This window comes from Equus quagga, chromosome 1, assembly GCF_021613505.1.
Source record: "Equus quagga isolate Etosha38 chromosome 1, UCLA_HA_Equagga_1.0, whole genome shotgun sequence".
NCBI lineage: Eukaryota > Metazoa > Chordata > Mammalia > Perissodactyla > Equidae > Equus > Equus quagga.
The window spans coordinates 180387633-180531811 of NC_060267.1; the positions used below are offsets into that span (position 1 = coordinate 180387633).

Genomic DNA, 144179 nt, shown 5'->3' on the forward strand with positions numbered 1-144179 from the left:
GACCAGCTTTCTTAAATGTATACTTTACAGCAGAAAACTGTTCGGGTCATGTTCTTCTCTAAGAGGAGGGCGTGAGAAGTGCTCTACCTGTAATCAAGGTGTGACAGACTATATCATTATCACCCTTTACTCTAGGATTTGTAACGGGAGAACCATTTCAAAGTAAGATAGTGAAGGGGGGAAAAATGAAGCATGAGTTTTGTTTTGTTTTGTTTTGCTTTTAGTTGAAATAGTGGCTTCCTAAAATCTCGTGGAAGACTGGAAAGTAATTTTCAACTTGGAGACACGGAAAGTAATTAGGTCAAAGTCCATTGCATCTATTTTCAATAATTGAGACATGCAGTCCTCAAGCAGCCAGAGTCAGCCAGAACTGTCTGAGACTCAGGGATCATAATCAAAGTATCTTAGAGTAAAACGTCTTCCCCATAGGTTTAAATGCAAAATGAGAACCCAACTTTTTATTACTCGTTAAACGAAATGTGCAGTCTTTTTCCCCTTTTAAGGTCAACTATGCAGTATTTTGGAAAACAAACCATAAAAGCATGATTAGAGAGAACAGAGGAAGTCATTATTTTCTCCAGTCATAAAGAATGCAGTATCATTCTATCAATCTAACGTATCTTTGTAACAGCAGCGGCAGCATGTGGCAGGGCTTAAACTGCAAATACAGTATTTAAGAAAAAGCTTGGATTAAAAGAGCACCGAGATGAGCTGGGAAATATCCACATGGATTGGATCATTTTTGTAAATTCCATTTCCTTCCCAAAGACCCACTTGACATTATATATTGCCATATTATCTACCTCTGTGAAAAAATACATTTATCAGGGCAAAAATTATAAAGTAAATCTAAAATACAGAGTGAATGGCTAATGGGGATAGAGTCTACTCTGTGATACGTGGTGTAGGAAATGAAAATGTCTGTGAAATCAGTGTAGAAAACATTGACCCTGAGTCGATAAATGCATATAACATCTCTTGGTTTACTCTGCTTTCTTAGAAAGATTTATAACTCAAAGGCTGAAGATGGCAGGATGTGCCTTCTCAGTGTTACCATCAGGACAGACTTCATACAAAAGCTTATCACAAAGACAAATATTTCAGAGTGTGTGGCTTTTGCAAAGCACAACTTCAGCGCTGAGGCGGCTCCAGGGCAGTGCGAGTTTTCCAACAACAGCTGCTGGCTATCTGTCATATTTAGGGCAGTTAGGCTTTCAACCCACTCTGCTAGAGGCAGCTGGATGAACTTGAAACCAATTTGAAAAACACGTTTAGGAAAGTAAAGGAAATGACCTGTAACATTATGAACACACCATATCGTACATGAGATTCTCACCAGTCTAGCTCTATCAGGACAGGTTATCCAGGAGGCGATAAATTTTTAAGCCAGTGTTCAGGATCAGTACTTAGTGATGTTTCAGGACTTAGCAATGGCTTCCATTCCCACTCTGTCTTCTTTCAAATGACGGATGGCATTTTCTGCAGGCCCTGCTTCTCCGTAAAACGAAAGAACGAGACGGTAAATCCTACCAACAGCTTCACCGTCCACAACGCGTGATGAGCAAATTCTTCTCACTGAGGGGCAGCATAAGACAACTTGAAGATTCTTCAAAAGCCATAAGAAGGCCTTTTTGTTTGCCTAGATGGCTGGTTTGAAGCTGTTTGTTTTGCTTTTGTTTTCTGGTAGAGGATGGCTTGTCTCATGTGGGAACATGAATTAGGAAAGCTGCCTCTGTCCAGGCCAGCTTGTTTCTCGTCCCAGTGGTTGTTAATGTAATGAACAAGATAAATGGTCTGTGCAAGAAATAAAACGGCTTAGTCATGGACAGGCTAAGGAGATGGCAGGCCCCGCTTGCTACCGAAAACTCAGCAGAAACCTACACTGACCCAGGATGATTGGAAGGAGGTCAAAGGCACAGGCACCAGATAAACTGAACATTCTCCTTCAGGCTTCAGCTTCTTTATTTTTTCTACACGTCTCATAGAAAGACCCAGGATTTGGCTAGGCGCCGCTGAGTAAGACTGTTGAACTCATCAGAAAATTCTGCATAAAAGAAATCAAGTTTTATTATTTTTGAAAGCAGTCTTTCTTCTTATACCATTAAGCAAGATATTTACCAGACTCAAAGCTGGTAGCCAGGCTGAAGATGTGAACATTTATGTCTTCAGTTTTTTTAAACGAAGTACTCCTCTCCAAAAGGCATTTTAGAATTGTTGATAATAGAATTAATCCCACCTCAAAGCAAATTAAGAAGATAATAGCTCCAGCTCTGCCTTTGAGCCATTCCTGGTTCATAGATGAGCAATTCCTTTCTAAAGGGAGATGCAAATGGGCAGCTAGGACCCAAGCTCGGGCGTCTGGGTCCATAAAAATGCAGGTGAGCACACACCCAGAAGAACTCTGCACTCTCATCCCACATCTCCAGCCACAGCTCAGCACCTACATTTGGCAAAGTTGTCAAGGGCTGAAATATCCACAGTAACAAACCAGTCTTGATAACAACGCTATGTGCTGCCTGAATTACTTCTTTCATTTTGCGTGAGATCGCACTCCAACGTACAAAATCTTGGTAGGTTCAGTAGACAGTCATTATGCTGTGCATTTTGTTAGCCTAAATATTGCTCTGCTAGAATCCAATTCTTCACATTACTTTGATATTGCAGTTAAATGAAACGCACCTTCAGGAGTCTGGGTCAATGTGCTGGGCAACTGATATATGCAAACAAAGCTGAAGACTGACGAAAGAAAAGAGCTGAGAATTTCAATCATTCCATCACTCTTTGTCACTGTCCAGATACGAATTTAACCTTCCTTCAACATGTTTTTGAGCACCTGGCACTCCTAAAATTGTTGGATAAACAGCCCTAAAGAAACATTAAAAAAATAATAGTAAACAACCTCTGCAATCATATAAATTACATTCTAGAAGAAGGAAAAAGGTAACAAATGGGGTAGATAAGTAAAATAAGGAGAATATAAGTGAATGAATATAATGCATAGGACATTTGGCGACAAGTGCTAAGGGGAAAACTAAAGCAAGGAAAGGATAGTGATGGCCAGGTTCAGGGAAGGAGTAGGGACTTAGCTGAAAATAGGGTGGTATCAGGATGACCTCATTGTGACGGCGACCTTGAGCAAAGGTGATAAGAAGTCAGCCCCAGGAATATGTGGGAAAAGAGAATTTCAGGCAGAGGGAACAGCCAGTGTAAAGCGGGAGGAGGTGACCATTCTGCAGTGATTGTGTAGTTATTGTAAGACTTTTATTCTAAGTAACATCACTGCAGATAATTTTCTGGATTCTTTCAGAGACAAGGAGATTTATACTTCTACACAAATATGAAAAATATTATGTATGGTACATAAGTTTTCATGTCTGTTATCTTCATAGAATATTTGGGACAGTGGCAAGTTTGGGATGTCACCAAACTCCCTTATTTTCAAGTCAGAGAAAGAGAGGCCCAGAGGAATTAGATGGTTTCTGAAGGTTACACCCATTTCTGGTGACAGAGCTGGGGCTAGAATCAGAACTCCAGTGCTCCTCACATTCGAATTTTTTGTTACTTCAATTATTCATAGTAAACACTCTGGATTCATTCTGAATTATGGCAAGAAATCATTGGAGCATTTTAGGGAGAAGAGCACATGATTTGATCTACTTTTGTAAAGGCTCACTCTGGCTACTATTTGGCAAATAAATGTCAGGGAGGGCATAGGTGGACACAGAGAAACCAGTTAGGAAGCCATTGTGGTGTCCTCTGCACCCAGAAAAATATCTGTCAAATGAATGAACGATCTCACAAGAGATAAAATATTGTTTACTAAAAATGGTTTCCTAAAAATATTGTTTCCTAAAAAGTGCTTGGCACTTTGCGTATGCCTCTGGAACAGGTGGAGATACCAAAGGAATAGTAAAAATATAGCCCCTGGAGATTTCCACTTCTGGGAAGATGGCCTGGAGCTACTTTTCCCCATTCCTCCCACTAAGTACAACTAAGACCATGGACATTATAAATGAAATAAAAACAAGAAGACTCTGAAAGTTGGGGAGAAGGTAACAGACTAGCTAGGGACTTCAGGATGCTAGGAAAGACATGATGGTGAGCTCCTGGGTTTTCTCTCTGCCTCATATGTACCAGACTTGGAGCCAAATAATATGACAACCCAGAAACGCCAATGGGCACAGATAAAAATAAGCCCCAACAAAAGCCGGCTCTCTCTAGCCAGAGGATCAGGAAGAGGGCAGCCTAGAAAGACAGAACACTTTTAGAAAATAATGCTCTACTCCAGACAAATACCACAGGAAAAACTGTGGCCCTACTCCCACCCAAACCAGCAAAGGCCAAGTATGGAGCCTAGACTTCCACCCTAGTGAGGATGTAATGAGGTGCCCCAACGGTGCTGCCAGGTGGAGTCAGAGAGAGTTAAGTAGTTAGCTGGGACTTTCATCTCCATTGACCAGGAATAATGCCCTTCCATGGTGTCAGTAGAGACCACTGGAGAGCTGGGAATTCCACCCCCTCCCGGCAGTAACAAAGCACCCCCTCCTCCTCCTCATTGGGGTGGCATCGCAGAAAGCCTAGTAGAAATTCAGGAATTTCACTATGGTGAGCCCACCCCCACTGTGGTCTCAGGAGAGACCACATGGTAAGCCAGAACTCCCACCCCTGCGTGGCAGTAAAAAAAGAACCTCCCACTCAGGTGTCAGAAAGGCTGAGTGGAAAACCTGAACCTCAAACTCCATCTGGCAGCAGAGAGGTAGCACTCTCCCTTCCCTGCCACAGCAGTGTCAGAGAAAGCCAGATAAACCAGAAGGCTTCTCTAAGATCCAGAGTCTCACAATATAATGTTCAAAATAGCAAAGTTCCAATAAAAAATCACTCATCACACAATGAACAAAAACATTTGAAATTCAATGAAAAAGAAAATCAGTAGTTGCCAACACTGAGATGACAAAGATGTTAGAATTATCTGACAATCAGTTTAGAGCAGCCTTGTTAGAAATGTTTCGACGAGTGATTATGAGCACCTTACAACAAATTTTAGAGAATTAAAAGCCATAGCAAAGGAAGAAAGTCCCAGCAGAGAAATAGAAGATAGAAAGAAAAACAAATTGGAAATTTTAGAACTGAAAAATAACCAAAATAAAAAAGCTCAGTGGATGATCTCAACAGCAGAATGGAGGGGACAGAGGAAAGAACCAGAGAAATAGAAGATAGAACAATAGAACTTACCCAATATGAAAAACAGTGAGAAAATGGACTGTAAAAAAATTAAATAAACAGAGCCTCAGGGGCCTAGGGCACTATTACAAAGAATCTAACATTTGTGTCACCAGAACCCCAGAAAGAGAAGAAAGAGGGCAGGGTTGAAAAAGTACTTGAAGAAAAAAATAGCTTAAAACTTTCCATCTTTGGCAGGAGTCATAAACTTAGAGTCAAGAAGCTGAGCAGATCCCAAACAGGAAAAACCTAAAGAAATGTATGCCAGACACATCATTAAACTTCTGAAAATTGAAGACAAAGAAAAATTGTTGAAAGCAGCCAGATGAAGACAATACCTTACCTGTGGGGAAAAAAAATTTGAATGACAGCAGATTTCTTTTTGGAAACCATGAGGGTTAGATGGAAGTGGCACAGTATTCTTCAAGAGCTGGAAGAAAAGGACTGTCAACTCAGAATCCTTTACCCAATGACAACATTCTTCAGAAATGAAAGGGAAATCAAAGAATTCTCAGATGAAAGAAAACTAACAGAATTTGCCACGAAAAAACCAACTCTAAAATAGTGGCCTCAGGAGGTTCTCTAAACAAAAAGAAAATTATAAAAGGAGGAAACTTAGAATCTTGTGATAGAAGAAAAAACACAGTAAGAAAAATATGGTAAATACCCTAGAAATACAATACAAGAGTACCAGAAATATAAAAGTAAATACAATACAATCCTGTTACGATAGTAATAGAAAGACACACATAGATACAACAGCTTTTCCTTCTCTTAAGTTTTCTAAATTACACTTGACTGTTGAAGGAAAAAGTATAACACACTATCTGATGTGGTTCTAAATGTATGTAGAGGAAATATTTAAGACAATTATAAATGGAGGAGAGTAAAATGACAAGAGAAGGAGACTGTGAGAAGTTAGGTATACATAATATAACAACTAGAGTAATAGTAAAAAAAAAAAAACCCACAAAAAAACAAAGCAGCTATTAAGAAGTACACTCAAAAACACTACATATAAATAAATTGCAATTCTTAAAAAATGTTCATATAACCCACAGAAGTCAGGGGGGGAAAAACAGAGAAATGAAAAACAGAGAGAACAAATAGAAGACAAAAATAAAACAAGCCCTAACATATCAATAATTACAATAAATCTCGTATTGGTTTTTGATTGCTGCTATAATAAATTACGGCGAACGGCAATTTTAACAATACAGATTTATTATGTTACGGTTCTGTAGGTCAGAAGCCTGACATAGATCTCACTGGGCTAAATCAAGGAGTCAGCAAGGCTGCACTCTTTTACGACAACTGTGTAGAATCTGTTTCCTTGCCTTTTCCAGCATCTAGAGGCTTCCTGCCTTCCTTGGCTTGTGGCTCCTTCCTCCGTCTTCAAAGCTAGCAAAGGTAAGTCAAGTCCTTCTCACATTGCATCGCTCTGACTTCCTCTTCTACCTTCCTCTCCCACTTTTAAGGACCCATATGATTACACTGTGCCCACCCAGATAATCCAGGTATCACCATGTCGAGGTCACCAGATTAATGACTTTAATTTCATGTGCTACATTAATTCCCCTTTGCCATGTAAGGTAACATATTTGCTGTGGAAGGTAACAGGTTCTGGGGACTCAGATGTGGACATCTTTGTGGGGACATCATTCTGCCTACTACAAATATAAATAGTCTAAATATGTCAATTAAAAGAGAATGGTTTTTAAAAATATGACCCAGGGGCCAGCCCCATAGCCGAGTGGTTAAGTTTGTGTGCTCAGCTTCAGTGGCCTAGAGTTCGTTAGTTCAGATCCTGGGCACACCTACATACTGCTTGTTGGGCCATGCTGTCGCGGCATCCCACATAGAAGGACTAGAATGACTTACAACTAGGATATACAACTATGTCTTGGGGCTTTGAGGAGAAAAAAAAATAAGAGGAAGATTGGCAACAGATGTCAGCTCAGGGCCAATCTTCCTCACCAAAAAATTTAAAAACAACCCAACTATATGCTGTCTACAAGAAACTCACTTCAAGATGAGAAAAGATATATCATACAAACATTAATCAAAAGAAAGCAAGAGTGGCTACATTAATATGAGATAAAGTAGACTTCAGAGACAGAAAGGGACATTATATACTGAGAAAAGGATCAATCCACCAAGAAGATGTAGCAATCTTAAATGTGTATACATCAAACAACAGAGCTGCAAAATCTGTGAAGCAAAAACTGATAGAACTCAAAGGAGAAATAAACAAGTTCATAACTGTAGCTGAAGACTTCAACAACTAGAAAATCAGTAAGGATACAGAACTCAACAACGCCATCAACCAAAAGAACCTGACATTTATAGAACATTCCATCCAACAATAGCAAAAAGCACACATTCTTTTCAAGTGCCCATGGAACACCATGGTATCAAGATAGACCATACACTAGGCCAGAAAATAAACCTCAACAAATTTAAATGAATCAAAATCATATATTGTGTGTGTCATGGACTGAATTGCGTTCCCAAAAATTGCGTGTTGAAGTCCTAACCCCCAGTGTGACTGTATTAGGAGACAGAGCCTTTAAAGAGATAGTTAAGGTTAAATGAGGTCATAAGAGTAGGACTCCCATCCAATAGGACTGGTGTCCCTATGGAAGAGGAAGAGACGCCAGGGATGTACATGCACAGAGGAAAGGCCACATGAGGAGAACGTGGCACCTGCGAGCCCAGCAGAGAGGCCTCGGGAGAAACTAAACCCGCCAACACTTTCAGGTGGGACTTGTGCCTCCACAACCGTGAAAATGCATTTCTGTTTAAGCCACCAAGCCCATGGCATTTGGTTAGGGACCTGCAAGCAAACCAACGCTGAGTGTTCTCCGACCACAGTGGACTCGCACTAGAAACCAACTGCAGAAAGATAACAGGAGAATCTCCAAACACTGGGAAACTAAACAGCCAGCTTCTAAATAATCCATAGGTCAAAGAGGAAGTCTCAAAGGAAAGCAAAAAATCCACTGAACTGAATGATAATGTATTTACGTATAAACATCTGCAGGATACAGGTAGTGTCAAGAGGGAAATTTATAGTACTAAATGCATATATTAGTAAAAAGGAAAACTCTTAAATCAATAATCTAAGCTCCTGCTTCAAGAACATAGAAAAAGAAGAGTAAAAACACCCAAAGCAAGCATGAAAAAGGAAATAATAAGTGTAGAAATAAATAAAAATACAGCCCCAGCTTTCTAGAAGTTTATAGCCTTTAATTGGAGAGATAATATTTATATACAACACAAAGCAACAGAGGACCAGAGCCTGTAAAGCTCCAGAAGGATCCAGGTCACTTCTATTTTTGAGGCTCCCAGTAGTCTAAAAGAATAAAAAATGCCAAAAAAAGAGTTTCCGGTATTGTATATTTTTAAAGCTTTACATTCAGTAAATGATCCTTATAAGACCAAAAAAAATGCAGTAATTCTACTACTCACAAGATAATGACGTAATCTATAAACATGAATTTAGAGCGTAAATTCAAAGGGTCCAGTAACGGGACAAAAGGCAAACCTGTATAATAGATGTATTCTTCATTAAGCCTGTCTTGGTACACGGGACTATACCTATACTCTTATTAAGAAATAATATCACAAACCTGCATCTGAGAATCTTCAGATCATAAAACATAAAACGAACCACCAATTATGCTAACTAATGTTTCTGCAGAAGATGTCTCGACCAATAATAAGAGGTTAAAGGCCACTTTTTTTGCCTTTGCCGCTAATTGAGTATTTACAAAACTCTGCACACAGCCAAAAGTGTCTACGGTTTGTGGTCTTATCATAAAGCCACATTCCGAATTTGCATCAGTCTTCTTGAGTATGACAGTCACGTCTGTTACACATAAAAATGTCAGTTATGCGAATTGAGCAGATAAACACCCAATTACCCAATACGCATGCACGAAATGCAGGTTTTGCATGTGAAAATAGTATCAAAAGTGTACTGTGGTAGAACCTAAGAGAATCGTCCTGGAGGGAAACCAAAGGCATCTGACTGTGTAAACCAGAAATTTATATCATCTACTTCCACTCTCTCATCTGCCATTGGTTACTTTGGAGCTATGCAGCCCCCACGGAGACCACTTTTCCCATTGGTTCTGTCTGTTCCAGAACCACATGGGGACAGATTCAAGTGGGTCAAGGTGAAAGTGCTATTGGATCAGGGGTCTGCAAATGCAAGCCCGCTTGCCTTAGCAAAATGTCCTCTTGCCTGGCAAGGAGTCAGCTTGTGCTGCCCCACTCAGATTCAAGCTTAGAGGGCAAGTTTGCCTATTTCAAGCTAGAGTCAATACCAAGAGTTCCATTCTCTATCCTGGCAGGCTCAGTGATGGATACAGGCCCCCTGCAGGTACAATGAGAGGTTCGCGTTTGGTTCATGGGGAGAAACGAGGGTGCAGCCACTTAGGCCATTTAAGTCTTCATTCAATGGCCCAAGAGTCATGTAACCTTAAAGCCAGTCTCTTCATCTCTCTGAGCCTTAGTTCAATCATCTGTCAAACAGGGATACTGCCCATCCTCAGGGCTATTGGAAGGATAGAGTAAAGTAATGTGTGGCCAAGCACTTGGTAGATATCAGGCCCTTAGTAAATGTCAGTAATATTGATGATAGCTATCTGTTTCAAGCAAGAGAACCAGAGGAGAGATTCAAATGGGAGCATCTTCCTGGTCAACTCGAAAAATTGGGAGAATGAAATGTCCACACCTGGTAGTCTTAAAGAGCTTAAAGGTGAGCGCTGGGTTACGAACAGCCTCTGTCAACTATGAGTTCCTGGATAAGTTCCTATCCCCATTGCACTTTTCCAGTACCAGGAAAATGGAATTACCCACTACTCGGTTTCTCACCAGTGTGCTAAGAAGTCAAGGGGTCACTTAACCCTCACAACTGGCATACGAGGTAAATATTAGTACTACCGTCTAACAGACTGAACCTCTGCAAGGCTAGGAAACTGTAAAAACCTGAACCTTGCTGTGTCTTATGCCAAAGCGCGTGTCCCCCCCTCTATTCCACATTGTTTTGTGATGCTTTTCAATACCAGCATTAATAATTCCTCTGAAAGTGACTCAGGTATCACTAATACCTAATATTTACTAAATACTAAGGTGCCAACCACTTTCATACATTAAATTATATAATTCTTCCAGCAATCCTATGGGTAGTTGCCTTTGTTATCTGCGTAAAACAAATGTGGAAATTGAGACCCAAAAAGTGAAACAACTTGACCAATGTGAAACGGTTGGCGAATGTCGGGGTTTGGATTCAAGTCCAGACAGCCAAGCTTTATCTGTGGTTCTTGACAGTTACATTAGATGGATATGCCAAATAGAGCCAAGATTCTCAACATTCATCTCACAACATTCTTCCCAGGGAGGTATGGCCAAGAATTACGAACTTCATCAGAGAAGCAAAATGATTTGCCCAAGATCACAAAGCAGCAAGATCAGAACTTCAACCAGGGCTTTATGATCCTAATAATTTATTGTTAGCACCGCCCAGTCGATTCTGACTCCTAGCGACCCTGTGGACGGCAGAGCAGAACCCTGCCCAGTTTTTTGCGCCATCCTCTCACCTTCTGATGCTGTATCAGACAATGCTCTGCTGCTATTCACAGAGTTTTCGTGACCAATTTTTCTCAAAGTGGTTGGCCAGGTCCTTCTTCCTAGTGTGTCTAGTCGGGAAGCTCCACTGAAACCTGTCCACCATGGGTGACCCTGCGGGTATTGGAAATCCCAGTGGCACAGCTTCCAGTATCATAGCAACACACAGCCGCCACAGTATGACAACTGACAGATGGGTGGTGTGGTTTCCTGACCAGGAAACAAACACAGGCCACAGTGGTGAGAGCGCCAGATGTTAACCACTGGACCACCAGGGCTGGTGATCCTAATAATAACAGCTACTGTTTGTGGGGGGCCTATCAGATGCAGGCACTGAACTAGGTACTTGATGTCTCAGAACAACCCAGCCAAGTAAGTATCATTTTCTTCTTTTCATAGATAAGAAAATCGGAGTCGACATTGATGGAAATGACATGAGGCCAGGTCGTCAGTGAACTGGTGATTCAGGATTTGAACCCATGTCTTTCTATCTCCAAAATCCTTGCTTTTTCCACACACCCCAGATTATTCCCTTGAGCCTCAGTCTGTGTTCTCTCCACTATTCTAGAATTTCCTGCTTTTACCCAAAAAGAAAGAATTTGTTTCCCAAGATCTTGTTTCACAACTGGAGTTTGCACAGGTGTTTTCAAGATGGAACGAAGATGTTCCAAGGAAGATAGATCTTCTCTAAGATTTTTCCTTGATCAAATTATGTCATAAATTATTATACTTTTCCCTCAGGGAAAAATGCCCCCACAGATCCTGGAACTTGTGAAATTCTCGTGAAGAGCCAAATCCTTAAATTAAGGGTTCTCTAGCTTGAGGAGGAATTATCTCACAGGAACGCAAATTTGGTAGGTATTTTGATTAAGATATAGGGAACTAGGGGCCCACCCCATGGCCAAGTGGTCAAAGCTCCACACGCTCTTCTTCCGCAGCTGGGTTCACAGGTTCAGATCCCAGGAGCAGACCTACTCCTCTCATCAGCCATGCCGTGGAGGTGTTCCACATCCAAAACAGAGGAAGATTGACATGGATGTTAGCTCAGCACCAGACTTCCTCAAGCAAAAGAAAAAAGAAAAAAAAAAAAGCAGAGTAAGATTGGCAATGGATGTTAGCTCAGGACGGATACTCCTCACCAAAAACAAAAAAAAAAGGATGTAGAACTGTAGAAATCACCCTCAATTTGAAAGAGAGAATTTTGACTATCTGGTAACTTTTTCTACTCTCACTATAAAGTAATAGAACATTCCTGGTCCAAAGTTAGCTTCAAGAGCATTCATTCCAATCCTCATCTTATGTATTCAGGTTTGTCTTTTCAGAAAAGTGACTTGAAGGAACATATAATAAAAAGACAGATAAACTGGAACATTAAAAATAAGAAGACAGATATGCATACAGAGGAAAGAAGGAGATCATTCCATTAGGAAACCAAAGGGAGATCATAATTGTCCTTGGGCATCAGTTCCATTTGTGGCTTGTTGGCAGCAAAAGCAGAAATGGGAAATGTTATTTGTATATAACTTAATTTACATTATGTATAATGTGAACGGCTAATATATGAGAAAGGCTGAGGTGGTGCCCAGCCAAAGAAAGTTGCTCAATAAGTATTTACTTCTTCCTGCCTTCCCTTAAAAGAGCCTTTTTTTTCTTTATTTCACACAAGCTGCAGAGCAGATGGTAGCCTCCCTTTCTGAAATAACATAGTTTTGAAATTATTTTCTCCTAGGAATTGTTCCTGGACACAGTTCTTTCCTTATTAAATAAATTCCTATACTGGAAGATAAAATTCAAAAAGCAGATGATAAATTCTTCATTACCTTAAATTTCTAAGAGGGCTAGATTTAAAAAGAGAGAGAAAGAGGAAAGCGAAGAGAAGGAACCAGAGAAAGGGGATGTGATCATAGAAAACCAGCATCTAATAACTGCATGTTTATAAAAGTGTGAGTAAATTTCTTCAAGACTCGGCTGACAGTAATTTTCCCTTAATCACTCAAGGCAGCTCGCTCACAGGCACCCAGTGATTCCAGGAAAGCCACACCCATTCACTTACAAAGATTGACCAGTACAGCGACACGTAGGCGGTGACCATTCTTACGACCTATATGCATTTGTGGGTTTGATTAATCAAATAATTTTATACTTATAATTTTATGTGTTGATTCACTTACTTAAAAGTTTTATAGTTTTAATAAACACAAAATTGAGACCCCATAGATGAAATCCTAATGAAGTAGAGACACGATGGAATAATCCAAGCCTTTCCAATTGGCACACCACTGCCAAGGGAACAGGTGTGCCAACAGGAGACAGGTGACCTGAGATAGTGTCTCCTCCACCTCAGGTTACTAGAGCAAGCAGCCTTGCCTGTTTACCCCAGTGTGTAAAAACAATACAATATTTTCTATGTATGAAAAAGGATGGGAAAGCACCAGAAGAGACCAGGAAACAACAGTGAAGATGGGCAGGAATGTTGATGCGAAGAATGACTTAGAAGAAAGAGAGAGTCGTGGAAAAACCAGTCATAAATGATTATGGAGATGCACTCATTTTAAAAGAACATAATAATTAGAAATATGAGCTACAGTTGTGAGCATGTCCAGGCCAGATAACAGGGTTAAGAGTTGAACAGGCAAATAAATACATTAAATGGTCAAGTGATGGCAAATTGTCTGAAACAATTACTTTATTATAAAGTCTGCTTCTGGGATACATGCACAGGAAAATAAATATTTTGTTTGTACTTTGTTTTGTTATTTTTCCTAAAGCTTTACAACTCAAAAGTGACTTCCCTGCAGTGTACTCTAAGATGAGGTCACCAGCTGGACACAGTTATTCAGCTTTTAATTACACAGCCAGATTTTAAAATGTCTTATTTTTATTGGTTACTATAATGATCTGCTTGAATACAAATATATATGCTATTCCATGAACTGATAATTAGTAGTGTTTCTTATTTCACTGAGTATAAAATTCGAAATTTAGTCCTTTGGGCACTAAGGAAAACAAGAGATTGGCTAAGTTACAGAGTTTTATTTAAACTTAATTTAGATAATCATATGAAGGTTGATTCTTATTAATATTCCATTGAATGATAACATCCCTTTGAGAATGCTCACAATGGTTTGAAATCAAAGTACCTTCTTCACTTTCAAAACTTTTTATTCAACCTCAAATGTAGGGAAAATCTCACAACTAAACCTCCCAGAAACTATTTTTACTTTGAAGGCACAGTGGATCATGATGTAAAGTGTTCGCAGCCCTGGAATACTCTTTGAGCTTCTTTCATTGTTTATTTTTCAAAGAATATCAAAACTGAAAGAATAAGACCAGTTAGTTCTCAAGTCATAATTTTAACAGCTTAGTCCTGCCTAGTCCTCAACCTTAAAATTGTTTTATTTCAACCAATGTCCAGATAATTAGCTAATATTGGACTTATAAAGTACAACTGATATTGTTATCATTATTATTTGAGGAATTCTATGGTTTAGGAATGTTTGTCAAAGTTACTTTTCTGTTATCACTACAGAAAATAAAATTAATTCAATAATAATCTCCCAAACCAGAGTTAACTCTTAACATTCTAGTATATTCGAATAGACGTTTTTCTTATATGTCATTTCTATTTTTTTACATAATTAACATCCTATAATTTTGTACCATGCTTCCTAACTTAATATTATGTTACAAGCATTTCCTATCTACTTGGTTACATTTTAACCACATTATTTGTAATAGTTATATTATTCCATCTTACAACTACATTATAATCTACTTCAGCAGTCCACTATTGTTAAACGTTTAAGTCACAGTATCTCTTTACTAGAAACAATACAGACTTCCCTAGTCAAAACATTAGATGTGTGCTAATGTATAACCAAAACATCTAAATAAAAAACAATTTTAATACATAGCCAAGTGTAAAACTAGATAGGGAAATTCCTGGGTGCGAGAAACAAAGAGAAAACTGAAAGTCTTAAGGATAAGTAGGAGACGAAAGCACTCACCAGGGGTCTAAGACTCAGATGAGGCCATAGGGGCTGCAGGCTGCAATTTGACAGAACTGAGACGATAGGAGAGAAGTCACACTCCCGAGAGCCAGAACTAAATTTTGCATAAAACCAGGAGTCATGAAGGGCTGTGCATTCTATTCTACAAGCTCTGCTTGCCAGCCTCAGAAAGCTGCAAGGAAGCTGGTCATGCACAGAGGGATAAGGGAGAAAAGAATCCCCAGAGGAAAGCAGAACACCAAACCTGGGCCACTCGTGGGTCTGAGGGTCATATTCCCTGGGCGCGGAAATCTCGAGAAATTAACAGAATAGTTTGTTCAAACCAGTAAAACTCATAAATACTTGGAAGAGGCAAATACAAAATCACTCCACGGTAATGACTCCACAATTCCACAACCCAGGACACTGGGACTTCCGTGGTAAACAACTACTACTGAAGAACTGGTCACAGCAAAATCTTACAAGCCCCACACAGAAATGAGCCACATTGAAGCAGAGTGTGCAGGTGCAACTAATGGGATCATCTGAGCCCTAAGAACTGAAGCCAGGAGAGCTGTCCAAAAGAAACTTGCAAATAAATATGAAAGTAAGTTTCAAATGATCAAAGAAACAGAGAAAGGAACGGAAAACCTATGTCAAGAACAGAAGCTTAGATATAAATTTTTTTTTTTAAAAAAGGGAAATTCTAGAAATAAAATATATGATCAATGTAATTTTTTTAACTTAAATGTTTCAGTTCAAAAGTCATTAGTGGAGTTGAGCAAGATGGGTGTCTGTGCGAGATCCATGAGTAGGGGGGCACAGCTGTGGTGAGAAATGGGCTACACACAGGTAGGACTGATGCAATAAATAAATGTATTGAGGATAATGGGAATCTGTTTCCTCACTGTTAGAGAAAGGAGTGGGAAATATGAAAAGAGGAAAAATAAAGTGGATTGGAATCGAAGGTATCAGTGGAAGTCACGGGTGTCAATTTAGACAGTTTGGGAAGTATGTATATTTACGTGTATGTATCTAGATAGATAGATGTGGAGAGAGAGAATGTGGGAGAGACCTGGGAATAATAGCAATGATTACACCTAACCTCCAGATCTTAGTTTCTAAATAACTACTCCCCACTAAAAGGAACCAGGGCTCCTTGAAGAAATGGCTACTTCCAGAGCGGGAGCACAGAAAGTATAAGGTGAGCCTGGAACATCTTTGGGACAGAAAGTAACAAAATGCTCAAAGATCATGGAGAAATATCAAAGACACAGACACCAGTGTAAAGGAACTCTTAGCCAATTTTTGGACAATTTGAGCACCAAAATAAATAATTATTACAACAGAATATAAGCCATTGAATAAAATAGAAATTCTTGCGTCCATACTGATATAAATAATAAGTGAATACCCAAATGTGAAGAGAAGAAAGCTTTTCGCCACAGTAGATTGCCAATGAATAAATGGAGACACAATAAAGAAATCAGAAAAATCACAATTTGACAACCATCAGAGTAATAATTACTTCAGCCAGGAAACATCAATGGATGCTTTAAAGCTACATGGTGAAAGTTTAATGAGGAACGGGATAGTTATATAGTTTCGTGCTTCTCCACAAAATCCTTACAAATTACCAAGGGATAAAGAGTACCTTTACAGTGGAGAATCCTGACAGATACCTCTTTAATCACAGTTATGATCACTAGCAAGGGGACAAACCCAAACCACATGCCACCTGATAGGACTCCAGGAGAAGAATATGGGGTCACTTCTGTGATATTCCCATCAAAATACATAGCCTGAATCTAATCATGAGGAAACTTCAGAGATAGGAAAGTTGAGGGACATTCTACAAAATAACTGGGCTGTAATCTTCAAAAGCTTCAGCAGGGGCCAGCCAGGTGGTGCAGCGGTTAAGTGCGCACGTTGTGCTTTGGCGGCCCGGGGTTCACCGGTTCGGATCCCGGGTGCGGACATGGCACCACCTGGCAAGCCATGCTGTGGTAGGCATCCCATGTATAAAGTAGAGGAAGATGGGCATGGATGTTAGCTCAGGGCCAGTCTTCCTCAGCAAAAAGAGGAGGATTGGCAGCAGTTAGCTCAGAGCTAATCTTCCTCAAAAAAAAAAAAGTTTCAGCAGATAGCCAAGAAGACTGAGGAACTGCCCCAGAGTGGAGGAGACTAAAGAGACAGGCGTGCACAATTCTGTGATAGATTCTCTTACCGTCAAGGCATTACTGAGACAACCGGCCAAGCTGAATGCGTCTGATTAGACGGTAGTGATGTATCGATGTTAATTTCCTGATTTTGATGGTTGCCTGTGGTTTTGTAGGAGAAGGTCCATGTTTGTAAGAATTATGCACTGAAGTAATTGGAAGTGACAGGGCATTACATGGGCCACTAACTCTTAAATATGTCAGGAAAAAAGTTCTTTATCCTACTCTTAAAAGTTTTTCTAGATTTGAAATTATTTCATGTTAAAAAAATTAAAATGTCAAACAGTAGAGTGGGCACAGCTAATAATGAATAAATTGTTTGAAACCTAGAACAGAAATGATTTTAAAACAAGGGGACTAAAATACATGACAAAAACAAAGAAAATGAGTGGGGGATTTTCAGAGCTAAGGATTTGAAAGGGCCTTACATTGATTCAGAGGAGGATAGGTGCACTGTTTTACTGTATAACCTTAGAATTTAAGAAGGCATATAAAAAATTTAAAGGTGACGTAAAGTAGAAATGGAATGAAAAACTTCCAAATTAGTAGAGGAAAAAGTGAGGAATAGCAAAAACAGGATCAATCTTACGGAAAGCTGCATAAAGAATAAAACTACGGGAACTGAATGTGTGATCGAAAAATAAAAGTTATTAACACTATAATAAACATCCTTGGATATAAATCTCTCTCTCTCTCTGTATATATATATGCATATATATAAAATCATGTCCTTAGATGCCCTGGAAATGGAACAGCTGTGTTAAACTGTATGTATGCAATATTATTATGGACACAACTTTGGACTCATCAACAGGTAAACTAAAGTTTTTGCTTACAAACTATATTTTTTTAATAAACATTTTTTAACTGCATATCTCTGAGATTTCCCTTTGCCATGCTCCACCCTGTTGAGGATGCTCCAGCCACAAGACTCTTCCACCTGCTTCCAGGACACACCAACCTCCTTCCCACCTTAGGACCTTGGCAGATGCTGTTCCTCCTTCTGGGTTGTCCCCCACTTTCCCTTACATCCCGTTATAAGCACACTCCTTTTGGTCTTCCCGCAATCGCCACCTCCCCAGAGAAGTCCTCCCTGATTCCTCTTTAGCTCTGGGAGATCGCCTCCCAGGGAACCAAAAGCCTCAATGCGGACCACTTCCCTCAACTTTCTCTCCTAAAACTGAGGAGTGCAGTGTCACCTTCTTATGTTAATTTTGATAGCACAGTCTTTCTCTTTTGACACACTATATTCGATTTTTTTCTTTCATAAATCAAGCTGCTAAGTGCTAATAAAACATGTAATAAAAAGGTAAATGGCCTCTGCATTAATCTTAAGTACTGCGCCTGTAATATGATTTTTAAAGCTATATTCTCAAATTACATAAACCCTGTGGGGCTGATTGTCAATGTCTGTCATACATAAGAAAGCCTCATTGTGGCTGTCGTATAACTTATGCCAAATCTGTTTTCTCCTCCTTCTAAAAAAAAAAAATCTTGTTATAAGAGACTTTTGTGAACTTAGTTGCTGGTGACAGGAGCCATGTGAACAGCGCTCGCGACCTTGGCGTAACCACAGGAGAAACACCCTGTTGTAGCACTGACATGTCTCACACACACTTCAGAAAATCCCCAGTTTTCCTGTTAACAATCATCCAGTACTGCTGAAAGTTTTTGTCATTGGAGTTCTTTCCATTTCCAGTAGGAAATGACCTGGACTACCACAAAGCAACTGGCTTTAAGGTTCTGGTGATGGCCGTCAGGCATGAGCTGGTGAATTATTAACCTCACTAGACCTGTCTGTAGCATGTAGGATTTTCAGAGTGTTTTACAATCCCTTTTCTTAGTCATAACTTATAGACTTGTGAAACAGGCAGCTCCTGTCATTTTTGCTTTGCAATTTGGATGCTGATCCATGGAAAGCTTAAATACCGTTTCCAGGGTCACCGAGAGTTTTCCTGACAGAGCCTACTTAAGCATTCATTGCTGCTGACACAGGGCTCTGGGGAGAAGGAAAGAGGGGTGAGGGAAAGCCCTGGGTTACACCATGAGGATGCAACACCGTAAGCATATTGCTGGGGACAGCCTTTCTCATAAACTACTAAGACAACTACACCACAAATACCCGATTATGTTCAATTCTTGCTAATATTAAATAACATTATCCCTAGAATTGGTGGGGAAAAGCAAATAGAATGGCAGAGAGATGAAATGCAGTACACTGGCTTTTTCAATACCTACCAAGATGCATTATTTATTTTCTATTTATACCATATTGATGCTAACACAAGTAGCTTATATTTATGAACGCTGACACAGTCCTGTCGTGTGCGCTGAAAGCAATAGGCATTGTTTGATTTTCTGTCTAAGGGCCACAACAGGGTCTTTGTCAAAGGAACCCTCTAGTTTTTCAGCGTAGGACACCACTTTCAGTACTTCACTTTCAAAAGTGAAGTGGCTCGTCCAACATCTCACAGCCACCCTTGCACCTTGCGCCCAGCTCCGCACACTGTCCCCAAGCCATGCTGCCTCCCTCTGGCTTTCCTCTGGTGGGCACTACTGATACCCTTAAATATGTGGAAAATAACATCCATGAGGTCATTTTAATTTGGGGGGAGGGCATGAGTGGAGGGAATCAATCAGCAACAAGAGCTACTGATCAACTGCAGGGGATTTGGGTGAAATGCTGAAAATACTCTGAAATCCCAGGATCTGAAGACCTTTCAGGAGAGGAATTCATCATTGTGTAGTTGACCTCTCATCCTAAGAACATGGACAAAGAGGAGGTTGAACCCCAGATCAGCTCTGGAGGTGGCTGTGACTCCGATCCTAGGCTCTTGGTACCCACAATCATTGGTTTAATCAGAATGCCTTCTGTACACAGAAGGTGCAATTATGGCTACTTCTCACAGAAAGTAAAGTAATAGCATACAGATCAAATCTCCAGTCTTTTCTCTGTTAACTCCAGATGCCAACGTATTTCCATTGCACTGTGGTTCATGAAGACATTTGATCATAAAAACTCGGCAGCTCCTGAGAAATAGTGTCGTCTAATCCAGAGTAGAATGGATGCCAAGGCAGGGCCTAGGGCAATTGATCAGGCTTGGGCCATCAAGAAATTCCTCTCTGTCAACCCATCCTCAAAGCAGAGTCCAAGCACAGCCCTTGTACTCCTGCCTGTAGCAGCAAACCCAAGACTTCTCACTGGGGGATTTGGGGATTTGGTTTGTTTTCCCTTAGCCCTGTGACCAGGACTGTCCTAGTATGTGAGCCAGTTCATTGTCTCCCTGCCAAGCTCCCCAACTGGTCTCCACAGAATAGACTTGGCACCCAAGGCAACATATTTAGGCAGACCACAAAGTCTCCCAAATGGGGAAATGTTGGAAGCGGATAACACATTCAGCTGAGCATTCTTCCTGGCAGTGTGAGTGAAAGCCTGATCTGGACCTTAAAAGCTTATGGCAACAGCGAATGAACGTTGGCCTGGAAAGTCTGCTTCCTCTTAGGCAAGACAAGGTAGGTAATGTGAAAATAAGTTTTAAGTATTTGCAGAATCCCTCTGCATTAAAAAAAATAGTCATACTTCCATACAGGCCACTTTCATGGAATCATTCAGCTCTACGTCCCTTGTGTGTGATCCAAAGCTCTCTGCATCTCTGACTGCCTCTCAGTACCTGAGGGTCAAGCATCCCACTGAGAGCTTGGAAAGAGAAGCCAAAAAGATTTGGAGCTGGTGCGGGTGACTGCAGAGCACAGATGGCCAGTTATCGATGTAATCTGTGTATCTGGGAGGCATGTGCGGTACGGAGGCAGCTGCTAAACCAAATGCATCAAGCCACAGTTTTTAAGAAGAAAGAGAGTGTGGATTGGAAAAGGATAGAAGTTTTGCACGTATGCAGCTGTGCAGGGCTATGATCAATGGATAAAAATCAGGATTATATGCACTAATTGAGGGTTTTCCCCAAGTACAACCCTATGGAGGGTCAGAGTGACAATCCATTGGGGTGTCACTTTGCAAGCTCAGCTTCAACCCTCTCAGCCCATTGTTTTCCTGGTATACCAGAATGTGTTCTATTACTACTGGTGCTCCATGCTTCGGGATAAGATAGCAGATCCAGGTTTAAAAGGTATTGATTGACCTGTCATCTTCCTATGGAGGGAGAGCAGGAAGTGCTTTTACTCCATTTATTGATCGCTCACATGTGTGGCTTAATCTGTATGGCTGGATAGATTCCCAATTTTCTATCTATAACCCATAATGTTAGTGGAAAATGAGCCAACACTACTTTGTTCTGGCCACGTGAGCAGCCCTGAATTCTAATTGTGTTTCTCTATCTAAGCCCCAGAATGGAAACTGCCAAGATGAATTCGTTTTGATAAATCCACTGTTTCTGATGGCCGTCTACAATGAACTACAGCTGCTGTTCTTTTTTTCCAACAAAATGATTATGAAGCAAGCGTGCTCCAACTATTACTCCCATTGTCTTACTGAACTAACGAATTGCTTTGGAAAGCCCGTTGTGAAGACTTTTGATAATTATTGCATACAAACTGGTTAAAAGGAAATACATCATAATTTGGCTAACAAATCTGCTGTGGGGCTGCCTCGCCTGACGAATGAATTCCTTGGAGATGGGGTTAGGCACAGAGAGGTACTTTGCATTTTTCTGTTTATTGATTTTCATACTTTATAATATGATAGATTAACCAACACTGGCTCACAATTGCTCTTTGTCCAGAGTTTAATGGAGGAAAGAAAACAGCTTTTGGTCTTTTAAAAAAAATCTTCTCCTAGACATGTGAGAGGAATAAGCCTATGATCTCCAGCAATGCTACTGAGAATCTTCACCTTGATCAAAATGAGGAAATGCATTTCAGCTGTCACCACCATGTCATTCCAGCCCCTCCTCAACTGAATTTATGTTGCCAAAAAGAATCCTCACCAGATCAAAATGATTGGAATCAGGCCCAAGACAGCTGTGGCCTAGATAAAGAAAACCAAGTGATTTTCAGTCTCCTGGATACCAGGAAACAGGACATGTCATCAATGGCCAGTTAGGGATCTTATTCTACGCTCAGTACTGCTCATCTGAGTGTGACACTTTCTGTATGGTTCTTGGACTATTGTTGCTCATTACAGTTTAAAGAGAAAAGGATTCCATTTTCTTTAGACTTTTACTGCAGAGCTGGGGACATGGACACCAAGTAACACACAGAGAAAACTTCAGGAGTCTGTAAAAAGAACCAACAATCCAGTCAACTACAATGTCCTTTTTCCTCATAATTTTATTGTTCAAATATTGGGATATACACATATTCTAGACTAGAGACTACCAAATGACATATAGAGTGTGGCTCTGGACTTTATTAAACTTTGACCTTATATATTACATGAAAGGGGGAAATCATCAGCCAAACCTCTCACAAGAAGTTTTGGGCATTGATAAGAAATTAGCCCTCTTATAGCTAACTATGTTTAAAGACACTGTTAGCATTATGCTCTATGAGATGAAACGTAATGAATTAAAAATTCTGTGGACCAGAAATGAATGTGAGCAGGAACAAAGTCATTTGGACCTTATGCACAAACAAATAGAAGACAGTCTCTGGGACTCAAGAGTAGTACATTTCTTAGGAAGACTCAGTGCACCATCTTCCTCCATCCCATAAAAGAAGCCAAAAGAGTCTCTTTGATGGGCTCCCATTCCACTGGCCAGGGAGTGGTCCTGTTCTCATCCAAGGGGCTCTTCCCCGACGAACTCCTGAGCCTCCTAGTTCATAGAGTTTCTTGTCGCTCTAAGTTCTTGTTCCTCTCTGTAATAAAGCTTCTCTTTTCCTATGATAAATAACACCATGTAGAAGATAATTTGAAAAAGTGTGCTGTCCTTGGAAGACCAACATTAAAAGAGTCAAGTCACTAGTGACTTAGGGCCTGCTCCCCAGCTGTCCTCCTATCATAGAACATGGAAAATTAATGTTTGTACAGACAAGGCTGTTTGAGGTCAGGAGAGCTGCCCGGCTGGGTTTGCTCCAGCAGCAACCTGCCAGCCTGGGGACTGAGAGCATGACTATCTTTGGCACACTGTAAACTGTCCACGTGGGAAGCTTTGCTGGCTAGCCGAGGTCCTTAACCTTTTTGTGCCATGGACCCCTTCAAGATCTGGTGACACCTATGGATCCCCTCTCAGAATAATATTTTTAAATGCATAAAGTAAAATTCATAGGAATAGAAAGGAAACTGTATTGAAATACAGTTATAAAATATTTATAAACCAAATGCAAGATACAGTATATGTGGCTTTTTTATTAAAGCATTAAATAAGAAGACTAGTGGCAAGTCTAGTCACTATCATAATTTCAAAGTCTTTATGAGTGTGAGTAATATTGCAAGATGTCTGCAACAATTACCTTGTGATATGAAAGTATGTGTCATCTCTGGCGAAGACAAAGTCAGGGGTATTGCTCATGCTATAGTGGTGTGGCCTATATTCATAGCTGAAGGGGATGTCAGCTTTCAGTTAGAAGTGAGAGCAAATAAGGATGTAATTTTTTAAATCCCACCATACAGAGCCCCTGACCCTGTCCCCTTTTCCTGCAGTTTCTCGTTATTTCTTCTCTGTATCTGTCTTCCCCTCCTTCTTCCCTTACTTTCTCATCCCATGCTCTTCCTTCACTTCATCTTCTTTTCTCACTTTCCGTAACCCATTTCTCAATACACTCAGCACATGAGCAGACCATGGGGGAAGAAGGCCCTTGCGTTGGTCTGTCCATGGCAAACAGTGGAGGTTTGGGCAAAGAGGGAAATTCACCGTGTAACGCAACCAAGGCGTGGATGCATGCAGCTTGCTCCAGGCCGGGCCCCTTTGTCATAAGTAAAAGAAAGAAAGCAGCTCCCACAGCTCTGAATGAAAATGGGCAATTGTTTACTAAGTTCAGTCAAGATACAGTCAGTAATGTGAGCCAATCTCCAAAGGAGAATATTTGCAGACATAATTTTTATCACTCAATATCAAGTGATTCCTATAAAAATTAAAGTTACATTTGTTAATCCATTATCATATTAGAAATTAGTATTAGAAAACCCTAAAAATACTTCTGGACAGTCAAAAGATCTTAAGGAAGCTCACATATTTAAAATTGTTATCCACGTGCCTCAAATACATGACCACACAAAATGTAGTAACTCAAAAATGTAGTAACACTTCACACACACACACTTGCCACTCTCCTCCTCAAACAATATTCTAGAAGCGTCTTATATGATTATTCTCTCAGAGACCGCAGAATTCTCTGGTCGGTCTTCTGGGCCACCCCTGAGTAATCCAGAAGATCATTAAATCCCCCAGTATGTAGTTAAAGAAAAGCCCTGAATAAATATGGAAACAACAGGAAAATAAGAGACTCATAAATGAAATTTATTTTTAAATTCTGCTGGAAAGATTAGGCTTACCAAGGAGGAAAGAGAATTCATTAAATGTTAAATATTTCATTTCAGTAAAGCACATGTAGCAACATTCAATGTAATTTTTTGTAAGACCATCTGAACTAATTTTGCAACAGAAAACCTAGCCACCTGGGTAGAAAACTGTCTGAAAAAATAATGATAATTTATAAGAATGCCTCTTGGGGGAAAGCACGTAATACCATGCTGTCTAGCCAAAGAAAATAAGATCTATTACAATTACTTCAATATTCTGACATGAAGCTTCTTGTGTTATTTTGTTCTTGATTCATCATGAAGAAGACCCAATCTAGAGATGGGTGGAAGCATCTGGATGAAAGTCACACCTGAATTCACACTCTTTTTTTTCTCAGATGACTCATCGCTTTCCAGACTGCATAGGTCTCCCGTCTCATTGTTTCAAACACAAAAAAACATGATGTCTCTGATTCAGATCTTGGCTCCTGTGAGTAATTGTGTGATCTTGAGCGGTTACTTTTTTCTAAGTCCCAGTTTCTTCAAATATAATATAGGAGTATTTCATAGAGCAATTGTGAAAATCAAGATAGACAATCCATGTTAAGTTGTTAGCACTGAGCCTGGCACAGAGTAAGTTCTCAATAAATAATATGGTGCTGATCCATCCAACTAAAAAGATAATATTTTAAACTATGAGAAGGAAATACCATTGAATATTGTATAATATGGAACGCCTTTTACCTGTTCAGGAATCTATTTTGTTCTCCTTATATTTGGTGAAATACATACCAATAGTGTGCCAATGCTGTGCCATTTTTCACACACCAAAGTTGGTAGAAGTATGATTTTAACTTCAAATGTAAGCAGCTCATCTTATCCCTAGGACTATGTCATCTGCCTCGATGCAACATAAGGGAAAATAACATCCACCCGGAGAGAGAGATGACAGCTATAGCGCTGTTTCTATTGGGGAGAATAAATTAAAATTTTGTATTTCTGTACTTTGAAATCCAAAGTACATTGGCTTAGCCTGGGGAGTCCCAAAATAATAATTTTTTAAAAAGTAATAGTGATCTTTAAAACTAGGGAAATGATTAAAAATCTATCTCCTTTATTCAGCCCATTCAAACATAATATCTATAAAAGCTTTGTGCTGTGGTAATAATCCCTCACTGTTTCCTCTCTCTCCTAGGTCTTTTCATTTATTCATTTCACATTAATCGTAAAATTGAAATAAAAAGAGAATGAATTTTTTAAAGTCACTTTCCATTCTGGAGCTTCGTTAATTTCTTCTAAGTGCACTTTAGTGCTGTTTAATTCGTATCCAGGGGTAGCACACTGTTACTGCACTGTTCGCTTATTCCCCCAGATAGAAGCAATTAGCTGGGCTAGCCAAATCCTCCACCTGGCCACCATCAGCATATGCAGAGCCCCAGGAGAAAACAGGAGGCTGAGTGTTCCTTGGAGCCTGTTTCCTTTGGTGCTCACAATCCCCGCTTTCTCCAGTGGGTCTGTGGTCGTGGAGGCCTATTTACGGGGCTCGGATCATCTCTGATCCTAATCCCTGCAGACAATAAACATAGTTGTATTTCTATTCTGATATTTCAGTACCAAACGCAGTTTTTTCTATTTAAAAGCTATTGCACTGACATTAAGGAATCTTTAAAGTGCACTCACTAATTTAGCATTGGTTGATACTTCTGATGTGTGCGGGGTTTTTTTAACACAACCAAGCAATTTTCTGTGACACCAGCTGGGTGTCCTACAATTTAACTCAATTCTGACACTATCTACCTGGAGATAGCGTCAGATCCCAGAGGTTAAGGGCTCAGTCCCACAAGACTTTTCCCCCACGTCAGACGCCAATCACACGTGCAGGTTGTTACCTGTGCTTCTGACCAAAAGGCTATAAACCAGAGGTTCCCATGAGCCCCTCTCTGGGTTCAATTAATTTGCTAAAGTGGCTCACAGAATTCAGTGAAACATTTTACTTACTAGATTAGTGGTTTATTATAAGAGGATATAACTCAGGAACAGCCAGATGGGAGAGACACATAGAGCAAGGTATGTGGGAAGAGGTGTGAAGCTTCTGTTCTCTCAGTGCCCACCACTCTCCCAGAATCTGCACGTGTTCACCAACCCAGAAGCTCTCCAAACCCCCTCCTTTGGGGCTTTTATACAGGCTTCATTACACAGGCATAACTGATAAAATCATTGGCCATTGGCAATTGATTCAACCTCCACTCCTCGCCCCTCCCTGAAGTCAGAGGGGTGGGACTGAAATTTCCAGCCCTCTAATCACATGGTTGCTTCCCTTGGCAACCAGCGCTTATCCTTAGGTGTTTTCCAAAGGCCACCCCATTATCACATATTCGTTATTATCCAGGTCACATGGCTTCTTAGCGGCTATCCTAGATCATCAGGTCAAAGCTCCCAGGCGTTCCCCAACTTCAAGACCTTCAACAGACATTTGTATCTAAGACATGAGTAAATCAAGTAATCAAAAGTTGCAAATTTCTTCTAAAGCAAATCACCTCTTTTTTTTAATTAGATGGGCAAACCATCCGTTAAATAGCTTCTTTCTTTACTGTGTACAATATAAACTGCAGTTCACAGCTGTAATCTAGCGCCTAGCTCAGTGCCTAGCTCACGGAGGATACCACATAAATACCTTTAGAAATATTAAGAGGCTAGTTTAGTGAAGAGATGAATGAATGAATGAAGACTATACTCTAAGTCTTAGTCCATCATTTCCAATTTAGCAGAAATGTCCTGAGAAGCATTGTTGTTGATGTTATTTTAACATTTGACATCATCACATTTTCTGTATTCATACTGTCAAAAGTGTGCAAATGCAGAAATGGACTCCAGATTGCTCTGCTGTATAAGAAGCTGGAGAACAAAGCAAATCAAGGTAGGGGAAATTTCTCTATCTTAACATCTCTGGTAAATCCATCAGCTATCCTGCATGTTGTTCTGGATTTGAAAAGATTTTAAAACAAACTATTTTTTTCTCTTGGCCCCTGTAAGAATCTATCTAAACCCCAGTTTTCAAACGTGAAATGTCCTTCAAGCATAAAAAGACAAAAAAGGAGAGGAAGAAATGATACATTCAAGGACATAGTTTCCAAGAATTAGATTGCTACATTGCCTTACAGCAGACAGTCTGGAAATGACAATTGCTAGGCTTTTTGGTGGTATTAGCAGAGTAGTAAATATAATGTATATGTCATTTTTATTCCAGACAGGAAGACTGAAGGTAGTTACTGGTGAATGACAGTAAATTGTACCAGATGCCAAGTAAATTTTAACAGCCTTTTAGCTGCACTTCTCATATTCACATACTCGTTAGTATTTTAATTTTTAGGTGTATAACTCAAGATTTCGATACAACTCTACATAAAAAGAAAATTTCAAAAGTGTCTATAGAACAACATCCTGTTCTTGAGATAAGAATCCATAGTTTGATCAAGAAATTATTCTGTACCTATCCAAGAGAAATGAAACATATATCCACACAAAGAATGATATGTCAATGTTCTTAGCAGCATCATTCATAATAACCAAAAAGTGAAAACAATCCAAACGCCCATGAACTGATGAGTGGATAAACGAAACGTCGTCCATCCAGGCAATGAAATATTATTCGGCAACAAAAAAGGAATGGACTACTGATAAATGCTACAACATGGATGAACCTCAAAACATTACCTGGAGATAAGCCAAGTGCAAAAGACCACATAGTATATTATTCCACTCCTATGAAATGTGCAGAAAATAAAAATCTCTAGAAGTAGAAAGCAGATCAGTGAATACCTGGAGCTGGGGGTGGAACAGCGATCGACTGCAAAAAGGCCTGAGAGATCTAGTCAGGCTGACGGAAAGGTTCTTGGATTGTGGATAGTTACACAGCTCGGTAAATCGACTTGCTGATCAGTTCCTCATCGATCGTTAGTTCACACGAGCTCTCAGTAGTAAGCTTTCGGGCCTCGGAGTTGATGCCCTGATGGACTGAGACTTTGGGGAATGTCGAGATGAGTGAACGTATTTTGCACCTTACCCTTCCGAAGACCCAAACCATCACTTCCAACTGCCTGCCGCACATTTCCATTTGGATAATACGTTGACAGTGCAGATTCATATACTATATTTCATCAAACTTAAATTGCTATCCATTATAAAATAAACGATTACTTTATATACCATTAAGAAAAAAAGTCACCAATTTGATTATGATATGCTGTTCATTGTAAGAACTATAGCAAATGGAGACACATGAAAATGTTGGGTGGAGGGGACATTGAGCCTTTGCTTCAAGAACTATGGCAAGAAGGTGAAGCATCTCCTCCGCTGGACTTTAGAAAGGAAGATTTCAAACAGCTAGCAGAGCGCGAGCAAAGGTGCGGATGATTGAAAATGCCTGGTCTGTTTGGGCAACTATGGCATCTGGAAAGACCAAAGCCGCCTCGGAACAGTCTGTTATCAAAAAGATCTGAGCAATGAAGCAGGCTTTGGACACCGTGCGGAGGACCCTCCCTCAGCAACCAGACTCTCCCTGAAGCACAGGCTCATTCGAATGAAGACGCCTCGCTCACTTCAGCCTTGAAACTGTCCTCTTTTAAATCACCCAGGGCAAGTTACGCATTCGTAAGAATTCTGTAACTCAGAAATTAGCAAATTACATTGGCTCTTTTTTTAGAATTCTAAAGATATGTTTTCTTTTAAAAATGTGTTAAAGGTAAAAGAAAAAAACACATAAATAAGGAAGAATGCCTGGTGCTTGCCCAGATTTTTACTAACAGTATTAGGCAGGCCAGAGTCCAGAATGTGCTACAGCCCATGGGAAAATGTCAAGGATAATAAAATCATTTAATCGGATCACAAAGAGACAAGACTCAGCAAGAAATGGGTTCTTCTTCTTCTTCATGTTGAGGAGAGAGTATCCTAACTAAAATGCAAAGAAAATAGAAATAAGTACAGAGCTCCTGGCTGCCCCTGGCCCAGCTTTTCTTCATCTGGAAAAGGGTAGAGGGAATCGGGCCCAAGAAAAGTGGGGAATAGTAAGAAAGCATCCTGACCCATTACCGCGGTCACAGCCTCTAGGCCCAGCTGGACTGTGCAGGAAACTCAGTTTCCCTGGGGGACTGGAAGCACTTGCAGATGTGCAGAAGGAGCAAACGCCAAGGAACTTTAAAGAAATGAAGTCACCTCTGTTCAAGAAAAGCCTCCCTCTCGGTAACTGCCGCCCCCTTCGTAGGCAATTGCTGTTGTTTTCCAGCTTGTCACATCTCAGCTGCCACCGCTCACGCCATGCTTCAGGGTATCTTTTGCCCTGGGTACAATTGTTCCACTTCACCTCACAAAACTGCAGCTGCCTACAAGGCCACCAACCTCTCTGCTCTGCACAGTCCCAGAGAATAATCTATTGGAGCGAGCATCGCTTCCGTGGTGGCATGTAAGTACCTCGCTCTCGTTGATGCTGTCTTGTGATTTAATGCTTTCGTAGTTCTTAGGGATGCTGATGGAGCCATCAAAAAGTCATGACCAATTTCTAATCTAAACATACCACACGTATACCTTTATCGTGACTTGTGTCTACAGTCGATGTCTGTGTCTACAGTTTACTAAAATTCACAGAAGCCTTAGCTTAATTTGGAAGCAAGCTCAGATTTAGACCTGAGGAGGTATTCAGCAATGTAGGAATACATTTTTGGTTGTCACAGCTGAGAAGGAGTAAGGGTGGTTACTACTGGCGTCTAATTGGTAGAGGCCAGGGATGCTGCTAAACATCTTACAGTGCACAGGGCAGTCCCAAGAACAAAGAATTTCCCAGCCCAAAATGTCAATACTCTAAGTACTAAGATGGAGAAACTCTGTAATCTAATAAAATACTACTAATTTCGTGACTATAAACTCATTTCTCATTTGTCATGTATTCTTCGTGCATAGATTTAAAGTACCTGCCACCTTCAAAGACTGAACATAATAAGAGCCAGAATATGAACCTATTCTACATACCTGCCTTTCATACATTTAAACCATATTCAGAGATCACCAGCATCAGATGAAATGATGCATGTCAAAAACATTGTTGAGGGGTCGGCCCAGTGGCATAGTGATTAAGTTCACACACTCCGCTTCAGTGGCCCAGGGTTCACAGGTTTGGATCCCAGGCACGGATCTAGCACTTCTGGTCAAGCCACGCTGTGGTGGCATCCCACGTAAAACAGCCGAAGATCAACATGGATGTTAGCTCAGGGCCAATCTTACTCACAAAAAAAAAAAAAAAATGAAAACATTGTTGACTTTTTTTATTCCCAAAATACATGTAAGCTATTAATATGCATAAATCATTAACAATTCATGTAGTAAGTATATGAAAGAGCAAAGTTCTAATGGTTTCTATGCATAATTTTCACTTATAAACCTGTCTCCAGACTCTTTCTCAACCCCATTAAAGCCTTATCTGCATTAAACACAATATCCCCTCCATGACCAGGAAGAACGTGTGCAGCTCTCTTTCAACCCAGGAGATCTAAGCCACACACCTCACCTTCCACGACCAGAGGGCTCATTATATTCTGAATCTGCCCAATGTCCATTACGATGTTCTCACACTGTGGTATGGATTTATGTGAACATTTTGTTTGTTGGGCAAAATGCTAAGTAGAAATGAGCAAACAAATGGTTTCAAAAATGAGTATGAGGGAGAGAGTGAAAAAGGAAGACTGGGAACAGGAAAGGAGAGAGAGACGCTTTTTTTTTTAATTATCAAGGCTTGTGCCAGAGATGTTGGGGATTATTACTTCAGCTGTGTCCTCGCTCTGCCTCTGAAGCACTGCCATTGTCCACAATTTGTGACTTGGTCCTGCGTTTCTCTTGATCAACTTGTCAGCCTGTCAGTTAAAATTTACCATCAAGCAAAACTTTTACCAACTGCTACCCTTCTGCCCGTTGGACTTAAACCAGCTACTCTTCCCCACATTTTGTACTATGAACTAAATTGTGTGTGAAAATTACCTTTTATTGACTTTAGTGAGAGCCTTATGCAAACATCCGAGGGCAGATTTCAACTGCCCACTGCCAGAAGAGCCCTCTGTCCCATCTGCTGGATGCACATATCATTAAGACTTTTATTAGCCTCACAAATAGAGAACTCATTTTATGGTGTTAGCTAAAAATCTACAAAAGTCCTTGAAAGGCAACTCTTACTAGTCCTGGTAACCACTGCATCTGAGCAAATGCTGCTAAGAAACAGATTGGCAACAGACATTAAGATAAAAATGCCTCCAAATGATAGCACCAAAATGTAATTTCCTAAGTGTAAATTCATATTTTACATTAAACTGCTCCAAGAAAATATACCTACTGGCCCGCCGAAAATGGAGATTTTTTAAAACTTGTTTTGAAAGAAGAATAAGAAACTTTTCTCAGCAACACTGGAAAAACATGATTTCTTAAAGAAACCACTGTGAAGTAAAGACATGGAATAAGAATCACCATGAGAAGAAATCAAGAACTTTCTGGGAGATGGAAAAGTTGTAAAAGGCTTAACCTGTAGGGGCCCAGGGAGAAGTAATGACCTTTTACCAGAAGAAGAGAATAAAATCATGGAGGCCTAATATGGGTTTCTACAGTTCGGCTTACAATTACGCATTAAACAATTTACCCCTTGTGGATGAGTTCCCAAAGCCTGCTGAGATGTTGCACTCAGAGAAACGAGTACATGCTGTTTTTTCTTCTGTTGTGGTTTATTTTTATTAAAACAAAAACTTATGACAACTAAAAAAAAAATGCACTTTTGCAAAATTTTACTCTTTCCAAGAAGACCGACAGCATGGATGAACATTTGTCCAATGTTTGTAGTAAGTCCGACAATAAAAGACAATGGCTTATACATTCATGCCCAGTCAATGTCCTATGGGCTGAAATCCATAAAATAAAGGCAGCAGATGGCATACCTAAGTTTAATTTGCTATTTGATTTATCCTTGTGTTGCCACTCTGAAATGCAGATACTGAATGTTTATCTAACGCTGTTCGAAATCGCAAGACCGTGATTTGAACAAGTTTATCATGTAATCTGATGCTGGATCATCAATCCTGAGAATGAAAACTATAGCCCATCCACAGAGGCATTCCCCTTGGATTAAGAGGGACCTGTCAACAGCCAGTACTCTGTGTATCAGGGATGGCACTTCGTGCGGTGTAGAATCACGACTCATGGCAGTAAAGCAATACCAGAGACCATCAAGGGGAAGAGTGAGCTTTTGATTCTGCTGTTCTAATTTGAATTAGAGGAGATATTTGTGTGTGCTTCAGCCTTACCTCCCAACGTTCCCTGAAAAAACTGGTGTTTTGTTTAATTGATTGATGTGATCGCTTTTCCTTGTGGGTTCTTCTCTTGAACACTGTGCTACTGTCTTTGATTGTCCATTAGCATGTATACATCAGACCAATATTCTAGAACACCACATTCTAAAATGAAAACTTTTGAGTCTTATGCTACTGCTTCTGGCAGCTGTCAAAATAATTCCTGCTGACATCATGGTTAACAGACTTGCCTCCGAGTCAGATGAATGTTGGGGAGCAGCATGCCGTGCTGCAAAATTGTGAAGCAAGGTCATTAATTGTGAAGCAAGCTCAACCCTCCTTGCATTTGAAGATGAAAACTCTGAAGTAAAAGGAAACTGAACAATGAAAGATTCTGGAATCTTCTTTTAAATCTCACTCAAGGCATCCGTTTAGCTATTTAATTCTCAGAGTTCTTTGAAAGGATTTTATTATTTAAAAGTATGGTGATATAATACTAGTCCACCAAAGGGTCTGTAAAACCTCCCAACATTAAAGTATTTCACTCCTCAAGAGTGAAAATCCAAGTGCTAACATCCATTGTACTGATCATCTTTCTGAGCACTCAAACGTCAACTTCTTCAAATGACTGCAGGAGAATCTGCTGTCGACCTGTTTGCTACTCTCAAGTGTCAACCAGTGTGGTCATCATAGGGTTAGCCTATAAAATTACCTCATAGCACTATCACAGAGAGAAACACGAGAGTCTCAATGACTTAGAATCTGGGAACAGACAAAACCAATCTGGTTGTTAGAACCAGACTGCCAAATAGCAGCATCAGCTGCATTATCTGTGCGCCTGGGGGTTGCCCTTCCAAACTAATTTTAAGGATAAATTGAAATTGAACTGGAGCCATGCAAAGTAGAACACAGACCTTTTTGAAGATTCATACCAGGTAAACAGTACACAGGTTGTCAGAAAATATCGACTTTTTTTTTCAAGTTGATTTTATGCTTTTATTTCTCTACCCATATGGCATTTTATATTAACATTTATTTATTAAAACCCAGCCCTTTCCTCAAAAGGTTTTAAGGAGGTTTAATGTTCTGTTACAGCATTTTAAGAATAAAAATAGTTCCCCATTACCTTATAAACTAGAATAAAACAAATATTTCTCATATTTGAATACAGGTAGAAATGTACATCTCTTACAAGTTTGTTTCCAATAAAGTGAAGATGTTAATATGGAAATATATGTAATTTATTCATTCATATCTGAGGAGTTTTCCCTAAAATCCATCATCTAACACACAAAGATCAAAGCATTAAGATGGTCTATAAAAACCAACAAAGAGAAATGCAGGTGCAAAACAGGTTGATTTATTTGGCAGCATTCCAATTTACCCCCCTACTCCCCTGTCCTGATTAATTGCCCTCAGCAAGGAGCTGGAGCCTAGTGATGCTGTTTTCTTAATTCCTGTTGATGGAGTGTTGATATAAGGATAGAAAGAGAACGAACTGCCTTTTAACTAACCCGTTCTTCATGAGTTAATCAATCATAACTTGTCCATTTTAATTCTCTTCCAAATTCCAAATAGCGATACACTTGCAATTTCCAAATATTTGCATGATTAAAGTTGTCTTCCTTGTTTCAATAAGCAACCTCAAATTGATGAGTCAGGTAGTAAGATTTATGGGATGAAGTTGTCCCATTTACCTCCCAGCTTTCAAAAATACTGGTCTGCAATTCAGTAACAAACAACATTCCCACCAGAGATATGCAGACTATGCCCATCAATGGTGATGGTCATGCTTTTAAAAAAAAAATACACCAACATCAGTAGATGCCAGAGAGAAAAGCTAGCCAAGAAGATGCTTACTAGCCTCCCTCTTCATATCCATAAAAAGGCAGTTTATTTGAATATTAAACATAAGTACACAAAGCTAACAGGCCAGTGGTGCACCTGGATAACATTTTCAGGTTGAGTTTGTCCTCCTTGGAGCAATACCAACAGATTGGGTCATCAATCACTTATACCCATCAAGTTACAGGGACATTCTGTCTGCCTCACAAACAACTGGACAGTTCAGTTAAGATAAGGGTGTGAGCAGAATTTTCACTGAATTGACTAAGCCGATCAGTTATTTTGATTGGATGTAAACAAAAACAAAAGCTAACTCTTTTCAGAAATAACTCCCCTTTTAGGAGCTTCCTTCTTCTATCACCTAAAATCCTGTAGTGTTCTTAACATCAGAATTGAAGCCACAGCGTTCTCCTTTGATAGTAAATGGTCTAGCAATTGATGATAGAATATGAAAATGATGATGCTCATGATGATGATAATACAGGGTTTCTGAGAGAATAATTTTTATATAAATTTTTTTCTATTCAATATACTACAGCCACAAATACATGTACAAAGTACTTGAACGCCTTCAAGTCATTAGAACTGTTTTCTCTGATTTAACAGAAATTACACATTCCCTGACTTCTCTCTCTTCCCTTGTATCATCTGGTCCTCTAACAAACAGTGAAGGAGTCCTCTGTCTACTCCTCACCCATCAGTTCCAGGTAGCACTCAAGAAGAGAGAATGGTATACCCAGAAGCATCAACTGACCCAATCATTAAATCCACACTCTAAAACAAAGAAGAAAGATGTCAAGAAAACTACTCCACTTGCATGCCTGGCACAGCAGACCTTGAAGAGCATGAATCAAGCCCCTTTCATCTCTGAACACACCATAGCACTTAGCCCGGTGACCTTAATATTGAAGTCACAATAAACTCTTAGCCTTGAATAAAAGAGACCAAGAACCCATAGGGCCAAACTTTTAAGTTAATGTGATTCCATTTGTGAACTCAGTCTAGAGTTTCCCAAAATTTGTTCCCAAAACCACTGGTCCTAAGTGATGCTTTTGAAGAAAATGTCCCACAGCCAAACACACTGGAATGGAGCAATGGTCCTAAGTCTTCTAATTGTAGCTGGACTTAACCAACCTGGCACTCTATCATGAGATATGTTTGGGAAATGCTGTGTCAGAGTCCTTTTTTGATGATTTACAATAATACTGAAGACTCTAAAAAGCCCTCTTTTAGGAAAAGAGCTTATTTTGGGGGCCGGCCCTGTGGCCGAGTGTTTGGGTTTGTGCATTCTGCTTCAGTGGCCCAGAGTTCGCCAGTTTGGATCCTGGGTGTGGACCTACATACCGCTCATCAAGCCACGCTGTGGCAGCATCCCATGTAGAAGAATTAGAATGACCTACAACTAGGATATACAACTATGTACTGGGGCTTTGGGAAGAAAAAAAAAAGCGGAAGATTGGCAACAGATGTTAGCTCAGGGCCAATCTTTCTCACCAAAAAGCATACTTTGAAAAAAAAAAAAAAAGCTGGTTGTTTCTTGTTTAAAGCAAACATATTTGCCCTCAGAACTCTTTCCTATTTAAAACCATGGACTATGCTTGGGGAAATACTTTTCCAGAACCTGACATCACATAGGATGACTTATAACACCAAAGGGCAGTTTACAGAATCTCCAAAATCTCATGCTGCTATGTGAAACACAAATAGATACAAAGGTGCCTCTTGGCTTATTAATTACCAAAGCTGTGCATAAAAAATAAAAACTTAAATTTATAAAGTGAGATGGGAAGCAGAAATTTCAATATCTATGGAACATCCTATCATCCTGACCACTTAATTAGTTCAGAGAAATAGAGGCACCCACTGAGATTCAATCTGAAGATTTGGGTTAGAATTTTGGGGAATAAGAAACTATCTTTCCAATAGGATTACCAATCCAGTAGGATACAAAACTGGATCAGTTAGTGGCCATCCTGTTATCACATGGCAGAATTGACCAAAAAGAGAGACCTGGGCTTAACAAATATCGTTAACTGAACTTGTGAAACCAGCACTACTGCTGAACTTCTCAGTTACATGAACAATGACTTCTCTCTTTCATTTAGCTAGTTTAGACCAGGGTTGTTATGGATGATAGAATTGCCCTAGACGCCCTCCTTGCTGGCCATGGTGGAGTTTGTGCAATAGCTAACAGATCCTGTTGTACCTGTATTACTGCCTCAGGCAAAGTGAAACAGTCAAAACCGAAATTTAAGAAGAAAGCTACTTGGCTTTCTAAAGCAGACACTGATGGTTTACGGAGTTTGTTCACTTGGTTGGGTCTGGTACCCTGGGGAGGAATGGCTGAGGTCAGTGTTACAGATTGATTTCATCATGCTTCTTGGAGTCCTGTTGAAATTAACCTTAATTAAATGCCACATTAGACAAATTGAATGGATTTGGTCCCAGCCCCCATCAGTCAGATTAATCAGAGTTACCAACAGAGTAGCATGCTCATGGGAAAATTCACCAGAAGTCATGAGCATGAGAAAGGGTAGGTATTGTTCAGAGACAATTCTCCATGGATCCCTCTGTTTCTGCATGTCTTGGGACAGCTTTTTTCCTGGACTATCTTTTCAAAGATGTTTGTACAACAACAGCTTGGAAGAAACAAATGGCATCTCCCTTTAGGGCAAAATAAAGATCTGCCCTCCAGAATAATAAGGCTAATGTCTCCTCTGGGGCAAAGTTTGGGCAGAACTTGCTAGCAGCCCCCTCATAAGATTGAGAGTTTCCTAGACTCAGTATACCTCAATTGTGACGCAAACCTATGTACCCAGCGTAGGTTTGGGCCCACCTACACCTCATCCCCATAGGACTAGGGAATAAAAGGACTGCCACAAACATAAAGCTTATGCTGCCTGCTGTGCCATGTGTAATAAAGTCCTTTGATTCTGACCCAGCAGTTTTGTGTCTTCTGACAGCATCTATAAAACCGGTGGGGTAACTTTTTATCTTGCAGGTAGGACAAAATCTCAGACCCTTCACACCTTTTGACAAAGACCCAGATTAACATACAGAGATAACACGCTTATGAGTTGAGAGACTTAATTCTCCCCCAATTGATCTACAGAGTCAGTGCAATAGCAATCAGAATCCCAGCAAGATTTTTCATAGAAATTAACAAGTTGATACTAAAGTATATATGGAAATGTAAAGTATTAGAATAGCCAAAACAATCTTAGAAAAGTACCAAGTCGGAAGACTTATATACTATCTGACCTTAAGACTCGCTAAAGTATAGTAATCAAGACATTGTGATAGTTGTATAAAATTAGACAAATAGATCAATAGAACACATAGAAAGTCCAGAAATTATCCCACACATATATGGCCAAATAAATTTTGACAGAGAAACCAGTGTAATTCAGTGGGGAAAGAAAAGCCTTCTCAAAAATAGTACTAGATCTGCTGGAGGTCCATATTTTTAAAAATTTGTTGACCCATACCTCACACCATACATAAAAACCTAAACTACAAAGCTCCTGTAAGAAATCATAGGCAAACATGTTTGATACCTTGGCATAGGCAAAGATGTCTTGGAAAAATGTAAAAGTCATAAATTATAAAAGAAAAACATTGATAAACTGAAACTTCATCAAAATTTAAAAACTTCTCATCAAAAAATAATATTGAGAAAAAGAAAATGCAAGCCACATACTGCAAAGAAATATTTGCAACATATATTTCTAACAAAGGATATCCAGAATATATTTTTAAAAACTGCTACAAGATAATTAAAAGGCAAATAACCAATTTCTTTAAAAAGGTAAAATTTTTCAACAGATGCTCCACAAAAGAGGATTTACAAATGGCTAATAAGTACATGAAAAAGATGTTCAACATCATTCGTATCAAGGAAATACAAATTAAAACCACAATTAGATATCACTGCACACTCACTGAATTACCAAAATTAAAAACTAATGATACCAAAATGCTGGAGAGGATGCAGAGCAACTAGATACTGGCGGAAGCCTAAAATGGTACAACCACTGTGGAAAAATGTTAGGTGGAATCTTATCATTTAACCCTCATTGACATTATTATTTAGCAATTCCACTCTCAGATATTTATCTCCCTCCAAAATGAAAACATATGTCAACAAAAAGACTTGTACAAAAATGTTTATTGCAGCTTTATTTATAATAACACAAAATTGGAAACAACACAAATATCCATCAACAGGAAAATGGATAAACAAATTGCGGTATATTCATACAATGGGATATTACCTGTTAATAAAAAGGAACAAACCAATAATGCAAACAAAATATTGATAAATCTCAAAAACATTATCTTGAATGAAAGAAGCCAAACACAAAGGGATATATACAGTATGACCTTATTTACATGAAGTTTTAGTACAGGGAAAATTAATGTATGAAAAGCTAGAAATTCCAATAGTGGTTGCCTGAGGGGAGTACAGAAATTGACTGGAAAGGTGCTCAAAGGAACCCTTCGGGAGATGGAAATGTTCTATATGGTGATTGAGATGTTTATTACCTGGGTGTATACATTTGTCAAAACTGAAACTTTACACTTAAATCTATAGAATTTATTGTACGTAATTCTCAAGTCAAAATGAAAAAAAGAGACTAAAAATAGATTTTATTCAATACTCATTTACCTCCAGACTATTCAAGGTCTGACATCCAAATTAGATAGGTTGAACTTGAGATTGTTTGCTCTGTTTCCACAGGTGTTGAGGGAGATATCCTCTCAGACTTTACACAGCTACCAGGGCAATGATGCCGGGAAAACCATTCATCAAGATTTGACAGTGCCTATTTGCAATCGGGAGAAGAAAACAAACACCTTGAATATAAAAGCAGGTGAAACCCACCCAAAAGACCTAGTCAAGCACAATGTTGGCGTTCTTGCTTCTCGTGACTGTGACCCTAGCCTCTGCTCATGAGTCTGGTGAGCACTTTGAAGGGTAAGTGAGCACCTCCTTAAATGAGCAAGCCCTTCTTCCTCACTGGCCCCAAAATTTGACTGCGTTACCCAATTTTAAACTTTCTCTTCTTCTTTTGCTATCTCACCATTCAGTGAGAAGGTGTTCCGTGTCAAGGTTGAAGACAAAAATCACGTCAACTTACTCCAGGAGTTGGCCAGCACCAACCAGGTAAACGATTCTATTTTACAGGTTTACTTCACACTTAGTTTAAAATCTTAGACTGCACTGTGATTCCATCAAAGTAAAGTGACATGAAATATTAACTATAGCACTTTTGGAGCAAGAAATAAAAACTTGAGAAACATTCAGTGCCACAATACCTTCTTTTTCTGCCTAGATTGCCATAAGCCCTCTGGTATTATAAATCCATGGTAACTTTTAAAAGAGTTGACAGAGCATGACAACTGGATGAGTTGGAACTGTCGTAAAGGTCATAGAACACCTAATATACAGACACTTCCCTTCTAAGGCAAAAGAGAAAAATGATCAACTTGGATATTACTGAAAAACTGGGCTTTTGTCCAACTTGAAATTCGTTTCCACATACCATGTATCATCTGTTCTCTTTGATTTTCTTTCGTTCCAAATCAAACAGCTTGAGTGTTCATGACCTTGATTCAAGACCTCTTAACGAAATGGCATGAGGGGGAAAAGAAAGTAAAAAGCCATGAATGATTTCCGTACTTTTATTTTCAAGAAACCGAAATCTCTACTCTACTTAAAAAAAAAAATCCACTGTATGTGGGAGGAGAACTGACATTTTTAATTATATATGTAGTGTGGCAGGAAGCTATTGTTGACCACAAATAGTTCACTTGGGCCAGTGTTGTTTCTTCGTGAGTATATAAACCAAAATAACCTACTAGCTCCTAAATATCTCCCCATCCATCTATCTACCTATCTTTCTAGAGTTATTTTTTTAGCTTTTAAGGTGTGGAGGAAGAACGAAGAAGGTAAAAGGTGTCATAATCTGAAACAGATTCAGAAGTTTAGAATCGAAAGAGAATATAAAGCTATCTATTCCAGACTTCCACTCAAATCTAGAATTTCCTTCATGGAAATAGCAACTCTGGTTGCTAGCCCTAATAAAACCTGTTTGAGTATTTCCAGGGATAGTAAGAATACTGCTTTTCAGAGTAGCTCATTTGCCTTACAATTAGAATGCTAACTGATACACTGAGCTGAAAGCTACCTTCTTTCACATTGACCCACCCGGCCTAGATGAGCCAAATACTGTCTTCCCTCTAAGATTTATTTTTTCCAGATCCTCCATCATTTCTCTTAGCATTGGTTTACAGACACTTGATCATTCTGGCCACCTCTGGATACAGCTCAGTCATTCTGTCTATATTTCTTTTTTAAAATGTAGCTCTTAGAATTGACAATGGACCTCCAGGTGTGCTCTGATTAATACATACTGCGGGACCACTGTCTGCCTTCATTTCTAAAGCAGACATTTATTAACGGGGCCTAAGATTCTAGCACCTTGAACAGTTGTAGAACATTCTTAGTTTATATTAAACCTACAGTCAATCAAAACCATTAGGTTATTTTTTCCTCACATGAATCACCCTCAAGCAGGGTATTCTTCCTTCTGTGCTTGTCTAGTTGATTTTGTAACCTATGCAGGATTTTACATTTACTCTGTTAAAATTTATCTTGATAGCCTGTTCTCAGCATGTTGAGATCCTTTTAAAAATGAATTTAGTCACCCAGGTAAATAATTCTTCCCCCTAACTTTGCATCACCAGCAACTTTAATAAGCATGTCTTCTCAACTTCTGTCTTTGCTATTGATAAAGAAAAGTGTTAAGTCTTCAGGGCTCAGCACAGGGTCAGAGGCCTCCTTCAGTTCATTCATTCAATATATATATATGTATCTTGAGTCTCCGCGGTGGCAGACACAGTGTTAAGCACTGAAAGTGATTCATGAACCATCTCTCCTCAGATAAGTTTGCTCAACTACCCCCATTACTGGGGCGTTACCTACAGCTAACACTGTACTTTCCAACTTGTAAAGAAGAATATAAACGCAGACTTGGTCAAACACTTTGCTCAGATCCAGATTCAGTGTTCTATCAGGCTAGTGGTCTCTTTCAATAATAAGATGAAGTTAATTGGGCCTGACTTACTCTTGCTTTAAACCGCGCTGGCTCCCAGGGATCACAGCTTCCTTTTCTAAGCATTCACAATCCATGTGTTTCCAATTTTCTCTGCATCTCTGCCAGAATCCTTGCCAGGCCCCCGGAGCTCCTGCTTCTGGGATTCACCCGTTTTCTTGTTTCTGCGATCCAAGACTTGCCCCCTCCACGACTCAGTGATCCCTTCAAAGTCTGATTCCTCCAAGATTGCTGAGAAAACTCTGCAATCATATCTGTGGTGTTTTTTTAGTTACCTAAAATTCAGTATTTTTATGGTGGCAAAGAGCAGAGGATCTGGATTCAGACTGCCTGGGTTCAATTCCTGATCTAACACTTGCTAGTTGGACCTTGGCACCTCTCTGGGTCTCAGCTTTCTCATTTGTCAAATGAGGAGAATAATAGTATTTACCTTATAGGATTGTTGTGAGATTTAAAAGAATTAACATAAGTAAAGCACTTACAAAGAACTTATGGAGTGAGAACTATATAAGTGTTTGTTATTATCACCATCGTTAGATCTGAGATTCTGAATGCAATTTACATGACCAATATAATCTCCTTTCCTCATCCATCTTGGGGCTCAATGTTCTCATTCCAAAGAAGGTATTTCTGCTAAAATCGTGACATGTGAAAAATTCTTTACTTATGGTAATCTTGTTTCTCAGTAGAAGCAAAAAGAGATAGTGTAATTCCTTGGAAAAGACAAAAGCCAAACAAGAGTTAAACAGGGCTACTTTCTCTCTTCAGCTGCAAACTTCATGCTTTAGCTCGAAGCAGTGGGACCGCATGTTCCTTCTTTATTCATTTTATTTCCAACGTGATTGGAAAAGAGATTTTTATCCTCCTTAGCAGTCTTGGGAGCGCAGCATATTCTGGACCATAGCCTTCCTGATAAGATCATCACAAGGGCATCTAGTCTTTGTATTCATCCTTGGCCATGTGTCCTTCCTCCCAGCTTTTGAACATGTCCTTCTCAAAGGTGAATGTATTGGAGAGATCTGTGACCATGCTGGACACCAGCGGCCTCCCCCTTTCCATCCATCACTGTAAAGCAAGGATTTCATTTCATCTCCTTGCAGTCAGGGTTGCACTTGCTCCTTTATTGGAGACATTCACCATAAAACCTACTCTCTTTTCTCTGTACTTTCTTGAACTCTGTTTCTCTAGTTTAAGGTGCATGTTCGTCTATGCCCAGAGTAACATGGGCACAGTCTTCCAATGTTCCATCCCTCCCGCTACACTAGTAAGTTCCTCCCTGATGTCAGGAATTAGGCCTAGAGTAGAAGTCACTTCCTCTTCCAAAAAGAAAGGAAAATTCCATCAAGATAATTGAAGAGTCTATCAGATGCTCACCTTACAGTCAAGAGCAATGTGAAGAAACGAATCTGTGTAAATTGTGAAGAACCAAAGATCTCCAAAACCAATATTTATTCTTTTATATGCCCATCCTATTCCCAAAAGAACTTAAAGTGGATACACTACTATCTTGCTTTTGTGCTGGTTTTGCAGTATATTTTAGAAAGGACTCTTTAGTTATTAGGCAGCTAGCTGATTCAGTTGACATTCCCACAGTACTATCACTTAAAGATATTCCTTTATCTTCCAACAAATGTTCTTTATGGTTCTTTGTCACTCAGCTTCCTAGATTTAAAATTTTATAATCTCAGTTTTACAACTTCTTAACATATAATTCAATTCCCACATCTCATATCATTTATTTTACTCTATTTCCATATTTGAGACACGATCTCATTCACAAGGTCTTGTCAATTACTGAAATTTATATTTATCTCCTGTGCTAATATTTTGAGTTTGTTATTTGTATCCATACTCTATGCATTGGTAAACCCCTATGAGGCTACTGTGTTGCTCCTGATTTCTGGCTCCCCTGGGGATGAGCTCCAATATGGTACATCTGCATCATCCTTGCAGGACTCCATACTGATGGATGTTAATACGGTTTGCTGACCAATTTTCTCCATGTCAAACTGAAATTTTTAAGGAACCTCAGGTTACCTCTGCAAGTCTTCTGTCAAACATATTTATGAGATTTCTCCACTCCATTTTAAAGAATCCATCATTCTCACTGCAAAATCTTAAAGATAATTCTCTTGATAGATACAGAGAGAAAGAGAGAGAGATCTACATATCTATATATTTACCTATTTCCCCCAATATTTGGCAGAGCCAAGACCAATAGGCAAGAGGTTAGTAGATTAGGAAAGGCAACTTTCAACTTACTGTCAGAAAAACAAACACTGATAAAGTAATTAGGCTGTTCTGAAATAGTACTAGAAGTACTCAACCATCACCAAGGATGTTGTGCAGGCACTTGTTGCTCTATGTGGACAGCTAGCCTCTTAATCTAGGTTCTTCCAGATAAAGATTCCAGAGAAGACTTCATTTGGGAAGTGCAGGGAGCACTGGTAGAGAAGTGAGGAGTGATACAGAGAGGGGAAGGCAGCCAATAAAGAGGGCACTATTAAGCCAGCTACCACAGAGAATGACTAGAGCTTAGTCCTACAAGAACTCTAGGAAAGGGTGCAAATCCCGTGCTCCAGAATTATCTCACCTGAGAAGAGAGGGAATCGGAGTATTTAGACATCCACTTTCCAGGGTCATTGGTTGAGCACTTATCTGGAAAGAGTTATTTCTTTTGCACTTCCTGCCTGCCAAAAGCTGTTAGCTTGGACTTTCTAGTTCTGGGGGAAAGAACTTTCAAGCACAGAGATTCAGATCTTGGCAGTGGAGAGTTCCCTGAGCACAACAAAAGGTCCTAGCGTTATGTGTGGGCGAGGTACTGTCAAGTTGCCTACAGATGCTTGGAGGTCTTCCTGTGCTTTACCAATTCCAGACTCTGTGTCCGTAACAGATGCACCTCCCTCTCCCAGCCCATCTTGCAATGACAAGCATTTATCAGGAACACAAATTCAGAGTGAATGCTTAAAGATATCCTTCTCCTGGAACGTGCTTCTCTTTACGATGCTGGCTAACTAGAATCACCAGCCCCTTGCTTCCTCTGTCCTTATCATGACATGCCTTTATACTTCCTCCACTATCATTTAGCCTCTCTTCTTTGACTCACTAGATCATATTCTGTAGCCAATTCTTATCGAATGATCAATACTCTCTCCTTTCAACACCTTAGTGACAACCACACTCACACTTTTTCTTCTGGAATCCCTCCTGGTGTAATCCTAACGCCCCTGCCTCCATTGCCCTGACATTCCCTATGGCCCTGACTCAGGATCAGCACCCGTGAGACATCTACAGTGGTTTGAAGATTACCAGGACAGGAAATAGGCTACTGGAGTCTCCACAGCTGTATCTACAGTTGAGGCATCTTAAGATCTTACCTCATCAGTTTCTGTTAAACAACTTCTAAGTCTGCGCAAACTCCCTTCCAAGTTTCCAAGCAATGGTCCCAAATATCACCACCTGTCAAATGTCTAGCCTGAGACTAGCTCAGAAACATCTGAACAGGGACTGGCAAGACACAAGGGCAGACAAAGACCCAATGTCAGGCTTGCCTCTGGCTTCTAGGCATTGCTCAACTCAAGGAAGGAACAGGAAAACAGACACCTACGAGAGGCAGCCCGTCCTTGGTTAATATTTTCCTATGGAAAAAGGAGATTTGACACCACACATCCACAAAGAAAAACATGAGAATTATCAAATATGTCCTCCTGTTATTTTTGTGCATAATTTTCTCTAAAATCTCCCCCATGAGGACAGAAGCCATGTTTGGTTTGCTCACTAATATATTCCTTTTCTCAGGCACAGAGCCTAGCACATGGTAGGTCCTCAATAACTACTGATGGATAATTGAACAAATGAAAATGTCAGGACATTGCTGGATCCTCGAGAGTATTTTATTTCTGGCCATGGTGCCTAGGTGAGCACCGTGCAGACATACATTTTCCCTCCCTGAGGTACCCTCCACAGGTCAGGGACGTTCATGCTTCCACACATGACTGTGGCATGCACAGCACTGAGTTCCAAGGTAAACTCATAAAATAAGTCCATTAAAAAGCCACAAGGAAAGCTCACTTTGTCCCTATTAAATTTTGTGACTCTAGTTAATTCATCATCATTCCTTCAGCACATTTACCCATGACCACAAACACTGCTATCACAACGAGCAACTGGTTCAGGAAATCAATAAAAAGAAAAGAGCAGTTATAGAATACTGCAATTAACTAGCATTATGGGAAATAATTATATGTTCTTCATGCTTGTTGACAGTCAATTAAGGTTATGTATGTGTAAACATTTTTATTGACATCTAGCTGCTTGATCCCAACTCTTGTTCACTAAAAGGAGATAGGTTTAAGAGATTTCACGGATAATTTGAGTTTGAAAATAACCCAGTGGAGCAGAGCAATAGCGTGCTTGCTGATGACAATTCACCCATTGAATTATAGGTGTCCAATACAACATATCTTATTCCTTATTCAGATTGACTTCTGGAAACCAGATTCTGCCACACAAATCACACCTCACAGTACAGTTGACTTCCATGTTAAAGCAGAAGATATTTTGACCGTGGAAGACTTTCTGGAGCAGAATGAACTACAATATGAGTAAGTTCATGTTTTATAGCTATTAAAATTCTCTCCCATGTATGCTCTCATCCAAGCCTCTGAATAACTCTGAAAGTGAAAATAAGACCCAAACCATAGCTTCCCCAGGACCCCACACATAGGTCATGGCAGAGCTGTCCCCGGATCCCAGATCTCAAGACTTCAGGTCTGGTAGATTTTGTGCTTAGTTGTCGCTCTTATAAAAATGGCTGTGACTCTTGAACCCCAGATCTTCAGCCAGATATCTGAGCTGCTACTGGTTTGCAAGTGATATACAGATATACACAGGCTTAGTCCTAAATCATATCCAGGCTTCTCTCAGGTGAGCAGTCAGACCTACTGTGAGCCATGAGGGCTCTTAATGCCCTTTTAGATTAAGGACCAGACTACAATTAGACTGAGTGGTCCTTCTATCCTTTTTACCCCAAGGCCCCACAACTGTCTCTAATGGTAGGAAAGGCATGGAAAAAGGACTGAAAGAAAGGAAAGTCATTCCCCAAAGGCCTAGAATAGAGTTAGCTAAGCTGATCACCCCACATCTCCTCTCCCCAAATTCCACGCTGGTCCATCTAAGGCTCTTAAGATGAGAATGTCCTCCTCAGTAGAGGCAGTTGCCCACTTGTTGATCCAACAAATAGATAGTGAGTGTCTACATATACCAAAGACCAAAAGATAGATACAGCCCCACTCTCTTCAGAGGAAAATAGACTTTAAACAAAGAATTGCAATAACGTGTAAAAAATGTCAGGAAGAGTAAAGGGCTGGAGATGCAGGGGAAGAGACCGCGTCTAGGGATCAGGGAGGGCCACCCTAGGAAACGATGCTTCAGCTGAGAACTGAAGGATGAGTAGGAGTCAGCGAGACGAAGATAAGGAAAAGTCATACTCTAAGCAGAGGACAGACCACACACTATGGCTTAGAACTGGGAGAGACCATGTTGACCTGGAGGCATTTGCACTAGAGGGAAGGAGGAAATGGGGTCTTTAGTCCAGAGCAGAGTTCTTCCTCTAGAGAGTGGATCAGCGAGAAGCAAAGAGACAGTCTCGGGCTCCAGTCCTGAACATTCGAATGTTTATCCAACAGTGCCCCGCCACGAGCTCAAGTCTTCACCGGATTTTAGGAAAATGTAACCTACATAATGTTAACAGAACTTCTGTCTTGTTTCTCACATCTTAAAAATACAGAATAGTATTTATGTAAGTGGAGATGTCAGAATTGTCACCTATAAAATCTGTACCTCCATCAGGAGAAGTGGTGCAGCATAAAGCAACAAGTAAAGGCTTTGGGAAAAACCAGACCAGATTTAAATCCTGGTTCTGCAACCTCCTGGCTGTGTGACCTTGGATAATTTGCTCAACCTTTCTGAGCTTCAGTTCCCTTATGTATAATATGAAGCCATAATGCCTCTCTCAAAGGGCTGTTGAGAAGATGAAATAAAACAATATGTAGATAAATCGCAACTGATATTACTATTGCTGTGAATGCAAAGAGGGAGATTATACATTTTTTAAAGGTCAACAGAAACTGTTTCGTTTAACCCTGTTATCGTGCTTCACACAGCTGAGCTATCTGCTTCTGCCTGAGGGAAGTGTCAAAATGTGACCTTAAGAATTGACTGTCTTTTTAAAACAAAGATATAACATAGTAAATTTCAAAATGTGATTTAGATTTATGGCTGTGACATCTTGCTCTTCTTATCACACTAGGAAGGACTTCTAAAACCCTAGCCTTCAGGAGCCTTCCGTAACACTCAAGAGGATGATAGTTTCTTTATAACTCTTCAAGAAAAACAAAAGGAGGATCAGCAACCACAAGCTAACCCTAGCCACCTGAACGCCGTCCTCATTCTGCCCATCTCACAGGGGAGAAAAGCGCTTCTCAGCGCATATCAGTCTCCTTTTATCAGTGTCCTTTTCATGTCCTTTTGTAGTGGGTAAACTTTCGGAGAGTTGTGTGAGAATGTCACCTCATCTAGAACATAGGACGTTCCCTGGGGCCTAAGAGCCTGTGAATTCTAGCTTTTCTGTTCAGTGCTTAGCACATTCATAGCATATCACTTTCTACATATTAAATAATAATAAGTCCCTGGAAATCCTGGAGAAGCCACCAGCAGTATCCCTGCGGGGCCGCAAGCCGCCCCGTGCATCCCATTATTATGATAACTAATTTGTATCATAATATGATACAAATCGTATGATAACTAATTTGTATTTAGACAGTTTCCTACCTGAGAATTTGCAGTTGTGTTTGTATATAACAGGAACCGTCTACTGCACAATTCCAAAAATAGCTTTTCTGATTTTTCAGTGGTTCCAACCCTTTTCACCGAGACTTGTGTCATTTGGCAGCTTTCATCAAATTCTGAGTTACTGCAGGAAAAAAATTCAAAATGTGTGCACCAAGAAAAATAACTGTATTTTCAAATGTTTGTGTTGACCCTTAGGTACAGAAAGACTAGGAATTGGATGGTGTAATTCTCCAACTTATGGTTCTGAAGCCAAGCTGACAGAACCTTTTGGTGGGCGGCCCTGCAGAGAATTCCTTCCTACAAATTGCACAGAGGTCGTCTTTGCCCCATTCAACTCAGGGAGAGACTGAGGGTTGCTAACCGCTTATAGCACCATTTTCCTGCATATTTCAGATTCACATAGGAAAGCGTCCTTGGACAGGAATGGGTGCACAGTACCATTCTTCAATAGCAATGGGCATGTGGTCTGGGAACTGACCAAATGCTTCCTTTTAAAGAATCTGAAAGGGGAAGAAAACGGAGTCAGGTTGCTCATTCTCAGACTTTGTGTTCCTTGCTTTCTTGGGAGTCCCTGTTATCTAGTTTGTCTTGTCAACAAAAATAATCCATAACCAATCTATAAATGAAAATTTGGGAGAGTTTATTCTGAGCTAAAATCTGAGGACCATGGCCCGGGGCCTTTCTTCCCGAAGGAAGGAAGGGCACCAAAGAAGTGGGGTGTACAGAATGGTTATGTGCCCCCAAAGAGGATATTTCACATAGGATTGAAATGTCCTTTTTACAATAGTTGTGAGACTGCTCTGTCAGCATAGCGATTGACGGAAACAGCAGGTAGGTCTGCTGTCTCGGTGGACACAGCAGGGTGGCAGGTCTGCTGTCTCCAGCTGCGTGGTCACAGGTGAACTGAGTGGTCAAAGGTGAGCGCAGCAATCAGTTCCTAGCCTAAGGAAAGATGCTTATCCTTAAGGAAATGCCAATGTGGGGGGAAGTTGCATCTTTATCTTAAGGCCATTCATTCTTGCCGTAGTAAATGTTTAAAGCAGATATATAATACATGCTCAATGGGCACGTCAGGCCCTTTTGGAAAAAACAAAGTCAGGCTGAATTAGGTTGACACCAAATGGCTTCCTCATATACTCCAATATATTCTATTGCTTGCCATTTCTATTTGTTAGTCTGCACGTTTAAAAAAAAGAAAAAAGCAGGGCCAGCCCCATGGCATAGTGGTTAAGTTCATATGCTCTGCTTCGGTGGCCTGGGGTTTGCAGCTTTGGATCCTGGGCATGGACCTACACACTGCTCATCAAGCCACGGTGTGGCAGTGTCCCATGTACAAAAAATAGAGGAAGATTGGCACAGATGTTAGCTCAGGGCCAATCTTCCTCACCAAAAGAAAAAGAAGGAGAAGAAGTTGGATGGCACTATAAAAGGAACATATAAAAGTATAAAATAGTGTCCATGCCTCTGTATTCGGGAGCTATAATGCAGTCCCTATTACATTAAGAGGCATTGCTTTAATCTCCTAGAATATAAGCTCATTATTTAGTAATAATATTTTGTAATATAGCTAACGTAGTGCTTTGTCTTAAATCTAATAAAATCAAATAATCATAGAGCTGGAAAGGACCATTTGAGGTCAATCCCTCGCCTTCAGGCAAAAGTCAGCACCACATTTCCACCTCATCCTGATGCTCTTTTGCAAGTCACTAGAGGATACTTTACTCTTGAGTGTCATCTTAAATTTAACTGGTTTTTTATGCTTCTTTGTCCTAATCGTTGATGAAAATGCTTAATATTTAACGTAGTAATAACTCTAACAGAATGTCTCATCTTAGTACCAAGCAAAACACTAATCCCAACAGAGTCCCTGATTCTCTCAAATAATTTGAATTTGAGATCAGGTGCAGGAGAAAGGGCAGCCACAGGCTGTGGGAGCTCTGGGACTCCCTCCACTTGGAGCTGGTTCCGGTAGATCAGAGATCACCATGGTTATGGTCTTAGATACAAACGTCTATGGAAGGTCTTGAGGTTGGGGAATGCCTGGGAGCTTTGAACTCACGATCTGGGATACCCACTAAGAAGCCATGTGACCTAGATAATAACTTAGTTGCTCACTGACACTGGAAAATCTTGTTAAAGTGAAAATAGACGTCATTTACCATTTCCTCCTGGAGTTTTAGTTTTGTCAGTCAGTCAGAGAAGCTCATCCTTGTCAGGCAGGATTTGTTCTCTGAAATTGGGGATTTAGGAATATAGCCATTTTCTTAAAGGTTTCTGCCAGTTGATTTTTTTTAAGTTTTCAAGGTTTTTGTTTTGCTTGTTTTGTCTTGTTTTTGTTCATTTTTTTTTCAGTTTTTAGTTATATTTGAATGTTATTTTCCTAAACTATCTCTTTCTTGGTGTTTTCCTGGAGTTTATGAAGGTGCTAACAGGCAACTTTACTATAGTTTAAATTTTTTTTTCATAAACCTTAGAAGATATCTGTGTAAATGACCAAGGCGTATGGATTTGAGTCAAGCCATTGCATCTTAGAACTGAAAAGGACATTGAATACCAGCCAATCAAACACCCCATTCTAAAAATGATGAAATTCAGGCCCAGAGATTAAATTACTTTTCTGAAGCCAATTTACAAGTTAGGCAAAATGATGACCCTGATCTTTTGATTCCTAACTCTGGATTCTTTCTACTTCCACCCTATTCCCTAACAACCCAACTTGGGTGTTGAATATAATTATAGCACTTACTCTGATCATTGTTCCTAACTGTAGCAGGCAGAATGATGGTCCCACCAAAAATCTCTACATCCTAATGCCCAGAACATCTGAACGTGTATTCTTACATGGCAGAGAGGGGGGAGGGTTCCAGATGGAATTAAGTTTGTTAAGCAGATGAACTCAAAAGGGGCAGATATCCAGGAGTGTCCAGATAGGTCCAATGTAATCACAAGCATGCTGAAAAGCAGAAGAGGGAGGCAGAAGAGGAGCTCAGAGGATGCAACTTGAGAAGGACTTGAGATGCTATTGTTGACTTCAAAGATGGGGGAGAAAGGCAAAGAGCCAAAGAACGTGGGCAGCCTGTAGGAGCTGGAAAGGGAAGAAATCAGGTTCTCCCCTAGAGCTTCCAGAAAGGAGCATATCCTTGCTGACACCTTGATTTTAGCTGAATGAGACCCGTGTTGAACTGCTAACCTAGAGGACCGCAAAATAATAAATTCACCTTGTTTTAAGTCACTAAGTTTTGGTGATTTACAACAGCCACAGAGACTAATATACTAACAGAACACTCATGGCTGCTCAATGGGAAATTTTCCTTCCACAGAAAAAATTTTAAAATCTGCTCCTTTCTCTTCCTTTTTAAATACTACCTTAAGACAGTTAAGACTGTAAAACAGTATTTGCCTCTTGCTAGGAAGCAAGTATCATTTGGTATTAATTTATGGCATTTTCGATAAACAGACACAAGTTCATGCCCACGTTAACCAAATGAAGGAGAAACGCGGGGAGGTTCAGCGGGTGTCCCTGACATACTTCCTCAGAATGCCCTTGGGCAGCCGGCACAGAAGGAGACTTTTGATGTGCGGCTGCAATTCTCTGTGTGTCAGATAAAAACATTTCAAGGCTTCACTGTGGATAATAGAAGTTTCTGCAAACTAGCCTCTGTTCAGAATATCCACAGGATTGTGACCAAGGATGTTAACGCTCAGAAAATTTTGTCCCTTCAGAACACACTTTCTACTCAAACATAGCAAAGAGAAACAAAGTCAGACATACCCACACCTTCAGGCTGCCTCTTATAATAGGAACTTTCACCTGAACAATCATTTCTAGAAATAAGCAGGCCTCAGAGGTTCTGTCACCAATTTTCATATTATCATTTTTTTTTTAAAGATTGGCACATGAGCTAACAACTGTTGCCAATCTTTTTTTTTTTTTCTTCTGCTTTATCTCCCCAAAGCCGCCCATACATAGTTGTATATCTTAGTTGCAGGTCCTTCTAGTTGTGGCATGTGGGATGCCGCCTCAACATGGCCTGACGAGCTGTGCCATGTCCACACCCAGGATCCGAACTGGCAAAACCCTGGGCTGCCAAAGCGGAGCACGTGAACTTAACCATTGGGCCAGCCCCAATCATATTATCTTGCTACAGAACCATTCTTAGATTACTTTAAACAAGCCAAAACACAGGCTAGCAAAAACTAGTTCTTTAAACCCGGTCTTCTTTGTCTAATAAGTCTTCGGCTTGTTAATATTTCTGAATTTCCACCCATCAAGATGGTTTCCTCAAAACCTAGAGAAAGGCCTCAGGGAACCAATTGTCCCAGTTACCTGACCATGTAAAGGACTCAAGAGCATACTTTCATGTGGCAGCCCAAGGCCCTGATCCAGAATGCCCCCGGTACCAGGGGAAACCATTTTCCAAGGTTAGGGTCCAAGGACATCCAAACATGCAAAGTTTGGGCCAAGGAAGAGCCTGCCTTGCTCCCACGCTCCAGTTCCCTTCTCAACCGGTTACTCACTCTTTGCGATGAGCAGCTCAGGTTGAGGGCAGCAGGAACGATCAGAGGACACGTGTGAGTCCGTGGAGAGTGCACTGTACCATCCAGTAAGGCCGTCACTCTGGGTTTCCGCATACGTTTGCGGAGAAATGCACTTACTCACAGGAGCACCCCTTCGGTTTATTGCAGGGTGCTGATAGGCAACCTGAGATCTGCACTGGAGGCTCAGTTTGACAGCGGGGCCCGCGCAACGGGACACAGTTACGAGAAGTACAACAACTGGGAAACGGTAGGATGTGCGCGTGGTTTAGACAGACATTTGGGAATTGAACCAAGAACGTCACATTAATCCACAAATGGTTCCATCTGGTAGATAGAGGCCTGGACTAAACAAGTCGCCAGCGAGAATCCAAACCTCATCTCCCGCAGTACCATTGGCACCACGTTTGAAGGACGCAATATATACCTCCTCAAGGTAATCACTTTTAACCGTGACCTTGCTGTGTCTGAGGGCTTTCAATCAATGAATTCTAACACATTAGCATCTGTTTCACAGACATGCTCATCCCAAACGTTGTTATAACTCTTTCCCTGCCTCTCTCCCCCAGGGAATCAAACAGATTCCCCAGCTTCTTTTATCATATGTGGAATTTTAAATCATTATCTTGATTTATTCAAAAGGAAAAATGCAATAAAATAAGAGAAGCCCTATAAATTTAACCACATTCCTGTAAGCAATGTAAATGATCATCTACCTTGATGAAATTCTTCTCTCCCAGATGTCGTTTGCAAATCCATTTGTTAAAGAGGTTCATAAACTTCACGTCTATCAGACAACATTACAAAGCATATCAACAATTTGTTTCTATCATCCTCTAATGTCATTTTTGTCATGTAATTCTAATGAAGAAAATAAAAAGATCAGGAATAAGTGGGAGAGAAGGAAAAATTCTTACAAGATTAGCAACCATCATGATTACTTCTAATTACTCATCCAGTTGTCTTGGTCATGTCATCTAATAATAGCAGCTGAAAATAACCTCCACGTGAGTACAATTAAGCAGGGTAATCAAGCATCTTCTGAAAATATGAGCTTGTCAAGCTTAATAAAAATAATAAACAGCCATGTAAGCCTTCAGCTGAAACATTGTGAGAGTCTAGAGGCAAGAACATACTGTGCCAGTATTATGTTTTAATTTAATCACAGGCTATATCTCTTGCTGCTGTCAGGTTTCACCTGTTGAGTCCAAGCCCAGACTGGTAGTGAATGTTAACCGCTGAATGTGCTGAATGCCAGTTTCCCTTTTCCTTTTGTTTGCAATAGGTTGGTAAAGCTGGATCAAACAAGCCTGCCATTTTCATAGACTGTGGCTTCCACGCCAGAGAGTGGATTTCCCCTGCATTTTGCCAATGGTTTGTGAAAGAGGTCAGTAAGTAGAAGGACTTTTGGCAGTGGGAAATAGGAAGTACTTTTTTTATTTCAATCAATTCCTTATAAGATAGCTACAATAAAAGAGAATAAAAACACAGAAAAAAATCATAATTCCAAGTTCTCATTTTTGGATATTAGTTTCAACTTTCACCAAGAGACCTTTATAAGGCAAGATTTTCTAACAGTTAGCAAATTGTATTTATTTGAATTTCACTCATCTGAACTTTTCACCAGCCTTTGGTGGAGAGGCTAACAGGTAGTATAGTGGATGGGTCACTTAAATGATTACTGATTAATGATTATTGATAAGCCACTAACTTGATCATCTCCTGGGTAACAATCATTGTATATTTCAGAATAAAAGAAAGTAATACACAGTAGTTCCTACTCTAAATGATACTGTTCTTCATTCCTTATTCCTTAATTCTTATGATAAGATATATGGAAAGCCCTTTAACTAAAGTTCTTAAATATCTCATATTGGTATGAATAAATGATTCAATAAATAAATAACCAGGAGAAAAGGAATAACTCTTTCTTAAAGAAGAATTACAACTATTGGATGTACAAAGAATGAGCAAAATTGAAAATCACCATTAGAACTCCACACTAATCATCATTTCAGGCAAATCTATGGATAGATGCAAAAATTAGTGAGTAAAAGGTTAAAGAGAGGAGGCCGGCCCAGTGGCCAAGTGGTTAAGTTCGTGCGCTCCACTTTGGCGGCCCAGGGTTTTGCCAGTTCAGATCCTGGGCGCGGACATGGCACCGGCTCAACAGGCCACGCTGAGGCAGTGTCCCACATGCCACAACTAGAAGGACCCACAACTAAAAATATGCAACTATGTACTGGGGGGACTTGGGGAGAAAAAGCAGAAAAAAACGAAAGAGAAGAAGATTGGCAACAGTTGTTAGCTCAGGTGCCAATCTTTAAAAAAAAAAAGTTTAAAGAGAAATGGGATATTTGCAATCTCAAAGTATCTCCCCCAAAATACGTATTAAATTACAAAGGCAGAATTTACAGTGGAGAAACAGCAGAAACTGCTCAACCAAGAGGTCAAGCCTAACATCACCAGTATGAGACATAATCACTATCATGTACTGCCTGTATTATGCACTAAAAAGACACATCGTATTTGTACTATTCTTCCCCAAAATGTATAACCCCTCTCTAATGATTAAAAAAAAAAATCAGACAAACCCAAATTGGAGGACTTTCTGCAAACTCTTCAACACTGTCAAAGTCAATAAAAGACAAGGCAAGACTGAGGAACTGTCACACATAAGAGCAGACTAGGGAGACAGGACAACCAATGCAATGTGGGGTCCTGGATGGGATCCTAGAGCAGAAAAAGGAGATTAGCGGGAAAACTGATGACGTCTGAATGAAGCCTATAGTTTAGTTTATAGTATTGACCAGTGTTAGTTTCTTCACTTTGATCCTTGTACCATGGTTATGTAAGTAAGCTGGTAACATTAGGAAAGCTGAGTGAAGGGTATGTAGGAACTCCCTGTATTTGCAACTCTTCCATAAGTCTAAAATTATTTCAAAATTAAAAGTTTAAAAGACTGAACGGCTTCAAAAATATAAGAATACTATGATATACGATATAATTTCCTTTGCGTGAAGCACATCTCTATCTATTTGTTATGGTCTTGGTTTCCAGACATGTTATATATCCAATTGGCACCATTTAACTTCAGTGGGCATCTCACCATCTGTCCTCTAGAAGGAAATAACTTTTTTATGCACTTTTTTTCTCTTTTGTTGGTGAGGAAGATTAGCCCTGAGCTAACATCTGTTGCCAATCTCCCTCTTTTTTTTTTTCCCTCCCCAAAGTCCCAGTACACAGTTGTATATCCTAGTTGTTAAGCTTTCTAGTTCTTCTATGTGAGATGCCACCACAGCATGGCTTGATGAGTGGTGTGAAAGTCTGCACCCAGGATCCAACCCTGTGAACCCCAGGCCACCGAAGCAGAGCACACAAACTTAACCACTACGCCGCCAGGTCGGCCCCTAGAAGGAAAGAACTTTTATCGGTATTTTGGTTATCTCCAATTGTAGACCACTAAAAGAACTTAGATCTCTGTCTCCTCCAACCTAATAAGCACATGCTTCATCATGCGTTATTTGTGGATGATACACAAAGAGCATATAAGAACTGTTAATACATAGAAGCCTCAAATATTTTAAAGTCTGTTCAAGCAAGCCTCGGGAACAGCTGAATTTAAGTTGACCATGACCCTGGGACTAATGGCCTACGACTAAGAGAACATCATAAATAGGCCTGAGGTCCTTCCTTCATGGATACGTGTTCACACTACTTAGCAGGCAGAACTAGGCCCCTGACAGGGTTTCCTTCTCCAGAGAGGAGGAGGAGGAGATTTCCACCACTGCGCAGCCAGGCCGCCCCAGATCCATCCCTGTGAGCCCACTTCACAACGGGAGGCTGTCCCACTTCTTCCACGTCGGGCACGCCCGCCAGTGAGACCATCTACAGGAGGTTTCAGAGAAACTAAATAAACTTCTAGATGATTCCATAGACATTCCTGACTTACCAGGAGTAGGTCTTACCCTCATTGCCCACTAACTTTGAAAAAAAGTTATTGTGGTTGCTATTTCAAAAGTAGTGAGTATCTACGTTCTTTAAAAGTCTTTAATTTTATTAAATCTTTCTTCATCTTTAAAGTCAAAATAAAAAATAATAATTGTGTGAGTTATATATGGGCAAAATAGAGTTTCCTGGAAACAGAGAAGAATTAGAAACAATTATCAGCAATATTTTGTTAATTGCCTTTTAAATATTAATAATACCTACCTTGATAGGGGACACAGCTTTCATTACCAAAGCCAACATTCATTCAGTCTATGTAATTTTCGCAGCATCATGCCCTCCATTTTTCCATGAAATTCTCTTCATGTTTCATACACAGGCTGTCCGCACCTATGGAAGTGAGAGCCAGATGACACAACTCCTCAACACGTTTGACTTTCATGTCGTGCCTGTGCTCAATATTGACGGCTACGCCTACACCTGGACCACGGTATCGGAACCAATACTGACAGGGGCTGAACCAACCACTTTCTTGTCCACATTGTACTTGTCCTAACCATATAATCCACTTTCAGAACCGAATGTGGAGAAAAACGCGCTCCGTCCACAGCGGAAGTACCTGCGTTGGCACAGACCCCAACAGAAATTTCAACGCTGGTTGGTGCTGTAAGTATCTGGCTGACTATTTTGCACGCATCTGTTGAAAAGCATAGGAAGAAAAATAACACAGGAAAAGACAACAGTGTCTAAAACAAGAAAAAATGTAAAATTTTATACATTAGAGTTCTAACTTTCTGAAAGCACAGACAAAAAACAGTTTATTTATTCAGTCAATAAAAATGTATTGTGTGCTCCATTGTGGTCCCAGCTGTGCTGGATGCTGGAAACATAAGACTGAACAAACCAGTCACAATCCTACTTCTTGTGGAAAGTACAACCTAGAAGAGACTGTCATTAAATAACTATTTAAATAAAATTGTAACATGATTACAATTTTATGATTCAACTCAGAAAATGATTACAGTAATACAGAAATTTCTCATGGAAATATCCTCTACTTACTAATTTTCTTACCTTTATTGATCTCATTGTCTAACACTACACAGGGACACATTGGTGATTTCACATGTAACTTTTTACCCTGTTAGCTTAAAAACGTACCATCCTAATCTTGTGGCTAAATGTATACATCCTTTATAATGTATACATACATGAGGATGATTATAACAATTCCTGTAAAAACAACTTACTTTTGAAAGTTTGAAACATGTCCCACGAGAACTTCAGTAGATGACCATTTGCCATAAACAACAATATACGTTTTTTCAGCCATTGGAGCATCTCGAAGCCCGTGTGCTGACACTTACTGCGGACCTGCTGCAGAGTCTGAAAAAGAGACCAAAGCCCTGGTTAATTTCATCCGCAAAAACCTGTCCTCCATCAAAGCGTACCTCACAATCCACTCCTACTCCCAGATGCTGCTTTATCCTTACTCCTACGCTTACAAACTCCCAGCGAACAATGCTGAGTTGGTAAGTAGTCAAGGTCGTAGATACGGTCTTTCACTGTTGGGATTTTTTAAATTCTATTCCTGAAAAAAAAATTATAAGAACAATTTCTAGAAGTTCCATTATTGATTTTTGGTAGTACAAGTAAAAACTTACCACAGATTTATAAGGAATCTAAAATTGGTTAGACAAGTTGACTAAAAGAAATATGATTCTGATGTCGGAAATGGTCCCCAACATGCGTTTTATTCACTAATCTTCAAAATGACAACATTTCCACTTCTTCCTGCTTCACCGCGATACTGGTTCACGTGATGATTTGAGATGCATCTGGGATAATCAACCCAGTTCCTTCCTCTCATACAGGATCTTAATCAGAAAGTCAACTTTGCCCAGTTGTCTTGAGCTGGATTTGACAAAGGCAGAGCATGGCAGATGTCATTAGGAATTTGGCACATTTGCTTGATAGCGGGTTAGATGATAAGATCCTAAAATTGCTTATTTCACTGTTTGATCAGGTGAGACACAGAAGCAAATCAATCAATGAACAAATGATGTGAATGGGCCCTTACTAGATAGAGGAAATAATGCAAAGAAATTTAAGTATCCGTGACTCAAAAACCTAGCAATCTTGTTGAAGACTCAAGATAAAAACCACATGAAAAGTTAAATAACATAACGGTTTAATGACATTCACATTAACAAATATCACACATCAATGTGTAATTTTTTTAAACAAGCAGATTTGAATCCTTCAAACAATATTTTTTTAATTTATGAAACATCTGGCTGCCAGAAGTCGGGACCAATAATCTAAAAGTACAAGTATAAGATTTATAGCATTTGAGTTAACACCAAAAAAAAGAAGTATCCCATTTAGACGATGACATAGATGTTTGGCTTACCTAAATGCGTAAATTCGAAGACCCAGTGACCTTAACACCTGGAAATTGTTGTTTTGTACTTTCAGAGACCAAATAAAACATGTAATGCTTGTAAATATTTTGTGAAGAGCACAATGGAAAAATAGCTCAGTTTCTTAGAAAATTGATAGCTAATAGTTGGCCAGGTCCTTTTCTTAAAAAAAAAAATGCTTCATTTTAAAAAGCTTCCCATTTTCCCTATCTGTAGCCAAAAAACAAAGGAAAACATCATTAGTTGGAACCATTAAATATTTCAGTTTTGCAATTATACTCGGTCTGTAAGTGTTCCCAGCGGGTGCTCACAAGCCTGCTGTCCCAAAGATAGGTGTCGTCAGCTCCTCATTTCAAGCCAAGATTTCTGGCCACCAAAGGAGAAGAAGTGGGGTATGTTGTTTGCTTAATTCATGCGAATATGTTTAAATTGTTCCACATCAGAAGAAGAAAAGAGAAAGCTATAATAACTAAGCACTAATGAGTTAACAAGTGTAATATTAAAACTAAAATTGTAAACTATATTAAGTGTAACAATAACTAATATATCCAGTTTGCTTAATATCAGCTAGTTTTAAACATAAATTCTAAAAGACTAATGCTGAAAGAAAAGCTTAAAGTGTTCTCAATAACTTTCCTTATTTGGGGAGTAAGTTTAAGCCCTTTGAGTAACAAAAGTTTTGTCACCCCACTGGATCTATACAATAATAATTAGTGTCTGGGCTACTCTGAAAGTCTACAAATTATCCCTAAAAAAAAAAAAAAAAAAATCAAAGGTCAGCCCGGTGGCATAGCAGTTAAGTTCATGCACTCAGCTTCAGGGGTCTGGGGTTTGCCAGTTCAGATCCCAGGTGCAGACATGGCACCGCTTGTCAAGCCATGCTGTGGCAGGCGTCCCACATATAAAGTAGAGGAGATGGGCACAGATGTTAGCTCAGGGCCAATCTTCCTCAGCAAAAAGAGGAGGATTGGCAGCAGATGTTAGCTCAGGGCTAATCTTCCTCAAAAAAAAATTCAAAAACAAAAAACAAAAAGAATCAAGTAAGTTATACCTTTAGAATCTCAGGAATAATTTTTGCTACTTCCTATGGGAGTTTTATCTTGAAAAAGACCCAAGACTCAGAATTAGTGGGTTTAGTGGGCCAGTTCACATGTTGCCCAAGTGGTGTGAGACCATTCCAGCAGAATGCGAGACACTGACGCTCTTCTCTAAAAATCACTTCTTCATTTAAAATCCAGGAAAGAGAGTCAATAGTAACAGAGAGAGTAGAAATCTTGTCCTCCAAAATTGTTTTTAAATTCTAATTAACAAAGAAATGAAATAAACAGAATTCTATCAAAGTAAAACATTCATAATCTCAAAAAAAGCATAGACCACAAAATAATCTTATCTTGGATGTTTATTTTTATACTCACAAAACTAGTAAATTCAGGAGAAGTACATGCTACTTCTTATCTGTTGCAGAGCATGATAAGATAGGTGACTAAAATGCAAAACTTAATTGCATTTATATTACACTCATTGATTTAAAAGTTACCATAATTTCCAATAATTTTTTTCTGTGATTAAACTTTTGCCTAGTATCTTAAAAGAAATATTTAAATACCACTGGTAAAAGCTAACATGATTTGATTTTTTTGATTATTTGATTCATTCTGGATCTAAATTTAGTTTGACACCCCAAAGCAACTTAAATTTTTCAAATAACTAGAGATCCTTTCAATATTTTTCTTATTTTGTATAATTCCAATTCACTTACTTCCTAAGCACATTTTGCTAGAACACTCATAACTATAGTGTTACTACAAATATATGTATATCTAAAAGAGAATTTGAGTCTCTCAAAAAGAAAAATACTGGCTTTTTCATGGTTTTTATTTGTAGTGGGGGTATCAAGGAAACAAAGTAAGAACGATTAATGTTCCGTCCACACCTAGTGCCTCGATATTAATTCTCAATTAGAAAAATGTGGCCCCACTGTAGAAAAAGAAAGATAGGAACAGATAAGTAAGATGAATTCTTGGCCTACTACATTATAGAAACTCAGAATTTTCTTAAAGGAATACAAATCGGACTTTGTCTTGCACAGATTTCGGCCTACATGTGTGTGTGTATATATATATGTATATATGTGTGTGTGTATATATATATATATATATATAATTCTTACTACTCTTTATACTCATAAAACTGGTAACATTATATTTGTAGCCAAAAAAAGTGCTTAAAAAAGAGTAAGACTTTAAACTGAAGGATATTATTCTGTACTCATATTAGCATTCTCAGCCCAAATTTAGGATATATCATAAGTAGCAATCTTTTGATATCTGAGTCATGATAAAAATTTATGTGGCTTCATTTCTGAAAGATCGTACATGTAGCTTTCCCAACATTTACTCAAATCATGAGACAGCCTTCAGAGGGAAGAAAGGCAGAGATGGGAACGCAAAAGACCAATGAAGTAAAAGGACAAGAGAAGTAAGAGATGGATTACAAAGAAGGCTACAAAAAAATATATCTTCAGTAAAAAGTATGAGGAATCATAAGAGTATCTTACATACACAAAGCTTTCCAGTTTGCAGATTGCTTTCACACGTACCATATTATCTAAAGAAAGAATAGAAAGTGCACTGTGAGTTTCCAATGGCTTCATGAACTGTCCAGTCGCTCACTGTTGATTCCAATGTAAACCTCTATCACTATCTTTAAAGGAAGTTTTAAGACCCAGAAAAAGAATATACTTGCACTTCCAAAATTCTAAAGGAATTTAATGAAATATTGAATTGCACGACCTGTTTATTGTCAGAGGAAATAAAAACTAGGAGGCACAATTGAAAAAGTTCCCAAACTTACCCATATCTTTGCATTTATTGAGCAAAGAGAAACTTCCAATCTTTGGTCCACCTTCCCCCCAAAGAGGCCCACGTGGCACTGTTAACAATTATTATAATTACACTTCTAAGTTCAAAAGCAGGAACCCAGAATAATAACTGGTCAACTAAGTGTCTTGACCCATTCCTCAGGTTGACAAATGGAAGGCAGACGTGCACCACACACAGGGGCAGATCCAGGGCATGCATCTCACACCACATGTCTGCATGAAGCACTGAATTTTACAGCTGGAAATCTTGGAATTTCTCTGGTTCTGCTTTCTCATTTCCAGCTGAGACAACGGAGTCTTGGCTAAGTCAATATCAGTGGAGAGGCAGCCACAGGCCTAGAGTTATTGGATCCTGAAGAATTTCCTAGGCTGCCCCAACTTCAAAGAAACACACATGTATTTGTGTAGCCATGTTCTATGTTGGTACCCCATGCAGCTGTTTTGCAGAAGAACATTCATCAAATAAAGTCTTTCACCCCACAAATACATCACTATTACCTCTGTCCCTGGACATTGCTAAGAATTCACACTGGTAAAGTGAGATGCCTGACTTCTTGTGGCTCGGTCTTTGTGATTCTGGCTCATACTTTCATGGGCACATATTCATTAACCAAGAGAAAGATGACAGTCTTTCTGAAAAATTATTAAACTTGACCAAAATATAGAAATCCATTTCTAAAGTCTGATACATTCCAGTCCAGTGGTACCTCATCACCTCTTAATTAAAGTTTTAGCTAATGAGCCATCAAGATAGAAATCCACCTCTCCACCCAAGCACATGAGCATAGAGCAAGAGCATGATTAGAGAGAAACATAAAAATCAGAAAGAAGAGATGTTGTGATTAGGAGGTGGACAATTGCAGGAAAATGCGCACACCCAATCACAGCTGTCACCCTGCCCCTGCCTAATAACAAAAACAACAAGGCCACGGTCCCGCTGTCAGGCAGGCTACCAGTAGCTAAGGCAAACAGGACTTGAGGCACAAAACATTCACTTCAGGAATTTTCTCCGAATTTCTAATCTCATTTATAAGGCAAGAAAAATTTTTTTCTTTTTGGTGAGGAAGATTGGCCCTGAGCTAACATCTGTGCCAATCTTCCTCTATTTTGTATGTGGGGTGCCACCACAGCATGGCTTGATGAGCAGTGTATAGGTCTGCGCCCCGGATCCAAACCCACAAACCCCGGGCCACCAAAGCCATGCATGCAAACTTAACCACTATACCACCAGGCCAGCCCAAGACAAAAAAATTTTAAATGACAACTGCAGAATTTCTTTGATTAGAGAAACTGGTTGCTGATTTACCAATATACATTTTAAGTGACTTCTCAGCTTGTCAGAATTCCACTACAGGGCCTAGCCGGTACACGGCTCATCAGGCAACTAGCAGAAACTTCACTGAGCACCTGTTGAGAGCTCAGCATAAACCATGGTTCCTGCCATTGAGAACATAGAAATAGTAAGACTTATTGAAATAGTAAGACTCAGATGTCAGAAACCATACCAGAAAAGTATAGAATTGGGAGATTCCAACTGGGCACAGTGGTAGGAATTCAGGGCAGGAAAATGGCAACGTGTGATGAAGCTATTCAAGAAAGGTTCTAGAAAGGACATAGAATTTGTTCTGAGCCTTGCAGGATGGGCAGAATTTGGGTGGCTGAGGAAGGAAGAGAGTATTTTAGGCACAGAGAAGAGCCAACGAACGTGCAACTGTGGGACTGAGAAATGGAGTTGAGGAGTAGAGTAGAAGGGGTCAGCCTGTTTTGAGTGTTCTTGTGAGGGAAAAATGGGAGTGACGTAATCGGATTATGAAGGGACTTGAATGTGAGAATGAATCCCATGTCACAGCGGGCCCTGGAGCCAGTGATCCGGTAAACAAGAGTGCCAGGTCGGGTACAGGACTCCTGGTTAGATCTGAATTTCAGATTAACAACAAATAATTTTTAGTGTTTAAGTATGTTCCAAATATTGCATGGAATAGACTTATACTGAAAAAGTATTCATTGTTTGTCTGAAATTTAAATGTAACCGGGTAGCCCTGTATTATTTCCTAAATCTGGCAGCCCTGCTGGTGAAATGACATTCTAGGGGGATTGGCCTAGCAGTGGTATTTAGGAGACACTTAGATTATTGTCGGTAGAGAAAAATAAGGCGTTCAGAGCACCTTTAAAACCAGTTGTCTTCCTTTTTAATTTTCTCTCTAAGATACACCCTTGTTTACCATAATTATGTCTTTTATCTGACTTTCCTTTAAACTAACTTTTGCCCCCTTCCCGGTCCCCAGGGGACATTTGGCAATGTTGGGGAGATATTGTGGGTGTCGTAACTGTGGGAATGCTATCGGCATGGAGCGGGTAGAAGCTAGAGGATGCTGATAAACATCCTACAATGCACAGGGCAGCCCCCACAACAAAGAATGATCCAGCCCACACATCAAGAGCACTGAGGTTGAGAAACTCTGCTCTCAACAAAGATAACAAGAGTCACATTCCTGGCCAAAGGTCCCTGACCCTCACAGGATCTCACACCCTCCTCACAAGTAGTTTACAACATTCTGCAAATCTGCAGTGCAAGTAACCCTGGACATCCCCATTATACAGCATTTATTTTCTAATGTTTGTTAAGAAACACCACCTCCACAAAAAAAAAAATCTCTGGACTTTGCAACTTTAGCTGACTCACACTTCACATTTTCCTTGAATTTTAAAGAGCTTAAAAATACTAGTGCAGATCAGCCAAAGAAACAGTTTGGTTTCCATCAGGGGAAGCATTCTCACTCTTCCCGTGGGCTCTGCCAAGATGGGCAGGCGCTGCTCTCTGGAGCCAATCGTCTCTCCAAACTCCTTGTCCTTCTCTAATCTCTGGGCTTTGCAGCCAGAGCCCGCATCTGTTTACCTCCTCCTTTTTCTCAGAAACATAATTGTTTTTTCCAAATCCCAAAGGCTTTCCCTCAGGGCCTGTGTGGAGGCCTGGCGGGCTTCTCCTTTCGCACTAAAATTATAAGCGTTAAGTTCCTCATTGGTCCCTTGGTGTAAGTTACCCATTATCACAGGACAGATGAAGGAAGCTGCGGTGAAAGATCGCTCTAATGCTTCCATTATCACGTGTGTTCACCCAGAGGGATGGTCAACCTCAGGACTTAAGTTAGAAACAAAATTCTGAAGAAAATCTCCTGTGAATTGGTTTATAGCCACAGGGCTTGTACTGTAACAATGGCCCAGCGGACAATGAGAAGAGGCCGCCCCGTGTCACAACACTGGCTGTGCACACAGAGGTTGCAGTGGGCACCATGAGCACAGTCATGGGACAGGGGCTTCCTGATCACGTGTTAGCTGTGAACGCAGGTCAGCGGAAAGGAGCACTCTCGCCTGTTCATCTCACCAGCCCCCGGGAGCTCAGAGCCCGGGGAAACATTACTCTAATCAGTCCTTTGTCCCTTGGGCTTTGAGCTGGATGGGACATTTTAGACTCTCTCTCTCTGTCTTTTGTTCTATAGCCAAGGCTTCTTTTTAAGAAAACAGGTGACAAAAGAGAACATCCATAAGACATGGTAGGAAACTCATCTCTAAGGATTAATAAAGGCTGGCCATGTTTGACCTTGCCTGGGAGCAAAGTTTTCTCTGAGGCTGATTTATATTTAGCTTCCTTCTGTTCCTTACAATTGGTAAAACCAGCTCCAGCAACACTTCTTTTGAAGTATTCCAAGGCTACAAGGAGAAGTATAAAAGAGCACGAAATTTACAGCAAGAAGCACCTAGCTCAAGTCAGCCACTTATGGGGATGCTTGCCCTTGGGTAAGTTCTTTCATCCTCTCTCAGTTTCAGTTCTTTTATCTGTAAAATGGGGATAAAAATATCTAGCTCTTATCAAGAGCTCTTTTTAAAGTCTAAGGTTTTATGCAAATGTTAGTTCTTATTTCGAACCCATTGAGCAAGGATGCAAGATGTCCCTCAAATGACAGATTGAACACAAAGTGTCATTAATTGGAGTTTCAAGATGTGAACGAGGCTCTCTGATGTGCTAGTACTCTGCGGGTCTTTCTTCAGCTGTCTTAGACCCTTTTTACAGAAAAGGACAAGGGAAAGGAGTTACCATTCTAACATTCTAGCAAAGGCAGAGCTCACCTCTCTCCATTCCTGGCAGGGCCCATCCACCCATCTTGTTTGGAACATTCCCACCAAGCGTGCTGCCCCACGTGGCATTCCATTCTGTTAGAAAATTCTATGTCGATGAAATGTGGACAGATAATGTTTGGAAGATAAATGAGCAACATTTGTGAAAGTATTTGAACTCTTCAAAGAAAAAGACCCATACTGATTCCAGGGATTTTTGTTAAGATAATCGGAATTCTCAATATGATATTTTGGTTGATTAATGTCTGTTCTGATTTTTTTGTCTCTCGGCCTTGGAGGAGCTGAGAGAAAGGGTGCACAGACTTCATTTCTTTAAAGATTAATAGAAATAAGTAAAGCACACAGCAGAGGTCAATGTCTAAATGTGGCAACCCATCAACCATCACTATGTGGTACCGCCACGCTCCCTACGAGCATCCCCAATCTCCACTCAGGTGGGTTCAGCCTTTGCAGAGCCCAGCACTCTGTGAACACACACACACCCAAATTGGGCCCATCTGTTATGGCCTGAAGCCCTAGGATAAGACTCAACCAACCAACCATGTGCCAGGAGCTGTGCAATCTGCTGAGGACACAAAATGAATGGCCAAGAATTCCCTCCTGCAAGGAGCTCGCCTGGGGGGCAAACAGACGCAAAAACAATTGACTACAGTTCAGTGATAAGAACTCTGCTAGAGATGTGAGCCCTCACAAAGGAGGGGGCCTCAGGGCTCCCTAAGAGAGTTAGGGGCATTTTCACAAAGAAGGTGACACTAAAACTGAATCTGGAAGAACAATGGCAATTCCAACCAAGGGAGAAGGATGCCCAAAGTCCTGGAGGTAGGGAGAAGCAGGAAGGGGTGTACAGGTAAGAAGTTCAGGGAAGCCTGGCTCAGAAGAAATGTGGGGATGCACAGCCAGTGATACAGCCTGAGAGAGAAGGGAGGGACTAACTCACAAAGACTCTTTATGCCAAGAGAGGAGGCTGGACTTCAATAGAAGGTGAGAGAGCTAATGAAAGACGTGGCGATGAGGTGATGCTAAGAAGATGAGTGACGAGGTAAATATCAAGATGAGAGAGAAATTGAGGACAAGGAGAGCCAAGGCTGAGGCACAAACTGAATGTTCCTTCAACAGGCACCAGTGACGGGAACAACATAGCCCCTTTTTAAGCTAACATCAATCTTAGATGTTGCTTCACCATCAAAGGCAGAGCAACTGTTTCCAAAAGATGCCTCTGAAGGCTCAGAAAGCACTTGGTTATTGCTTTGAGGAAAGGCAAACTGAACACGTCCCTGTGGCCCTAACGGCAGTCATGACTAAACTGATAAGTTAATAAGTCAAAGGAGATAACCGGCCCCTTCGGTTTTGTCAGATAACTCAAATATTATGTTAAACCAATAAATATATTAAGAGACTTGAAGGTCAACTGACATACAGGAGTTCAACAGATAGTGACAACGATCTTCTTGTCTTAAATTTTCTCTAGTCTTCATAACGTTTCACATTTGGAACTAATCCTGAAGAATCATATTTCTTTTTTTTCCCAACTTTACTGAGATATAATTGACATATAACATTGTGTAAGTTTAAGATGTACAGTGTGATGATTTGATATGTGTGTATATTGAGAAATGTTTACCATATCAGTTAATGCATCCTTCACCTCACGTAATTATCATTTTGTTGTTGTTATGTCGAGAAGATTAAAGCTCTACTGCCAGCAACTTTCAAATACACAACACAGTGTTGTTAATTAGAGTTACCGTGCTGTACGTTACGCCTTCCAAACTTATTAGAATCATATTTCTACTAACTAAAAGTAATGATTCAAGGCTTAAGAGGGGAAAAAACAGAACAGGAGAAAAGCCTGAGGAAGGTGGCTAGGAAAGGAATAAGTTCTCTAGGATCAGAGGTTCTGCCTTACACAAAAATAACTAACTAGAGATTTCCTTGGATGGATGGCAAGTTAAAGAAATTGTAGAATAGTAGGAAATATACTGTTTACCTACAAAAGAACTGGCACTGCAGCATGTTCACGTCTCTAAGAGATGGTTTTAAATCTCGTCTGAGCACATGCAATGATTGTAGGTTATTCCGATTTCAATGAGCAAAGGCCCCTTACTAAGGGGAGGAGAGAAGACCCAAGTGTAGGACATTGGTTAGAATAAGGAGAAACAGTAGGAACTATGCATTTAGATCACAACAGTGAAGGTTCTCGCAGTAAGGGAAAGCACACATTAGTCTACCAGTCTGGAGAAAAAGGAAGTGAAGTCCTAAAATTTTCAAGTTACTCTTCCAAAACTGAGAATAATAACTTAGTTCCAGGAAACTGATTTCATTATTTCAGTGAACCAGATGAGAAAAATCATGATTCAAATTTTCTAGTTCTGTCTAAATTTTCTAACTTACCACTTGGTTGGTGAAGCATTAAGTCTTGGGAGCTGGAATCCTTGAAGTCTTGCAGCCATGCCCTCATCAATTTGACCTAAGACTCTACTAAACTGGTTTTAATATTAGAACAAGACTAAGGGAAGTTGCCACTTTGTAAAAAACAGGATTATTCTGATTTCATCACCAGCCTCACAGTTTTCCAAGTATATGTCCAAGACATAATCAAGATGCCAAAGTATGAAATATAGCTAGTTTCATAACCAGCATGAATTATGGCTAATTCTCCTGTAGTAAACAATTGGATTTTCAGATCTTTATTCCCCAGAGAGCTGAGTCGGGACTTGTTTTTCAAGTGATTCATTTAAATAAGAGCATCCCAGTGGCCTTTACGGTGCAGGGGCGGGATGCAGAGCCCTTCTCCTAAGAAGCTGGGCATAGGGGCCCGAGGGCAAGGGTCTTAGGAGAGGGTGAAGCTGCTTCTAAGAAGAAAACATAATACTTGCTCCTTTTTTTATTCTGGAATTCAAATGTTCTGCACTTTGAAGTAGAATGAATGTTCTCTAATTTTTCAATCTGAAAATCTTCTAACCTGGAACTACCCCTTGTCCTTGGAGCTGCCAATTCCTAAGCTTTTCTCTGCTGTCCCTGCACGTTGCATGGACCATCCAATCATTCCTAGTGTCGCTTCTAACACTCCTGCCCCAACTCACGCAATCCTGTCATGACTTTATCTTGGCTTTATAACCTGCCACTTTTCCAGGTGGTTTTTGTTTTGTTTGGTTTGGTTTGGGGTTATTTTGTGTGTTTTCGATTTTTGCTTGTTTCTCTGTAAGAGGTAGGCAACCTCTTTGCACAACCATAAAGACTTCCTTGCCTCCTTGCTTTTCTCTTACAAGCTCCAGAGACAAGATAGACTTGCCAAACTGATCCTTAGACATAACCTAATTCTTAATACACAGTGACATTTTCCTATGTCAGTAAAGGCGATCTCTGTGACAGTTACAGATCACTAGAGCCTTGCTTCTCTAACCTGAATTAAGGTTAAAAAAAAATGTTTAACAAGCCTAAGTAAGAATTCCAGTAGGGGCCGGTCCCATGGCCGAGTGGTTAAGTTCTGCACGCTCCACTTTGGTGGCCTGGTTCCACAAGTTTGGATCGCAGGTGGGCACCCACACCACTCATTGGCCATGCTGTGGCAGTGACCTACATATAAAGTGGAGGAAGATCGGCACAGATGTTAGCTCAGTGCTAATCTTCCTCAAGCAAAAGAAAAAAGAGAGAGAAAGATTGGCAACAGATGTTAGCTCACGGCTAATCTTCCTCACCAAAAAAAGTAAAAAAAAGAATTCCAGGAAAGAAGAAAAGACCAACTAAGTTCTATGTAAATAAAAAAGAAAACAAAGTAAGATCGTCCTCTGAGTAAAACAGAACTTATCACTAAGACCTACATACTTTACTGCAACAATGATTTAAAATCAATGGAAGGACCTAATTCTCAAATGGTAGGGTAAGAAGAGTGCTAATCATGCTCTGAGTTCCAACAAACAGCTACCAGACAACTACGAAGTGGCAAGCCCTGGGCTGGACCCTGGGACACTGAGATAAAAGACAGAAAAAGTAACAGAGAACTCAGAGGCCAGCAATGGTGTGGACACAATATAACACATGTGTGTGGCAGAGGGAAGCTCAGAGTGAGTGTGTGGGGAGTGCACAAGGGAAGCCATCCTTTCACAAGAATCACTTGGATCATATGACTAAGCTGGACACACTGGAATGGGCACTGAATAAGCGTAAAACACTAACCCAAATTGTGACTTACACATCCTCAGTGTCTTAGAAACCATTTGCGGGTGTGCGTCTGTCAGTGTGTCTTTTATTTATTTCCTCACTCACTGCTGGTTCTTTGCAGAACGCCCTGGCCAAAGCCACCGTAAATGAACTGGCCAGCCTGTATGGCACCAAGTACACGTATGGCCCAGGAGCCTCGACAATCTGTGAGTCTGCCCTTCAGAACCGTGCAAAGAAAGCCCAGGTTCCTGCCCAGGTCTGAAAGGATTAGAAATACTAGAAGGAAGGTCCAGTCTTGTCATCAAGGGGCCTCCAATGCGGTCGGAGAGGCTCCAATCCTGAGGGTGTTTTAAAAACTTTATGTAGAATATGTTTTTCTGTATTCTTTCCCTTTTTCAAACTGCTCTGAATCAGATGGAGTATAATCTTTTCTCAAGGGGGTTCTAGCAGAAACAACCCACCTATTCGTATTTTTGAACCTCGTGTATGTTTTCTTCAGACTAGCTCGATGAGGTTTCTTCTCCATGATACCGTAAGCCCTCGGAGGGCAGGAGCCACGTCTTTCCTTTGTCCTGACAGCTCCAGAGTTGAGCCCACGGCCTGCTGCTCAGTCGGGGCTGTGCCGTCCATGAATGAATGAATGAACACATGAATGAATAGGGGAATACGTAATCTGTGTGGCAGTGACATCGTAACTGTTAGTGGATGAATAACTGAATAAATCCCTAGTCTCCGCCAGGCCAAATGCTGGGCGCTGAGAAACAAAGATAAGGCACAGCGCCGCCCTCAGGCTGCTCCCACTCCATCACTCAGCACAGTCTCACAGGGTTTGGAGTCCTCCCCTCTCGCCAAGGAACAGGCAGCTTTCCTTATTTTCCTAGGAGACACACCTTCTTTTCCCGGGAAATCATATATATTTTATAAACGAATTACCACCGTATAGCGTAGTTTACCATGGCACACAAGCACGCTGAGAAGTTTCTATATCACAAAGTACATACTTCCTGGGGCATTAAACACGTCACTCCCAGGAAGCAGGCTTAGAGGTAAGACTGCACTAACTTTGTAAAACAGCCCCCATATCTCTTATGATCCAGTTTACTAGACTACTGACCTACTCATATTATTTTGCACAGTGAAACATTTATAATTATAAAAGGAAGCTGGCATTTTTTTTAACCTCCTTCCTAGGTTTAAGATTTTTTTTTTTCTGCTGTTCACACGTTTCAGATCCTGCCGCTGGTGGCTCCGATGACTGGGCTTACGACCAAGGAATCAAATACTCCTTCACCTTTGAACTCCGGGACACAGGCAGATATGGCTTTGCGCTCCCTGAATCCCAGATCCGGGCAACCTGCGAGGAGACGCTGCGGGCCGTCAAATACGTGGCCAGCTACGTCCTGGAGCATCTGTACTAGTGGAGAACTCCCCGAGCCGTATTTCAAAATGCTCACTCTTTGTTTTGTTTCTGTGCTGAGTTCTTATTTTGGTTTGCCTGGATGTTTTCCAGATCCCAATCTTTCTCTGAAGCTTCTGGGTCTATTAAACTACTTGCATCTTTTAATACTGACCATAATAAGAGTGAATCACTATAATTGAAAAACGTGACAGACTGTCTGCTTCTCTGGGAGGAAAGTGATGTGAACAGATGACTAAGCAAGCTGTGCACAGGCGATGATGTGGGTCAGCCGTAGAGGAGTTAGAGTCCCCGGGGCGTCGGCCCACACTGGCAGCGTGCAGACACGCGCGGGTTACAGGGGGGCGGCTTGTGAAGGAGAACCATGGGGGAACTCAGGATGGTAAAATGTGTGCAGGTGAAAAGACTCCACCTCAGCTGAGTTCCGTCTCAGCTCCTTCAGGTTACTGCATGAGCCATCCGCCACGTGCCCAGCAGCGGGCTCAGCGAGCGAGGACAGAGCAACAACAAAGAAAAATACCATTTCTGCCCTCGAGGGTGGTACAGCCATTTGGGAAGACAGTCATGAAGTAATTATTTAATAATTAGTGATTTAATTTATATCAAGCAAATAAGTGCCAGGCAGTCTACATAAAAGGAACGTATAAAAGGTCTCCCTCTCTGGCATAGGGGAGAAGGCTGTCTCAGGCAGTGCGGAAATGTGAAGAATGAGTCACAACCAGCTGGACCAAGGGAGCACCCCTACCGGGCCCTGTGGCTATTCAGAAGCCGTGAGAAGAAAGCCAGAGAGGCTGGAACTTGGAGAGTCGAGGGAAGGGGGAGGTGTGGCGGCTGAGGAGGGAGATAGAGACCATATCAGGCAGAGCTCAGAGGTCCCGTTAACGATTTGGAACATTGGTCTGAGAACAATGAAAAGTTACTGAAGACATTACACCGTAAATGGCATGGTCAGAAGTTCTTTAAAACACCAGCCAGAGAAGGCGAGGGCATCAGAATGGAAGGGAAACCAGAGAGCGCCAAGGCCCTGGCTGGACCATTTAGGCCTAAAATGAAAGAGGCAAAAATCACTCCATGACTCGTGCATCACACATGACTTGAAGTTTTCCAGACTCAGAACTGAACATGCTAATATTGGACAGTATTGTGCAAAGTTCAAATTTTAAAATAGAACAATATGTATTTAGTTATAATTTAGGGGAATCTCTTCCTTTAAAATAATATAAAAACTATTAGTTCATTGTTTTCTATGTGGATTCAAGGAAAATAGGATTCCATATCTAGCATAATATGTTGAAATATGTCTAACAGTGTTCCATTCCAAAAAAGAGTCCTGTGAAGTCACAACGATTTGTTCGGAAGTTGTCAAGAGAAAGAACGATTAATTGCACTAATTGTCCACTAGATGGTAGCAGTGCAGCTGCTACAATTTACCAAGCAGTCATCTTCAAAATAATTTAGTAATACATTATTTAAATAGGCAGAGAAAAAGAGACACCTTCAGTGCAGAAAAGAAATTCCTGTGAATTCTTAAGCAGTACTGATGGAACTTTAAAAAATAGTAAATTAGCTAAATTATCTTCCCCCTGCAATTTAGATCATATCCGTGTTGTGAATCGGAGGGTCACCTGAGCGAAGCGGCGTTGCCGCAGGCGCATCGCTTCATCCACACACAGTCGGAGGACCGGCCCCCGCCCCCTCCAGCGGGTACCCGCGACCTGGAACCGACGAACGCGGGCGCCCGGAGTTCAGAAGTAGGGTGGGTAAACCGTGCGCCCACAGCCCGGGACGCGCCCTGAGCCTTGCCTTTCCCCAGGGGTGTGACTACAGAACAGCAAGGCTGGTTTTCCAGTCTGGATCAGGGAAGTTCTCCATCCCTGGACTCACGTGCCATGTGTCACCTGCTTCTGCCGGCGAACCTAATGAATTGGTCCGAGAGAGAATTTCAGGCCCAGGAGGAAGAGAAGGAAGAACGACAATAGCTAATGATGTCATTTGGGCACCAAATGGGGTCTTGATGAGCCTCTTAGGTCGTCTCATTTGAGGAGGTAGTGACTCCCCCTGCACCAGGGCGGACCCCGCGGAACCACACACCACGTCTTTGTCCAGAAATGCCACCTTGGCTGTCACTAATGAAGTTCTCTGCAGCATTAGGCAAAGCAGTTTCGTTTCGATACTGAGTCCAACATACACAACTAAGGGTCACAAATTTTTCCTTCAACATATGCTTTATGAAATGCCTAAAGATATTCCAGAAGTTCACCGGATTTGATTTGAAGATAGAGAATTATTTGAAAGATTCCAGTAAATCACAAGAAAACTTTTGCTTCCATTTTCTAGGACATTTCCTTTCTATAATAATGTTTGAAAAATATGCAAAAAAGCATAGCTTAAAAAAATAAAGTGATATTTTAAACCATGGCTAGACATGTACTACTGAAAAATCCTAGGAGTGCAAAGATCCAGAAAGATGGAAAATTATTGCCGTGTGAAACACTCGACTTTAAATCTCTTTTTAAAGAGATTAATTTAACCTATGAAACATCATACTGTCTTACAGTCAACCCTAAAATGATACGGTGTCCAACAGCTGCTCATCCTCCTCCGTACATATGCCAAGACCTTTTACAATTCTTGATGCAGTAATATAAGGTTGTACTGAACTATACTTGCCAAGAAAACACACTCATTCTGAGAAAAAGCTCCAGACTATTCTTGAAATCCATCTATTGTACAGTTCTTGAGGCTAAACAGGTTGGGGAGAGTGAAAGGTCTTAAAAGCATCCCACATCTATGTCCTGTTCCAGAAAGAGACCTGTCAGTATGCAACAGGTGTAAAGAAGACGATCTGTTCACCTGCAGTCTTCTCCTGAGAGATACCAGGATCCTCAAGTGTTTACTTAGATCCCTAGCTAAAATAGAAAGATCCTTCCTACTTGACCTGAAACCAGGCATAGCAGCCTCTCTACATAGTTTTAAATCTAGTCAAACAGAAAAAGGCTTCAAGAAAATATATTGGAATGCTAGAATGAAGGGTGATTTCTTTCTTCTTTCAACTTTTCTGTATTTTGCTAAATCATTTTCAATGGGCATTTATTACTTTTAAAGTCAGAAAATAAAACTCCAAAAAGCAAAGCTATCACATAAAAAAATTTTCTTGAGGTAGTCCACATTAAAACAAATGCAGAGGGATATTTCACCCCTAAAGGTCATAGCCACCACTTTAATCCCCCACATGACAAATGCAGATGCTCAGTTCTGCAGCCTTGCAGTGGCCAACGGTAAGTCAGTTTACAGAACAACTCTGTCAACTATCTAGAGGGCACCGGCTCGTTCTTTGAGGGCCTGCCATCCACCAAGTCCTCGACATATGCTATCTTCCCACAGCCGCTTGTTAGAGCTGCCTTTGCATCCCCACTTTACAGATGAGGAAACGAAGGCCCAGAAGGACTAGGCAGCCCGCTCAAGGTGAAAAAGCTAGTGTCTGATGTTACATCCATCTAACTCCAAAGTGGAGCTCTTTCTTGTCCTCTGTGCCCCTGACAAACGCACCCTTAGAAGCAATGGAGCGAGCGTTTGCTTTGGGAGTTTCTAGTGCTGATGAGCTTGTCCAATGTCCAGAACACGAAGGCGTCTGCAAAACCTTCCTCTTCTCTATCTGCAGGATTGGGGCAAGGGGCCTCTCTTGGGAGAATAAAAGAGAGCCTTACGTTATGTCGCACGCCTATCAGACAGAGATGAATGAAGCTATTGCTGCCTAAGCTAAGCTACGTATAACAAGGGCGTCTCCCCAATGATATTATTTTATAATAAAAATATACAACCATGACTCTGAGAAGTTTCATATATGACCCTCTATACATTTGTCTCTGTGAAGAGGTAGTTTTTAAAAGGAAATTCTAATTAGTTATCTCATTAGGTAAATTCACTCACTGTTCAGTCACCTATGATTCTGGGTAAAAGTCTTGCCTTCTCTTAATAATCCATAGTCAACAGAGTTGTGTTCAAGACCAAAGACCGCCTGAGAGACTGTTTGAAATGATCTGTAAATGATTTTCATTAACTCAACTCTCAGGAAGCGTTTATTGGGCACCTACAGCATCTTGACCCTGAAGGCAGAAGCCGATGGACACACGTGTGAGCAAGCTTCCTATCTTCTCTCTAGGAGTCCTCACGCCACTTTAGGAACACGGGCTGCCTCTGAGGACAGAGAGGAGAAGGGGAAAGGAATGGGGATGTGGGTACTTTAGCTGTTTCTCTGATGTTTTCTTCTCTACAAAGAGAGGTACGGAGCAAGTACGGCAAAACTATAACCACCATAAAATCTAGGTGGTGAGCACCTCAGCGTTTTCCAGATTACTTACAATATTTTTAGTATAATCAAAGTATTTTGTAATTTAAGTGCTTTTAATTTAACAATTTACAATGTAGCTTCAGAAACATATTTTTTGTTATTAAGGACCTCCAACCAAGGTTCTGTGGCCAGATTCCCAAATTCAGGTTCCAAGTGCAAATTCAAACTGATTCCTTCCGTCATTCAGTTCCAGCATGTGGTAGAGTAGTATTTTAGAACAAAGAACTGGGTCAGATCCAGCTCTGTGAACATGCTGGCAACGCCACCTTGGGCAAGTTATTCACTAAAAATGGAATTTGCCTCCCATCCCATCTGTAAAATGGGATATTCCCTATTGTAAAAGGTATATGAGTAGTGTGACATTGTGCCTGCCATGAAATGGGCATTTAGTGCTAGTATTGCCACCCCACTCCTCCCTCCCCAACTAGAAAACACGAGGGGAAAACCATTTCATCCACCAGACCCCTAAGAGGAAATCAGCTCCACCTCCAGATAAGAGCTGAGGCATAAAACTGGCAGAGGGTCTGGGGCGGGCAGAGAACCATGCGGCTCCTCCTGCCCCCCGTGGGCTTGATCGCTGCCGCCCTCACCATCTCTCCTGTCCGCTTTGACAGGTAAATGCCACCACCTGTGCTCCGGCTCTGGGTGGGAGGAGGACTGAGGAACAGTCCTGACAGTTCACACTTTGCATCTTTTGCATTCTCAAAGGGAGAAGGTGTTCTGAGTGAAGCCCCAGGATGAAGAACAAGCGAACATCATAAAGGACTTGGCCAAAACCAACAAGGTAAAGCATTCAGAGGGATATTTTATCTTTTCTCCCTGTTCTCTGAAAGCTGCTTCTCTTTTATTTTAGGTTTAATGTCCACGAAGCTATGAAAGACAAAGATAAGGGAAGGAGGGGGAGCTGCCTGGATAAGTCAGCCCATCACCAATACTTCCCCCTTTTTTGCTTTTTCCCAAGATTACCACTTCCGCTTTCCCTCTCAAAAGCTTTGCAAGAAATAGCCTTTTCTGGGTGACACTGTGACACAAGGGGCCATTCCTGGTGCTTTGCCGGCGCCATGCTGCTCGCTCCCACCCTCACCCTCACCGGTGGCACAATTTCTGTTAAAGTATTAACCAGTAACATGAAGGACCACCTGGCTGACAACAGCAAGATATGACCCTTCCAAGAGCAGGTCCATTTTAAAAGGAAACCCTTAAAGTTAGATCAGTCTTTCCAAATCCAACGGGCCGACGTGATCGTTTTATCATTTATGCAGCTGCTCCTACACAAAAGGCGCACTGTGCCACCTGACATATACCATTTCAAATTCGCTAAGAGATTCTCAATGTCAGTGTCATAATTTAACCCGTTTAAAACAGAAGAACTGAAGTTCAAAGACAGTAATTAAACGACCAAGATTACACATCAGACTCAAGCCCAGAAGTGAATCTGGGATTTACTAGAATCACGCACACCCTTGTCTCCACAGCGAATCAGTCAAAACTTCTGCCCACTCTACTTGCCAGATGTTGTCCAAATCGCTATTTTCCTCTCCCTGCCCCTGCCACTGCCAAGTTCGTGCTGCCCTACCTTCTCCTGGGAAGAGTTCAGTTGCCCCTTAACTGGCGCTCCGGGTTCTGCTCCTCCTTCCCACAAAGCCCAGTCCGCCCACACCCTGCCTGCTCCCTCTCAAACCTGATGGTTGTGTTCCTCCATTTGAAGCTTTTAATGAGAAGCAGCATCGTATGGAAAGAGCGTGGTCTTCAGAGGTTCCAATCCCAGCTCTGTGGCCTTAGGGAAGTTACTTAACCTTTCTGGGTCTCAATTTCCTCCTCCATCAAATGGTGATAATAATTATACCTACTTCTTAAGGTTATTATAAAGACTAAGCGAACTAATATTTGGGTAGCGCTTAGAAGCAGGCCTGGCCATAACAAACACTGTAGATGCACTTTCTGTCGGTGTTGGCGTGGCACTCAGAGCCCATGATTGGCCAGCCTGCCAGCCTCTGCAGTCTCCTGCTCCCCCACCCTCTTTCTCACCCCTTGAACAACAAAGACTCACCCACTTTGGCCCACACACCTTTTCTCATGAGGAATGTGCTTCCCTCTTGACTTGGCTAGCTCATACTTACTCTTCAAGACCCAACGCAGATGGTGTCTCTGGCAGGAGTCTTCTCTGTCCACCAATTCTCATCACCCTGTTTGGATTGCTTCTTGTGTGCTTAGAACACCCAGTGCTCGCCCCTGGCTTTGGTCAGCATGTTGGAAATGCATACATGCTCTGTCTCCCACACTCAACTTCTTGCTTCTCATGAGTCCTTTATTAGCCTCTACGACCACAGCACCCAGCTCTCATGAAAGTTCCCTGAGCCCTACACTCTTGCTCCACATGGCCCTGTTACAACAGAGAAATTGCTGTTGTGATGAGACGGCCCCGCCTAACTCGCCTTTAAATCACACTCATCTCTCTTACGTCCAATTCACACTGTAGCTTTTTGATCAAAATACACCAATAAATATTGGTTGGTTCATAGCAGCCTCATACTGGCACATAATCGATTGACCCAGAGGTAGAGAAAGATTCAACTACGAAGCAGCCAGGTAGACTTGGGCACGCCCACGAGCTTGGTGTGATGGGTGGAAATTGAGTACCTCCTTCGCACTTTCCAGGCTGGGGAGTGGTACTTCATTCGTTTTCATAGTTGAGTGTGAATTTTGAAGAACAACAAGCATTGGAATCTTCTCAAAGTTATTTTAATCTGAATGCTATCCTTCCGGGCTCATTCACCAAATTTCTGAAATTCTCAGCTAGAAGAAGAGAAAGAGAAGGGAATCAGCATTGCTAAATGCCTGAATGTCCCAGACCTCATACCCATTTCACAATCTTCATGACAGTCCCAATGGAGTCCTGTTAGCCCCATTTTTTAGGGGAGAGGACTGAAACTCTAAGAGTTTTAGTAATTTGCCCAAGGACATACTGCTAGAAAAATGACAAGGCTGGAGATTATGCCTTCTGTTAGACACAAGCCTTCCAGGAATTCCAGAGTTCACAGGACATCTGGTTTTGAGGCCTGACTCAGGCGGGGGTGGGGGGATATTTAATCTATATTCCCAATGAGAGACAGATGTTTTGGCTAACTCAATTCTGTAACAACCCCAATTAGCCCCAAGATGATGAAAACAAACAGATTAACCAAAAGCTGCTCATTCTTTTTGCATTTACGTATAGATATATAGATACTGTATACATTCATATAGAGATATATAGATACACATATTTAGATACTATGTCCTGAAAAACTCATCAGTACAAATGGTTTCTTTCCCACTCCCTAATATTCAGCAATTCGTAAATATATTTGCAAAAATCTCATAAGCTTATTAAGAGAAGGATCCATACCTTAGTCACATTGAACCCCAAATTCCTTTTGTGGCGTATGACGCAATCATTTCTTAATAAATATGTGTTGGATGAGCAAATAAACAATCGTGGCTAACACTGAACTCATCTCCGTAGCTTGACTTCTGGTATCCAGATGCCACCCACCACGTAGCTGCTAACATGACGGTGGATTTCCGAGTTGGTGAAAAGGAATCCCAAGCCATCCAGTCTGCCTTGGACCAAAATAAAATGCACTATAAGTAAGTCCTATGAAAATGTTCAAATGTGTTGGATACTTAAAGTTTGGGGAGTCTTGAAATTGCGAGGGAAGTACTACTTTTTAATTGGGCCAAAAAAACAAAAGCTCTATCTATGAGATAAAATTTACAGTTCCTTCCTGACAGACTCTTGAGGCCTGCTTATATTGGCCACTCAACTTCCATCTTCTGTTTGCTCTGATCTGCAAGAATGACAACTACCTACATCTGCCACCTCCAAACATCAGCCCCTAGTAAGGACAGAGTGCACGCGAGCAGGCACGGATGGCTAGCCACGCTGGTGACCACCAGCACCACATGCTTCTATTTGAATTCTCCGGATACATCAAAGGAGAATTCACCTTTAAGTCAGAGATATGGGAATGTAAAATATATAATAAATAAATAATTCTAATGGAAGAAATTCTTCCTCAGAGAAAGCAAAAGCAATGCAGTAGAATAAGACTTACATGCAAGAGGAGAGAATTCTGAATGACTGAAGATGCTGAAATGAATCATTGTGGCCTCATAGAGAAATAGGGGAAATTAGAATTTATTGAGCCCCGTCCATGGGCCATGCAAGTCTGGGCCCTGGGGCAGCGAGCAAGAAGGGAGCCCAGCGATGACTATCACAAATCAATGCATAATGTAGAAAACAAAATGTATTTTTACACTTTCAAACATTTAGCATTTGATGTACTGAAGGGTCCTGTGTTAACTCCCCAGCACTTGTCACCCCAGGCGTCCCCTTTATTGACACCCGTCCCGCTCAAAACACTGCTCAGCACTAGTGCTTTCTTTCCAACTTGCTACTTCATGCCTCTGCTACTAACTCAGTGCTGTAACTGAAAAGGCCTTCTTCTGCTGGTGGAGACCAAGATCCCATATGTCACACTGCAGAGCGGGGTTTACTGCTGCTCATCCTGACTTGATTGTATTTATGGTATTACTACAGCATCCTTAATATATATAAACTCTTACTGAAATTAAGCAAAGACACACCTAAGACAGAAGACAAACAACATTCTTGTTCATGGCTTAATGGCTTAAAAAGTAGCAGACTATTATTTGTGATGTTGTTGATCTCTGTCTTTGTTTTTACTGTGGTTTCAGGAGAGTTGTGAAGCAAACGTAGAAGTTAATAAATGGGGAGAACGTATTCAAGATTAATTTATACTGCATTTAGCCTGTTTTAATTAATGTATCGATTTGTGTTTTTCTGTGTTTTTATAAATTGCACCATTAAAATTAGAAATAGACACTTTATAAATGTACCTCCAAAATAGCGGAAATGAGTCAAACACTATGGACCCTGCTTATACTAAGGTTCAGGTGACGTCTTGATTCTTTCTTGTGAGAGAAACCGTCCCCCACTCTGTACACCCCCGAGACTGCGTCTCTTGATTCCCTTCACTGTCAGGCTTCCCAGATGTGTGCCTCGGTTATCACACTCTTCGCTTTTCTCGGTTAATGTAGGAAAAAAACCTGCCGGCACTCCTGTGATCAACCAATTCTTACTAAGTATCCAGCCCAAACTAAAATAAATTGTAGCTCGCCAATTTTGTATAATTTAGTTTGAACAGCAGGGTAAAAACAAAGCATTATGTTTTCCTGCATATCCTGGTAATGTAGACAAAAAGCTAGCTGTTTGAGATAAGAGTGGAGAGTGGAATAAGTCACTGTGACAGAAGACACCCAGGTAGGCGGCTGACATCCTTCTAGTCCATCACAAAGCTCCCGTCAGCCCTCTTTCCTCCTCGGTCCTCTCGGCCTCTGCCAGCCTGAAACGATTCTGACCCAAACAGAGGGCTGACTCCAGATCCTCACAATGGCATATCTTAGACGCCAAGATGCCTCCATGCTATCTACAGCAAGAACCAAAGTGTTCAACTACCTGTAAAAATTAGTTTTATCTAATTAGAACACGATTTCTAGAAATTGGTCCAAATTAACCACAGTTGTGGGAAAGCCACATAATTAGATAGTTACCTTCCTTGGAAATATAAATATGGAAAGTGATCTGTGCAGACAAGAACTATTCAAAATTTTGTCTCCAAGTACTAATTATATAGATAATTTTCTTTGCGTATTAATTACGTGTGTTGCTTGGTGTCAGTCAGCGAGAGAAGAGGTCTCTAAGAACAGAAACATCTGCTTGGACCCAGGCACCAGTGTGGATAAAGCCACAGCAGGAGGCTGGTTTGCTTAGACACCCTTCACTAGGCAGTGCATATAAACCACTATTTAGTTTAAAGCATCTGTGCGTGATATTCTTTTAATTTTCATAAAATTAAATTGCTAAGGCAGATTTGATTCTAAAGTAGTATGGTTGCTCCTTTTTATTTACACCTTTACAAAGTCATAAAAGGCCAAGCCCCAAAAGGAAATCATGTGGATATACTAACCAACCTGAACAGACTGCTGAGTAAATGTCTAAAGGAGAGCACGTCCATCCATTGGACCGAGCCTGAAGGGCCAGATGTCAGATCCAGATTCAGCAGATAAAACCCTAGTGCTTTTGCTAATATCTTAAATTTTAGATATTCATATCTTAGATACATTTTAGATTATCTTTTCTTTTATCAAAAGTTAAAATTAGAAAATAAAGAGGTGTTAATGAAAAGTAATTCAGAAAACAAATATTAATATAATAGTAAAACTCAAATGATACAATTGAGTAAAATCTTATTAAAATCCACATAAGATTATGTGGGAAATGGAAAAGAGATCCACACCAAACTGACACAGGATTCATCAACACTTCATATTAATGTCCAACGACCTAATAATGTTCAGTCAGACACATATTCATATTCCAAGGATATACATGGTCCTATCAAATAAGTATTTCAATGAAATAAGTCATTCTAATGTCTCAAACCATTTATTTTTCCTTCTGCTCCACATTTTTATATGTTACTTGCCCAAGAGTAAAACAGATATATTGACACCTGCTACAAACGTCAATGAGATGTTGGTCACGGTGGAAAGCAGAAGAGTGTGGTATGTAAGAATGTGGATTCTGGAGCGAAGCTGTCAGGGTCCGGTTCCATTTAAGCCATGCATTAGGTATTTTTAACATTGACAGTTTACTTAACTTCTCTCCACCTCATTTTCTTCCTCTTTAAAATGGTGTTTCGTAGGGGTTTCTTAAAGATTGACTGGGACCATAAATCACTCTTTGCCTGGTTCCTTCACTTCTGTTATTGCACGTGGAGGAAAGACCATTTATACATGCGCTTACATGAGCACACGCACACACACACATGCACACTGTGCAACAGGGGATCACTAGAGGCTACCACCAGATGCTCCCGTTCCCTCCTACTGAATAAATTAGTGCCTTAAAGTTTATTATCCAACCCAGAAGTATGCCCCAAAGGTTGAGAAATCCATGTCAGTAAGGGCCAAGTTTGATACACAGTAACCCAATTAGGGAGTTACTGGGGACAAATGAGATCTTTTGGAAACCTGAAATCATGCTTTTTGAGTGGCCCCTGTCCTGCTGGAATGTGGGCATGGAGACACGGGGTCCAGATCAGTGTATAAAGCACTATAACAATGACTCTGCTTCTCTGAAACATCCCTTCCGACCGCAGGTACACACACCAGAGGCTATAGCAGTCACACACCGTGGCCCACGGTATTCCGTTCCTTCTTTGTTACTCTCTAAAAGCAGCAGAGGGAGGGAGACTTGAAGCTGTCAAAATAAGACTCATCTTGCCTCTTCTCTGAACTTGTTTCCTGCTCCCTGACCTTGGGACGCAGGCTTCCAGGAGAGCTGATCAACCGCGCAAACTTTGCACAAGCCTCAGTAGACTAAGAAGACTATGGGTCTGATGGCAGCACCCGAGGATTTCACTCCTTGTGATGGAGGCGTTGTGCAATGGTTCACAGCTAGGACTCTGAAGTCAGACGTCTCTGGGTTCCAATGTCAACTTGTGTATTTTATCAGTTGCGTCAACTTTGGAAATCAACCCAACCCCTATAAAAATGGAGGTGATATGGTACCCAATTAATAGTGTTCACATGAAAATTAACTGATAAAATATAAATAATGTGCTGAGCAGAGTGCCCAGCACATAAGACTCAACAAACATTAGCCATTTACATCATTAAATCCTCAGTGATAATTGTTTACCCTTTCACCTAAATTTAGGAATTTTTTTTAACAAATTAAGCAAACTTGGAGTGCTAAAATAATATTCAAGAGAAAGTAATTTGGTTTCATCTGCTTAAGCCTGGCTGCTGGTTAGTGGAAGTGCTCATGAAAATAACATCTGGCCCTAGTTCTTAATTTCCAGCCTTAGGCTTAATTTCTAGTCCCTATCAGCAACAATCTGGCACCATTCTGATGTCCTCATGCAGCTGCACTTGTGGAAAGGTTGTATTTCAGCTGATACAATTTTCCTTTCCTATTATTATCGCAAGAGCTAAACTGATATGTGTAAGTCTAAAAATATTCTTAGATATGAGCTTCCTGTGACTAATTAATACTGCCTTATAGTAGGAATCAACCTCTGGAACCATAAAACTTCTCTTTTGTCTGGTTCCTCTACTTCTATTAACGCAGGTGGAGCAAAAGCCACGTGCCCTCTTTAGAGCTTAAAATATTGATGTCTGTAATGACCACTCAAAATATAATTTCCAACCTTCTCAGGCTTTGGGTGAGTTTTAGTGCAACATGCCCCAACTGATTCCAAAATTGTTGTCACAATTTTTTTTCTTAGAAATCCCAGATTTATCGCAAGTCAAAAGCCAAGCATACAATGAGTTAGATATAATGTGCATAATAATGTGCTTGTCAGTGCTGTTAATGGGAATCAATATTCATGAGCAGTACTCGGTCTCATGTGCTAAATAAACTCTAATTAGGAGTACACCTCGTTTATGTTCTGCCTCCAAACTCAGGTCAGTCAGTCAATCAGCAGGAAGAAACCGACAAGTAGAGTGGGTGCCACACTGTCACAGCTCATTATCATAAGAAATTGAAGGAATCAGTGTCGAACAGCTACATACCATCAAAGCCTGGTTTGAAGACACGTTCAGATGTGAAGCGGTTGTCAGTTTTGTGACTCATCTTCACTATTATCCTGAGGTTCACTGGGTGCCTATGGCACGCCAAGTACATCTCACGTTTCACTTCATTTCATCCTCACCACAATCCTGGCTGGCATGTTTAGTCCCATTGTAAAAATGAGTAAACTGAGGCTCGGAGAGATGGTTAACCCAGCAAAAATCACATTAAGTATTAAGTAGCCGAACTGGGGTTGGAACCCAAGAATGTCTGACCACAGAGCCTCTCCCCACTAGATCACTACTGCCCTAATTGACAGCATTTATGGAGGTGAAAGAGTGCAGGATCCTGTCCTACTAGAATGAAAAAGTAGGCAACATCTTCCTACATAGGACTCACTGCTGACAGAAGGAAAATACATATGTCTCATCAACAAAAGTAGACTAACGCCATGTTTTACATGAAGTCAACAGGAATTGAGATAATCCAAATAAGGAAATTGTTCAGATGAGTAGAACTTCAAAAAATTCCCTATTGTAAGTATTTCACTGAAGTACTTTCATCATAAGCCACAGTTCCTTACCCTGCAAAATAGAATATATTGAATACTGTTTACCTTCAGGATTATCATTATCAACATGAATTTTCATATGTGCTGTAAGAGAGTGATATCCTCAAGGGCTATTTAAGTTACCAGAATATGCTGGGTGATTTGGACTTACATCAAGGGACCTCTGACCCCAGGTGTGCTAAATCCTTCTCTCTGTGTCATTTCACTTTCCTTTTTTTGCCGTCAGCTCTCACCTACTGAGAGTAGGCTTGCTTCCTGTGAGTCATTTTCCCTATGTCCAGTGCATTCTTTCTAGGTTGGACAAGCTTTTTATAACTGTATTTAAAATAAGATGAACGAGGCTTTTTGTGAGAGTGTTTGTATATCTCCTATGGCTGTAACATAATATTTAACATATTAAAGGATCTAATAATACATTTTAATGCCACTGTACATGGATGGACAGTGGTGATTTGATCATATCAATAGATACTGTCATATTAATCTGAAAATGGCAATCAACATTATACTCATGGTGAAAGACAGGTTTTCTTGTTAAAACCAGAAAAAAAAAAGAACGCCCTCTTTCACCAGTATTATTTTCCATTGTTCAGAGAGTTTAGCCAATGCAATAAAGGAAAAAAAAGAAACAGTTATTGTAAAAAAAGTAGAAAATATAATTTTTTGCAGAAGAAATAACTACACAGAAAACCCAAAAGACATAAATATAAAATCCTTAGAAGTAAAAAGATAATTTTTAAACTAATAAAGTGGCTAATAGATAAGTGTAACCAAAGCAATATATTTTTTAATATATGAATAATAACCAGTTCAAATGTTTAGTGGAAAGAAAGCCACTCATAAGACTAATAAAAAAAATCTGAATAAACAAAATATACAAAATTTTACTGAGGAATCAAAAAGACAGCTATAGATGGTTCATTATTAACAAGACTCTTCTCAAATTTATACATAATTTAATAAAATTCTAATCAAAAGCCCATTTTATAATAATTTCTAAAATGATTCTGACAAAAACATTCATTAAAAACAGATGAAACTACTCAAAAAATTTGAAAGCAAGAATAGAGAGACACTTTGTGAAATGTTAAAATTCAATATTAAAACTATAATTAAATATTGTTTGGTTCTTACGCAAGAGTACGAAAACAGACTAATGGAGCACAATAGAAAATCCCAAAACAGACAAAGCATACAAAAGTATTTGTGTATACGATGACACATGGTATTTTTGAAACATAAATCTTGAAGTCAGGCAAGCCTGCATTCAAATTCCCAACCTGGCCCACACTAAACACATGGATGTCCAAGTGAAAGTGTCAGGCAGGCAGTTGGCTGTGGCAGCCACGGGAGAGGCAAGGAAGAGGAAGGGGAGAGGGAGGTTCAGGAGAGAGGCCAGATCTGGAGACACAAACATGCTACAGTCAGGTTGCCATGAGAGCCGTGGGACTCAAGGAGATGCCGAGACGACTCAGGAAGAGATGAAAATAGAGAAGAGGGTAGAGGCATAAGCTTCTGCTCCCCAACATTAGCTTCCCAGCAATTCTTCCTGCATCTTATTTCGCCCCCTCCAAACCAGCCTAACCATTTTCTAGCTCTGTAAACCATGGGCAAGCTATTCAAACACTTTGTGCCTCAGTTTTCTCATCTGTAAAATGAGGATAATAATCTCATGTGAAGATTCAACACGTTAATGTACACGAGGTGGTTAGAGCAATGACCAGTGCTAAGTGCGTGCTTACTATTACTGTTGTTACTCAACTTTCTCCCAGCTCTCAAAGTCTGAAATGATAAAGGATGTGCATAAGAATACACATTGTTGCCTGTGTTGTGTGTGTGTGAATGTGTGTGCACTTTGGAGAAAGATGGGGTGTGACGGTAGATCAGCGCTGCCCAGTAGCAGTATAATGCAAGCCACGTGTGTGATTTTAAATATTCTAGTGGCCACATCAGAAAAGTAAAAAGCAACAGGCAAAATTAATTTTAGCAATATATTTTATTGAACCCAGTATATTCATGCTGAAATATATTTCCACATGTAATGAATATAAAACTTATTAGTGAGATATTTTACATAATTTCTTATTCTAAGTCTTCGAAATTCAGTGTATGGTTTACACGTACAGCAATCTCTGCTTTTGGACAAGCCCTATTTTAAGTGCTCTAGGGCCATATGTGGCTAGAGACTGCCATGGGATAGCACAGCTCTAAATAAATGGGAAATCTGAAGCCAGACACATGACACATCTAAAAGAGATGGCTAGAGAATAATGAAGAAACAGGGCCAACTTGATCTGAGAGACGAATGAAGAGAACATTTCTGCAAGTGAAAAATAACTGTGATTTTCTTTCTCAGTAAGTGTGTATTTTATCAATCCCCTGTCAAACAGAATCTTGATTCATGATCTACAAGAAGAGGTTGATAAGCAGTTTGATGTTAAAGAAGATATCCCAGGCAGGCACAGCTATGCAAAATACAATACCTGGGACAAGGTACAGTACAAAATGCCTGTGCTTCAAAACAAGAGTGATCCTCAACATTTGTTGTCATTTAGTTTTCTTTTATTCTAATTCCTCGAATTGGTTTTGCTCTTAAGATTGTTGCTTAGACTGAAAAAATGGTGCATAAGCGTCCTGAAATGGTTTCTCATATTAAAATTGGAACTACTGCTGAAGATAACCCACTATATGTTCTCAAGGTAAAAATAATTCAAGAACTACTGATTCTTATTATTGTTGAAAAACATGAATTGAAAAGCTACTTTGTGACACATCTAGCTAATTTTGAGACAATAAAAAGTCTTAGTTTTTGAAGGACATTTAAGCTCTAGACATCCACTCAAGAATAGAAGTGACGGGTGGTTTTAGGTAGAACCAAGACAGTCCCTGAATAAACAATGTTAGACACAGAGGACACATGCAGACAAATATCTTATCCTGTATCCTTATTACAAGAGTTTATGATGTCCCTGGGGTATAAAACAGGTTCCATCCATTCAATTCAGTGAAACTGATGACTAAAATGTCATGAAGAAAAGATAAACTTAAGAATCCTAGAATTGTAAGTGAGGCATTTAACCTCGTGTTGATGGGGGATTCCCTTCTCTAACGGAGCTGACAATTGTCATTCAGCTGCTGCTGGGTTTTTGTACATCCGAAGCCACTGCTCCCTGAAGCAGCCCCTTCGTAACCCAGAAGCCCTTCCTTCCCCTGAACTCCCATCCATTCCTTCCGTCCAACCCCCCAAAATGAACCTAAATTCTCTCCAAAATGACAGCCCTTCAAATATTCCGCCACTATTCCTCCTCCCCACTGCAAACACAACTACAAACTAAATATCCAGGCTGACCATCTCCAGTTTATGAAGCCAGAAAACCAAAAGGAAATGACAGAAGCAGAAGCAATATTATAAACTATTTCTCAGACCAGTGGATGTTAGCAACAAGAAAAAAATGGATTGTGATTTTTTTAAAAAACCCTATAAAGCAACTCTGTACTGGAAAAAATGTTTGAAAAATATACTATGTAATAGATGATGAATTATGTATAGACATTTAAGGATATGTGCCCTGGTCTTCCCTGAGAATAATACATGCTTGCACAGTTCCTCATTCCACAGGAGACAGGGGAAAGCGCTGCTTTGAGAATGTGAATGAGTTATTGGACAACAAAGGATCAGTGTGTGAGATCATGCAAAATAATATCTCAACTTTATTTTTAAATAGATTGGGAAAAAGGATGAAAGAAGGAAGGCTATTTTTATGGATTGTGGCATTCATGCACGAGAATGGATCTCCCCAGCCTTCTGCCAGTGGTCTGTCTATCAGGTAAGTGAATCGGAACACTCTCACAATTCTCCTTTGATTGTCAAGTCTCCAGCACTTCGCTGAGTGGCAACACCCCTTTCCAAACCAGTGCAGCTCCACTTAACTAGAAGAGTCCACATTTGGTGCTGTCAGGAAATAAATGCTCTGGATTTTACTCATCGTTGCAGTTTTTATAAAATTGACACCTTCCTTCAAACTTCTTGAACTCCAGCTGACAGTTTATAAAACTAAAAGAAAATGTTTGGGTTATAATTTGAGAGTTTTCCCTATAGTTAAGTATAGAAAATCTGAAACCACCTTAATATGACAACCTACAAACGTGGCCTTTCTTCAGTGCGCTCAAAGCCCAGAACTTTAGTTCCTATTTAGAGATTTCATTGGCCACATATGCACTTGGAATTTTCATATTTAAATTTCATTTCCAAATGAAAATTAACTCACTTTTTTTAAAAAAGTAAATCCAATTTATAACTTTACTATTCTTCTCATTCTATTTCTATTGTATTCTGACTCCTACTATCTTTTAACTTTCTCTCTCTGCAGCTTTTGTATACAACATGCTGATGGAATACGTGTGACAGTGGCTTTCTGGGCATGGGTACTTTCACTAGGAACGAATCTGCCAGTAGAACTGTCTTATCCTTGTGGTTGTTTTAGCTGTTCCAGCTGAGGCCCAAGAGTTCCCCTTATTCAACCCATAAAGGAACACCCATCGTGGGGCTATGTGAAATCTCTTGGCTCCAGTACACATACGTCTGGAAGAGATTTCCAAGAATGATGAGAGAGATGTTAGGTAACCACATTAAGTCCAGATAACTAGAGAAATTTTAGCTAGATGTGAGAAAAAATGTGGATCAGTCAATTTCTAAATGGTTTGAGTTTCTTAGTAACAAAGCATATTTTGTTTAATCCTATTTATAAGTAATGTATTAATCCTCTCCAATATTAACATATTCCTATGCTTACAGACTCAATCTATATTTACCTAAGGAATGTGAAGGAAAGAATCCATTAAAAACAACTTGTACTGCTAATTTTTCATGTGGCCTCCATTTTTCTATGAAACATATCTTGCATGCTACATTTGGAATGCCACAAATCTCATTAATTAAATGATCCTTTAAAGAACGTTCAGTTAAATTAATTTCACTAGTCTGAATAAGTGTCATTTTTTTCTGTTATCCATATAGGTCACTTATTTTCATGCAGTTTAAGGGAAATACGTTTGAAATCATGTGACCTTGGGCAAATGACTTACAGAGTGGTAGTTATTACTATTGTAACCACAGCTTTCCACATGGTAGCTAAACTTTATACTAATAGCTTAATTTTTTTCCTACCCCTACAGGCAACCAAAACTTATGGAAAAAACAAAATTATGACCAAACTCTTGGACCGAATGAATTTTTATGTTCTTCCCATGTTCAACGTTGATGGATATATTTGGTCATGGACACAGATACTGCTCTGTAGTCTCTTGTTTGCATCTAGATAATATATTGTTTACTGACTTTAATGCACACTGATTGTTATACCTTAAGTTTAAGGTTTGGGTAACCAGTTGGTCCAATACAGAAAAGTATATTTCAGACTAAGGCAAGCATGATTTCCTGGTTGCATAGATGTCCTTGAAATAATATGAAATTTTTGCTGCGGAAGCTAGTAATGTGGAAAAATAATTATAAAGGAAATTTATGTTATATGATATAGCAGAAGCATATTCTAACTAAGAATAAAAGCCATTTAAAGACATTACAAACACATTGACCTCAAAGCAAAAGTCATTGTATTCCATCAAGATGGGACAGAATTTGAGGTGGAATAATTGCATCAAAAAATAAATACAGTCATCCCTCAGTATCCACAGGACATTGGTTCCAGGTCCCCCAAGGATACCAAAGTCCTCAAATGTTCAAGTCTCTTATGTAAAATGGTTTAGTATCTGCATATAACCTACACACATCCTCCCGTATACTTTGTCTTCTCTAGATTACTTATAATACCTAATACAATGTAAATGCTGTGTAAATAGCTGTTATACTGCACTGTTTAGGGAATAATGACAAGGAAAAAAGTCTGTACGTGTTCAGTACAGATGCAACCATCGCAGGCCTTTCGATCTGCAGTTGGTTGAATCAGCGGAACTCTGGGATACAGAGGGCCAACTGAAAAGAGTGACACAGACATCTGTCTGTCTGTCTTTAACAGGATGCTTTATGGTCCTGCTCTTGCTAAATAAGATTAATACTGCACTTTCAGATGGATACTATCACATCAAGTTCTTTTCTGAAAATTATGCCCCAACAGTTACAATTTGACCTGTATTATATCTGAATCTATAAATAGTGAAAGATGTAATGAAGTTATAATTTAAATTATAGGTAATTTCAGAACATCGTTGATCATTATCTAATACTGAGAACTAATCAACAGTTTTTAAAACTAACTGAATTATTTTGTCAAAGCCTTAGAATATTAATATAAAAAGGAATATTTCTGAAAATATTACAAGTTGTAAGAAAACAATATATTTTTCTTCATAATAAAGGGCCTCAGGTTAACTAGATAGATTTCAAATAAAGCTGTAGACACTGCAAAGAGGATATGAAATGATCAAATTGAAAAACGCAAACTGATCTGGTGTAAACGCTTCCATCATTCAGTCCTGCAGAACCGCATGTGGAGAAAAAATCGTTCCAAGAACCAGGACTCCCAATGCATCGGCACTGACCTCAACAGGAACTTTGATGTCTCATGGAACTGTGAGTAGCTGACTTGATCTCAAGGAAAATAGCTAAAAAGAGTGTTTAGACACCAAATTTATTTAAACCACCTACTTATTTCAGTAAAGATAGGTATTAATTTTCCAATCTAAAAAATGAAAGATGATCATCACTATCGCAGAAGTATTATGAATGTTTCGTTGTATGGGAGGAAGTAGGTAGCGGGGTTGTATATCAAACCATCTTTTATTTAATATATCTAGCTTGCTAAATCAGGCACAATCCAGATGCACAATAATTCAGATAATCTGAAGAGAGGTCTCAGGTCCCTCCTCTTCCTGGCCTGATAAAAGTTGAGAAATACCAGTGGTTAAAACCAGCATACACCAGTTCTTCAGATGTTTAGTGAAAAGAAACATCTGGGGCAAAGCAAGTGAAAAGCTTTCATGGAAAGGCAGTGAAAGCAGAGGCCTGCTTCCTCAGACGGCACTACAGTTGCTACACAAATAGGACTTTATCATTACGTGCATTCAAGGAGAAATTACCACTGCTCCATTCATAAATTTTTCCTTTAAATAATTTTGTTGAAAATGCCACCTCGGCCTTTAATTCTAGTCTACCATGATGACTGTGATAATAGCAGCTGTGCCTAATTGAGAGCCGCCTGCTGAAATAGGTTGAAGAAACTCAGGCTCAAAGAAGGTAATCTGCACCAGTCTCCAGAGAGTTACAGCCTGGGTTGAATTGGAACTGGGTTCTTTCTGGCTCCAGGTCTGTGGCTGCCTCTAATGTATCATTCCTGCGACCCTGGGAAACGGGGGCGGGGTGGGGGGGTGGGGGGGACAAACAAGGTTAAAATATTCCAGTGGGCTGGGTCTGTTACACTCTGAGTTGTCTGTACAAAGTTAATCTGCTGAGACTGTGACACCAGAGACATTGAGACAGCGCTGCAAACCTGAGACTAAAATGTTTGAAACATTTTGTGAATCTCCGTGGGAAGAGGTGGGGCTGTACTGATGAGGAGCAGATTGTGATCTCATCCATCCATGTCCTCTGCAGCTCCTCCTAACACCAAGGACCCACGTGCAGATACCTATCGGGGCCCTGCACCAGAGTCCGAGAGAGAAACCAAAGCTGCCACTGACTTCATCCGATGCCACCTGAAATCAATCGAGGCCTACATCACATTCCATTCCTACTCCCAGATGCTACTGTTTCCCTTTGGATATATGTCAGAACTGCCACCTAACCATGAGGACCTGGTATGTAGAGAAATGTCTATGATTTATGCATTGACACCACCATTGGCTTTCAGTCTGCTCTTACACAGCAACTAAACTTATTAAGAAAAAAATTATTTCTTGGTTATATACACTATACATATAGACTAAAAAAAGTCTTCATTTAGAGTACAAATATCTTAGTGACTCTATTCCATTAAAGTTCATTACAACAGCACAAAACACTAATGTGTATTAAAGGTCATGAAATGCCACTCTGGAAGAGAAACTCTGATTTAAAGAGGAGTCAACCACCTTTCTTCCCTTGGCATGCTAAAATCAGTTGTGGAGAAAGTCCTATGGCAATGTGGAGCCAATAAAGACAGAGAGGAGGAACATGAGAGAAACTGACTTTCAAAGAGACAAATATCTGAAGCCAAAAAAGTCTGAGAAGAAGAAGAGAGAATATGTTTTTTAGAAGGAAATACATAAGGAATGAAGGGAGGGAGGAGGGATGGAGAAAGGAAGGGAGACAAGAAAAAAAGAAAGAGTGGAAATACAAAATGAGATACAACCATGTACGTAACTGATTTCACACTTAGAAGTTTTCACAATGACAGTATATCTTACTGAAAGTAAATTTGTAATTTAATCACTCATTTTATTTTGATCTTCAAATGCCAAATAACCAGGAAAATTGACTTTTTTAAATCTCCAGTACAGTAACGGCATTTACATAGTATCCTATTATTGCACTCCAACTTCCCTTTCTCTCCAGGTCAAAGTTGCAAAGATTGGCACCAATGTTCTATCAACTCGATATGAAACCCACTACATCTATGGCACAATAGCATCAACAATTTGTAAGTTTTTCCTGTTATTTACTACGTCGTTTTCCCTAATTCTTTTTTATAGAATTTGTAAATTAGGATTAAAACATCTGGAATTGCTAATTTAAACTTCAGTTTTAACAGGTAATTCTGAATTATATGTGAATCTAAGGGAAAGATTCCACACTTTTGGGAGATAAGACTTTTCTAGAAACAAATTATAATGAACTTTTACAAGGTTAGAACGAGGTCAACAGAAGTTATTAAGTGAAGACAACTTCCCAGTTTAATTCATCTCCCTTCCTGTTCCTCCCCACCACCTCCACCACCTCCACCATGTTATCCTCACAGGAACTAACGAGAACTAGTTGGGGTGAAGTTGATAAATTTCTTTTAAACCATTTAACTTTAATTGGACTCTTTCTTCTTTGGCCTTGTCCCCATGCAAGCATAGTCTTTTCCCAAGCTCCTGGTGGGAAAATGGATAGGCCAACAGCTTCAGCCAGTTGGATCCTGTAAAACCAGTTTCCTGTCCTTCCCCCAGCCCCTTCCTATTGTATTCAGCTGAAACCTACTTGGTGGCTCAAGAAAGGAGGTCATGAGGTTCTGGTTCTCTTGCTTTTGTTGTAGTGTCTCAGCACCGCTTCTCACTCTCCACTATTTTTAGACTTTGTTTTTGTGTGTTTTGAATTATTGACTTAGATTTCTTACATGTCATGCACTGTGCTTTGCCCTTGATTTTCACAACCTCAGTTAATCCTCACAACCCCATAGGAGGTGGGCAGTAGTTGTAGCTACAAGTACAGAGCTGGAATTCAGTCCCAGGTTGTAACAAAGGGAAAGCCCCATCATCTCAGCTACCGTGCGTACTGCTTTCTCATTTGGTTTTTGTGGTTAAAATAACCAGGCTTTTCTATTTTCAAGCAATGAAAAGAAATTCCTTTGGTTTTCACCAATCAAAGACCATTAATTCAGACGGGGGAAATGAGATCATTTCTGCTCTTGTAACAGGATCCCACTGATCTTAGTTTGGAAATACTTTAATAAAAATCACCTTTTCTCCAAACCATTTCCAAGCTTAAGTTCTTAGGCCCAAACTTTATAGAAAATTCCCAATGAAACTGCTTACAAAACCTTAACTTCCTAACAAAATTGAATTTCTCAAAAGCAAAGATTACACTTCCAATCTTCTCTCAGACCACATAATATCTGGCACAGTGCAGGGCACGGAACAGCAGCAGAATTAATTCCCATAAACTTGGTCAATGAAAATGGCGCCCTGACTTAGCCGAAAGTAGTGAATGTGCATTGAAACCACAACAAGACTAGGCTTGATTTAGCCTGCATCACTTTTGAGAGCCATGATATCCAATATTTTTAACATGAAGACTGCTGTTTAACTTTTAAACATTTCCTGGACAACCCCCCCACCACCACCAAACACACATACTTATTTCCATTATACTTTTAGAACTTGTGGATTGAAAAAATAAATACGTACACGCGAATCTATGGTTTCCTTGCAATAACTCTACCTGGCCACACCTTGGAAACCACTTCCCTAACCAAAGCAAAAAACTATAAACTTGGAACTAAAAGTCTACACCCTCAACCACTGCTCTTTGAATTTGAAAATGGCATCATCACATACAGCTTCTAGAGCCTACTTACTGGAGGCTCTTTTGGTGGAATTGGAAAAATGACTTAAAAAAACAGACAAGTTCCATTCCTACAGAACCTTCATCAGCAATCACCTATCGACCGGTCACTAAAGGGCTGAAGAGAAAGTACAGTGACACAGCCAATCACCAGCATCCAAATAGATCTTGCTGTGACATAGCCGTGCCACGGGTTCATTACATGTCCAAGTGGATGACAGGATTTCAAAACAGATGATGTCTGTGAGTGGCCAAAATTGAGCAAAATAAAGAACAAGAGGACAGACTAGAACACCAGTTTAAAATGGCAGCATACTTGGTGGATACTGAGAAATAGCAGGGATGCTGAAAAAGAGCAAGTCTTACATCAGAAGCAGAAAAGACACATAGATATCCTTGACAGCAAAGAACAAAGGATTCCCAACAGGAACAAATTTTGCAAATGGCAACTAGAACATCAAAGGATTATTACTCTCACACTTTCCACATATAATTTCAATGTATGTTTGCATATATATATGCAAATTCTGAGCATACTAGAGCTATGCCTGGCATTGCATCACAGTCATTTAATGAGCAAGCATTTATGGAGCGCCTACCTAATAATCCAGCACTTTAGAGCTTTGAGAGAGAGGTGAGAGGAGTTAGCACACAATAACTGCTCCCAAGGGGTTACATTCTAACTGGGAGGAACAGAGAACCAAGGTACCATAGCTCCATGCCATCATGTGTCACTTTCAAAAAGGGAGGATAGGGTGGACAGGAATTACTACTCTGCACAACTGTGTAGCAGTATTTTAAACTTTTTTTATTATGTTCAAAGTTTTTTTAAGGAATTCCGATTTAGAAAGAATTGCCTCTTCTATACAGGGCTACAGCAGCTTGACAGACATTCAAAGTTTTTAGGAGTGACTGCTTCAATAAAGCGTCTGATTAAATGTTAATCAAACACCCATGAGAAGCAGGGGCTTGCAAAGTGGTTGACTTGGTAAGAACAGAAAATAAGGGCATCCCACGATTATAGTTTAATCATTCCAATATCCTGATTGTCACTTAACAAGTCCCAGAGTTTGGGAAAGCATCTAGCATTTGCCAGTATTTTTCTCTCTTTGATTTGATGGAGACAGAAGAAAAGAACCGAGGGAGCATTTTTAAAACCCAAATTGTGGAGAGATCTCCGACCTCCAGAAAAAAATAAATATGTTTGCAATTTGAACCTACAAAGCAAATATAGCAAGTAAGTTAAAGTCATAAAATTTGAAACCAGGAGGAAACCTAGGAGATGATCTCATTCGTGGTTCCCAAGCCTGGCTCCATTAGACGCATCTGAGGCAGTTTTAACACACGCAGGCGATAAGGCCCCCCACCAGAGAGTCTGATTTCATCAGTCTGCGGTGGGGCCCAGGAATCTGCATTTTTTTAAAGTACCCAAAGTGATTCTGAGATGAAACTAAGGTTGAGAACCACTGCCCTAAGCTAAATCCCTCATTTATAGACTGTAAAATGGAGAAACAGAAGAATTATATCACTTTGGGGCAGAAGAGGAACAAAAATCAGCCTTCCAGACCAGAGTCAAATGCTACACCAACTACTGTGCCACAAAGCAACGATATCGGGTGGCACAAAAATGGATGTTAAAAGATTGTGAATGTTTACATTTGCATATTGACAGTATAACCAATCCTTTACCATCTTAGAAATAACTGAACATAGTACCTAGTTAGCAAGAAGAGCTCATTGAATTGATGGGAACCAGACAGCTTGCATCGTTCGTATCACCAATCTGTAAGTCACACCATTAATTAAACAGTTACCTTCAAAGTGCCTTTCTTCTTGCTTTCCCCACCCACCAAAATTTCTAGATCAGCTCCTGTTTCTCAACCCCGTACTGTTTTCCACGCTGTACCACTGTACATTTTGAAGAGGATAAAATCCAGACCCGAATTTGTAGCTCACAACACCCAATACATATCTACTAAGAGACACTCAAGCTGAGATTATATTAAGGGGCAACAGAAGTGCAGAGAAAATACTTCAACTCAGGCCCGTGTATCTCCAGCTTCAGCTCTTGCTTCAAATAGAATTTTCATCTAGAGTTGATATAAAAGTGCAGGTTATTATGTTTAATGCACGTCAATAATACTTTTTATTAAAAAACACACATTAAATCACCAGTGTCACTGTATGTGGATTCCTTTGGGCTGAAACTAGATTCCTAGTTTGGCTCAGTTTTATTTTGACTTGTTTTGATTGTATTACAGCAAATTCTTTGCACCTAACGTGCCTCAAAAAGAGTAGACAAAAAATTTGTTGATGTTGATATATTAAGAAAATGTCGACAAAAACTTGTCTTGTAGAACTCAGTGAAGACTTTTTATTGGGAGGACTATAGATTGACATGTGGTACGTAGTGCTTCATAGCACACACTCTGAAGACATGCAGCCTGGGTTTCACCCTGACTCAACCACTTCCTAGCTACTGTCTTTGAGCAAATTGCTTAATCTCTCTGTGCCTAAGTTTCCTCTTCTGTGAAACAGCAGTTGGTATTGGAATCATAAGGCTGTGACAGGAATTACTGAAATGAATTAACACACATAAAGCACTTCAAAGGGTGCCTGGTATTTAGCAAGTGATGGTTATTATATTTTATAAATATATACACATATTTTAGTGGGTACAGATGGAGATAAATAAAAGGCTAAGTAGCATGTTCAACAAATTAAATTCTATAATAATGCATTCTTACAAGTAAAAAGTTTTTTATGCCTTAATATAGTTTTTGTTTGCAAATTTAAGGTTTCGAAGATACAAAAAAATGGTGTCGTAAAAGAAAATATATTACACTCAATAACATCTCACAATTAATGAAAAGTCATCAATCACATATATTCTCAATCACCACTACCGATCTTAATGAGAAATTTCAAATAAATTTGTCAAAACGGAGTAGCCATACTCTAAGTCTTTGAAATCACAATAGTTTACTAACTGAAAATGGAGAGCTGGTGCAGCTAGAAACTGGCCAGGTTTATTAAAATGTCTAGCACACTCTAAATCACCATGCAACACACAATTCCTATTTACTCTACCTCCAGTACTACTAAACTCTTACCTTTATGTGCTTTTTTCCTAATGAACTTAAACCTCACTTTAGCTAAAAATGGCAGCCTTCTTGATCACTAAGCCAGTACAGTTATTTCAGCTCACATGCTCCACAAACTCCCTGCAACACAGGACCCTGTGGACATCGTTTCTTCTTGCCATTGCTTTGGCTTCCAGGACAGCGAACCCTCCTCATTTGTCTCCTCCTTTTCTACACTGTCTCAGCCGACTGCCTCTAAAAGTAGACATTTTCAAAAAGAAAAAATAGTGTGATATGCAGATACTTCACAAAGTCCTCTCTTCAAGCCCCTCCTCTTCCTTCGGGCTCTTTCCTAATCTGGGAAGTGCTCTCTACCCTCACAGGCTGGAGTCCACGCTTGCCACCTAGAGGCACCAGGTGGCCCAGTGGGGAAATCACCTTTGGCCCATGCAGCAGTTACCCGCAGAGAGCAGTGGGAGCCCAGCAGCACTAGGGGAACCCACCAGACCAAAATAGCAATGCAAAGGCTCTGAAAGCTATATTTGTCATTGGAACCACAAGTCACAAAAGAAGCCCAGGCCTGCACGCTAAACCTCAACAGGATGACTGCCTGCTGAAACAGATTTCAGCTAAGATTTAAGGTTTAACATAATAGCCAAAATGTCCAGGATATAATCAAGTCACTTATACCAAAAATGAGAAAAATCACAGCTTGAATGAGAAAAGACAATCAAGAGATGCCAACACTGAGATAATTTAGATGTTGGAATTATCTGACAAGAATTTCAAAGTCACCATCATAAAAATGCTTCAACAAGCAATTACAGGTAGCCTTGAAACAAATGAAAATATAGAAAATCTCAGCAAATAAAGGTAAGATATAAAAAAGAATAAATGGAAACTATAGAACTGAAAAATACAATAACATATTTTTTAAAACTCACTGGAGGGGCTCAACAGCAGATGAGTATGATGGAGGGAAGAATCAGAGAACTGGAAGGTGAATAGAATTCACCCAATCTGAAGAGAGAAAACAAACTGAAAACAGATGAGCAAAGCCTCAGGGATGTGTGGCATAATAACAAAAGATCCAAAATTCAAGTCATCAAAGTCCCAGGAGGAGAAGAGAAAGAGAGTAGGGCTGGAGAAAAGGATTTGAAGAAATAGAGACTGAAGTTTCCTAAAGACATAAACCAATGTATGCAAGGAGCTACGCGAAACCCAAACAGGATAAAGTCAAACTCATGTGGAGCCACACAATTAAAGTTCTGGAAACTAGAGACAACGAAAAAACTCTTGAAGGTAACCAGAGAGAAACAATCTAGAAGGAAAATACAATTCAAGTGACAGCACATTTCTCATCTGAAACCATGGAAGGCCAAAAGGAAGAGACAAGATTTTTCAAGGGCTAAAAGAAAAGAACTATCAACTCTAAATTCTATATTTGGCAAAAATATCCTTCGAAAATAAAGAGGAAATAAAAACAGTCTCAGACACAGGAAAGCTAAGAGAATCTGTCACCTGCAGACGTACCCTTTAAAAATGGCTAAAGGAAGATCTCCAAATAAGAAAGAAATGAAAACAGAAAGCCGTTTGAAACTATAGAAAGGAAGGAAGAGTGATGGATTAGGTTATAAATGAATGAATAGATAGGGTAACTAGACTTTCCCCTTATGATGGTTGAATCAAAAATTATAACTCCATCTGTTGTGATGTTCAACGTATATAGAGAAGTACTCAAGACAACTGTATTTAAGAAGTAGGAAGAGAAAAAGAACCTAAGTACAAGTAAGGTTTCTCTCTCTCACTTGATAAAACGTTGATGCCAGGAGACTAATAAGTTACGTATGTATATTGTAATACCTGGAGCAACTACTAAGAAAAGTATTCAAAGAGATATACTCAAAAACATTATCATAAATAAATCAAAATAGAATCCTAAAAATGTTTATGTACCAAGAAGATGGCAACAAAAGAGAAATAGAGGAATAAAAAACAGAGGGAACAAACAAAAATCACATAATAAGATGGCAGATTTAACTCATATCAATAATTTATCTGTGTGTTATTTAAAAGATAGAGATTGGCAGAGTAGATTGAAAATTATGACTCAACAATGCACTGCAAAAAACTCACTTCAATTATGACACAGGTTGAAATTGAAAGGCTGGGAAAAGATACACCGTGCAAATATTAATCAAAAGAGGAGTGCCCGTATTAAATATGAGATAAAATAAATTTCGGAGCAAACAAAGAGGGACGTTAATAATGATAAAAGGATCAGTCCACCAAGAGGACATAATGAGCCTGAGAGTGTGCAAGCCAATTTCACCTATGATGCTCCTGCCAATAATTTCAAAATCTGTTTTCCCAAGCTCTGTCCTGAATGTCTGATCGATGCTAAACATATCCTTTGTCTTCCTTCCTTCACCCTCTCTTTTCCCTATCACTACGCTCTCCGAGTTCCTGTTTCTGTTAATAATATGTGGATTGCTTTTAGCCACCCAGATTGAAATCTCAATCATTTTTATCAAATTCTGTGACTCTTCCACTCCAGCGTTTCTTCCGTAGAGCCCTCAATTCTATTCCCAGTGTGGTGACTCTACACTAGTTCAGGCTTTCATTCCACAATACCTCCTAACTGGTCTCTACTCTTTCCAGTCCAGATTAACCATCCTAAGTCCAGCACTGAAATGGCTATCATTGCCTCCCAAACAAAACACCTTGTCCTGATTTATCAGGTTTTCTGAGCTTTGCCCACAAACTCTCACTGATCCATTTATTCCCATACAACTGGATCTTACTGGACCCTAAAAATGCCTCCATGCTTTTCCATCCTTTTGTAGTTCATTGGCCATCCATCTCTACTGGAAAAATACTAGCCTTTTTTCAAGGCTCTCCTCAGATACCACCTCCATTATGAAGGTGGTATTTGGGCAAGTGCTGAGCATAAAATGCCATCCTCCTCACCAAGCATAATCTCTTTTTTCCTTTAAATATTCATGAGATATTGTACCTTTCCTATCGTACCTATATGTTCTGCCCAACTCTATTGATTTGCCTCTTTGACTTCTCTCCGCTAAATTGTAAGTTCCAAAAGACACCAATAGCATCTTCTTCATCTTTGTACCCTGCACCACCCACCCTCCACAGTGCCAAATAAAGTACACTGTGAATATTAAAGGTTTAATAAATATTTGTCAAATAATTTAAGAGCCAACCCTATCTCTTTCCACCAAAATATTCCTTCTCTCTTTCTTCATCACAGCTTTGAATTCTTACCTTACAAACCTAACATGTTAATATCAGTTAAACTCATTACTTATCCTAGAACATAAATGATTTCATGTACAGAAAAATCATTTTTTATTATGTAAAGCAAAATATACATAAATGCATTTATAGTATTTATAAGCACTGTATAAACATTATGTGTATATGACTTCTAGATGTGTGTTTCTATTTTCTATCTTTTTACCAAATAATAACATTGCTAGTAAAATTTCATAAAAATCAACATGGAAAAGTTGGATTAGGGGACTAAATACATCCTTGAAATAACTGATTTAATAACTTTATTGATCTTTTAACTATAAAATAGTTTAACCTAGCAACTTGACTAGAAAGAGATCTGAACTATTAGAAAGGATGTAATTTTGCATAGCTTGTGTGCGTGGTTTTCCTAGGTAGGTTTTCAGTGACTGTTGACCCCTCTTCAGTTGGTTTTCTCAGCTGCTTGCACTTGCTCAGACCATCTGCAACAACGTGTGCCCAGGAAAAAAACTCAATTTAGGGTACTGACCCAAGCAAAAAGTAAGGTTGAATATGCAGCACATTTTTAAAATGTTTGGTGGATTCCAAAGCCAAGATTATTTTTTATTCAACACTCTATACTATGCAGACCACTACTCCCATTCATTACTGCAATTAACTGTACACATAATTGTTTTTATTGCTAATTTTACACCAGTGAATTTCCATTTCAAGAAAAATGTTAGCATTTGTTTCTAATTAAATATTTACTGCTTATGTTTTACAGACCCGACATCAGGCTCTTCTCTAGACTGGGCTTACATCCTGGGCATCAAACACACATTTGCCTTTGAGCTCCGAGAGAAAGGCAAATTTGGTTTTCTCCTTGCAGAATCTCGGATAAAGTCAACGTGTAAAGAGACCATGCTAGCTGTCAAATTTATTGCCAAGTATATCCTCAAGCACACTTCCTAAAGAATTGCGCTCAGTTTGGAATAAGCCAATTAATCCTTCTCTGTGCCTTTCTCCACCAGAAAGTCCATCTTCAGTTATCCCTAGATGGAGCTTCCACAGCACCTGAACAGTCCCTCTCTTGCTCACTTAAGTCCTGTGTTATTTCTTTCTGCTTTTATTTATTCCCAGTAGCACCTTAACAAATATCTTTAAGTGAAAGCTTTTAACTACCTTTCTTTGCTCAAAGTAAAGTTCGAACCCAGCTCAAAGTATGATTTTGAGTATTTTGAAAGGTGATATACAGTGATCACAGGAAAGAAATGAGAACCTTCAGTTTCTCCAGAATCAGATTTTCCATGTGGCTTCATCATTCACATGCTAGTATAATAAAAATAAAACGCAATCCAAAATGCATCTTCTGTTTCTGATGAAGTATACTGTCTACATTCCTCTATTAGCATTAATAATCAAGCATTAATGCTTCTCATAAAGTCTGTTATTAAGAAAGATGACCTTCAATTTTCAAAAACATATTTTGCCTACATATAAATTCTTTTAATAGGAGTGGATATTGTTTATATCTTCGCAATAGCAAAAGGATGTCCTATCAGGAAATAAAGTGGTTCATATAGAGATGAATCTCAGTGCTTTAAACAACCAGTCCTGTTCTCATCGACATAATGTACATTAAATTCAAAACAGTTTAATTTAACCTGCCGTAATCAGAGGAAACCTCCTGCCAAAACATCTCTTGGCAGCTAGAGGCACAGCTAGGACAATCAGGTTAGCTGTGAGTTCTGCCCACATAACAGATAGAAAAGAGGCCTGGGAATGTAGGACAAGTTGAAGAGAGAAAGCCAGGTTGACCAAGGGCAATCAGAGTAACTTAGTACGTTTATACTGTCTATAATCCCATTGTTTAAGATAGTGTTACAAAATACCTTTTCCCCAGCCTTGATTCTTCAGTGACTTCATCCTGTGACAACAGTGGTGTCTACACTCTAGAAATCCAGAACACATATGCCTGACCAGAACTTGAGGGACAAGTAGAGAGTTCCTTGACTTCCTATAAACTTAACTTCTCAGAACACTCTGCATAAAATTTTTGAGGATCCTGAAAGATCAACAAAAAATCTGGGACATTCCTCATGGATCCTTTAGGGGCCCAGAAAACAAAGAGTGCCATCAAATCTACAAGGCGATGGTGTTTCTGATAGTTATGAGGTAGGTAAAATTTTCCCATGCAAAATTATCCAGGGGTAACGAATATAAACTAACAAAATTGCTTTACAGATACAGAAGGGGAAGGTGAAAGTCAAGAAAATAAAAGAAAAACTATGGTTCTAAGATTACATTGCCACTTAGAAAAAATATAATATCTATCCATAATATTTAGCATTCAAAACCGGCTCAGAACACGGGAATGTAAATTTGTTCCATTAAACACGCCATATGGGAATTATACCCTCATTCAGACTGACTTACTCAACTGAGAGAGGACTGAAAGAAATTCTAAGCCTTAAAATTTACATAAGTATTTCTAATTTCATTGGGTCTCTAGGTGGAGGAGGTGAGAGAACGAATCTCTATCGTTGAATATCGTCCTGCGTTCATTCACTATACAGTTTATAAAAGACACAGAAATTTTCCACACCACTTTATTTGAGCTATTATGCAGTTTAATATTTCTTTTCTCAACCAGAAAAATCATTTGAGTGGCTAAAAATCAAAAATCCTGACAAGACCATTCCTTATCTTAATCAAATTTCTTTTCCCTGGCATCCCAGGGTATTTTACTTCTTTGACTTCATATGAATTATAAAGAAAAGTGCCTACAGTAAGTTTTTTTTTTTTTTTTTAAAGATTGGTACCTGGGCTAACAACTGTTGCCAATGTTCCTCTTTTTTTTTAAGGGTTGGCACCTGGGCTAACAACTGTTGCCAATCTTTTTTTTTTTTTTCTGCTTTTTCTCCCCAAACCTCCCCTGTACACAGTTGCATATCTTAGTTGCCAGTCCTTCTGTTGTGGGATGTGGGACGCCGCCTCAACGTGGCCTGACGAGCGGTGCCATGTCTGCGCCCAGGATCCAAACCCTGGGCCGCCGCAGCAGAGCGCGTGAACTTAACCACTCGGCCACGGAGCCGGCCCTCTACAGTAAAATTTAAAAAACTAAAACTTCCCTTTATTTCTGAGAAAGTTTGAGTACTCAGGACTGGGATTCCTCCCTTGTCGTTTCTCATTTATCGGTGAAAGGACTTTGTACCCAGGTGACAAGTGTGCTATCTCTTACAATATTCTTGATAGTGTCTCATCAAAAAAATCTGCTAAAGCATCATTCCTTTCTTAGTTTTCTTAGTACCAAATTCACTCAAGGGACATTGTTTCGTATTTTGAAAATTTATTATTTTACGGCAACGGTTTAGTGGCTGAGACACAGAGCTTCATTATATGAGGAAATGAAACATCTTATTGATTATTTTTACAAATGCAAATAAATTAGTTTCCAGTGGGCAATATGATTCCAAACTGATTGTTAAATGTCGCATCAGAGGTACCCTCCCCTCACACTAAATTCTGGATACATTCTATAACTACATATGTGCCCACTGGCTAAGTAAACATTAGGCTTACTGACAAAAGTTTCTGTTTCTCATTTAAAACAAACATCTATGCCTGATTTTCATTAGATGAAAAAATAAACAAGTAATTCCCAGAGAAACTTAAAACAGATCACAGAAAATACACAAGTTCTCTCTGTTCTCAGGTTCTTGCCTAGCAACTTGTTCTCACAAGAGTGTTTAAATTATTTTGGTCATCCCAAACAAATGAATGTTGGGCTTTCTTGAACCTGGGAAAAAATCAAAGACAAAGAAATCTTTTTGATTCCACCACGTGGTTCTCAGTACTATATAGTAAACTTTACGTTTAATATAGAAAATGTAAATAAGAGGTTTTTAAAAAAAAGAATATGCATTTGTTCCAAAAATCTACAATGAAATATGGTAATATTAAATTGATATTGATTTCCCAGGATACAAATAATACAAAGCAGCAGCAGTAAGCAATCTTAGGTGAACAGCCATTTATTTGAGCATCTATAAGAAGAATAGAGCCCAGAAACTGCGCCTGCCCTTAGCAATTGCTAGTTGCCCACTAAATTCTATTCACCTCTCTTCCCTAGTAATAAGTCTCCCAATTTTGAACTGGGTACATGGCCACTCAAATAAAAGCTCAATTTCCAAACCTCCCTTTCACATAGCAGTGGCTCTGCACATAGACTGTTCTGGCCAGTGAGTCCTAAGAGGAAACATGATGTGGCAAAGTCTAGGGAGCTAACTTCAAACACCTCTGGCAGATACGCTTTGGTCCTTCTCCATCTCTCTCTTTGGCTGGAATACAGTTGTGATGATTGATGCTGAGCGATCCTCTTGGACCATAAAATGCTCTTGAGAACCGAAGCAAAAAAATATGATAGTAGGAGCCTGGGCCTCTGACAATTGGTAGAGCATTCCAGATGTGTCTTAGATGGAAATCCTTGGAGGGTGATGTAGTGTTACACAAAATCACAGGCCTAGAGATCAGGAGGTTTGGGCTAGAATCCTGAATCTACTGCTGAATAATATCCAGCAAGACACAATCACCCTCTCCCCGCCCTGCTCATCTCCAAGATTTTTGTTAGGATTTAGGGTAATAGATGCTCACCAAGGTAAGCCACTGAGCTATTTTGTTTATGTTTGGGACAAAGTATACTTATCTTAAAGAGAGTCAGCTCAGGTGGTTCCTAGTTGAGGTAGGTGTTGGGTGGTACAGAAACAATAGCCCAATTGCTGCTCTCAAGTGTGTTTCCTCCCCAAGGCCCTGCTGCAAAGGGATGCAGAGTGACATGTGCATGTGCATATGTATATTTTCCGGCATGCAAAGTTTTCATCAGATTCTTCAATCTAAAGGTTATTGATCCTCAAAGATTTAAGCACAATGGAAGACAAAATCCGACATAATTTGAAAAAGTATTTATATACAAAAGGAAAAATTAACTCCAATTCAGGGATCTCAGAGTCTGTACAGTAATTTGCTTCTTTTTTGTTGTTGTTTGTTACTATTGTTTTTTAACAACATTCAGAAAAAAATATATAAAATGGCTATTAGATGGCTGGAAAATATAAAAAATTTCCAATTATCAAAAACAAGAAAAGTAAATATCATAAAATTTTACAAAATGATTAAAGCCTACCAATTTATGTTATAATATGTGGCCTGAATGCTTCCCTGCTCTATAGGGCCATCTATAGTATCCCCAGTTGTTCTGCCTCTGAGCTGGTGCTTGTCCAAATTTAGCACATAGAGAGAGGAGTGATGTCAGCAAGACGGCCAAATAAGACATCCCTCACTCATATCATATCCCTCCCTCAACAACAATGATTTGGCATCCATCCATGGACAAAAGTGCCTTTGTGGGAGCTGCAGGATCAAGCCCCATATGCCAAGGAATCTAGGAGGAGTCCTGCCCACCCATGCATCAAGTAATAGACATATATACCTCAGTCTCAGTTGTGGACCCTTAAATGGCCCACAAACTGGCACCAGCCCCTCTGGTCTGGGAGCCCCTGGAAAATACTGACTTAAACAATCAACCACTTACTTTGTGGAAGTCCAAGAGTCCAGTGGAGAAGTTACAGCACACCACTAGAGCAAAAAAATCCAAGATTGGACACATTGGAGAGGGTAAGAGGAATAGTTTGACTTTACCTGCATCACTTCTCCTCCAAGGCAGCACAGTTCAGCCCAAGAGAGCCTTTCTTGGCCTGCGATTCCTCCCATGGAGGAAAGGGAGAGCATGTGAGTGAGCACCTGGCTTCCCCAGCTGAGTGGGATGCTGCCAAAGAGGCCCCTTTCTCTCTCACCTCATCCAGAGTATTGAGTCATGAGCTGCATGACTAGGGAGCAGTGAGCAGCTAGGAGAACAGCAGCCAGGCCTTGGAACATATCAAAGGGACCTGGATACTACTAACCATATCACAGACTCCATCATGAGGCTTGCCCATGAGTCATTGGGAGGCCTCACCCACAGATTCCCCCCAACTGGCCCACAAGCACTCCCAGCGTGCTGTACTCATCACACACATACTCCTACACCCCATGGCCACCTCCCTGTATGCAATCCCAATACCGATGAGAGCAAGCTTCAGCAAACAGATAGTGAGCATGTACCAAAAGCTGGCCCGAATCTGGGGGCCAAGGAGAAACCACAAGCTTGAACATTTAGCACTGCCCTTGGGGAAGCAAAAGGGAGACTATCAGCAGCCAGCCTGATGCATTAAAAGATCAAGAGAAGGCATACAAGCTTAAGAATTCTGCCACAGGTGTGGAGCAGGCATATCCACAGAGGTCCAAGAAAGCCTCAGAATTCCTAGCAGGGCTGACAGAAGATATTTCTCTCCCAATGTCAGTCAGTAAAGACTGGAGAAAGTGACCACTACTTCAAATGTGAAGACAGCAATGCCAGACTTGAAGGAACATGAAAAATCAAGGAAACAAAACACCACCAAAGGATAACAACAATTTTCCAGTAACTGACCACAAAGACATGGAGATCTGCAATTTACCCAATAAAGAATTCAAATTAGCTGTTTCAAGGAAGCTCAATGAGCTACAAGAAAATGCAAAAAGATAATCCAACAAAATTAGGAAAACAATACACAAACAAAATGAGAAGTTTAAGAAATCATAAAAAAGAATCCAACAGAAATTCTGGAGCTGAAGAATACAATCAATGAAATGAAAAATGCAGCAGAGAGTATCAAGAACAGAATGGATCAAGCAGAAGAAAGAAACTGTGAAGCAGAAGACAAGAACTCTGAAAGTAGTCAGCTAGAGGAGAATAAAGAAAAAAGAATGTAAAAAGAGTGAAGAAAGCCTACATGAATTATGGGATACCATTGAGAGAAGCAATTTGCAGATTATTGGAGTCACAAAAGGAGAAGACAGGAAGAAGGAGGCAAAAAGCTTATTTCAAGATATAATGGCTAAGAACTTCCCAAATCTGGGAAAAGATTTGCCCATCCAAGTTCATGAAGCTCATAGATCCCCAAACAAATTCAACTCAAAATGATCTTCTCTAAGACACATTATAATAAAACTGTGAAATACCAAAGGTGAACTTGCCGCTTTCCTCTTAAAAGCAGCAAGAGGAAAGAAGCTTGTCATTTATAAGAGAATCCCCCTAAGTCTATCAGCAGATTTCTGCACAGAAAACTTAGAGGCTAGGAGAGAGTAGCATATTCAAAGTGCTAGAAAAAAAATGCCAAGAATATTTGGATCTAGCAAAGTTTTCCTTTAGAAATGAAGGAAAGATAAAGACTTTCTCGGACAAACAAAAGTTAAGGGAGTTCATCAGCGTTAGACTTGCCTTACAAGAAATGCCAAAAGGAGTTCTTCTAGTTGAAATGAAAGGACACTATTAGCAACATGAAAACATATGAAAATATACAAGACACTGGTAAAGGTAAGCATATAGTCAAATTCAGAAATTCTAATACTCTAATGCAGTGGTATATTAACCGCTTAACTCTAGTAAAAAAAAAAAAAAAAGATTAAAGAACCAAAGTATTAAAAATAACTATAGCTACAAAAATTTGTTAGTGAATACACAATGTAAAAAGAGGTAAATTATGATATGAATACACAAAATGGTAGAGATTTTGATTGCAATTAAGTTGTTAGTGTAAAACAGACTGTTATCTATAAGATATTTTATGTAAGCCTCATGATAATCACAAGGCAAAAACATACAGTATGTACACAAAACATAAAGAGAAGGAAATCAAAGCATACCACTATCGAAAATCATCAATTTGCAAAGGAAGACAGCAAGAGAGGAAGACAGGAACAAGGAAGCTACAACACAGCAAGCAAACAATTAATAAGACAGCATCAGTAAGTACTTACCTATCAATAATTACTTTAAATGTAAATGGATTAAATTCTCCAATCAAAAGGCATTAAATGGATAAAAATAGAATGGATTAAAAAACAAGACCCAACTATATGTTGCCTACAAGAGACTCACTTCAGCCTTAAGGAAACACATAGATTCAAAGCGAAGGAATGGAAAAGATATTCCATGCATGTGGAAACCATTTAACTCAAAATGGATTAAAGACAAACATAAAACCTGAAACCATAAAACTCCTAGAAGAAAACATAGAGGAAAGTCTCCTTGACATTGGTCTTGGCAATGATTTTTTGGATATGACGCCAAAAGCACAAGCAATGAAAGCAAAAATAAATAAGGAGGACTACATTAAACTAAAAAGTTTCTGTACAGCAAAAGAAACAATCAACAAAATGAAAAGGCAAGCTATGGAATGGGAGAAAATATTTGCAAACCATCTATGTAATAAGAGGTTAATATCCAAAGTATATAAAGAACACACAACTCAATAGCAAAAAACCCAAACAATCCATTTTAAAAATGGGAAGAGAAGCTGACTACACATTTCCCAAAGAAGACATAGAAATGGCCAACAGATACATGAAGAGATGCTCAGCATCACTAATCACCAGGGAAATACAAATCAAAACCACAATGAGATATCACCTCACACCTGTTAGAATGGCTATTATCAAAAAGACAAGAGATAACAAGTCCTGGCAAGGATGTGGAGAAAAGGAGACCTTGGCACTGTTGGTGGGAATGTAAACTGGTGCAGCCACTATTGAAAACAGTATGGAGCTTCCTCAAAATGTTAAAAATAAAACTACCATATCATCCAGTAATCCCACTTTTCAGTATATGTCCAAAGGAAAGGAAATCAGGATCTCAAAGAGACAAATGCATTGCAGACATGTCCGTTGCAGCATTATTCACAACTGCCAAGACATGAAAACAACCTAAGTATCCATAGAATGGATACAGATCACAACTTCTTTATCCAGTCACCCATTTTACATATATATACACACACACACACACACAGTTGTGTCACTTAATAACAAGGATACATTCTGAGAAATATATTGTTAGTGACTTCACTGTTGTGTAAACATCATAGAGTGTACTGACACAAATCTAGATGGTATAGCCGATTATACATCTAAGATATATGGTACTAATCTTATGGGACTACCATTGTATATGTGGCCCATCATTGGCCAAAACGTCATTATGTGTGCATGATTGTATGCATATTATTCAGCCATGAGAAAGAAGGAAATCTTTCCATTTGTGACAACATAGATGGTCCTCGAGGGCATTATGCTAAGTGAAATAAGTCAGATAGAGAGAGACAAATGCTGTATGGTATCACTTATTTGTGGAATCTGAAAAAGCCAAACTCATAGAAATAGAATAGAATAGTGGTTGCCAGGGCTGGGGATGAGGGAAATGTGGAGATGTTGGTCAAAGGGGACAAACTTCCAGCTATAAGACGAGTAAGTTCTGGGGATCTACTGCACAGCATGGTGACTACAGTTAACAATATTTTGTCATATACTTGAAAGTTGCTAAGAGAGTAAATCTTAAATGCTCATCACGGAAAAAAAAGAATTATGTGAGGTGATGGAGGTGTTAACTAACCCTACTGTGGTAATCACTCCACAAGCATATCAAATCAGCACGTGGTACACCTCAAACCTACACCAAGTTTATGTCAATTATATCTCAATAAATCTGGGGGAGAAAAAGAAAACAATATATGGTCCTTATAGATGCTGTGATATTTTTAACTGCACATGTTACAACATTTTGAGGCAACTTTACATATTTTCCCTCAAAAAAGTTAACCCATTGAAATGGGAGAAGCAGCAGTATTGTACGACTTAGGGAAGAAAGAACTTACAGGAAATTATATGGAATTCAGTGACATGCAGAAAATTATGAGAGGAACTCAATTAGGAGTAACAAATACATACGACCTTCCAAATTAGAAGGTTTTATTATGTAAAACCACATTAAAAGGAACAACATTTACTAAATAGTGCAGCAAATATGAATACATGGCACTATTTCAAAGATTATGCCACACACTTCTTTCTCCTTTTCAATACAACTGTATTTCATGATTAAAGCACCAAGCCATTTTTCTATAATGAGTAGAAATGAGTCATAATAGCATCTTGAAAATTTTGGCAGCCTATAGGCTACTGTCAGAAATTCCTTAGGCAAAGCTTTTGGGAGACTCTCTCGCATTTCATTGTCACAAAATCCATTATACCAGGACAGAGCTCAGCCTGCCTGAGTAACATCTATCTGAGGGTTATAATTTTGTCATAAAAATTTACTCTCACATGAACTTAGCATAAAAGGTCTCCGTCCAGAAAATAGGAATTGAAATAAATGGATTATCACTTGAACTGCTTTTTTGCTCACTTATCCTTCAATTACAAGCCTTAAGAGTTCACTGGTGTCAAGAGAGGTTAAACCAGAAAAATGTAAAACAATTTTTGAAATCTGTGAGGGAAATTTGACACTTAAATGTTCCAAATGCATTCTTATTGCCATGGTATCCCTGAAGTGTGCTATTGATTCATTTTACGTTGTGGATTAAAGGCTTAAAAGACTATTCATGAAACAAAGAAAAAATCCATATGTATCATTTCGTATATAAAATATTGCAAGAACTCTGATTTCTTATTTTTAAAGTCCAATTTCTTTTTTAAAAAATCTCTGCTTTGCAAAACTTAAATTTCAAGAGGTAATTAAGTTTTAATGGAGCAAAAAGCGGGGAGGTGAGAAGGGAAAGTTCTGTGATTGCAATCATACTGGCAGCAATGATCGTATGAAAAGTAACATTTGCATAGCACCAGATCATTTAAAAATTGCCCTCACGTGCATGTCAGCATTTGATCCCAACGACTCAATGAGGCTGAGATGGGAGGAGGCTGTTATTATCCCCATTTTAGACATTAGAAACCATGGCTCAAAGTACATAAGTGACTTGCATATATAAAGTTGCAAATTGAAACTAGATCTTCACACTTCAAAATTCAAAATCTTTTCATTGCACCACACTGTTCAATGGTCATCACTTCTTTAGAAGGCAGAGAGAGAAAGTCTAATTTGTGAGTCATCAATTTAGGTTCTAATGCTCAAACCTTGCTAAAGGTGTATCATCATAACGACCCATTGGTCACACTTCTGGACGGTCTGGACCTGTGCTTCTCATACCTGAACGTGCATTGGAATCACCTGGGAAGCTTATGAAAGTACAGGTTGCTGGGCCCCTCCCCCAGAGTTCCCGAAACAGCAGGTCTGGGGTGGAGTGCAAGAATTTTCATTTTTAACAAGTTCTCAGGGAATGCTGATGCTGCTGGTCCAGGACCCACACTTCGAGAACCACTGATATAGAATAACTCTAAGTTTTCCATCTGTTTTTCAATGATGGTTTTTCTTCAATAATTTTAGTGATCTCTACTGAATTGTGTAGTTTATTTGCAAAGTAATTTACTCATAGGTTTTATCTTCACTTAGAATTGTAGACAAATCAAATAGATGAAATAGGCATAATATTCCCATTTCAATTCCTATCGTCTATGAAAATGCTTGTAAATAACAAAACCAAGCATTTGAACACAGATTTATGCATTTCAAATCCATCACACATTAAAACAGTTTTAAATATATACATAAATAAGTATAATAAAGGGTCCCTGATTTGGAATTTTGTTGATTCTACAGCTTTTAAAATAACTGGCACTAATTTATTTTTTATTATTTATATTTACATATGTTTATCAATTTATTGACTTTTTAAATGTTTGAAATTTTTACATTAAATGTCATATCCAAATCCATTTTTAGAACATAAAAAATGTGACTTCCACTAAGGCCCAGGTTCACAACAGCTACATCCAACTGAGAAAACTCTGGTTTGGAAACTTTTGTAAAAATGCCTTTGGCTATAAGAAGTAGCTTTCTTGTTTTCTTGTTTTTTGGTGTTTTTGTGAGGAAGGTTGGCCCTGAGCTAACATCTGTTGCCAGTCTGCCTCTTTTTGCTTGAAGGAGATTGTCGCTAAGCTAAAATTTGTGCCAAGCTTCCTCTATTTTTTATGTGGGACACTGCCACAGCATGGCTTGATGAGCAGTGTGATTCAAACCCCGAACCTGCAAACCCTGGGCTGCCCAATCAGAGCACGCAAACCTCACCACTATGCCACCAGACCAGCTCCTGCAGTAGCTTTCTTAATAGTAAAACTGAGTGAATTCTGTGAGAAGTATTTGCAGAAGTATTTTTGCAGGTAACAGCATTTGTTGCATGAAGACTAAGAGGAGGATGCCAGCTCATATGGTTCCTTGGCTGTCATGTGGAAAGCTCAGACAGGGAAATGGGCCAATCTGAGGACTTTCTTATGTTCAGGCATCCCTTGATATCGCCACTTGAAAAAGCTCAATTGTGGCTGCTCCAGTTAACTTTTTACAGAGGCAGAGAAATGAAGAAAGGTAAGGAACATGTGTCTGGTCATTTTGGCAGAAGAGTAGAAAGAAACAGGTCAGGGAGAAAAAAGTAACAAAATAGCTTTTCCCTAGCCCCTTCTCCATACTCCCACCCTCTCCCAAAATTATTTAAATATTCTGCCTCTAAGCCTCATCCTAACCCAAGTGGCCATTTCATTTGGTCTACAAAAACCAAGTCTTTGTGGTGAGGCACCTTTTCTTAGACGTTGGACCAGGGCAGCCTCATGATTCTGGCATGTTGAGTAGATTCCTATTTACCTATTGATTTGTTGTTAAAAAACCTTATGGAGGTGAAAGATCTTTTATTCCTTTATCTTACAATAAGGTAGAGAGAGAGAGAAAGAGAATAAGATAAATATACTTCTGATATACATTTGAAAGACTAAATAAGAATATAGGAACAACATGTGAGCATACAACAGATACAATGGAGCATTCAAGGGCTCTGCAGTTGCCCAAAGGCAGGTTTGAATGGAGGTGTCACCACTTACTAGCCAGGGCCCATCTAGGAAATTCAGGCCATGGTACCTATGACACGAGATTATTGTGAAGACTTAAACAGAACTATATAAAACATGGGGTGATCAATTGCTCTGGTTTGCTCAGAAGTAAGGGGCTTCCTGGGATGCAAGACTTTCAGTGCTAAAACCAAGACGGTCCTGAGAAAACTGAGCTGGTTGGTCACCGAGTTGCACTGAAATGTTTCTCAAGCAAAAATAAATAAATATTAGGACTCCTTCACTCCTTCCAATTTTCTAGAAATATTTTCACCAGATAAGATATATATTAATATTTATTAGTAGTGATCACTTTGGTTTAGGTGTTAAATACTCTACATGAGTTATATCAGTTATTCCTAAATGAACCCTCAGAGCTAAATGTCATTTTAATCGCTCCCATTTTGACAGATGCCAAAACGGAGGCTCAGAGCAGCTAAACGCCCTACTCAAAATCAGAGTTAATAAAAGGTAGAAAAGGCATTCAAATCCAAGCAGTCAAATGTTAAAATGTGCACACTGAACTCTCTCCCCAGGGTGCTCCTCAGCACCACCTGGGAGCCTCTTAGAAATGCAGACTCAGCACCACACCCCCCAGACCAACCTACCGGCGGCCCACCTGAAGCACTGGGCCCCAGCGCCGGCGCCGGAGACGTCCACAGCTAAAGAAGTCAGGCTCTCGAGCTTTAGCTAACACGAGCAAATTCTCATTCCATGCCCTTAATTTGGGAGGTCACAAATCCGAAGCCCAGAACGTCTAAAAGCCACACAGAGACTTACTGAAGGAAACTCAAGTTGAACTCAAGTAGGACTAGCAGTAGACTCAAAAACAATAAGTAAACGTAAAACTGAAATGAACCCAAGCGGTGCTTTCTTAAAGCACAGGTTTGGGGCATTTATTCCTCAAAATATACCTACTTAGAACATGACCAAGACGACACCTTTGTTCTGATACGAATGCATCAGAAAGCAGCAAGGGCAGAGACCAAAGCATGAACGCATTTTGAGAAGAAACTTTGAGCTGATCTAGTTTTCGTTCTGCTCAAGTTCTTGGCTTTCACAAAAAACTGAAAATAGGGGGACAACTCATAATTAGGAGACCTGCTTATGTTTAGCACAGATTTAGAGTTTTGAATATAAATATAAATTAACAAGTATTTAATGTTCTTTTCAAAAACAGGATCTTTGTAGGGATAGCCTAGCAAGTGCTCTTACCCAAAGCTGAAAGCACAGCAATAAAATCTCATTTCGGGCTGAGACCAGACACACAAAGTCAGAAGTGATGAAGTCATTATCGTTTGCTAGATTAAAAACACTCAGTCTCCATAACAACTCAGACCCAGCTCAGAGTAACAGCTTCGGTCTATCAGAGTAAATATTTTATGTGCCAAAATATGTTGGGTACACAGTCCATACCAAATTATGTGTTTAATTAGCTGCGTTTCATCAGGTGCCTTTATACCACGGCTATCTCTTCTCTATGACATATTTTTTTCTATATAAAGTGAATAAAATAGTCACTGGAAACAACTGCATTTAGGAAATAAGACTATAATTCCACCTTCAAAGTTCCTCAGCTTAAATCTAAAGATTTTTCTCATAGTGTTTTTTTTAAATAATGCATAGATATCCTTTTTTTATTAAATTTAAATTGGATTTTTAAGGCTTTAGCTTCAGGTATCACAACTGACAGGGTAGGCTGTGTTGGAAGGGAACTGACGTTTCTAGAGCTCCGTGCCAGGCACTTCACACTATTGTTTAATGTCCCAACGATGCTATGAGACAGGTATAATTAACCGCCTTATAAAGGAGAAAACCAAGACTCAAAGAATCTGAGAGAATCACCCGTGGGTCTCACCAGAGGATCAGCATTAGGATTTGAACCCAGGTCTGAGACACAAGTAATGCCTTCCAAAAGTGACCATGAGTCCTTGCGGCACGTCATTCAAGGCCTCCGGAACTGAAAGTGAACTGTTTCCCATCTAACAAGTGAGAGTTCGCGGACAACATAGACTCACAAGGAACCAGCAAACAAAAGAAGGTTTACTGCTCCTCCCAGCCAGCTTAGACCCCTGCCTCCAGCCCACCAGAGCCCACGCGGAAGCAGATGGTTACAGCTCTCCCCTAGAGATGAAGAAGAGGGGGCATGGCTCCACAGGGTGCAGGGCTACCCAGGAGCTGGTCAGCACCATCCAACAGGCCAGGGACAGCAATTTCCCCAGCAGGTTCCAGCACAGGTGACACATGGCCTGGACACAAGTGCATGGACCGTAGTACATCTGGCTGCCCTAGAGAGCAAGCCACCAGGTCCTCCTCTTTATGGGTCCCACTGCATCTAGGGCTCTTATTCAGAGCTGCCAGGCAGTCAGAAACTGAGCTTCCCACACACAGCAGTCACCAAGCCTCTCCACAGACACTGCTCAGTGTCAGTCACCTGCCTCCTCAGCAAATGCAGCATTTGGAGCTACATTAAAAACCTCGATCCCACAGTCAAGTTGCCTGCTGTTAAGGTCTACAGACTTCAACTAACTCACCAGACAATCTGGTGACCAAAGAGCAATAAGGTCACATATTATAATATATAATATAATATATATAATATAATATAATATAATATATAATATTATATAATATTATGTAATATATAATATATAATATGGCATTTGCTTGGGAGACCCAGGCTTCAGAAAGAGTGTGTCCTAGGGACCCTTACCAATATTGCTCCCCCAAATCAAATTCACTGCTCAGACGTGGTGCCCGCCCCCCTTCATGGGGCCTTTCCAAAGGGTTTCCCTCCATGAGAGCTCTCCTCTCTCAGTTGTTCCCAGAGTTGGAGTCGCTGCCTTCGGAAAACTTCCCCTTGGGTAGGGTTACTCCTGAGCATGCATCTATACTTCTGGAAATCAGCCACCATGGCATGGACTTCTTTTTTATTCGCCACAGCACCTAACACATCTATGACATGGTAGAGGCTAAGACCAGTCCTGGCAGGCTGCTTCAGCAGGGCCTCCTGGGACGGCAACGCCTAGGTAGAGGGACCACAGCCAGAATCTGATGAGCAGAAATGTGATGAGAAGTGAACAGGGTCTGCTAAATGAACGCATGTCAACTGGACTCACTCGGCTCTGACTTCTACATGAGACTGCTAAGTTATTGATCTGATTGAGCTGATAGGGGTTTGGAGTGAACTGGAGAATGCAGAATAGATACACTTGGGATAGACAGACAGCATCCATCCCAAGCAGTCGTTAAAGAGGCAGAAATGCAAACAGATTGGGAGAATAAATGTCATAGGATCATGCTACGTCTCAACTTTATGCATTTTGGCCTAGCAAGTAATGTGGAAAAAACAAAACCAGCACAGGGCTTCCCAGTAGCTGTCTCTGTCTTCATCACTGTTCTTTTCCTTTATTCAAAACAATAAGGGTGTCTCTGCTTTTCTACCTCAGAGAAGCCTGGAAATTGGGGTTTGGGGGATAGTAAATGTCCCCAGGGGTGAAGTTAATACCCCGAGAGGGTCATCTGCTTCCAGAGACCACTTTCTAAATATGCTCTCTATGCACCCACATCCTTGTCTCAGGCTCTGCTTTTAGGGGAACCCAAACTAAGAGGGAAATGAAGGCAAGAGAAATTGTCAAATCATCCAGAAGAGACTAAAGAGAGGCTTGTGTGAATAACTCATGCACCATCCAGGAATAATACAGTCATTCGTCACTTAACGTTTCTCAGAACGTGTCGTGAGGCAATTTCGTTGTTGTGCGAACATCATAGAGTGTACTTACACAAACCTAGGTGGTACAGCCCACTACACACCTGGGCTCCATGGTACCAGTCTTACAGGACCACTACTGTGTACGCAGTCCACCGTTGACTGAAACGTCATTATGCGGTGCATGACTGTATCCTTAATGCCCTAAGTTCCAATTGTCAGAAACTTTTTGCTGCCTGTGAACAGTAGTTACTTAATTTCCAGCAGCATGTAATTCAGCTGGGGAAATTAATAAAGTTATTTTCTTAGTCAAATAGAAAATGCTAAAGAAACTCCAGTGACGGTACTACCACTGCTAAAGGGGCTAAAGAGCTAGAGATCATGACACAGGTTATGAAATGCAGCCTGAACCTGTAAAGCAATGCACAATTGCCAATAATAGTGTTGTTGTTACATTTAACTTTTTAATAGGCTTTATTGTTTAGGGCAATTTTAGGTTCACAGCAAAACTAAGCAGAAAGTACAGAGAGTTCCCATATACCGCTGCCCCCACACATGCACGGCCTCCCCCACCATCTCGTACCAGGTGGTACATTTATTACAATCAATGAGTCAACACTGAAACATCCCTATCACTTAAAGTCTATATTTACAGTAAGTTTTGCTCTTGCTGTTGTACATTCCATGAGTTTTATATTTAATTTTAAATTGCAAAATGGTATACAAAAATCAGATCTTCCCCCAAGATGTTATAACATGTGCTCAAAAAACATAGACGGATTGCTATGGAGCTAGTTGAAGCTCTTTGGAATAGATAACCAGGAACCCTAGTCAACCCAGCAACTGGGTCAGTTCTTGATGCATCACGGGATTCAGATTAAGACAGGTAAAGAAGCAGCTCATTGAGAAGTCCAGAACCTCACGGTCATTCCTGGGCAGCACCACTGAACTATTGCAAATCCTCACTCTTTGAATCCACAAACCATTTGAGGTCTCTCTGAGAATGGAATACGAGTTGACATATATCCACACAACATCAGCCAAACTGGCAGAATGGTTGTTAGCATCTTGGAAGAAAAAGACAGGAGACATAGATAGAACATCCTTTTAAGAAATGACCCATCACCAACGTTCCTGATGCCTCCTGATGGGTGGAAGAACTCAGACCCTGAGGCCTCAAAGTAGAAAAATGACTCACAAGAGCCAAATTCTGAATGTGAAGTGATTTCAGGAATAACAGCAAACTTATTGTGCTCATATTTGCATTTTTCTGTATGTATAACTGTGATATATGTTTCTTAAAACCTGTCTAAATAAGTCTAAAAGATCCTTTTTTAAAAGCATGAGTTAAAAATCTTAGGAATAAAAATGTTTAATTAAGGGTTTTTTTTCTGTCTTAGTAACACAATCAATGGCATCTTAAACTCAATAAAATATTACAAGTGTTTATAAAATTATGGGAAGTTCTGGGGGAGCAAAGGTCAGGGAAAACCACCACTGGCTTTCCAAGGTCAGAAGGCCTGAGGACTCCCAGAACACCCCTGCTGCTGATCTCAGTTGCAGCCTGCACCAAAGCAAGAGATTCGCAAAGGAATACCCCGAAGTCCAAGGAAACCTCATGACTGCCAGCTGCCACTCATCTCCCCACCTGCTGGCAAAGAATATCACCTTCTCCTAATTTTCCACTTCTGATATCTCAGGTGAGTGTTCTCTTTAAGAGTATCTGACCCAGGACTCTGCTGGCTAGAGGTTCTGGGAAATGTTGTTCCTAGGAACTATGGACCAAATTGTGTTCCCCTCCCAAATTCATATGTTGAAATCCTAAACCCCAATGTGATAGTACATGGAGACGGGGCTTTGGGAGGTAATGAGGTCTAAATGAGGTCATTAGGGTGGGCCCCCATGATGGGATTAGTGCTCTTATAAGAAGACACCAGAGAGCTGTTCCCTCTCTCTTTCTGCCATGTGAGGGCACACAGAGAAGGCAGCAAGCCAGGAAGACAGCTCTCACTGGGACCTGACCATGCTGGCACCCTAATCTCAGGCTCCCAGCCTCCAGGACTATGAGAAACAAATGTCTGTTGTCTAAGCCACCCAGGGTTGCCTAAGCCACCCAGCTTAGACAACTACAGTATTTTGTTATGGCAGCTCGAGCTGACTAATACCCTAGGCTTCTCCCCTACAATGCAGTGCCGTCACATCTTTGATACAATATAGGGATGGGAATGATGGCAAGCCAATGATAGACAATCGGCACAAGTGCTTCAAGGATTATGATACACAGGATTGCTGTTCTCAGCTCTTCTCTCACTCCTTGATAAAGCTGCACAGCCACACTCTTCCCCACGTGACTCTGAGGTGCCTCCTACTGTGGGCACAGGACATGTCCCAGCCAGTGCGGCTGGGCTCGGCTATGTGATTTGCATGGGACAATGGATTTTAGTAGACGTGATGCAAGTAGAAGTTTTAAATATGTTTGTGTGGTTTGGCCTGCCCACTTACATCTCTGTGGTCTGCAATAAGAAGAACATGCCCCAGATAGACACTGGCACTGATGAAGCGGACAAGACCCAACCCAAAGCCTGGAACCACCGCCAACCTCTGGGACCCAGCTGAGCCACAGACAACCCACAGGTCTGTGAAGGAGAAAACGAATGTTTATTATTGTAAGCTGCCAAGATTTTGACATGGCTTGTTATGCAACAAAAATTAATGCAAGGATTAAATATATAGTATCTAAAACAGTGCTTGGCATATATTAACCATATTTTGGGAATCTTGTAAATTATATTGCACAATAAAAATGTAAGCAATATATTCAGAGTCTTTATTTAAAGATAATAGCAGGTATGAATAGCAGAACTTCAATATGTAAAAAATGTTACATCTTTGCATTTTTGCATTTTTTTATATCAGATTAAATCTAGTTTGAGCACCATGCATTAGGGTTGGCAAGAAGTCTAATAGCTTTACTTTTTCAATCCTCATCCCTTTCTTGCATGATACTAAACCCCAGGACTTACATGTGACAAACAGAGGGGGAGGGCCAGACCTTCAGACAACCTATGGAAGTAACACTGACTTCAAAACATATTTTTGTACCTTTCTGGGACACCTAAGACCTCAAACTATAGAAGTAATACATGCTCTCTACATTGCTAGAATCTGAGGGAGTAAATGTCACCCACTGTCTTAATTTATATTTATATTCCTAATTACTTAAATTAGAATTAGAATTAAGAGGGTTTTACAGGGCTATTTGGAAGTAATAGTGGTTTGAAAAAACGAGATGGTCTATCACCATTTTAATTTAATGTATCCTTAAAAAATGTAATCAGAGTAATGTAAAAGGATGGAAGAGGATTTGTCTTAAGTGATATACAACGTTTGTGCATATGCAATTAAGTATACATCAGAATAAGTGTATAGAAAACCATTCAAAGAATAGCATCATTCTTTGAAGGGCAATTTGGCAATATTTATCAAGAGCCGTAAAGTTGTCACATCCACGGACCTTGTAATCTCATTCTTAAAATAAATCTAAACCAATAAATCAAAAGAAAAAAGATACATTTAGAAAGACATTATACTCAACTCTAGTAGTGAAAAGTAAATATAATCTAAATGTAAGAGAGCTTTGGTAAGTTTTGGTATATAATGTTTTTAGAATACTATATTCTATATATGTTCTATATAGAGAGAGAATATATATCTATAGAATATATAATTCTCTATATATAATACTATATTCTATATATATAATAGATGAAAAATAAACAGTGTAGAACCATAAATTAAACAAAAAGAACAAACCAAAAGAACATTCAAAAACATGTAAGGTAAAAAACTTGCAGCAAAAAAAAATGTGATTGTGTGTCTCTAAAGTTCGGAAATGTAACACACACAAAGAGTGTGGGTGTAATATCTTATATTGTACGTTATATTTTTATTCTAAACACCTTTTGTAAAAATAAAACCATGAGACAAACCTATGTGTTACTTTGTGCTGAAAAAAAATGTCGGTCCCTATAAACAGTAGCAAAGGACGGGTGGATCCATTTCCAGATGCTACTAGGAAGGTGAAGACGCAATGTTATTGCCTTTCACCACCAAGATCAACCAAAGACACCAAGAAAGGGATGAGAAAGCCCTGAGATGAAGACAGAGGGCTGTTGTGAATTGATGTGAGAGGGAAGGAGTGGCTTGGGCCAGCACAAGAGGCAGCCCATTAGACTAGAGAGAGGATAAAAGAGAAAAAGGACTGTTGGGACAAAGAATACCCACCCTACATCTACAGCAACTCAGACGTGATCCAAGTGATCTCACAAACAAAGGAAAATCAGGGGCAGAAGCCACTGTGACATGGTGTGAAAAATGAGGTGATGACTTTAGGAAGCTGCTATACTTATGGCAGATTCCCACCTAAAGCTACTCCTTTCCGACAGGCAAAGAGCAAAGCCCTTCCGGGAATTATGTTTTTAGGATAAAGAGTGATGGGCTCAGTTTTCCACTGCCTGGGCCTCTCCACACTAGGGCTCATGCATACACCCCATTCTCCTCCTCTGAGCTGATGGTGGTGACAGACACAGGGGTCTGGCCTTCCCCTATAGGCATGACTTGACAGAGTCAAAAATACCTCGGGGGAAAACAAGCCCACAGACCAAAAGGATAAGATATTTGAGGAGTGTAACTTTGGATTTTAGATTCCATCAGAGGCAAAAATATTTAAATCAATAATTTTATATACACTTAATGAAATTTTTTTAAAAAGGAAAGAAGGTAGCAATATGATAAAAGAAAAAACACATTAAAAAGAGTCAAGCAGATATTTGAAAGATAAGATTACAATAGTTGAAATAAAGAACACAAAGATAAGATACATTTAAAAAAGGACACCGCTGAGAAAAGAAGGAAAGGGCAAAGAAATGAGAAATAGAAAGGGCAAGAGGTATAAGGAATAGAAGCTGAAGTGGTCAAAGCCAAATCATAGAAGAGACGAAAATTTAAAAAGAGGAGTAAATATTGGAAGAAATAATGCAGACAAATGTCCCAGATTTTTTAAAAAGATAACAGGCCTATGATTGAAAGAGCCTATAGAGAGTGCCAAAGAGGAGAAAGAAAGAAGAGTCCACACCAGGTTATACTAAAGTTTAAGAATAAGAAAGATAAAGTTCCAAAAGCTAACAAAAAGAAAAAGCATATCACACCAAAGGAAGAGAATCAAATTATTGAAAAGCAACGCTGACTGCAAGAAGACCATGGAAGTAGAATTTCCAAAGTATTGAAGGAAAAGAACTTAGCGTTTAGAACTTTATATCCAGCCCCAATATTAGTAAAATCTAAAGGCTTGATAAATATAGTCCCAGGAATATAGGACCTAGACAGTTTGCCATGCAAAGACCCATGCTGAAAACAGGGTGGGATATCCTTAAATAAAAGAACAAATATGAGAGATGCTGCAAGTGATACCTGAACGAAAGAGAGCAAACGTCTTGGTTGTTATCTTAAAGAGAGGGTGAGAGAGAAATCTATTATCAAAGGAAAAGAGGAAACATGTTCATAGCAACCCCTATTTGAAAGTTGAGATACTTTCAGTCAGTTGAAAGTTGGGTTCTCACAGGTAAGAACACACTGAAACACTGTTTCTGGAAGTGTTGTTCACCAAGCTGGTCTCTGAAGTGTGTATCAGTTCCTGACAAGAGAAGGACCTTGCACCAGAGTGTGTATCAACCCCACCACTAAACACACCGCTTAGTTCAGCTGACCTGATGTTTACACAAATTCTTTCTCAACGAAGGGAGCAGCGCTTTAATTTACATTCTGAAAGGAGGTCCTCATCTCATTGTGGATCAGTAACAAACAACTCCTGTATCAGAATTTTGAGAAGATATAGCTATCAATATAAAGGAGGGAGGGAGATGAAGTGGGTGAAAAGAAATAGAGAAAAAAACAGAAATAATAAGTTGAGATATTTAAAAACTAGTCCAAATATACCGATAATTAGCATAATTAAACAGGAGTCAAACTTTAAAAGATGAAAGTCACAGTTCGGCATTTATAAAATCTAAAACATGCTGTGTACAAAAGATATACCTAAAGCAGAAGAAAACACAAAGGTTAAAGGTAAAAGGATTGGTGTAGTGGTTAAGTTTGGCATGCTCCACTTCGGTGGCCCGGGTTCGTGGGTTCAGATCCTGGGCACAGACCCACACCACTTGTCACCCAAGCTGTGGTGGTGACCCACATACAAAATAGACGAAGATTGGCACAGATGTTAGCTCAGGGCTAATCTTCCTCAGCAAAAAAAAAAAAAAAAAAAAGTAAAAGGATACAAAATAAAATATGAAGTAAATACAACCAAAAGAAAGTTTTGTAGCTAGACTAATAACAGATAAAATGAATGTAAAAGGTAGAATGTATTATTAGGGACAGATAATTCAGTTCACTACTTAATTCAATTCTCCAAGAAGATGAATTTTAAATATATAGTCGCTAATAAATTTGCCTTAAAGTATGTTATGTAAATGTATTGAAACTATAGGGACACAGTAATAAGTCCACCATCATAGTGAGAGATTTGAGCACACCTCTCTCAATTATTGAGAAGTCAAATAGAGAAAAAATCAGCCAAGATATATAAGATCTGAATGGCACAACTAAAAAACTTAACCTAATGAACATTTATCGAATTCTGCATCTAAGAATTAGAATAAAAATATCCTTCTCAATATATACTATTTATAAAACTCTATCATGAATTGGGCCATAAAGAAAGCCTCAATAATTTTACAAAAATAAGTATGCAATTGAGTTAGACATTAATAACACAAATATAAATTTTTAATTCCCACTTATTTGAAAATTTTTAAAATCCTGATAAATAACTCACAGGTTAACAGGAGGTCATAATGGAAATTTTAAAATATCTAGAACTGATTTAAAATTTTTAAAACTACACATCAAAATTTATGTGATGCAGCAAAAGCAGTGATCTGAGGGAAATTTATAGCCTTAAACATGAATATTAAGGGAAAAAATTAAAGCCTCAAAATTAATGAATTAATTACCCATCTTAAGAGGTCAGAAAAAAACTAAAGAAAATACAAGATAAGGGATAAAAGAAAACAATGATAAAATAGAAAAGACTAACAAAGGCAAAAAATGGCTGTTTGGAAAAACCAACAAAATAAACTTTGGCAAAATGAATCAAGATAAGCAGAGGAAAGACAAATGATTTCATAAATAAAAACGGGGACTATTACTACAGAAAATGCAGGGGTTAAAATGATTTAAAAAGACTTCTTCTTTCAAACAAGATGGAGAATCAGGGACCAGACTGACCTGCCAGAAACAACTAATAAAAAAAAGCCAAAATATATGGAACAGTAGTTCTCAGATATTGGTCATTAGATAACAGTTGACAGTGAGCGATGCCTGAGAGAGGGGAAATTTGAGGGGCACCTGCTAATTACCCCAGCTTACTGCCTGGAGAGAGTTTTCAGGCTGCAGCTCAGTAAGGATCTGTAGCATCTCCAACACATTACTAGTGGGATTGTAAATTAGTGCAACCACTTTGTTAAAGAATTTAGCATTACCTCTCATAGTTGAAGATTTACCTAGCCTGTAACCTAACAATTCCGCCTCTAGGTATATATCAAGAGAAACTCTAGCACATGTACGACAGGATACATGTAAAAGATGGTTCACACCAGTATTGTTCACAACAGCGAAAACTTGGAAACATCACAAACATCCATCTATAAGCTATTGGATGAATAAACCATGGCACCTCTACATACAGAGCAGTCAGAACTAATTAACCACAGGGATTTGCTGCCATGACGATGACTCCTAACCATACGATATCAAAGTGAAAACAGAAAGTCTCTAAAGAATAGGCTGAGCATGATACTCTTTGCCAAGGTAAAAATAAGGAAAACAAAAGCCACACAGGAATAAATAGAGATACAATTAAGCTATACAAAAAGGAAAGCAGTTCCATTTCCAGGAAGACAGTATAGGCGTATTTTTCCGTTTCTCCCGCTAAGCACAACTAGAAACCCTGGATATAACGCATCAGGCAAACGTCGTGCTGTACACTGCAGGCCCAGGACTGATTTATTTTCTTCCCGGAAGTTTGCCCCTGTAGACGCCTCCCCTCACCTGGCCACGCCCACCCCGGACGTGTCCCGGGACCCGCACCACCACGGTGGCACCACAGCGGCACCCAGCGGCGTCCACCTGCTTATCCGCACAGGTTGTCGCAGAATTTTCTCTTCACCACTCAATCATATCCACTTACGTAAGCAGTCAAGCAGTCAACAAGAAATTTCTTTTTCCGGAGACAGAGATACTTCACACCGAATAGTCTTGCCGACTGCAGTCTTTTCCGCTCCTCCAGTCCCTAAGCCCGTAAAGAAACCGGACTGTGTGGTGACAGGCATTGTACCCGACTGGGGGCAGCACAGAAGCTAAGAATGAGGATCAGATTCAGGGGCTTCGTCGGGCTGGTCAGCCGGCCAGGCATGTCCTCTGGCTGGAAAGAGGTCAAACATGACAGCTGAAGGGACAGACTCTGGTTCGTCAGGAAGCCATCGGTCATGACGCCCATCCATGTCCTCTAGGCCACGAGGTTTTCTGAAACCCGCTTTACCTCTGTAAACTAGGTGCTAGGAACATCCTGCTGCTGCTGACGGTCCACCTCTTCGGGATGGAGATGCTATCGACACTGGTGTCTCGGTCTGTTTCCATGGCTACCACGCGCACACCGCTGGAACATGCGTGTGGACGACTGTGGTCGAGGGATGGAGGTGGCCGAGAGGCGGAGAGCCGACCATCGCCGCGGCTGGCGGAGGGGCTCCCTTCCTGCTCTGCGGGTGGCGCCCAGCCCGCGCAGGGGTCCCCGGGCGGCCGAAGGCTGTGCGCGCCCGGGGCCGCCCTCCCCCTGCGCTGGCCCGCCGGCTGGGTCTGCGCCGGCCGCCCCGGGCCGCGGGGTGGGCGCCGGGCAGCGCGGGCAGGGGCAGGCCGCCCACCTCTCCCTCAGTCCTGGAAGCTTCTGAAGCACCCACGGCGCTCCCGAGGCCCGCCCGCGCCAGGGTGGGGAGGACGGACAGGCAGGCCCCGCGGTGGCCCCGTCCAGTCCTGGCCACAGGGATCAACAGGTCATCACCTTACACTGTGACCGGGGCCGGGCAGCCCGGGGGCCGGGCAGCAGGGTGCGCGGCCAGGAGGAATTCACGTCCCCAATACGATGAGTCCAACACGGTGACCGCCAGGGCCGCCTGCGCAGGGACACGGCCCGCTCGGGCTCTCCGTTCACACTCGCGTGGCTGGCGACGAGGGCAGCTCCCCGGGCACGGGTGGGAGGTCGGCTCGGCCCGGCCGGGGCCGCCGGGCAGGGGCACAGCGGGGGCGCGGCCGGCGGTGGGGGGACAGGGCCGGCTCCGAGGCCCCGAGGCCTCCCCTCTCCCTGCGGCCGCCGGAGGCTCGGCGCGCCCCGGGCCAGGGCGGTGCTCGGGGCCCAAGCCGCGGGCGGCGGGGCGGCGGGGAGGCCAGGCCAGCCTAGCGCCGCCGTCCGCGTCCAGGTCCGGGTCCTGCTTCCCTGGGCCCTCGTCCCCGCGCCAGCCGCCCTGCCGGCGGAGGTCGTGGCAGCGCCGGACTCCGTTCCCAGGCGCTGGCGGGGTGCACACGCGCCTCCCGGGGCACCAGGGGGAGCGGAGCTGGCGCCCTGGCCACCGGGCCGGAGCCCCTGCTCGCCTCTACCCTCGGTGTCGGAACCCGTCTCGTCGGGTCACCTCCGCGCCCAGCCCGGCCTCCCCGCGGCCGCCTCCGCGCTCAAACTGCGCTTCACCAGCTCTGCCGGCGCCCGCTCGCTGCCCTTCACCGCTTCTGCCCCCCGCGAGCAGCTGAGACCCGGCCGTGACCACCCCCGGCCCAGGCCTCTTCAGCGCCCGGTGCAGGACGCCCTCCACTCCCCGCTCGGGGAGGATGTTGGGGTCCCAGAGCAGCTGGTCCTGCTTCTCCTGGATGTCTCACCGTGGCGGTTCAGGGGCGGGTCGCCGAGGTCGGCTGGGTCAGCGTGGTGTGCAGCAGGGTGACTACAGTTAATAATACTGTATGGTGTATTTGAAAGTTGATAAGAGAGTAGATCTTAAAAGTCCTCGTCATGAGAAAAAAGGTTTTGTAACTATGTATAGTCACAGATGTTAACTAGACTTGTGGTGATCATTTCGCAATATATACAAATATCAAATCATTATGTTGCACGCCTGAAGCTAATATGATGTTATAAATCAATTATACCTCAAATTTTTTTAAATAAATAAATATGACAAACATCAGAAGACCTGAAAGGTGGAGAGAAGAAGGCAGACCATCTCGGGATGTTGGGACCCAAGGAAGGATATGCTGGTGAGTTCCCAGGTGTTCTTTTTGCCATATATAGACCAGACTTAAAGCTGAAAAAGGCAGGGACATAGAAACACCAATGGACACAGAAGAAAAAAGCCCCAACAGAAGCCTACTCTCCCTAGCCAAAGAACCAGGAAGGGACAGCCTAGCAAGACAGAAAACCTGTTGGCAATGACTGCTCTATTTCAGCAAAACACCCCAAAAACTGTGGCCCAACCCATGCCAGCAAAGACTGAAGGAGTCTAGACTTTCACTCACCCCTCCCACCCCCTCACTTTACCCCACTCTCTCACTCCCCTCCCCCACCTCCACCTCCCACCCCCTCACTTTACCCCACTCTCTCACTCCCCTCCCCCACCTCCCACCTTGCACCCCCACCCCACCCCCACCTGGTCAGGCTGTAACAAGGAACTCCAAAACACACACAGGGTTGTTGTCAAAGAGGGCAGACTAGGGAGCCAGGACTTTCAACATAGTAAAGCTGTCAGTTCTCCCCAAGTTGATATACAGATTTAACACAGTTTCTACCAAAATTCCAGGAAGAATTTTTGTAGATGTAGATAAGGTTATTCTAAAGTTTGTACGGAAAGGCAAGGGAGCTAGAATAGCTAAAAAAGCAATTCACCAACTGCATTCCTGGGCATTTTTCCCAGGGAAACGAAGACTTATGTTCACACACAAAAATCTGTATGCAAATATTCATAGCAACTTTATTGGTATAGCTCAAAACTGAAAAAAATCCATCTCTCATTCGAGAGGGAATGGTTAAACAAACTGTAGTGCATCCATACCGTGCAATAGTATGAGCAATAAAAGGGATGAACCGTTGGTACATGCCACCATCTGGATGAATCGCCACACAATTATGCTGAGTTAAAAAAAAATCCAAGTCCCAGAGGAAGTGACTCCATTTATATGACATTCTTGAAATGGCAAAACTACTGAGGGGGCGAATGATCTAGTGGTTGCCAGGGGCTAAGGGGGGGTTGAGGGACGAGGGAAGTTGGTATGACTATAAAAGGGCAACATAACTGATCTTTGTGGTGATGAACACGTTCTCTGTCTTTACTGTGTCAATGTTAGTATCCCGATTATGATATTTGGTATAGTTTTTCAAGATGTTGCCATCGGGGGAATCTGCGTAAAAGGTACACAGGATCTCTGTGTGTTATTTCTTACAACTGCATGTGAATCCTGCATTATCTCAAGATAAAGGTTAATTTTTTTCAAGAAGGAAAACAGTGGCGGGATCAATGCAGTTTCTGGATGATGGTTCTCTTGTGTAGACAGTCAGCAGATAGAAGAGGGAAAGGCCATATAGTTAGTTGTAGGATTTTGTCAAGGTCGTTGCTCTTCTTTTGGGTGGTGAATTTGCAGGGGCTTATCAATGATTAATAATAACTATGTAAATTACTAAAAGCAAAAGTTAAAAAACAAAACATGGTGGTTTTAAATTGTCTCAGAGTCTTATATTCTCAATAAATTGTTGTGGCTGGACAATGCTATGAATGCACCAAGCTTTTTTCTTTTCCTCTCAAGCAAAGGAAAGGCTACATTCCGTGGACCCCATTGAGTCTAAGTGGGCCGATGTGACTTTCTGGCTGATGGTATCCACCACAAGTGAAGTACACCACATTCAGAACTGGCCGTTAAACATCCTTCACAATCAGCCACCATCTTTCTCCTCCATCCCTATGGCTAAGAAGATGGCAGAGCTGTACAGTGTAAGAAGCCCAGATGAATGAGTACACTGCTTGGAGGAGACCCACCCGGGAAAGCCTCCTGACCTGGAAGATCTGCATTGGACACTGCAGGAGCCAGAAAGAAACCTGCACTGGATTAAGCCACTGTGATTTGTGTGTTTATTTATTCCTACAGTATAGTTTAGCCTACTCTGACTAATACAGATGCTTAAAAAGACCCCCAAAAATGATAGCAACTCAAGCAGCGAAAACCAGAACTGGCACTTTAATTGCCAAAATCTGGGAGAAATTGCCACTATTTGCAAAGCCTTTATAATTGGATTGAGAAATATAACCAGTGACCCATGAATGCGTTGGCACTGGGTTGCAGAAAACCCGATGGCTGAAAAGAAGGTGGAAAGATGCTTTGCCCCTCCCCGCTGTCTGCCCTGGCTCAGACATGCAGAGACACTGCCAGCCAGAAAATGGGGCTGCCCGTCCTCTGCTCCTCCGTGAGGCTTTCTGCAGGTGCTGCTCCCTACTCTGCCACGTCTACCCCATCCTCGCCAGATTTAAGTAAAAGAGCATTATTGTCTGCTCTGAGTATGGTGTCTATTGTTTCTGTCCACATTTTTATACTTTTACTCATGTGCATTTGTCCAAAAGTAATACATCTATAGTAGTGAGGGGTGTTTTAGAAGATTTACCTAAATACTAGCCTATCCTGTGACTCCTTCTGCAACTTATTTTTTCATTTAACACTATGTTTTCTATATTTGTTCATATTGATACTTTCAATAGTTTATTCGTGTTAACTGCTATGTATATTCAATATATCACAATTTTTATCCTTTCCTCTTTTAATATGTTGCATATACCTTTTGACTATTGCAAGTAATACTCCAAAGGGTGTTGTTAGTGAAGGTCTCTGTATGCATATTTATGAGCATTCTCTAGGGCTTATATCTAAGAGTAGGGATCTTCCATTATACTAGATAGAGTCAAATTGCTCTCATTGTGGTATACCAATTTATATTGCCATCAGCAGGATATGAATTTCTATTTCCCCTCACCCTCAATAATACTTAATATTTTCAGATTTTTGATGAGTATGAGATGCTCATTTTGAATAATCTCATTTTTTAATTTTTAGTTTCCTATCAGTGAAGCTGAGCATTTTTTCATATGCTTATTAGCCACTCAGATTCTAACTCTGTGAATCAATTTGCTCCTGTCTCCTGTCCATTTTCCAACTAATCTTTCTTTTTTCTTATTGATTTATAGAAATTTTCTGCATATTTAAAGTACTAATCTGACTAATTAGTTATATTCTTCGAAAATAACTTCTCTCAATCTGCGGCTCATCCTTTCACCTTGCCTATGAAATATTTTGCCATATAAAACTTACATACTAAATTTATCAGGCAAAAACCTTTTCCTTTATGATTTGAGCTGTGTGGGTCTAGCCCACTGGTTTATAGTGTCAACTCTTTCATTTACCAAATGTCTATATATCCATGACAATATTTCTGGTTCTCCGTTCTGTTGTATTGGTCTGTTGTTTTATTCCTATGTCAATTGCCTTACCACTTTAATTACTGCCACCTTGTAGAAAGTCTTGATACTTGCTAACGCATATGCCCCAATCCGTGCTCTTATATTGTTTTTGCTATTCCTGTCCTATTATTCTTCAAATAAAGTTTAGGATTGACTTGTAAGTTTGCCTCCAAAAAAGACTTTTTAATATTTAGAGGACAAAAAAAATTTTCTTTTATACAATTATCTTTTTAGAATCAATAATATAAAGAATGCTAAAAATGCATATCAAAAAAAATTTTAAATAATAATTTATGTTGTTAAACCAACGGCTGCAGCTATCAGAACGTTAGATATCCTTCTACATGAAGTTCTTAGTAGGGGACATGGGGGCTGCTGGGCTGGGAAGAGTAGATGTGACTTCGCTTTTTTGAATCCCAACCTATGAAGAAGTCATAATAATTAAAATTGTCAATCCAGTGTGTTTCGTTAAAGAATTTTTTAATGAAAGGAAAGAGTTAAGGGCCGGCCCTGTGGCCAAGTGATTAAGTTTGTGCACTCCACTTCAGTGGCCCAGGGTTTGCCAGTTCGGATCCTGGGCATGGACCTATGCACTGCTCATCAAGCCATGCTGTGGCGACATCCCACACAGAAGAACTAGAATGACCTATAACTAGAATATACAACTATGTACTGAGGATTTGGGGAGGAAAAAAAAGAGGAAGATTGGCAACAGATGTTAGCTCAGGGCCAGTCTTCCTCAAAAAAAAGAAGAAAGAAAGAAAAGAATTAAGATATTTATGCTCTTCTGAGACGCTGTAGACAACACTTCGATATTGCATTCTTGATCATTGATTGAAAAAAACTTGATTGAGTTTTTTTCTGAGCCAAGTGCATTTAAAAATAAATAAAATAAATTTCCTTCAATTCTCTACTGTTCAAAGAATTTGGATATTGTATTGGTCAGGGTTCCCCATAGAAACAGAATCAGTAGAATGTGTGCAGAGAGAGAGAGAGAAATTTATTTCAAGGAATTGGCTCAGGCAGTAGTTGGCTGGAAATCTGTAGGGTAGGAGGCAGGCTGGACCTGGGGAAGAATCAATGTTGCAGTCCCAGTCCAAAGGCACTCTGCGGGCAGGATTCCCTTTTCTTTAGGGAAGGTCAGTCTATATAAACCTTCAACTGAGTGGATGAGGCCCACCCCCAATATGGAGAGTCATCCGCTTTACTCAGAGTCTACTGACTTAAATGTTAATCTCACCTGAACAATACCTGCATAGCAACATCTATAAATGTTTGACCAAATATTTGGGTGCCAAGGCCTAGCCAAGCTGACGCATAAAATTAATCATCACAAACATTCCGAAGGCATTTCACAAAATTTATGAAACTGTAGTTAAAATATTTCAGGAAACACTTTCAGCAAGAAAAAAAACTTGACACTGACTATAACAGGATAAATTCTATAGTATAGACAAGTAAAGGAAAAATAGCTTGAATGAACATATTTTCTGAACATTTTAGATTAAATACAAAAAGGAAAAAAATGACGAAATTTCCTATTTCACAGCATTCTAGTTTCTCCACATGGAGTTGGGGTTTTGGCTCCTGAGTTTTCAGGGACATAAGAATTGACTTTTCACTATTCCTAACGTTGCCAAAACGTTAGGGAGGCCATCCATACCAATACTTTTCCTAATAATTTTTTCAATTTGAACTAAATGTGGTTTTTTTAGCAAAATCTCCACTGAAAAATATTGACTATGTAAAAATACCATAAAGATTTTTTAATTTATATTGTATATGGAGCCTCTTTCCTGTTCTAGTATTTCAGAAACTAAATGTCTGTTGAAGACAAAGCTGGAATCAGCCATCCCATCCATACCACAAAAATTCAAATGGAAGCACAGTCGTATTGATGTTTGGCAATTATAGCTGCACTGTTTTACTGCTGGCATATTCTCCATGTATTTCTTCTTTAAAAGGAAATAGTTTGAAAAAATATATCCAGCGACTCCCTGCTTTTCCTGCCAATTTTCTAATTGACTATAAGTAGGCTCTCTTGGCTTGTGCCAGATTTCCAGACTATAAGGAATTGGATGAGCACTATTGTGCGTGGGGTGCGATGAGCGAGCCTTGCTTCTCCAGTCTCCCGAGGATGAGAAGGCTGGGTTTTTCTCCCCACTGTTATGTTGTGTGTTGGTATTAAGCAGACACACCCTGCGCATTTACAGGTAGCTGCTCAGGCTAAGGGCTTTCCACCCTCTTGGCTCTTTGCCCCAAGGAATGACATCCCATCAACAGGATTTTTTTAAGCACCATCTTGACCTTTCTGTGGACTCTCACTGTTTTACTTTGGACTGGATATTTTTCTTTTCTCTCTCTCTCTCTCTCTCTCTCTCTGTAATCTTTAAGATTTTTACTTTTATTTTCTTAATACTTCTCAATAGCTATTCTTATTCTAAGGTTTTTAATGTTCAGTTTTACTTTTATCACTTTCAATTCCTTTTCTTAATCCTTAACCCCCTCCACTTTTATATTCTAAACTTTCATAGCATGGGTTTTAGTCTTTTATGTTAAGCTTTTCTCTCTTTTACTGTGATATTTTTAATCTTTGATTCTTTATATCCTTTGTTTTAAATCATCTATTTATTGTAATTTTAGCTCCCACCCTTTTGTCTTTATTGGGACTTAATTGTCGGATTTAGATTACATTTGTTGTTTTAATTTCTTCTTACATCTCAAATTTTTGTTGTGATCTCCTCACAATACTTCACCATAACAGGTAGGAAGGAATCTTTCTGCTGCATGTGCCAGGAGTCCTCACTCAAAACGGCTGGAGCAACGTAAAGCTTTGGGTGGAATATATTAACTCAGATTACTCAAAATATCAACTTGCAGGCTTGGTTCCAGGCAGAGCTAAATTTCAAAAACTTTCATCGGGACCCAGTTCTCTCCAGGCTTCCTGTGTGTTGCTACAGCCTGGACAGGCTCCACCACGGCACCCACGGGAGACAAGACATCTACAGCAGCTTCAACCTGACGACATCCTTCCTCGTTCAAGTCCCTCAGAAGAGAGACAGCACCTCTCCTGCTCAGTCAGCTCCCTGAGTCTCACACCATCCAGGCTTTAAATCAACAAACGTGAAAGCTTTCATTCTAAAACTCAATGGAAATAGAGTGTGTACGAGCCAGGAGGGGGTGGTATCTGAGTTCTTCCATGGAGAGATGCTGTCTGTGCAACATAACCAGCCTGACGCCATCAGACCCATCGGCTCGAGTGAGTAACAAGCATCGGGATAAAGACAACAGGGGCATATCTGTAAGATACGGGAGACTCCTTGGAGGGTGCTGCTCAACGGCAGAGTCCTTCCAACACAAGGCAGAGACATGCATTTTTTTACTATGTATATTACCATTATTACCATTTTCTCATTGTCCCCGCTTTCATCTCTTCGAATATCAGGGGAAAGAATTGTGGCAGGCATTAGTGTGGACCAGCCACATTGATTGTACCTCATTTCATCAGACTCCTTCCTCCCAGGCCTAATTCAGTTCCAGGAAGGTGAGAGAGTTATTGTCCCACTCTCAAGCCACTGTTTGTACACATAGAATGTCTACAATTTCACAATTTTTGTGATGATTTTACAATTTTTCTTTTCTCAACACACCCAAGAATTAATCGTGTATGGGGAAATGAATGCTATATCCATAAACTTAACACGTGTTGACTTACATGACTTCTTTCTCTTTTCTTCCTATTTTGCTAGAATCCTTTCCTGATATTTTGGGGGTGATTTCTATTGTTTAAATATGTACGTGAGGAATTATATCAAATGTCACTTGCCAAATCATTGTGCATCGCCTCTTGACTTAATGCTTTCCACAATTATAGAAATCCCAAACCCCAAGGTTCATCACTGAGCCAAAAACATGCCACATCTACATGACACAAAAGAGCTTAACCTTGAAAAGCATCACACCAAATGGAACCCCATTTCTTGCCAAAAGCTTTGCAGGCATCTGTCACAACATTTATCTCCCTTCAAGCAACAGCGTCAGCGGCTCATGTTGGATTCTAACATTCAAGCTTGGGTCCAAGTCTCTTCACTCCACCTTCTACAGATCTTGCTCCAAATGCATAGAATTGGCTTCCTCCTCTCTCTCAGCAAACCTCACCTTCTTTCCGTTACAAGGTTCCCTGGTTCGCCCTACAGCAATTATTTTTCCCACTGGTAAGAAACTCCTTTACATATATGGAATTGACATGTATCTTTCGGGGCTGTTTCTTAACTCAGTCTTCTGCTCCATTAGTATCATACGGTTTTAGTTACTTTAGTTTTAAATCATTTGAGTTTTTAAGTAATACATGCACATGGTATTTTTTTTAAAAGTTCAAAAGGGTATAGAGTGAAAAGTACACTTCCTTCCCACACCGCCCCCACCCCATGCTCCCCTTCCCCAGAGATGACTACTAAAGGCCAGCTTGTTCTGTTTTCTAAGACATGCTTCTTTATGTAAATAGAGAAGCAGACATTCAGTTTATTGAGAAATACCAACCAGGTGGAGTTTAAATTCTGGCAGCAGTATTTTTTCAAGCACTATATTCAACTGAGCTCTAAAGAATCTCCATGTCCTCCTACAGGACTTCTTGGGCAGCTCCTATAACTTTCTTGCCACTTTCGGTTAAATGTCATTTCAATCTTTTGAAACCTCCACTTCACATCAAATCTAAGTCTCCTCTGCTCTCTTCTTTCCAGTGAAGACCTGGCATTGCCTCAAGGCACTTGGAGCTGGGAAGAGGCTCCTTCTTCAGGTGGAGGAGGCAGGAGAGGGTCTGGTTCCTTCTCTGGATCAGGCATTTCTGATAACGAGTTTGGGGCGGGGGCAGGAGGAATAAGAGAAGCAGAGACCTTCTAACGTTACTGGCAGCCTGTGGGTGTTTGGGAGGCTCCCTTCGACTTGCTCTGGCACCGTCTGGTTCCACCTACTGCTGGGAGTCTCTGCCAATGCGGAGGACTCCCCACGGGTGGGATGACTGTCTTGGAATGGGCCCCGCTTCACCATGCCTTCTCCATTGTTGAGAGCCACCTCCCTTCAGCCTCACTAAAAAGCCTAGGTCCCTGTTATGGGTTGAACTGTGTCCCCCTAAAATTCATTTATTGCAGCACAAAATTCCAGCACCTCAGAATGTGACTATAATTGGAGATAGGGTCTTTAAAGAGGTGATTAAGTTAAAATGAAGCCGTTAGGGTGGACCCTAATCCAATCTGCCTGGCGTCCCATTAAGAAGAGGAAATCTAAACACACAAAGAGACACCAGAGCTGCACACACACAGGGGAAAGATCACGTGAGGACACAGCAAGAAGGCAGCCATCTGCGAACCAAGGAGAGAGGCCTCAGGAGAAACCAAACTTGCCCACACCTTGATCTTGGACTTGTAGTCTTTATAACTGTGAGAAAATAAGTTTCTGTTGTTTAAGCCTCCCAGCCTGCAGTACTTTATTATAGCAGCCCTAGGAAACTAGTACAGTCTCCAAACCCTATACACACACTTGGACCAGAGGCTGCCTGGACAGCCTCATGGCCTGTATCTCAAGCCTCTCCTTCACGCTCTTTTACATGCAGATCCATTACTCTATGAAGTCACCTTCCATTTTTCCAAAGGACATGGGGAGCTGCAGCTGGGGCTACCCACTTCCTCTTCCCATGCAAACCACCCCTTCCCTATTGACCTCTCTGCAGTGGTTGACCCTCGCCAGCCTCCTACTTGCAGAAATCCCCAGATAAGAAGTAGTCCCCGGGTTCAGATTACCTCCAAACCAGGGAGCACCTGTCAAGCCCTCCCAAGTAGTCAACTCCACTCCGGTGGTAACACCACAGTGAGCCTCCAGATGGACCCGCATCCAGCCAGGAAAGGAAGTGTCAGCCACCCCTGCTGCCTTCTTATAGCAGCCCCGTCCCTGTGAGTGAGATTTTTGGAGCCCCTTCACTATATCTTGGGAGCCAGAACCTTGGCCAGTGAACTTATTCCCTGATCTTTTCATATAAGAATGTGTGGACAGAGCTGATGGTTGAGTGACAGCACCAGTTCAGCACCTCTTAGCAAGCCCAAGGGCAAGTGCCTGACTTAACTGTTGGCAGCTCTCTTCAGCATGTGGGAACTGAACACCTCTTTGTTCTCAGCTTTGAGCCTTACTCACCAGTTTGGGAGAAATTGGAAAAGTACAACTCCACATACATATATATATTCCCCAACTTTTTACTCACAGGTGCAAAGAAAATGTAGTTTGTTCTGACTCTATCTGACGTGGTCTTCAACATCAGCCGTCTCCTTGTAGGAAGTAGTGGAACGTGAATCAACCTTAGTCCTATCTGGTTTGACACTTCGTCCAACCCCTTAAATCGCCCCTTTCAGGAAATGTTCAATCTCTTGGGATAACTGCTCAGTCTTTTGCTACAATAAACAATGTTCAGTAGCTATCAGGGTTTACGTTACCTTGTGCACATGTGTAAGTGTGTCATAGAATAAATTCCAAGAAGTGGAATTGCTTGGTCAAATGCCATTCAATAAATTCAAAAAGTATTCAATAAACATTTATAAATACGTATTTATTTGACAGCTTGCCAGGCACTGTCAATGATTGAAACAGAAAAATAAATTTCTCCCTTGAGGAGCTTACCATCTCATGGAAAGAAACAGACAAAACCACAATAAATGAGGCAGTCATATAGCAGGTTAGAAGATAATAGGTACAGAAATACGTGCAGAAGAGTAAGAGGGAATGCGATCAGGCGGCTGCAGTTTTAAATCGAGTGGTCAGCGAAGGCCTCGCTGAGAAGGCGCTATTTCAGCAAAGACCTGAAGGAGGGAAGGGATTTGGCCTGCAGTCCCTGACACGTGCAAGGAAAAGCACGTAGGCCAGTGTGGCTGGAGCAGAGGGAGAAAGAAGGACAGACTAAGAGATGAGATCAAAGAGGTGCTGGGCCAAGTTATGGAGGGCCCTGGAGCCCATTATGGGGATTTTGGCTTTTGCTCTTAATGAAATGAGAAGCCAATGGAGGGATTTGAGCAAGCCATGTGACACGATCTGGCTTTTGTTTTAAAATACGTACTCTGAGGCAGGGACACCAAGAAGAGGCTACTGCGGCGGTGCAGCTGAGATGCGGCGGCTCAGACCTGGGCAGCAGCAGTGGGCGTGCGAAAATGTGGTCAGCGTCCAGCTGTACTTCAAAGGTATGTGACACCGGTTGCCAAACTGCCCTCCACGGTGCTTGCCCCAGGTGATCCTCCCTCCACAAAGGACACTTCCTGTCGCCCGCGCCCTGGCCATGGCAGCAGGCTCTCCCACCCCTGAGGCTTCGCCCAGTGCTAAGGAAAAAGCAGCAGCCCGTTGTTTTAACTGGATTTGTGTTCTTCCACTTGTGAGCGAGGATGAGTATTTTTCACATGTTTATAAATTATTTGTGTTTCTTTTAACCTGTTCACCTCCTTGCTCATTTTTCTAGTGGGTTGGTGATCTTATATAAATTGATTTGTCAGAACTCTCTACATATTAAGGAAATTAGCTGTTTATCTATCCTTTCTCTGTTTGTCATTTTCCCTTGACTTTTTCTATAATATTTTCCCATGTAGACATTTTTACTTTTTATACTTAAAATTACTGACCTTTTATTTATTTATTTATTTTAAAGATTGGTCCTAAGCCAACATCTATTGCTAGTGTTTTGGTTTTTTTTTTCTCCCCAAAGCCCCAGTACCTAGTTGCATATTCTAGTTGTAGATCCTTCTAGTTCTGCTCTGTAGGACGCCGCCTCACCATGGCCTGATGAGCGGTGCCATGTCCACACCCAGGATCTGAACCAGTGAAACCCCGGGCCACGAACTCAACGGGCCCAAGCGCGCAAACTTAACCACTCGGCCACAGGGCTGGCCTCTGATCTTTTCTTTTAAAATAACTTCTTCAGGAAAGCATTTCTTGTCCACTAGTGCTCCCTTTCTCAAAGTCTGTTCAGAGTGCAGCGGTCTCTAAGTCTCCAAAAGAATGATGCCAGTGGTGAGAAAGTCTAGAAAGAGCTGCAACCCTATTCTCTCCCTAGAGACTCACGATGCACCTGAGCATGTAAAGAAAAACCTTCCAGTAAAGAAATGCATTCAGTCTGCTAACCCTGTGTTTCTCAAATTTCCTGAATGACAACCCTCTGCCATCTCCCCACCTGCCTTTTATTCCCTGTTAAATCCCATGGGACTGGTTTTACTCAGAACATGGTTTGAAAAATGTTGCATTAAGTGTTCTAAAATCTATCCCGGTGTCAATCCAGCACAGCTGTGTTCCCAGGTGACATTTTCTTGCCTACTCCCTCCCTCCCTCCACATTGCCCGGACCACCTCCCCGACCCAGACCCTTGTCACCCCACAACGGGCAGGGCCTTACGGCACGTGTGTGGTGTACCAGCCTTACTCTTGATTTCATCTGACCTTTCCAAACTCTCTCATTTTTCTTCTGTCCTGCTCTCCTCATTCATTTATTTTTTTAATTTTATTTATCTCATTATTTTGCATTTATACATGCATATATTTGAGACCCTCTCTTAAATCCTTTCTGGAATAAGGCAGGGAATAAGTAAATATAGACAAATTAATTTTATCTATGTACCAGAAATATTGGGCTGGCATGTGAAGTGCAGAGGATATAAGGATAAGTCCCTTGAAAGGGAGGAAGCTACTGAAGTGAGGCTGCTGGTTGAGGACAGAGTGGAGTAAGGCTTCCTGACCTCAGCAGCATGCCAAGGCCCAGGAATCCCATAGCCCTCAATAGCAATTGCCCCCTCTTGTCCTCATCTGTCACACGGTGGATGGGGTCCACCAGAAGTCCTGCCAGGACCTCAGCTGTGGGTCAGTAGGAATTGAGAGAAAATTGGGATTGGAGGGGACCAGGGCTAAGGGAATTGACCCAGATTAGGGCTGGTCCTCAAGGAGGTCTGGCAAGGTGCCGAATGAAAGCACCCAGAGGAGATCTGATTGAGGGGCACAGAGAGGGAGGGGGGATAGCCACCATTGGTCAGGGGATGGCCAGATCAGTTTAAAATAGGACTTCAGAGTGGCACAGGTTTCAGAGAAAAGGAGAGGCAACTCAGGAGAGGCAGAGAGTGGCGAGGTTAAGAGCAGGAACTTTGGTGGCACATTAACTCGATTCAAATCCTAGTTCTGCCACTGACTGGCCGTGTGACTACCGGCACTTACCCTCTCTGGGCCTTAGTTTCCTCATCCTTGTAAAAAGAGTTAACAGCGAGCGTAAGATTCAATGAGCTAGCATCCATCAAGAGCTTAGAACAGCATGAGGCATAAAGTAAGGACTAAGGAGAGGAACCCAGCAAGAAACAGTTTAGGCTCAAGAGAAAGCAAATGGCAACCAGTGGAACAGAAGAACGCCAATGCTCCATGTTTTGCTTGTTTGTTTGTTTTAGAATGCTCAGCAAGTTGAGAGAAAAGTCCTAAGTTTAAGCACAGTAGGATACAACCAATCCAATCTAATCATTTCACTTCAGCCAGAGGCCTAGGACCAAAGGAAGAAAAATAAACCTCTTAAACATTAACTCAGCCTCAGAGCCACAGCTTTCCAAAATGTCACCTTTTTGCAAATTGGGTGCAGGGTGGGGGACCCCTTCCCCAAGATATTTCCTAGTGATTTGCTAGGAAATTATTGTAACAAATATACAAATCTACAATGGCTCTTACAGGAATGGCGTTTCCAGCATTGTGCAGTCCGAATTCTGCACAACCATACACATCAGCCTTCGGCTCTGGCTGAAAGTTTGTTTCCTTGTCTTTACATAATATGTTGCACATTCTTTATTGTGAAAGGTTTTAAAAAACAAGAAAAAGGAGAATGGTACAAACCATGTTAATTTTTCTTCCTGTTGTGGTAGACTGGAATATTTTAATCCTTATCAGATTTTAAAATAAATTTCTGAAAATCTGTTTCACATGAGATGTGACTACTTACAAATGCGATTTTAAAAAAAAGAGTTCAAAAAGTTCAAGTTGTTTAAAATAAAGAATATTTCATTCTAACAGGTGTGTGTTGATATCTCATTGTGGTTTTGGTTTGCATTTCCCTGATGATTAATGATGTTGAGCACTTATCCATGTGCCTCTTGGCCATCTGTGTGTCTTCTCTGGAAAAATGTCTATTCAGATCCTCTGCCTATATTTTAATCGAATTTTTTTTATTTGCTAGTGAATTGTATGAGTTCTTTACAATATGATCTAACGTTGGAAAAGCTGTGTTAGTAACTCCTTTATTTTGAAATAAACTTCTGGAGAGGTTTAACAAAACCTAAAAGGCTTTTTAAAAAACATTTCTGCAACAATCGAGGTCCACAGAAGTCTGTGACCAGGCTTGAAGCAGTTTGGCTGAAACAAACGCAAACTGAACTTCTGGTTTGGGCAGGGCTTTTCCCCCCAAATTATGTCCCTTTCATGACAAAATAGAAAACCTCTTTGTTTCATGCATCCAGCTGCGCGTCCATGGGCGTGCGTTCTGGTTTGGTCTTGGCTAAATGCAGAGAAACACAGTGGACCTGTTTCAAGTCTACGCTGCCGCCTCGTCATGAATTCATCACCACGCTGTCACAAATGTCCTCCTACAGTGCCTTTCAGTGCCTGTGGTACCAAAAGAAAGGAGCCAGTATTGTTTATGAAATGGCTGTGAAACAGATATTTGATTCCTTTTTTTCCCTCCAAATCTGTTATAAGCAACGGAAGCAAAGGAAAGAGAAATTAAAAAAAGAAGGGCAGTCACTTCAATGGTGTCAAACAGAACAGAAGGAAAAGAGAGAGAGAAATAGAAGGAAAGAGCTGAAAGAGAGAAGAAGAAAGGTAGAGAAAAGGAAAGAAGGAGAAAAAACCTCAGCTGTCCAGCCATATACCGAGAATGTGAATGGATCCTAATTTGGAGGAAGTTGTTTTTACTTTTTTACCTTCAATAATAATGTTTATATTCTGTTAAGCTGTGGTCTCTATTTTTACTGTAGTGTAAGCCCAATATTCACCTGAGATGTTCTTTCCCAGAGTTACACTGTTTAGATTTCTATCAGAACCTCTAGGTCACCAAGGCAGGAGGTAAGTTGGAATCTGTCTTGGAGAAACAAGAACGTCTCTCCACCTTTTTTTTTTTCGCCAATCTTCCTCATTTTTAGCTTGAGGAAGATTCACCCTGAGCTAACATCTGTGCCAATCTTCCTCTACTTCATATGTGGGTCGCTGCCACAGCATGGCTGATGGGTGGAGGATGTCTACACTGGGGATCTGAACCCACGAACCCAGGCCGCCAAGTGGAGCACACAAACTTAACCACTAAGCCACGGACGGGCGGGCAGCCCCTCTCCATCTTGCTCTACTCCCGGGGCCTGGACCAGAAGGAGCAAGGTAAGCACTCAGGATGCAAAGCTTAAGGAGGTGCTCACTCTCAGGCACCAGCTCTACACCCACAGGAGCCTGACAGCAGGTGCCTCCTTAAGCTTAGCCGCCTAGATGCCTCTCGTGCCTCACCCTAGTCCCGCCCTGCCACCTGCTCCAGCACAGGTGCTTCTCTGCCCTGGCAGGAATCCCAGGGCTCCCTCTCTTACTTCCATCTAAAAGCCAGGGGCTGTGGCTCCTCTCCCGTCTGA

The 144179-nt window shown here is 40.4% G+C and overlaps 2 protein-coding genes and 1 long non-coding RNA gene across 4 annotated transcripts; 2 read left to right on the forward strand and 1 right to left on the reverse strand.

Moving 5' to 3' along the window:
• The first annotated feature begins 29787 nt into the window (after nucleotides 1-29787).
• Nucleotides 29788-72247, forward strand: CPB1 (carboxypeptidase B1). Its single transcript, XM_046654624.1, has 12 exons — nucleotides 29788-29934; nucleotides 39378-39614; nucleotides 39728-39803; nucleotides 46234-46358; nucleotides 53293-53392; nucleotides 53477-53578; nucleotides 54428-54529; nucleotides 57470-57580; nucleotides 57666-57756; nucleotides 58420-58622; nucleotides 70811-70895; nucleotides 71920-72247. Exons 2-12 carry the CDS (start codon nucleotides 39544-39546, stop codon nucleotides 72105-72107), a joined length of 1254 nt encoding a protein of 417 aa, XP_046510580.1. The 5' UTR covers nucleotides 29788-29934; nucleotides 39378-39543; the 3' UTR covers nucleotides 72108-72247.
• On the reverse strand, nucleotides 39380-57456 carry LOC124236011 (uncharacterized). 2 transcript variants are annotated; one of them, XR_006887628.1, is made up of 6 exons: nucleotides 57355-57456; nucleotides 53859-54003; nucleotides 48586-48727; nucleotides 40183-40261; nucleotides 39956-40099; nucleotides 39380-39462 (listed from the first exon to the last, which is right to left on the reverse strand). It is a non-coding gene; the product is annotated as an uncharacterized LOC124236011 (long non-coding RNA). The 2 variants fall into 2 exon arrangements; XR_006887630.1 differs by lacking the exon at nucleotides 39956-40099 and having other exon boundaries at nucleotides 39384-39462.
• A 4753-nt stretch (nucleotides 72248-77000) lies between the features above and the next one.
• Nucleotides 77001-103240, forward strand: CPA3 (carboxypeptidase A3). The gene is given in 11 exon segments (XM_046641534.1): nucleotides 77001-77071; nucleotides 77166-77241; nucleotides 79963-80087; nucleotides 88063-88165; nucleotides 88270-88371; nucleotides 89398-89499; nucleotides 90848-90968; nucleotides 92163-92261; nucleotides 93282-93484; nucleotides 94221-94305; nucleotides 103053-103240. Coding segments are annotated over 11 exon segments (1275 nt in total).
• The last annotated feature ends 40939 nt before the right edge of the window (nucleotides 103241-144179 follow it).

What these genes read in the sequence shown, in the direction of transcription:
- CPB1 (XM_046654624.1), top strand. Translation starts at nt 39,544, where the DNA reads ATGTTGGCGTTCTTGCTTCTCGTGACTGTGACCCTAGCCTCTGCTCAT. An exon ending in AGTACAACAACTGGGAAACG is followed by an intron (nt 53,393 to 53,476) that starts GTAGGATGTGCG and finishes TCCATCTGGTAG; the next exon opens with ATAGAGGCCTGGACTAAACA. An exon ending in GCCAATGGTTTGTGAAAGAG is followed by an intron (nt 54,530 to 57,469) that starts GTCAGTAAGTAG and finishes TTTCATACACAG; the next exon opens with GCTGTCCGCACCTATGGAAG.